General features: G+C 44.0%; 2 protein-coding genes and 4 non-coding genes across 8 annotated transcripts; 4 read left to right on the top strand and 2 right to left on the bottom strand.

Moving 5' to 3' along the window:
* The first annotated feature begins 33976 nt into the window (after positions 1 to 33976).
* Positions 33977 to 80388, top strand: LOC136612832 (cytokine receptor common subunit beta-like). 3 transcript variants are annotated; one of them, XM_066593537.1, is made up of 12 exons: positions 33977 to 34178; positions 46125 to 46236; positions 50208 to 50334; positions 54210 to 54370; positions 58119 to 58248; positions 59931 to 60094; positions 61321 to 61472; positions 71643 to 71838; positions 73555 to 73645; positions 75862 to 75937; positions 77132 to 77193; positions 78439 to 80388. In XM_066593537.1, exons 2-12 carry the CDS (start codon positions 46170 to 46172, stop codon positions 78695 to 78697), a joined length of 1485 nt encoding a protein of 494 aa, XP_066449634.1. In that variant the 5' UTR covers positions 33977 to 34178; positions 46125 to 46169; the 3' UTR covers positions 78698 to 80388. The 3 variants fall into 3 exon arrangements, with proteins under 3 accessions (XP_066449634.1, XP_066449633.1, XP_066449635.1); XM_066593536.1 differs by having other exon boundaries at positions 77099 to 77193; XM_066593538.1 differs by lacking the exon at positions 33977 to 34178 and adding an exon at positions 47238 to 47385 and having other exon boundaries at positions 77099 to 77193.
* Positions 80389 to 94472: 14084 nt separating this feature from the next.
* Positions 94473 to 94544, bottom strand: TRNAH-GUG (transfer RNA histidin (anticodon GUG)). Its single transcript has one exon. It is a non-coding gene; the product is annotated as a tRNA-His (tRNA).
* Positions 94545 to 94552: 8 nt separating this feature from the next.
* Positions 94553 to 94625, bottom strand: TRNAR-ACG (transfer RNA arginine (anticodon ACG)). The gene has a single exon. It is a non-coding gene; the product is annotated as a tRNA-Arg (tRNA).
* A 974-nt stretch (positions 94626 to 95599) lies between these two features.
* On the top strand, positions 95600 to 95671 carry TRNAE-CUC (transfer RNA glutamic acid (anticodon CUC)). Its single transcript has one exon. It is a non-coding gene; the product is annotated as a tRNA-Glu (tRNA).
* Positions 95672 to 98196: 2525 nt separating this feature from the next.
* On the top strand, positions 98197 to 98268 carry TRNAE-CUC (transfer RNA glutamic acid (anticodon CUC)). Its single transcript has one exon. It is a non-coding gene; the product is annotated as a tRNA-Glu (tRNA).
* A 7549-nt stretch (positions 98269 to 105817) lies between these two features.
* On the top strand, positions 105818 to 133155 carry DSN1 (DSN1 component of MIS12 kinetochore complex). The gene is made up of 10 exons (XM_066593535.1): positions 105818 to 105917; positions 109024 to 109727; positions 113570 to 113643; positions 116661 to 116733; positions 117585 to 117672; positions 121995 to 122054; positions 124766 to 124837; positions 127127 to 127274; positions 132175 to 132262; positions 132348 to 133155. The coding sequence occupies exons 2-10, from the start codon at positions 109034 to 109036 to the stop codon at positions 132413 to 132415; spliced, it is 1365 nt and encodes a 454-aa protein (XP_066449632.1). The 5' UTR covers positions 105818 to 105917; positions 109024 to 109033; the 3' UTR covers positions 132416 to 133155.
* Positions 133156 to 144179: the final 11024 nt, after the last annotated feature.

Genomic DNA, 144179 nt, shown 5'->3' with positions numbered 1-144179 from the left:
GCATCCAAAATTTACAGGCATAATTTGATTTCAATGGGTTCATTCGCATGCGCGGATTTTAACTACGCATTTCGGTTGCGCAAAAAAAAAAAAAGCAGCATGCTCTATTTTCCTGTGAATTTGCACACCAAGATTCCCCATAGAAGTCAATGGGGATGCGCAAAAGCGCAAACAGCACACAAGGCGATGCAGGACTCCTATGGAAACAGAGTACATATCAAACGCATTAGGCTAGGTAGTTTTTAAAACCGGCACTTTGTTTTCCGCAGGCAAATGAACACGCCTTGTGGGCGCAAAAAGTACAGTAAATTACGTGCATGTGCACGCAGAAAATAGTTACGCTCACGTGCGTGCAAATACGCATACATTCGTGTACTGCCGGCTTCAGGGTATATTCACACAGCCATTTTTTTAAGTCTTGGAAAATTGGACTTTTTTTCTTCATGCGATTTTTAATCATTTCTGCAATTTACCGCCCAATATGTATCCATTTTGCATCTTTTTTGGCGCGCATAAAGTAAAAATAACTCCCAAAAACACATGATGGGTTCTGCAGACTTCTTCTAAGGCTTCCATGGTTACATGTGATAAAAAGGGATTGCAATCACATCGAACGAGTGCAATCCGTTATTTTTAAACGCATCCATATACTAGAATGGGTGATTCTTGCCCGAAAATCTGAACAAAATAGGACATGCTGCGTCTTTTCTTTTTCATCCAATTAAAAAAACGCACATGTGAATGTAACCATTTAACATAATATGCTTTATTTCCATCTGATTTCTGGGCAAAGGTTAATGGCGGCTTCCCACGAGCAGATGTGCAAAATGCATGCGATAGCGTGCCGTTTTTGTGCTGCGAACACTGCGCTATTGTGCGCGTAGCTGCGTATTTTACTCTACTTTCCGCGATGACCGGGACCATACACATGGATGCTGGACGCAGCTGAGTTGAAAGACTATGTAGTCTATTTAGTCCCTGGCATGTTCTTTTCCTTGTGAAATTGCGCAGTGTGGTGCACAATCGAGCGGGTCTCGGGGGCGTATATGCTCACGCTTCATAGATTCCCATGGGGCGCTGGGTGCGCAAATGTGCACTAAATAGAGCATGCTGCTTTCTTCTTTTTGCGCGCACAATAGCGAAAATGAGACTGAACCCATTGAAAACAATAAGTTGTGTTCGCTGCGCCTTTATATTTTGACGGCCCTTAAGAATAGAAAAATTGGACAAAAAATAGTTTGTGTGAATCTACTCTTACTTTACCCTCACGGGCCAGAGCTGCCGCAGGCAGGAAATCCACGGTAGCCAAAGCTGCACCTAAATAGTCCGGATTTGGCCACATTAATCATTTTAAAGCGAGCGTGTGAAGCCTTGCTTAGCATATATAGTGACTCCCCCAAATATGGATGCCACCCTCTATTAGCGATGGCCAGGACCGGTAGGAACCTCTTACATGGTATCTGTCCATGCGGACATTTCGGCGTCACAATGTTATCCGTAAGCGGCAATTTTCCGGCACCTTTTGAAATCCAATCGTCTTTATTTCAAAACCACACGATTACATGCCCTAGCGGCTACGCTTTTTGCTGCGGTATTAAGAACGTCTTGCAAAATTGTTGTTTTCTAACATACAGGAGAAGTATTTCTGCAATTAAAGTCTGGGGGAAAAAAATGTGAGAATTCCACAAGACGCTCCGTAGAACGCATTCCGCAGGTAAAAATACAATCTGCACTAATTAACAAAACCCGCCTCTGCGCTGCGTCCTAAAACAATTGCGTATCAGCAATGGTCTTAGCTTTGGAGAACTGTAGGTAGCTGCCCCCAGTGGTAGGGAGTGGAAGTGCAGCACAATTCTTCAAAGTGGGAAAACAGCGGCCACTAGTGGTCGAATCCTTGAAACAACAGCAGAACCTGGCAGTGCGAGTCCAGGAGGGGTGTGAGACAGGACAGAGTTGCCAAGCTGAAGTTTTCTATTTTCTTAACAACTTATCCAAAAATCATGGACAGCCGACATTTATCAGAGATAGACTGGAAAATCGTAATGGCTGCTAAAGACTATTAGTAATACTTGTCCATAGCGCTATATGGCGGTAGGAACATATTAGCGGCGTGCTGTAAAATGAAGATAATTGCAGCCGCAATAATTACAGCCTACAAAAGGACATCAGCAAAAACCTCCTTATTTTTACGGACTGTCCTGGAATTTACAGATGGATGGCAACCCTGGAACAGGGCTAATGCCCTTCCACTTTAACCCCTTAAGGACATGGCCTATTTTGCCCAAAGGTCGCAATAATTTTTGGGGATTTTCATCTCCACACGGTCGTGTAAGGGCTTGTTTTTTGTGTGCAAACTGTAGTTTTATTGGTATCATTTTTGCGTACATATAATGTATTTTAAAGGACACTGCCCTCTCCTGGTTCTCCTCCTACCTCGCTGACCGCTCTTTCAGTGTCTCCTTCGCTGGCTCTATCTTCTCTCCACTTCCTCTCGCTATTGGGATCCCCCAGGGCTCGGTCCTTGGTCCCCTTCTCTTCTCCAAGCTACACAGCCTCAATTGAACTGGTCTTTCCGACTTCCAACTGACCCCCCCAACATCTCCATTCCAGTGTCTGGCACCATCATAACCCCCAGACGGCATGCCCGATGCCTTGGCGTCACACAGGACTGTGACCTCTCCTTTACCCCCACATCCAATTTCTGGCCCAAACATACCACATGCACCTCAGAAATATTGCTAAAATACATCTGTTCCTCACCATGGACACGCTAAAGACACTCATGGTCGCCCTCATCCACTCCCGACTCGACTACTGCAACTCGCTACTCATTGGCCTCCCCCGCACCAGACCCCCCCCTCTCCAATCCATACTAAATGCGGCAACTAGGCTCATTTTTCTATCCAGCCGTTACTCAGATGCCTCTGCACTATGCCAGTCACTGCACTAGCTGCCCATCCACTGCAGAGCTAAATTTAAACTCCTCTACCTCACTCACAAAGCTCTCCATGGCGCTGTGCCACCATACATCGCTTCCCTCCTGTCCGTACACCACCCAGTCTGCACACTCCGATCTGCTAACACACTCAGACTAAACACCCCTCTGATACGAACCTCACATGCTCGCCTCCAAGACTTCGCCAGAGCAGTACCTATCCTCTACAACGCTCTACCCCACGGCATCCAGACAAATCCCAATGCATGAAATTTCAGATGCGCCTTAAAAACGCACCTCTTCAGGGAAGCATACCAAATCCCCTGACCCAGAACCCCACACCTTCCACCCTGCCTATCACATACAACCTCTACCCCTGCACCTCCACCTCCCCCATCCCGTTTGCTTTCTAATAACATGAAATCCCCTACTGCCTGTGTTCCCCCATGCATGGAGGCTGCAGTACCCTGTTGGACCACTTCAAGCTTGGATACAAGATGTGATAAAGGCGGGCATGGAGGCTCTAGTACCTTGTTGGGCTGCCTCTAGCTTGGATGCAAGATGTAATACTAGTGGGCATGGAGGCTCTAGTACCCTGTTGTACCGCCTCTAGCTTGGATACAAGATGAAATTAAGGGGGGCATGGAGGCTCTAGTACCCTGCTGCACTGCCACTAGCTTGGATACAAGATGTGATACGGGTGAGCATAGAGGCTCTAGTACCCTGTTGGGCCACTTCAAGCTTGGATACAAGATTTGATACGGGCAGGCATGGAGGTATACAGCTTCTGTCTGGTATCCTGCAGCATATCGCTGCACATTTGCTGTAACTGAGCCTCTAGATCGTGTAAACTCAGACTGTCAAAGGAGGTGTCCAATATGGTTCCATACATGTTCTTGTAGAAATGTTGTGGGGTCTCCTGTGACCCCCTTGTGTGTGCAGCCAAGCATTACCCTGCTGTCTCTTGGAAGCTGCCATGAGAGGAACACATGTGGCTGCAGGATGTCCTGAACATATCGCTGAGCTGTCATTGTCCCTCATACCACTACTGGGGGTGACCAACTGTCATATGTGATGGCCCCTCTGGACCATAACACCAGCAGGGGGCAGTGTGCCGCTCCACAGCATTCTCCTCTTAAAGCAGAATCAAAAGAGGCCTTCGTATAGACCTTAGCAGATCTCTTTGGAAATTAATTCCATAGGAGCCCTGAGCTTGTGTGCTAATGACCTGATTCTTAGGGAGTTTGTCAGCTTTAACCTTCTGTTTAGCTGAATTGTCTTGCAGTAGTGAAACATGTCTGGCAGGTTTATCCCACCATTCTCCCTTCTCTGGGTCAGGAGGCGATGAGCTATACGTGGTCTCTTCTGCTTCCAAATAAATCTGGAGAAAAGTGATTTGAAAAATGGCTTTGTAAGGTATATATGGAGCATCAGCAGATTATACAGTATTTTTGGAACAATGTAAGTCTGCAGCGGGTTTTCGCGCCCAAACCAAGATAGAACTGGAGGATCATATGTATGTAGTAATGAGGCTTTTTCCTTTAAGAGGGGCGCAAAATTTATATCGCACAGGTTGTTAAGATTGTTTGTCATCTGTATTCCAGGTATTCAATGTGGGAGTCTGCCCATTGGAAATGGGTAGTAGGTTGTATTTTATCTGCAGTGTCTGAGGGAAGTGTTATATTAAGTACTGTTGACTTGGAGAAATTTGATAGGGAGCCAAATAGTTGTAGAATATAATTTCGTTTAGGAAGGCCGCAGATTTAAAAGAAGAGTGATCCATCTTTTAGTCCCGGTATGTCCCTGTCTTGTCTCACCAGTTGAAGGAGGATTTCCAAGGAGAGGATGGAAAGGGTTGGGGATAATGGGCAACCCTGGCGTGTGCCATTTGTAATAGAAAAGGGGCATGAGAACATGACATTTATTCTAACTTTGAGGATGCGAGTAAAGTGAAAAAATTGCTTGAGTTAATGTGGAAGGAAAGTAAAATTTATCTAAGACAGCACACATAAAGGACCAGTCCACTCTGCCTTGATTCCTAGCAGAATTGGGGGAGAGGGGACTTTTTTCTTGAGGATATCTTATAGCCTGTAAGAGACGTGTGGAGTTGTCCTTCCCCTCTCTACCCACAACAAACTCTTACTGCTCATCATTAATTAATCTTGGGTTGACTTTATTAAGCCGCCTGGAGAGGGGTTTTGCCCATAATCTAATATCTAAGTTTAAAAGGGGAATAGGTCTATAGCTGCCGCAGAGAAGGGGACCCTTCCTCTCTTTGTGGATTAGAGTGATGTTTGGGCAAATGTGCGCCTTCTAGGATAGCGTTAAATGAGGGCGCTAGATGTGGGAGGATAATTTCTTGGAATTTCTTATAATAATATAAAAAGTGGGAAGCTATCTGGGCCTGGGCTTTTGTGTAATGGAAAACTGTTTAGGACTGAAGTTAGTTCCTTTAGGGTCACCGGGGAGGTCAGGGCGGAGGTTTCGTCTGGACCCAGGGATGGGAAATCTAGTGATGCCATAATAGCATTCAGTGTTTTTTCTTTGTTTTTATTAGGATGTTTTTTGTCTTTATTCATATTGTATAGATCTGAGTAGAACTCATGAAAGACTTGTGCTATTTTCGCTGTATCTGTTTATGTTGTGCCCGATATATCCTTGATACTCGAAATGTGTTTTTTCACTTTTTTTTTTGCTGTGAGAGTAAAGCTGATGTTTGTACTGCAGTAAGGATTTGGCGAACCTATTATTCAGAATGGCCTCTCTCTCATTGCGGTCAGGTTGTTTTGGGGCTTCTTGTGCTTTTTTTTGTTTCGACAGGTGCCCTAGGCTGGAAATTTGATATAGAATATCCTCAACTTCCCTTTGTTCTTCAACTTTTCCTTTGTCTCCCCTTGGCTTTTTCTTGGGCGCTTTTTTTTTTGTTGAAGCGCCCAAGGGAATGAATATTCCTCTGTAGGCCTTATGTGTTTCCCAAACTAGTGGGTGCTTATCTGAAGATTGTGCATTGTCTTTAAAGAGATGGTCTAAGTGTGTGGATTGGATATGGTTTTGTAGACTTCTTGGTTGTCTAGGAAAGATTCATTCAATCTCCAACATCAACTTCAGTGTGGGAGGGAGGGCAAGTTTAACTCAACCATAACTGGTGCATGATCCGAGACTATTATAGTTCCTGCATTGGAGTTCTTGATTTGTGCGATTAAGTTTGCAGATAGTAGAATATAGTCTAGCCTTTGATGTGAGTCATGAACATGAGAGAAGGAGAAATCTCTGGTTGATAAATTGAAAGTTCTACAAGCATCTACCACATGTAAATCCTGAAGGCGTTTAGGCAATTTTTTCTGGGCCTGTTGCGAGACCTGGGACCCAGGATGGGATTTAAGATGAGAGTAACCCATTCCAATCCACTGTCTGATGTCTAAAGACATTCTGATTGAAGGCTGTACAGCTCCGATGTCTGAAGACGTCTGGCAGGGTATTCTTATTGTAGACTACTGGCCGCTCTGTTGTCGGGGGGCCTCTCCAGCATGACACATACCGCAGTACTGGCTCTAGCCAGCAGATGGCGCCATTGTATAACGGCAGAAAGAGAAAGCCCCCTAGGAAACCCTGAATCCAAAATTGGATTGCAAAGGGTTAAGGTTGGAGCCTATTTTTATGCAGCCTTCTGCGAATAGGGTGAATTTGCTTGGGCCATCTGACAGCCAGGTGATCTGATTTTTCTTGGATACATACAAGTTTGCTAGCATGAATGTCTCAAAGTGGATTCTGTCCTTCATGACCCTTCGTGTCAGTAAGCTGACTGATGAAAGTGAACGGGTTTGAGGGGTGTATTGCTATGGCTACTCCTTTAGCTGCAGCGAATGAATGGATGCTAAAGTACCATTTTGAGAAAAGACGTTTTGAAAGTTTTGGGAGCTTATTGCCCTTAAAGTGAGTCTCCTGTAGAAACACGATCAATGTTTTCAGCTTCTTTAGGAGCCAAAACACCCTGATCCTCTTCTCTGGAGGATTTAAGCCTTTGGTATTTAGAGACATGCGTGTGATCGTTTAGTCATGAGAGTTCTGAATAAGTAATTTACGTATTCGCAGGTATCATGGGAACAGGTAGGTGTGCCTTAAGAAGATATCCCTATTTGAGGTGGTGATTTTTCAATGGGAATGGTTAGGGATAAGGTATCCGGTTGGGATGGGGGGGTTCTAGGATGGATCTTAGGGGAGAAGATTAGGTATGGAGAAAAAAAACCTCCATGCGGTCAGAGGATCTAGGTCCTCCTGCTGTATAAATTATTTGTTCCGCTTAACAAAAAGAGCCTGAGGGAGGCTCAAATTGGCAGGCACAAAGTGTAACAATAAAGTTGTCAGAAAAAAAATTCAAGTCTTGTCTGATCTCATTGTGCACCTACTTAGTGCAGCTGACAATTGATATGGCTAGTGACTGTTTCTTTATTTGATGTATCTAGCTAGTTTTAATAAAAGGGTAGTAGTGTGATTAATCGGTTGAACAATGGCCGTCACTATCACCCGGGAAGCAAGGGGAGAGAGGAGGCACAGACCACACTAGGATTATGTACTGATGCTGATATGCCTGGGGTATAGCTGTCTAGGGTAGCAAAAAATGGCGCGGCCACCAAACCTGGTCTATACCAAGTTGGCACTCTTCCTGATAGAGGAAGGGGTCAAACAGCCACCACCTGGAGAATATAATATCCATGGCCACAGCAGTGAGAGCCCCCCAACTGTTCCATCTTACATGGGCCACATACCTATATAACCTCCTCGCAGCGGACAAGGGCAGGCGCACTCAAGAGGAACAGGAAAGTATCCCCAAGGCCAGTCCAAGCCAACTGCCCACACCACTGAGGGAGGGGAGACTCGGACACTCTACATGAATGTAGTATATAAACTGTATGAGTACATGGAACAACCAGTAAACAACATGGATGTTAGCAATGGGAGCAAGGTGAAGAAGAGGGAGGTTGGCATGGCTGATGCGACACACCCAAGACCCAGCCATCCAGGGAAGCCATGAGCAGCCTGGCAACCAAGCCGGCCCATTACAAAAATATCTAAATAGTGTGAGCTTGAAAAACATCATAAGTATTTCAATAAAAAGTAACAGGTTGCAGAATGGTAACAAGACCTGCTACTTAACAGCTGGTTAAGCAGCTATAGAAAGTCCACATCCTCCAGTAGATAAATCTTCTAGTGCTTGGAAAGTGGTGTATGTTGATTAACTGCTAGAGTCTGAAAAAGAGAAAAAAAAAACACAAAAGCGGCATGGCACAAGTACAACCGGAGAACATTAAAGGAGATGTCCCGCGCCGAAACGGGTTTTTTTTTTTTTAAACCCCCCCCCCCCGTTCGGCGCGAGACAACCCCGATGCAGGGGTTAAAAAAACCACCCGCACAGCGCTTACCTGAATCCCGGCGGTCCGGCGTCTTCATACTCACCTTCTGAAGATGGCCGCCGGGATCCTCTGCCTCCGTGGACCGCAGCTCTTCTGTGCGGTCCACTGCCGATTCCAGCCTCCTGATTGGCTGGAATCGGCACGTGACGGGGCGGAGCTACACGGAGCCGCTCTCTGGCACGAGCGGCTCCATAGAAGACTGCTGAAAACCCGGACTGCGCAAGCGCGGCTAATTTGGCCATCGGAGGCCAAAAATTAGTCGGCTCCATGGGAACGAGGACGCTAGCAACGGAGCAGGTAAGTAAAAAACTTTTTATAACTTCTGTATGGCTCATAATTAATGCACAATGTATATTACAAAGTGCATTATTATGGCCATACAGAAGTGTATAGACCCACTTGCTGCCTCGGGACATCTCCTTTAATGATGGCCAGAAAGCAAGGGAGTAAAGGGTGACCAATACCGTGTCTCAAAAAGCCTCCAGAGATGGGTCAACCATTGTATGATCTTGCTGTGGGAAGTTAAGCCTTGCTTGAGACTTCCTGCTCCTGGGAAACTTCGAGCGAGCCATATCCCTCCAGGGTGTTTGCTTAAGTAGGTTAGGGAGGTCCTCCTGATCTCCCAATGGCATCCAGGAGGCTATCTGGATTGGTATAATGTCCAGTATTCCCCAGGCTAGCTCCAGATCTGCAGGGGTGTGAACCAGTATGTGTTTACTGTCTTTCTGAATAGCCAATCCAAAAGGTAACAGTCAAGAATATGTTAGGTTTTAGGTCCTGAGGGCCAGCGTTCCTGGCAAGTGTGGAGGAAGCTAGGTCTTGACAGAATTGGAGATTTGTTTCTTCATATTTTACTTGTTCTTTGTTTCTGGATGTTGCCAATATTGCCTGTGTATCGATGTATAAAAGGAGGCCGCAGATTACATCCCATGATGCGACGGTCGCCCAGTCTTGGCTTAGGGTGCAATGCCCTGTAATTCTATGATTATTGACTGTGCTCTTTCCCTACCCAGGAGCTCTGTGAAAAAATTTGTTTGCTATGGTTTGAACTGTATCTGGTGCCCAGGATTCGGGTTGGTCTTTGATCCTGATGTTGCGGCAACAACTCTTGTTCTCCTGATCTTCAAGTAGAGTCAGTGCTCTGTCAATAAGATTTCTTTATTGCGTGATGAATGCAGTCAATGCATTGGTTTGTGTAGTAAAGGCTGAACAGGTATTTTCCAAGTCTTTCACATGATGGCCGATGTGTTGAACCTCTGTTTTTATATCAGCCAGCTCAGACATAACCAGTTTTAAGGCTTGTGCCAAGGCTTTCCTAAGGAAGTGTTTGGAAATATTTGTGTGAGGAGGGTTACATGTATAGAACTCAGTGCTACTCTCAATGTCCGCGTTGGTCGAAGCTCCCTCCTCAATTATTAGAAAGGCAGATTTTTTGAAGGCCCCTACAGGAGAATGCACGTTTCTCTGTTTTAAGAAGCGTTGGAGATCTGCTTGACTTTTTGATGAGGTCTGCATCCCTGATGGGTGATAAGGCTTTATCTCATCCGATTTTCATCATAATGTGGCTAGATGTAGGTTAATCAATGCTGCATAGGGCACGAGTATGGCAGAGCTGCTAGATCATATCTCCTTCACAGCTTGAGTTTCGGTCAGAAACAAGACTTCTAAGAAAAACTTCAATCAATGGCAACTGAGATGTATTTGGGGGTACTGTTATACTACACTATGACTTATCACCTTCTAAGGAGTGGGTGTTAAAATAAGCTGGTTCACTCTATAACACAGCGGTAGCTCACCGAGTGGAGCAGGTTTTTATAGTTAGAGTTAAAGTTAAGTTCCACTGCAGCTTTAAAGAATGCTAGGGGTGATGTGATACTCACTGCAGGATCCACTTTCCCCTCTCAGGCACAGACGGTGTTGTTCAGTATCAGAGGATTGTGTGCTCTCGGGACGTTGGTGTGAGGATCTTTTAGTCCGGATTCCCCTGCAAGATCCAGTATGTCTGCAGAAAGTATTTTGCTGTGAAGGAGGAAGCGGCCTTCGCTCCGGGACTCTTTAAATTTAGACCTTAGCTTTGTAGACCATAAGTCCGCCACTCCTTCACGTCCCTGCTGACAGGGATCACCGGCTATTGCTGCTCATCGGCTTCTGTCTGTCTGAGGGTAGCCCCTGTGCGGCCTCCGGGCCTGGAGCCCTTGATGGCATGATGCAGGCGATTGCGTCCACGATCACCCGGCACTCTAGGTCCTGGCTTGTTAGGCCCAGCTAGGCTGCCCAGAGCCTCTAAGCTGCAAGGAGGATAAACGAGCCGGGAAAGGTATCCTCTTATTCCTCCTGGAACACTGAGGGCAATGGTGTAAGTTATGGAGGCTTTTGCTGCACTCAAGACGTCCGATGACTCGGATAAGTGCAGTCTCTGATGGATCTCTCCAAAAGTGCATCTTTCTGCTCCGGTGGTTAGGCCATGCCCCGGTTTTTAAATAATTTTTTGATATATTTTTTCTTGCAGACAGAGTGCCAAAAAAGTGCAGTTCTGGTGTTGTTGTTTTTTTTTTCCGATGATGTTCCACATGCAGGGTAAATAATGTGTTACTTTGCTACATCGGACTTTTACGGACGTAGCAATACCAAATATGTTTTTTTGTTTTTATATTTTGATTCTTTTATTATAAATATGGCAAAGTTTTTTTTACATTTATTACTTTTTATTATTTTTAATAATTAATAAAACTTTTTAAAACTAATGTTTACATGTTTTTAGTCCCCATAGGGGACAAGAACTTGCGATGGTTTGATCTCTCCTGCAGTATGATGTAATGCCATATCATTACATTATACCGTGATTTGACAGGCAATCAAGCAATTTGCAATGACAGCCCTGAGATCTTTCAGAAAGCTCTTGACTGCCATGGCAACCACATGCAACCCGCGATCTTATCACGGAGACAGTGCGGGACCCCTGAACATCGGTCGGGACATTTATATGCTGCTATCAGATTTGACTGCAGCATTTAAAGGGTTAACAGCTCTAATGAGCGACACGGCTTATTAGAGCTGTTGCAGGCAGGTGTTGGCTGTAAGAAACAGCTGTCACCCACCATTTCCCTTCATACACACCCCGAACATGCAGGATGTAATTGTACACCCTATAGTGCTAAGGGGTTAAAGAAGGAAAGACTGAGTTACTTGTTGCTGAGCATTTTGGTAGTCAAGGACACAATATAGAACATATGAGGGTCACTATATTATATTAAAAGGCAATTTCAAATCTTAATGACACAGAAGAATCTGGGAATATAAATTTATGACCATCTTTGAGACTCTCAACACAGGCAAGAATATATCTCGGTGGGCTATCTGGTGCAGGGATAGATCAGAGGTTTGGTGCCACATCTAACATCACTATACAGACCATAAAACTCACATCCTTATCTGTGGACTCCTCCTGTTCTGTTATTGTTTTAAATGCAAATTAATCGCACCATGTCTGTGCCTTTTATGTGTATGCAGATACTTACTGTTTTTAGTACCAAACACCAAATAGAGCACGTGATGCCATTTCTTTACACACCTCTGTATATCCTGTTATATTATGGTTGATGAAGACATTTTTAGTTTTGAAAGCTTGCCATTACATTTGTTTTTGTTAGCCATTCTACAAGATTGTTTTGTCTCTCTTACTAAAAGTAATCACATTTTTTACTGCAAATGCTCCACACAAAAATGGCACGTCTAATTAGGCCCGCAGTTCTGTGTAGGGAGACCAAATAATGTTGCCAAGCAATGTCAAAATAGAACCTATATACAGTATCCAAATAATACTACCATATAGTACCCACACACTGCAATACTACTATGCAGTACCCATGTAATACCATCATATAGTTTCCACACGATACTCCTATTCAGTGCCCAAATAAAACCACCATAGGATGTACAAATAATAGCACCATAGACTGCCTAAATAATGCTGCCACACAGTCTACGTGATACTGTCTAAATATCGCCTACATAATGCAACCATGTACTGCTTTAAAGTATTACCATGATATTGCTGTATAGCATTCCAAAAATATGCGTAATCCATGTACGACTCCCATAAATAAAACACAAACTATACCTGCAATTCAACGCCATAATAATACAACAGCATGCTGCTATATTATAGCTTGTTTTAGGTTTCATTTTATTCTATGGCGGTAAAGTAATTAGTGGTAACTGAGTGCTGAAATGTTTTCTCCACAGAACAGGAAGTGTTAAACTATTCTTGGGTTTAGTGGTTAAACTATTCTTAGGTATGAAAACTGTAGAATTTTAGGGATTTTTTAAAATAAAGATTGTGACATAGAAAATTAAAACTTTAAAAAAACTCTTAAAAATAATGTTGACGGTGGGGGCGTGGCCAGCTAATGGAGGAGTGAGACGCATCTCAGCTCGGCTCCCGCATCCAGCCCTATCTAGCCCACATGTGGATGACCCAGACCCGGCAATCTGCAATAATGGCGAAAGGGAAGAAAAGAGGAGTTGCACCAACCTCCCCAGACAACTCCAGGAGAAGTATTGCGACCTTTCTGAGAAGAACAGCGGGAGCGGAGTCCCGGGAGCTCGCACCTAAGATGGCGCCCGCTCCACTTCCGGAACGGCAACTCAGCCCTGCATCGGGCAGCGACCAGCCGGCAAGAACTCGGGGAGGAACCAGAAGCCTGGGCGGCCCAGCGGGAGACCCCGGTCACTACATCCAGCACAGCAGAGGCGACGGCACGGAACTAGCGGCGGACGGCGGACCGCCGGAAGCTGCCGGCAGCAGTTTAATAGAAGGGGGAGGAGGAGCAGCAAGCGCGAAGGGCACCACAGCAACCGAGGCGGTGGGAGCGGTGAGTGGGATCAGAGAGCCAGCCTCAGGGATAAGGGGAGACTCCACCAGCCCAGAATCCGAGCCACCTGCGGCCCAGATAGCCCCCCCACAGGCAGATCTGCAGCACCCAGCAGGGGAAAAGGAGCCAGAGAGAGCAGCCCAAGAGAAGGGGAGAGCCCGACAACCACCCCCAGCAGAAGAGCCCCTAGTGGAGCAGGGGAAAAGAGCAACAACCCACACTGGCAGCAAGCCCAGCAAGGGGGTACAGCTAAACCAGAGACACCTACAGCACCCAGTGAGGCAGGGTGAATCTCCCCAGCAAGATACAGCACTGGCCAGCAAGCACCCCCCACCAGGAAACAGTCCCTCAAGGCAGAGCAGTACCCCACCAGCATCCAGCTCCCCAGAGCCACCCACCTGGCAAGGAGACACTCCTAAGGGCCCTACGCACAGCCGGCACATAAATACGCCGGACGCCGACACAAGCCAGCCACGACCGAGCTCCCCTCAGCCGCAAAAAAGTGCATTACAAAGAAAGACCAGACTGGCCGACGAGCAGGCCACAACCACAAACAAGCCACCACAGAGGCCAAACAAACAGAACGAGTCCAGTAACTGGGCCAAGAATGCATCAACACCCCCTGCGTCGCAGCCGGACCGGGCTCCTCCGCGGTCCAGTCTCCCACTGACACACGGCTCGCCAGAGCCACTTCTAGGACCCAGAGCCCCTCCTAAAGAACGCACAGATTACCACCAGCCTGAGACAGAGACTGGCCCACCAGTACAGCCATACCATAGCGCCCCGCTACAACAAAGAAGCGCGGGACAGAGAAGATACACGCAGACCGATGCGCAAAGCGCAGCCAAACCCAAGACTCCCGAGCCGCAAGTCAGCAAACCGAACCTGGGGACAGGCAGCGCAGACAACTCCGGCAACAGAGCAGGACGATCGAACTCCAGGTGCTTAACCCAGAGCGAACCCAACAACCAAACCCTTGAATCAGAAGTAGGAGAGGACTGGGACTGGAAAAGCCATCTTAGGGCTTTACCGACCCAGAACCACATCGATACCCTTTTCCAGCAACTCGAGGCCGCACGCAAGAAGGACGTAGCGTCTCTCCAGCAGGAGATACGACAAATAGGCCAGAGAGTAGAGGCAGTAGAGGAGGCCCAGGAGAAGGTCACAGAAACGCTTGAGGCCCATGATCAAGAACTACACCTACACTCCCAGCAGATCTTGGATCTCTCTCTCACTTCGATGACCTAGAAAACCGTCATCGGAGAAATAACATACGTGTAAGAGGCCTTACGGAAGAAGTTGAACCATCACAACTTGAAAGCTGGGCCCAGTCATTCTTTAACAACATACTAAAGAGACCGGAGTCCGCCTTACTAGAAATAGATAGAATACACAGGTCACTCGGCCCGAAATCCCCAGACCCTAGCAGACCCAGAGATGTGGTCTGCCGAATCCATTTTTACAAAGATAAGGACTTAATTCTACAAAAAATACGAGCCATCAAAGATCTGTCCTTCAAGGGTACCCAGATCCTGATTCTTCCGGACCTTTCGCGTCGAACTCTGCAGCTGCGCAGAGCATTGAGACCGCTGCTGACCATCCTCCAGGACAGGGAGATCCCCTATCGCTGGGGTTTCCCCTTCCAACTACATGCTTCCAAGAATGGCAAGGCAGCAACATTCCGAGGACTGGGAGACTTACCACATTTCTTGGGATCTTTGGAATTACCTCCAGTCCGATTACCAGATTGGCCAACACCATGCTCCCTTCCGGTGCCACCCCCAAGAAACACGTGGCTACCGGTACCTCCGAGACCCAGACGACAACGCAGAGACCAACGCCAGGGGGAAAATGAAGACGCTAGAAGTGGAGCAGCAGAGTGACCAGGACGCAGCCACTTCTATTCTACAACCTCGTACTGTCTTGCTTCTCCTCTTTTCATGCATATATTCCTACTATACCTATAACCCCCTTCCCCCCTCTCTCAAGCGCGCCCTTACAGGGTAAACATGCTACAAGATCCAATTAACAGGGGGGACGAATTTGACGTAGCCGGGTCTGGGAACGCCCACTCATATGTTTAATGATCCCGGTTCCTACACCCGGGATGCACTCTCTCGACGGGGTTGAGAGGTGGGAGGGAGCCCACCCTTCCTTGGAGGGAGCCCACCCTTCCTTGGCCTCCACACTCCCACATAGGGCTGACAGCTAATTTAAGCTGTTGTTTTCTGCCTAGTTTAGGCGGACCACTAGTTCTAGGGGACCACTAGCGGCCCCCTACCAGATGTTGTTTGTTCTCAAGTTACGTGTTTACCCCCTATATGGTCTTTCCCGATGTGTCGTTTCCTCTTGTGTCACCCCCCCCCCCTATCCTTCCCCGCCCCTAACCCACCTGAGGAGAGATGGGAGATACGCATCCACTCCGGTCTCTAGGCCCAAATGGCGAACCTAACGTTTTGCACCCACAATACCAAGGGGCTAAACAGCCCACAGAAGAGACGACAGCTCCTCTACCACCTCCATAAAAAAGAGTGATGGTAGCTATGCTACAAGAGACCCATTTCAGGGAGGGGAGCGTGCCAACTTGCTCCTCCTCGTACTACCCCAAGTGGCTCCATAGTCCCGACCCTTTGAGAAAGGCGGGAGGGGTTTCCATTGCCCTACATAGGACACTCCAATACCAGCAAGTCGATTCCTTTATTGACCCAGGTGGCAGATATATTTTTCTTAAGGTAGAAATACTGGGTACAGTGACCACCTTTGCTAATATTTATCTCCCCAACCAGAACCAAGTTCCTGCGGCGCTGAGAGTGCTGAACGCTCTAGCCAAACTCGCGGACGGATCGAGAATAATTCTGGGCGGAGACCTTAACGTGGCAATGGACCCCTCAGTAGACACTTCATCGGGTAAGTCCTCCGTCTCCCGGGCAGCAATCAGGGCACTCAAAAAAAAGCTAGACGCATTACACTTAATAGATCTCTGGAGAACACTACATCCAAACACCCGGGATTACATGTTCCACTCAGCGGCTCACAACTCCTACAGTAGGATCGATTATCTTATGATCTCGCACAGCCTCTTAGATAGTTCCCCTTCATGCTCACATGGGGACCTGCTGTGGTCGGACCATTCCCCGGTCTTTGGGGGTCTAGCGGGATGGGGATCCACACCTAGATGTCAGTCTTGGAGACTCAACGACAATCTCCTAAAAGACCCCCTGTGCGTATCAACACTTAGAAAAGAAATTGAAATCTTTAAGGAGACAAACCAAGCTGACCAGACCCCTGCACCAATAAAATGGGAAACCCTCAAGTGTATACTAAGGGGCGTGCTGATTTCCCAGGGAACCAGGATTAAAAAAGAAAGAGCAGCCACTTTGACGGGGCTATTAGCTACCATGAGGGCCAAAGAGAACACTAACAAAAGACAGCAAAACAAAACACTGCGAGCGGAAATCTCTCTGGTCCGCCAACAGATCCTACAGATACTAGATCAGCGCTCTCTGGCCCTCAGGGACAAAATCAGAAAAGGGTCCTTTGAATACGGGGAGAAATGTGGTGCACACCTGGCTAGGACCCTCCATCCCAGGTCCCCCCAAACATATATCCCTAAAATTCAATCCGCCAGAGGCCAAATCGTACACAACACCAAAGATATACTGGAGGAATTTAAATCCTACTATGATAAACTCTACAACATTCCGATAGAGCCACATACCCCACACCAGACCCTTAAAAACAAGATAGATGCCTACCTCTCTGAATATGCACCTAAGAGCCTGGTACCAACAGAGGCCGAGGCCCTGGAGCAGGACTTCTCACCCTCAGAACTGACCGACATAATTCAAAACCTGAAAGTAAATAAGAGTCCGGGCCCAGATGGATACACAGCCAGATTTTATAAATTATTTGCGGAAGAACTTGTCCCAATAGCTTTAGACGCATTTAACGCGGTAAACAGAGGCCACCCGTTCCCCAAGCAGGCTTTGCAAGCCCACATCACAATCATACTTAAACCGGGCAAGGACCCCTCGGCCTGCGGGAGTTACAGGCCAATCTCATTGATAAACGTCGATCTCAAGATGTTTGCTAAATTGATAGCAAACAGACTACAAAATCAAATCCCTAAGCTGATTCACTTGGAGCAGGTTGGCTTTGTCCCTGGCAGAGAGGCAAGGGACAACACTATCAAAACAATGTCCCTAATAGCTAGGGCCAAATCGACAAACACCCCCCTATGCCTCCTGTCGATTGATGCAGAGAAGGCGTTTGACAGGGTGAGTTGGACCTTCCTCTCTGCCACGCTAGAGAAAATCGGACTGGGCCCACAGATGCTCCAGTGGATCATGGCGCTCTACCAGGACTCGACCGCGAGAATCAGAGTGAACGGGACGTTGTCCGACACGCTCAGAGTAAGCAACGGGACGAGACAGGGGTGCCCTCTCTCCCCCTTTCTCTATATTCTTACCATGGAGACCCTAGTGAACGCTATTCGCAGTAACGACTCAATAAAGGGCTACAGGGTTAGCACCTCAGAACATAAAATGGCATTATTCGCCGAAGATCTGCTGCTATACCTGTCCAACCCCCGAATCGGCATGCCTGTGCTTTTAAAGGAATTCGAGAAATTCCGGAGAATTAATAACTACAAAATCAATGCACAGAAATCAGAGGCCCTGAACATATCACTCCCGCAGGCCGAGGTCTCTCATCTGAAGTCGGTACTCCCCTTTCGGTGGGTTGACTCACACTTAAAATATTTAGGAATAAATATTTCAGCAGAGCCCACGGCAGCCTATAAATTAAATTTTATCCCATTTGTCGAAAGTCTGGAGAAGGATTTGGGCAAATGGAACCCCCTTTACATCTCATGGAATGGACGAATTAATGCGGTAAAAATGGACGTGCTGCCCAGATTTCTATACATTTGTCAAACCATTCCAATAGGACTCCCAAGAGTATTCTTCAAAAAAAATTAGATCCTTGATCATAAACTTCGTATGGAAGGGGTGCAAACCACGATTATGCTACTCCATACTGATGAGGGAAAAAGAAAAGGGAGGCCTGGGCCTACCAGACTTCTCTTTATACCATAAAGCCAACATAGCAAACTGTGCCCTTGATATCATTAAAAGCAGGAGTTCAAGGCTATGGGTGGAAATAGAACACGCAGGGGAGACGGATGGCCTATACGGAGCCCCCTGGATACCAACCAGGTGGATAAAATATATTCCTAACATTTCTCCCTTCAGTCTCCAATTGTTTACCACATGGGCGGGCTTCGCGCCTCGCATCGGCCTGGTCACAGTTCCCGGGCCATTAACACCGCTTACTGCAAATCCCTTATTTGAAACCACCAAAAATAGGACGGGTCTCCTGTCCCTCCCGGCCACACCAACCCCCAGGCTAAGAGACGTAGTGACAGAGTCAGGACTGAAATCTTTGACAGAGATTCTAGACCAGGCTCCACCACAGCCAGGTTTTTGGCTGCAATACCTACAGTTAAGGGGCTTTGTGAGCTCGCTGACGCCGAAAGTGAATTTAACAGCATCCCTCACAGAGTTCGAACAAATCTGTTTATCAAGCCTAAACCAGAGGCACATGATCTCTAAGCTATATAAAATGCTGCTGAGCCGGGAGACGGGGGACGAGGCCCTGAAGTACAAGGAGTCCTGGGAGCGGGAGTTGGGGGACAACCTCACAGAGGAGGACTGGGGAAGGATCTGGAATCTGACCCATAAGGTCTCCACGGCAGGTAGAATTCAAGACCTTTGTCAGGGAAAATTTCTGCGTACAGCACCAATCAGGCCCACCCATATGCCCCGCTGCCGGCGGTAAAGAAGAGACACCACACACGGAGGTCTGGTATAGTTCCTCACACGGGGACATGACTGCGCACTTTATTACAGATTACATGGGATCTTATACCCTTTGGTCTCATCACTAGGAATGGGTGATGGGCTCATTGGCTCAAAGTCACCGCATAACCATATATGGAAAGTCCGGATTTCCGGCTGAGACAGTGAAAGTTATGTACGTAGTTGAACAATCGTTATCTAGATATGGCACTTCTGGGAAAACAGCCAAGTACGCGGCCTTCGTGTTCGGTTTTGTATCATCTCTGAATTTCTGGAAACATCTCTCTCAGCCTGCAAACTTTTGGAATATCTGATGTAAGGCGACATATAAGTTTTTCTCATTTTAACTTTGAATAGAACTTGCATACAGGTATAAAAGCATAAAAAACATATGGCAATATATACATATACCCTCACACCTTAACTACAAGATAGTTTCAAGGTGGTACAGAACCCCTGACCAACTGCAGAGGATCTTTCCCCAGGTCTCCTCGGATTGCTGGAGATGCAGCAGGAGCAGAGGCAACATGATACACATTTGGTGGGAATGTCAGCCAGTAGCCGAGCTCTGGAAAGAAGTGACAATCTTGTACAATCACGTCAACCACTCGGACGTTACGATGACACCCAAGCTTGCCCTGCACTCACTGTTCCCGGGCTCCGTGAGAGGAGCGAAAGCAAGTCTATTAAAACATTTCATAATAGCAATGAGAAGACTCATTCCAAGATTGTGGCGCTCAGCCACCGCTCCAACCAGGGGCATGTGGGTGGAAGAACTCCATACTCTCATGAGATTCGACGAGCTGGGGGCAGACGAGCCCAAATTATGGGAAGCCTACTACAAGCTATGGCAGCCGTGGGTGGCGTTCAGGGGAACTGATAATCTCAGAAAATGGATAGAGCAAGGCTCTATAGACCAGTGAGATCGTATGAAAGACCCCCGGAGCGCAACATACGCGGCCGTACCTACCTCTAACTCCACACACCTCTCCTCTCCCCCCCCCCCCTCCCCAGTTCCCTTCTTTCCGCCTCCCTCCTTCCCTACCCTACTCTTCCACTCCCCGGACAACTTCACCCCCCCCCCTATTGTGTGTCTTAGAGTAAGTAAAATTAATGTCGACAGCAAAGGAAAGGTCCATATCAGAATTACAAGATGGGACGAGACGGGACACCCAGTCTCGTAACATAGACCAAGACGGAGAGGAGAGCAGGGGAAAACGCGCAACAAGGCGTCAACGCAAACCAGGCGCCTTAGGATTACTGTGCGAAGCGCAACATTAATCCCCCATGATATTCTGTTTTCTGTTTTTTCTTCTCTGCTAACTCTCTGCTCGTATAATAAGTTTCTGAAGCAGACCCATCTACAATAGTTTACCAAGTTTATTTTACTGCTTGTTTTGATAATGTTGAAGTGATTTAAAAATGTGACCAAGCTGTTGATGTGCAATAAAATTTATTTGAACCTAAAAATAATGTTGACGAGACATTCCCTTCAACTAGTTGATCTGGATCCAGTCCCTCTCTATTATCTATTTGTAACACAGGAATTTGCTATTATTTTTATGACCATTTCTGTGTATTGGATATTTTAACAATATATTCTAGAACATTTGGATTGTATTTTTAGTTCATTGTAGATGCTAATGTTCACTCAGAAACAGTGCAGAACTCCTATGAGTCGTCTTATAACATACTGTCTGGTCTGTCATTGCTGATACCCAGATTATTAAGTTGGGCCGCTCTCACACAGGCGCTTATTTCCTGCGTTTACCGCATTATTTTGAACACCGAGGTAAATGCGGTATAACACTTCCACTGATTTCAATGGGAGCCATACAGACATGCACAAGATCGCGCCGTGATTTTCGAGTAGAGTATGTTCTATTTTTGTGTTTAGCACACCTCATCAATGATGAGGTGTGCTAAACCCCGCATTCAGCCACAGGGAGATGCAACCGAAAGTGAAAGTAATATCGTGGCAAGGTGATCGCTTTGCCGCGCTGCTGTGAGAGAATGGTCTTAAAGGTATCTTAGTTTCTCTTGAAGCAGATAGGAGAGTTGTGCAGGCAAAGCATGTAGCTCCATTCATATCTATGGGACTGTCGGAGATTGATGAGTGCTGTACTCAACTTCTCTTTGGCAGCCCCTAGAGATGAATGGAGAGGCTGTGCGCTCCATTCCAAAAATCATTGCTGAACAGTTTTTGCAAAGTGGCTGGATGCATTATCCTGATGGGAGGCCGCTGTCATTAGGGAATCCCAATGCCATGAATATTTAGGTAGGTGGTAAGTGGCACATGATAGCACATGATTGCAGGACCCAAGTACCCAGCAGAACATTGTCCCGAGCATCACACTGCCTTCTTCCCATAGGGCATCCTGCTGCCATCTCTTCCCCAGGTAAGTGACGTACACACCCGACCATCCATGTGATGTAAAAGAAAATGTGATACATAAGACCAGGCTGCTTTCTTCCATTGCCTTATGATTCTGTTCTGATGCTCACATGCCCACTGTAGGTACTTTCGGTGGTGGATAAGGGTCAGCATAGGCACTCTGAACGGTTATAGTGCAATAACAAACACGTGGCAACAGCACTCATAAACATTTAATAACGGACTAATAATGCAAAACTGTTATATACATATATACTAACCGCATAAAAATGCAAGGTTCTTAGCACATATTTTGATCAAAGCATGTGAACCCATGTGCCACACCCAGCTGACCATTTGCTTTTGGACCTGTTGCTAACTCTAAAGCCCCATTTACACCGAAAGATGATCGCTCAAAAAGCGTTCAAATGACAGTTTGAGTGACAATTTTTTAAGCGATCATCTTTGCATAAACTGTTAAGGAGCTAATTAGCTACTTAAGAGTTAAATGAAGTTGGAGCAGGAGACTGCTGATAACTCTGATAACAGCAGCTGTTTTGTATATGCAAACAGCTGCTTTGTTCTCGGAGCTTTCGCTGGTGTCCCGCTGAGAACTGCCTGCGGGATACCAGCTATAAGAATACTATTTGACGTGTCCCGCTGATACTTCAGCTTGCGGCGCGGATCAGTCATCGCTGCCTTTTAGCTTGCTAAAAATCAGCGATGAACGAATAGTTCATGATAAGTGCACAATGGCCACGCGTTTAGACGCAACGGTTATCGTTTAAAAGATGGCGAACCTATGTTTGGGAATAAGACTCGATTCAGGGAAAGCAGAATACTAAGCTACATAGTCTAATTAGAAAGTGAAAGGAGTGCATGACAAAAGGAGAAGCAGCCACTCCTCTCCAACTGCAAATGCAACAGAAAACAATGTCCTGCATATTTAACCCCTTAAAGGGGTTCTGTCAGTAAAATTTAAAAAAATGGATACCTACCCGAATCCCTGTAGAGTGTAACCTGTAAAAAAAAGTGTTAAAAAAAACAAAGCTAACTCACCTAATCCCGTTGTTGCTCTTCCCTCCACTGTTTACCTGGCATGTGAGAGATCGGCTCCAGCAGCTCCTGCACGCGCATGTGCGCTCTCATCGACCTAGTCGGGTCTATCTTCTGCCGTCCTCGGAGAGTCCACAGCAAGTGCACCGGGAAGGGAGACGCATGCGCACTCGCTGTCAACTCTCCGAGGACGGCAGAGGTTGGATGTGGCCAGGCCAATCAGTGGTAGACGCGTCACTTGTGACTTGTCAACCACTGACCCAGTCGGAACAGGGGCAGAAGCTGGAACTTTTCCAGCTTCTGCCCTGCGATCCGTCGGCTGATGGAGGGAAAGAAGAAAAGCAGCAGTTCCCAAGTGACCAGCCTCGAAAGGCATAGGTGCGGCCTATTTTGGCCATAAAGACGCAATGATTTTTTTTGAGATTTTCATTTCTACTTTTCAAAAGCTATAACTTTTTTTTTTTTACATCGACATGACCGTATGGGGGGTTGTTTTTTGCTTGGTGAATTGACATTTCTATTGATACCAATTTTGGTTGTATATCATGTATAGTAAAACTTGTATAAATTTTGGGGGGATGGCAAGGGAAGCAAATACATTAATTCTGTCATTGTTTTTTTATTTCTGATATAGCATTAATCATACAGCATAAATGACATGCTAAATTTTTTCTGCGGGTCACTACAATATTTTTTTCTCAGATTTTTCTACTTTTGCACCATAAAACCCATTTTTTTCAGAAGTCCCATAACTATTTTTCCATGGATGGAGCTCTGAGAGAGCCTGTTTTTCGTGTGACGAGCTGTAGTTTTTATTGGTACCATTTTGAGGTACATACAGCTTTTTTGATCACTTTAATTGGGGTTTTTTTGGGAGGCAAAATAAACAAAATAAGCATTTTGCCTCTGGTTTTTAGTCTTTTTTTCACTGTTTTTGCCATGCAGGATAAATAGGGGACTTGAACCATAAGAGCTCTGATCACTATAATAATTCAATATCGCTCACAATAACAATCATGAGCCACGGCAGGTCATACACCAGTGTATGGCGTCCGCTTGCCTTGGTGAACCGATAGCTCCACACAATTACACCGTGGAGGACCGATGATGTCACCGAGGGAGTGTGCTCCTTCTGTGAACCATTTACATGCTGTGATGTATATTGATCGTGGTATGTAAGTGGCTAAGAGCGGGGATTGGTGTTCTCACTGATCCCTGCTGTTGCAGCAGGAGGCTGGCTATCAGTCACTTTTGAGCCCGTGCCTACCAAAGGACATAGGTTTACATCCTGTTGCGTTAAGGGGTTCATTAACTTTTTGGAGATATTAACATTGTTTTTGCTGCATTTGTGGAGGACTGACCGGTGTACAGTGACCTAGAGTCATACATTACTAGCGGCAATGTCCGGTGTGTTCTGACAACTTTCTACCATAGCCTGAGTAAAACATAGTGATTTGTAACAAGGGAGTCTGTCAGTATTTCATGTGGTTCAGGCAGCAGCAATCATGTTAGGTTGCCTTTAACTTCATTTCCATTATGTAGACAAGTGAAAAATAACAACTTTGATGTTGAAATATGCATAGACCTGAGAGTAGAAAGAGGAAGCTTGGTCTATGTAGACACAGACCCTGGTGAACAGCCAAATTAGCACACAGAGAAATGCAGTAATCGTTACGTAACACTCGGGTTTCCTTCAGTATTTTTCGCTAGTAAATCTAGAAGTATCAGCTTTGGTTTCGGCTAAAGGGATTTTCCACTTTAAATAACACTAAAATGTCATCCATTACATTGTGGGCTATTGTTACTTTGGTTAGATCCCTTGCACTTGCTTCATTTTTTTTTCTTAAAGGGAATCTATTATTGGGACAAGTGCCCCTTAAATCAGGACACCAATGCAAGGCTTTATCAAGAGTGAAATAGAGGGAGCAATATTACCCAATAAATGGATTCCTAAAGTGCCAACTGGACTCCTGTTAAGAGAAAACCCTCTTGAATCACGTAAATCTTTGATGTTGAACAAAAGAGTAATTATTTTGGATGACTTGTCAGGCGCAGATGCCTAACAGGTGTTCCCAGGATGATCGCTCCTGTGCTATGGAGGTGGAGCGGGCTCAGAATCGTTCCAGACCACCTGTTTCCATTGGCAGTAAACAGGCAGTTGTTCATAATTGATTCTGCCTGTTTAGACGGGACGATTGTCAATCAGTTTTTGTACATGCGGAAACTCAACGACGAACGAGAAGTGAATGAATTCTCGTTCGGCATTCAGCTGGAGCATGCATTTACACTGAACAATAATTCTTCAGATTCCCACATCCAATGGGATTCTGAAGGATATCTTGATCCGTGTAAAAGGGTCCTTACACCGGGGCTGGGTACCTCATAGTACACCTGGGGTTCCACAAAAGTTGCATTGCATGTGAGCCAATAAGGTTGTCAGCTCTTGGACATCCTGCTATACCGCTATGGGTCTCTTGGAGGCTACTCCCTGCCACAAGTCCTCTTAGCCACTATGCTAATATCTTTTGCAGGTGCCCAACTACCCATGTCTGAGAACACGTCGAGGGCATGTCACCCTATATTCTGTGAACACAAATGTCTGTCCCAAATCACCAGGTGATTAATGCAGTTCTGGTCTGTAAGGATACTCTATGCTAAAAAGGATCATAGGATGTAATAGTTGAACTGATAACTCTACTTCTTTCACAACAGTGGCACAAATGCTTGATGTTTACAAATCACACTGAGTGGCACAATATGTTGGATGGATAAAAGCCTTTCTTAACGTGATGACGCACTTGAGGGTTTTAGGATTCAACTTTGTGTCCAATTCTTAACAGTCCTTTACTATGGCTGACGTATTGTGTGATGCTCCATGAGTCCATCACTGCATCCGCAGTGTTTGCCAGCTTTTGCCTGTCCTACACTGGCACTGTGGGTCTCTTGGAGACTAATACAGCCTAGCTGCCTAGGGGTACTTCACAGGGTCGCACCAGCCACTTCCTATAGATCTGCCCACTGCCTCCATGAATCTTTAGAACCTTTAGTCCATTGGCCTTCACAAGTTCAAGTTCTTTTTACAAAGGGGTGCTGAATCTTTGAGTTATGGCTGAACGGGTTACTCCAACGCCGCCCTAGCACATGTGTAACCGGCAAAGCCTGGGGTGGCAACTCGGGTTCACTAGAGCAGTTGGGGACAGCTGGGACTTAGCAACCTCATGGTGGTATATCTTGTGTTGACCAACTGGAAAATAAGAGTGTCGTGGACACACATTTGGGTCAAAAGCGAATGTCTTTTTTACTTGTAGTTCTCAACTGGCAATGTTGCAAATCACTTACTCTTTAGGCTGGCGAGAGGAGCACCTGGCTGACTCAAAGTTACTGGACTTAGGCAGTACCATCAAGTTCAAGTCAAACCGTGTCATACTTTTGGCAGGGGAATGGATGGCTCTGTTGGCCACACTGCCGAAACTCTCCAGGGATATCTCTACAATGCCTCAGCACTTCAGCTCTACACTTGGCACTCTGCTCTCACAGCCACTGCTGGATACAGCCGACGCAGGTATTATTCATACGTCAACATGGACAGTAATTTGCCTGTTTTTCACACCATAACCCTTAACCCCTTAGACGCAGACTCTTTTTCATTGTTGGTTTTCTTATCCACTTTCAGAAAATCATAACTTTTTTATTCTTCCATCGACGCAGCTGTTTGAGGACTTGTTTTTTTCAATGGTACCATTTAGCGTATCGTATAATGTACTGAAAATCTTTTTAAAAAATGCTACGTTTTCAGGCGTTTTTTTTGTTACCATACTACCTTTGAAAAATAAAATATCTTTGGGAAATCTGATTGCTATAACTTTTTTTGTTTTACCGTTGATATAATTGTGTGAGGCTCATTTTGTGCAGGATGTCCTGTAGTTCCTACCTATTAATACTACTTTGGAGTATATATGACTTTTTGATCGCTTTTAATTGAATTTTTTTCTTGGCAATGGGCTGTCCAAAAAAAGCGCAATTTAAGAATAATCTAGCATTTATTTAGTAATATACAAAAAGTTACGGTTAATGTTTTGAACATGCATTGATCTGTGTTATATTACTGTAAATTTTATTAAAAACAGAATTTAGAACAACAAAAAAAGCACAATTTTGGCATTATGTTTTCTGGTGACGCTCACCATGCGGGGTAAATAATGTGCTACTTTGAAGAATCAGACTTTTATGAATGCGGTGATACTAAATATGTTCCAGAGCTTTTTTGTTTGATTTTTTATTATAAATATGGGAAAATATGGGTATTTAAAAAAATTTTTTAATGTCCTTTATTCTTTACAATAATAAAGTTAAAATAATGTCACCGCAAAGGGACCATCCACACCTCTGAACACCAATCAGCGCATTTAAATGCCCCTGTCAAAATTGGCAGCGGCATTTAAACTGTTAACAGTCATGATCGGCATGATCTTACATCTGGGACTCTAAGGGGTTAATTCTGATAGTATAAGATGATGATGGAGTTGCTTATCTGGTATTGAGAAGATTCCTTAGACATCTTTGTGGTGAGGATCACGAGTGCAAGCATCTTCATTGAGAAGATAAGAGTACAAGAGGGTCCTGGACATCTTTCTTCAGCGTTACAATATTACATGTTATAATTAGAGATGAGCGAGCATGCTCATTTAAGGCTTTTAAGGCTTTTCAAGTAACTGCTTACTTGTCCAAGCAAATGTGCGGGGGTGGTGGGGGTGGCGGGAGGCAGCGCGGGGGGAGAGTGAGATAGATCTCTCTCTATCTCTTTCTCCCCTCCCCCCTGCATTTCCCCGGATGAGTAGGCAGTTACTCGAAAAGACCTATGCTCTTTCGAGCATCAGCCTTAAATGAGCGTGCTTGCTCATCTCTAGTTATAATCTTTAAGAACTTCAGAAGGGTTGATGATCCAGGAATTATTCCAATTGCCAGATTGGAGTCAGGAACAATTTTTTTTTTCCTTTAAATAGGGAAAATTGGCTTCTATCTCATTGGGATTTTTTGCCTTCTTCTGGATCAACATTGGGGGGGTAATTGACTGAACTGGATGGACAGGTGTCTTTTTTCCGCCTTACGTTACTATGTTAAGCATTTTGCATCTCTGTCTAAGTTTTAATGACTAAAACATGTAGGTAGCTGTGTTACTGAAGTTTTTAAACCTTACTATGTCCTTTTCATGTACGTAATAGAGATATCAACCAGCGTGTCCTCGCTTCACCCACCGTTGTGCACACAGTCTGCTGTAATCTCACGGAGCTTAATCTACATCTTGTCTTTTTGTTCTACTGAGAAGTGATATGAATCTTGCAAACTATGAAAAAAATCTACATTGCTGACAAATAAAATGGTGGAAAGAAAATGATCAATGCTTTCGCTTCTTGTTGATTTCTACAGAGCAAAAACAAAAAAGGACAATGTAACCCCTTAAGGACCATGGTGTTTCGGTCCTAAAGAAATAGGCAGTTTTAGGGGATTTTACCCATGTGGTGGTTTTACTGCCCTATTTTTCTTCAGCCCAAAAATTTTTTGCGCATTTTCTTTTCGTGACATTAAGGTCTCATGCCCACGGCCGTGATGGACTTCGCCAGCAGAATATCGGAGGGGAGTCCACCATGGTTGCCCCCAAAATTCCCATACTCAACACTCTGGATCCGCCATACGTGTCACGCATGAAGGACTGGCGCGCAGTACAGTACGTGACGCGTCGGCAGTACCGGATGATGTGGGAGGGGATGCGTATTTACATGATACTTCCACTGTGCTACAGTGGAAGTATAGCGTGACAGCCGGCCTCCATTGACTACAATAGAAGTCAGACGCTCATTCCTGCGGCAATTAGAACATGCCGCGTTTTCTTTCACGCTGCGGAATTCCACTGTGGAATTCTGCAGCGTGAACATTGAGCTATTAGGTTCAATAGAACCTAATAGCTGTGGGACAATGCCATGGATTTTAAATGCCTGGAGAAAAAGAGGAGAAAGGATCTCAGAAAAGTCTTTATAGTAGGTGAGGGGAAATCTGTCTGGGCCTGGGGACTTTCCAGGCTTAGACTCTTTCAAAACATATGCTAATTCTTTCATTGCTTAAACGACTGTTTGTGGAAGGCAGCTCATACCAGTGTCTTGGATATAACTTTGCATCTGAGTTTGTCATGAGATACTCTGGTCCTCTTTCATAGGGGGGGAATAAGTTGTATAAAGAATGGAAGTAGTCCCGGAATGCTTTAGTGATCTGTTGCGGTAGATGCAGAGATTGACTCCCCGGAAGAGAAATACGGGGAATGAAAGAGTGTAGTCTTGTGTTCCAGGAGTACAGCTGGATTTATTACCATATTCGTAGAAATGGCATCTGCATTCGGTTAATGATGCTTTTGCCTGTCTTAAACAGTGTGAATGTATATGATTGTGTATCTGTACCAACTCCGCCTCCACTGTCCTGTCCAACGTGGCCTTGTGTGTTGTCTCTAAAACCTGTAAGCAGCCCAGCAGGGCTTTTAGATGTGTATTATGCTCTTTGTTAATGCAAGAAGCCATTGCAATTAAAAAACCCTCTAATGTAACATTTGTGAGCCTGCCAGGTGGACAATGGGCTTACATCAGATGTGGTATTAATCGAGAAGTAATCTTGTAATTTTGGGGTGATCTCTGTTTTGAGGAGCGAATTCTGTGTTAGAGACTCATTGAGACGCCAGTGCCAAGTTTTGTGGAGAGATGTTGGGAGGGAGAGTGTTTGTGAGATGAGGGCATGATCAGAAAAGGATATGTTATCAATATCTGCCTTTGAAAGAAAGTATAGAGTAGAATGATGAAGTAGAAAATAATGTATTCTAGAGCAAGAGTTGTGTGGTGAGGAGAAAAAGGTATAGTCTCTGGTGGAGGAGTGAAGAATTCTCCAGGCATCTATTAGCTGGTGTTCCTGTAAGAGCTTATGAATCTTACATTTGTGAGAGTTGATATGCTACTGTGTCCCCGTGAGGAGTGTATTGTTGAGTCTAGTGGAATGTTCACATCTTCCCTGGTATGAGGATGCCCTCCTTAAATTCCTCCAGGGCCCTCTCCATAAAGGTACCCTGACCAAGGTTGGGTACATATATGGATGCCAGGGTGACCAGTACATTGGCCAGCTTACCTTTGATTAACAGGTATCTACCGGTACATGCCTAGTCATATTTCCAAATGTTTCCAGGAAATGGAACTGGCTATGATAATGGAAGTCCCTTTAATTTTAGAATCTAAACATGTGCTGTGGTACCTATCCGGGAAGTGGGCATTTGAGAGTCTAGGAATGGCAGCCATTTGGAATTGTGTTTCTTGGATAAATGCTACATGAGCCCTCTTCTTCCACAGGAGGCAGAGGAGAGAAGACCGTTTTTCAGGAACATTCAGATCTTGGGCTGGGATGCAGTTCTTCTTTTTCCTGCTCCCTTTTGTCATACTGATAAGGAGGTGATTAGGTTAAGTCCTGACTTGATAAGAGTTATGTGGGTTCGGAGCTCTGCTCTGCTGACCCACGCATTTCAATGCCAAAGCCATGCCCCCCTCATTTTCATCATAATTATATATATATATATATATATATATATATATATATTCATATTCATTATTATTTTTATTTTATTCTTTAATTTTTAACTCATTTTTATAAATATTGTTTTTTGCATCTATGTCCCCCATGATGTCATAAGACCTTTGGGGGGGGGGGCATTTTTTTTATTTTACACTTCTCCACTGTAGCTGGGGCATCCATAGGAGCCCCAGTTACAGGGAAAAACATGCAGTGACAATAGTACTAATAGAGCTGATATGAGTCTGCTAGGACCCTGCAGCTTTGCCTTGGCAGGAGGCACCCGGCGGTCTAGTAATCGCTAGGTCGAATAGCTTTCTTTATTTACTACATAGTGCTCATTGAGCGCTATATAGCTTGCAAGTGAGAAGGCAGAAGTGGTTAAAAACTGCTTCTGCCTTTTCCTCCCGGTCTTTGGCTGTTAGAACTGGTCTGCTTCTGTTAAATTGCAGGAGCTTTAATCCCATATCATATGTTTATTATTTTACAGTTCTTGGTCCTTAATGGGTTAAAAGGAAACTAGCTCTGATGGGGTGTAACTTCAAGGGGTGAAGAGGTTTGCACCTAGGGTCTCATACCTGAGAGGGAACCAAAGGTCTGTCCGCCCCATATGAGCAGGCCAGTGCTGAACATGGCATGTCATGTGGCTCTGTTATAGATTTTGCACTGGGGCTCAGGACGATGTCCACGAACAAGCAAAGAACAATCCCAGAAAGATTTTGTCCTTCGCCTGGTGTTATTGAAACATGTACAGATGCTTGTGCAAAACTATGGTTTGTTCATTGTTTCACTTATTGTAGTCCCTGTAGGACACACTAGAGTGCAGAGGCTGTTGGTATTAAACTTGCTGTAAAGAATCCCAACACCTTCTGCACTATAGTGTATCCACTACTGATGAAGGACAATTCACAGCCTCATCATTTATTATATGCTGTAATCAGTATAACTTTTCTTTTCCTGTGGGTGGAGTTGTGTGAGGACTTGTTTTATTGCAGGATGACCTGTGGTTATTATTAGCACCATTTTGGAGTACACACGAGTTTGACTACTTTTTAGAACATTTTTTCTGGGAAATGGGGTGACCAAATTAAGCGAAATTCAGGCGTTATGTATTTTCTTTTTGTCAGCCTTCACTATGTGGGATATATAATGCAATATTTTGATAGATCAGACTTTTCTGGATGTGGTGATACAAAATAGGTTTTGATTTTTCTTTTGCCTTGATTTTTTATTATGTATAGGAAAAGGGGGATGGTGCTAAAACTTTTATTAGTCTTTATTTTTTGCAATGAGAAAAAACTTTTCTGCATCTACTTTTACTTTTTTTCTGGTCCCTGTAGGGGACTTGAACTTGCAATTGTTTGATCACTTATACCATATACTGTAATACTTCAGTTTGCAATGTCATCCATGAGGGCCATTCAGAACCTTCAATCGCTGATTGAATCCTTTAAATGCCACTGTTAGAATTGAAAGAAGCATTTAAAGGGTTAACAGTCATGATCAGTATGAATCCTGATCAAAGACAGTGCCAGATTAAAGTACAGATACATCCTTTGTGGTTAATTAAGAGAAGCTCCTTTTAATTACTTGGACTGCAGTTTTGATCCCTATTGCAAGGGTTGCTTGTGATCCCAGTTTTCCATCGTCTGCCTGGAAGTGATCCTGGTTTGGCAGCACTTGTGTTATTCAGTAAGATGTGTCTTCCAGACAACTATTAAAAGGAGAGCACATTTCTTTTTAGGTCCGCTATACATTTTTTCAGTTCCCTTGTGAGGTGTTCTTTTTTTTCCTTCTTCCACAGTATTTGACACATATAAAAGAAAGCAATTTTTTTTTGGTTATTTTATGGCAATTTTCTCCATTCAGATTTTTTTTTTGTTTTCTGTTTTGCAAAACTAGGAGTCTGAAACTAAGAAGAGAAGCGTAAATGAAAGAGAAGTACAACCAAAAGTTTAGACTTCTCTTTTCATTTTCAGTTTTGGGCTAAAAGAAAATGAAAAACCTACTTCAAAATTCTACTGTATGCGTGCATTAACCCTTTAAGGGCAGATTTTACAGATGATACAAAATATAGAGCTTTGGCAAAATTACAATGTGCTTGTAAAGGTGTGCCATCCACAACTGGAACTAGGGTGGTGTCTCTTTGTCAGACTGGTCCAAGCAGAGGTGTAACTTGAAGCTCCCGGGCCCCGAGGCAAAACTTGTAACAGGGCCCCCAACTATAATGCTTTACTTATAGTACTGGGTTCCCTATATGGAGAAGAGAGGCCTTATGGACCCTCTAACGCTCCTGGGCCCGGGTGCAACTGCATCTCCTGCATTCTCTATAGTTACGCCCCTGGGTCCAAGTGATTGTGCCTTTGGCATGGTTGAAACTCACTGTTCTGTCTCTGCAGAAGATCTCCATCAGGAATCCCTCAGGGTAACCAATAGCTGCAGAAAGTCCGTTTGGTGTTATCTGTTGGGAATTCCTTCCTTCTCTCTTCCCAGATTCAATATCTCCTATGGTAATTGAACTGATTGGTTGTTAGGTGCGCTGGTCAGACACAATCCTCTGCTTCTGTGTCTGTCAGGCATGGGCGTCCTTCTGCTCTCACTGCACTGAACTTACATTTATTCTCTTCCAGCACTCCTAGGGTTAATTGCTTCTGGGCCTCCTGCTCAGCTGATGCATAGTTTCTAATCAGCACTGTATATAGCTGACCTGGGCCTTGTCAGTCTGTACCTCCTTTGTTCCTGTACGCCCCAGTATTGTTCTGTAGTTTGTTTTATAATTGTTCTGTCCTGTCAGGGTCAGTCAGTTATGCTATCTTTACTATTTGCTATGTATATCCTTCCATATATTCCATCTGGGGACAGGCTAGGGCCGCTAGGTACGTGACTTGGGGCCGTCCTTGTCAGGACGATCATTCTACGTTCAGGTAGGGGGGGCAAGAATTCCCATTTGCGTTAGTCTTGTTATGTGTTTCCCACGTGTTGGTTATAAATATGTGTTTATATTGATAACACGTCGATAGTGTATGATACATGCATTGAACCATCATTGGACCTGTGTTCATTCCAGGTACTCTCAACATGGATCAGTACCTGAATCTCCTGCAGACGACGGATGACTTCCTGAATGACCTGCCCCATCGTAATAGGAAGAGGCCACTTTGAGTACGCTTCCCTTGCTTCAGTTATAGCAGTGGCCCCACAGGACATAGAAAGATGCGGGAAGTGGATTTATGCTTCTCACATGCCGCTCTTCAACTTTTCAATTGGGTTTTACTCTCCATCTCTTACAGAAGCCACAACATAAAATTCAAATTCATGTTCTGGAGGCCCCATGGCTTGTGTACGATACCATTGTGTAATGCATCGATGTCTTTCTATTCAAGTACGGTATTGTTATTTCAATATAGGGCACCGGTATTGAGATATCGCACTGGGTCCATGTTTTTGACTACACCCTATATTGTAGGCGGGGGCCCTTTTGCAAAATTTGCAATGGGGTCAAGTTATGCCTTTGTCCGGGGCATTTGTAATTCTATAAACGTGTCCTGTGTTCCTCTTTCTTATATAGGAAATGACAAAATATATCATATCTTGAGAACACAACTTCGCAAAACAAAAACTGACTGCCCAAAAATAGTGTCTCCATCAATGTATCAATGTACATAGAAATAATGTATTGCTCTATAAATAAAATCCTATCCCGCCTGCCTACTGCAGCCCTCCAGCTGTTCACAGGAGTCTGACAGCTTTTCTCTGGAAGTCTTGCTAAACACGGGCCGCCTCTTATTAGCAGGAAGCAGAAGGTTCTGCTAGATAAAGCCACCTCACAAAAAGAAAAGGAGGAAGTTGTTCTAAGTTCATTATAACAGCGGATTTTAAGAGCGACACAAGGAAAGGATCCCGACGGAGGCAGAGTACCACCACGGTCTTACTGACGGCATTGCATTTTTTTCTAAACCCCTATGTGCTGCTACTAGATCTACAGACCCTTGGAATGAGAATCAGAAACTTTTTTTTTTCGAGCTCTTATCCATCATTGCTCATAGAGACCTGCTACAGAAACTTTTCGGAGGCGTGAGTATTTTTGCAAACTAATGAGCTTATTTACTTCAGTCATAATAGGGGGTTAATGGTGACTATAAATCAGACAATTACATGTAATCAAGACTGGACATTCTTCTATGGGATTAGCAACTAATATCTGCCACCTGATGATCTTGGCTTTATTTCCCATATCTCTAGTTTTGAGAACTACCAAAAACACTTACAGACATGTGAACTGTTTGCCTTATACCGCTGCTACACTTTTATAAGGTTTTGATAGGTCTTGTAGATTTGATAAGGACTTGCACACCATGAGAGGAGGCTAATGGTGCCTATAGGGTGGAGTTGGACTATTGTAGGAAGAAATGAAAGCATTGCAGTAGACTTCCACTGTGGGAGCCGCTGCGGGAGAATGCTAAAGTCACAGCGATTTTCCGCGATGAACCTATCATTAGTTGAAAATCGGGGTGGATTTCTGCTCATGTACATCAGGCTGCGCTTTCCATAGCTATCCTATGGAAAGCGTTCATTGCGTTACCCGTGTGCGGATTATCGCCACTGATAACGCAGCGATATATCACCCGTGGACAGGAGAACTATGGATTTAATGGGACTCTGAGATGAGCTGATAGTCATCCACATTGGGGTAGACAGTCTTATAACTCTTCTTCCTACAACCTTATTTCTGCACATTAGTCAGAGTATGTGGTTAAAACCAAACAAATCTCTTCATCTAGTAAGACAATAAACATAATACAACATCCTGTCATTCTTGGGTTTTCTTAGAAAGGTTTCTGGTTAACATGGTATGATGCGTTTTGCTAGTGGGTCCACAGATACGTTGAACCCAACAGTTTTACCCCTTAAGGATGCAGCTAAATTTGGCCTTGAGGACAAAGCAGCAGAATTTTTTTTGACTTGCCGAATTCCAAGTGCTGTCCATGACTTGTTTTACTTATTGCCGGTTGATGTTTAAGATTCCAGATGTAGATTTAGAGCATCATTTGGCAGTTGGTAAAACGTTAGCATTTTGATAACATTTTTTCATGGAATGCAAAAAAAATATACATTCTGCAACTTGTTTACTATTTTTTATTCACAATATACTATAATTGTTTCCCCACGTTGCATTGACATGTTAAAAAAAATTGTGGCATGTACTATCTTTGGGCATTCCCTCGGAACACATCGCCCATTGTTTTCAATGGGGCTTGCAAAAGCATCGCACTGCGTGCGATGTAAGGTTTCCCATTGAGAACAATGGGAAACACTTGCCGATACCCTGGCACGGCCCAATATCTCACTCGCCCACGAGAAATTGGCCTAGGGCAGATGGCATTTACTGAATGGGTAATTGGGTATTCTTACAAAATTAGGAAGCAAAAAAATAAACCAAAAACATTCTCAACTGAATAGGAATTTTTCATGACAAGAAAAATGTTTTCAATATAGGAGAGGGACCCAAAAGAAGCAGGAATCATCTTCTGGTGGGCGGGGTGTTGCCGGTACAGACATCTGTTGCTAGATTAATGTCTGCAGGACCCTTCTGAGGCAGTACGCCAGCTAATATTGTTAGGGAAGGTTGCATTCCTCTCCAGTGACTTTTTTTCCCCAAAAGGTAAATTTTTTACAGATTTTTTGATGGCCGATTTATTCCAACAATGTGTAGCTGTGTTTCCTTTTCCACCTAGCAACACATGCCGGGACTAGTGCCACCCCACTCACCAGAAGATCCCTTTTCTTTTGGGCACCTCCTCGTAATGTTTTCCAGGGATCTTCTTGTTATTTTGAGAATTCACATAGTTTGCGATTTATTGTAATGTATGTTCATGTTACGTTTTAAGGTTCTGTCCATATGAAATCCTAATAAAACGGAATCAAGATCGAGCCCTGGTAGACCACATCTTTCTTTTTGGCTGAAATCTGCTGAAATGGAGATCTCCTGGTTTCTGTTGCAGCAGCTTTCTACAATGCCACAGATAAGATCCATCCAAAGGTTCTGTTCCAATCCCAGTTTTGAGATCTGAGACGTTAAACAGGACGGAACCTGACAAAATTTGTAAACATACAGTACAATAAACTTTTGGGATGAAGTGATCTTTTTTGGTGATGGGTTCTGACTGTAGAAAGTCACTTCCTCCTCTAAGTGGATTTTTTTGTATATTTTCTATATGTCTACTTTTTGAGCCAATACGAACCAAAAGTAAATACCGAAAGTGTCACCCAGGAGAGGAAGCAACTTCAGAATGTTACTGCTCTCATGACTAAACCATTAATGCTCCACATAGAATGTGATACCAATGCTTAGTAAGGAATATAATTCAACTCGGATGTGGAAATTTCCAAATGACTCCTATAGTCATGAGACTATGATGTTCATTCAGATGTGTCCTATGATTCACTGGCCTTTTCAGAAGAACGAGCTAGACCCTTCCTGCAATGTTTCATAACATCACACTAAATTTAAGATAGATTTATTACGAGTAGTCTAAATTTGTTCAGTACAACTTATAAGGAGGACTGTCTCCGACAACGGGTTACAGTGGCGGTCAATATTATGGGGGTATTGTGGTAGACCCTACAAGTATTGTGGATGATAAAACAATCAAAAGAATCCAGGCAGCATCATTTAGGTGCACTATAAAAACTCCACCATAAGGAGGAGATCCTTTATTGCATACAACCCTGCAAATCAGCAACATTTCGACCCATATGAAAGACGGGTCTTTGTAAAGCTGTCAGCTGTCAGCAAATACCTGCATTATATATACATATAAAACCAATCAGACAGAAGAAAACTAATGATTATACCGATACCTGGTGTGTGACTTTGTCGTCATGGACACACAAGAATACCAGCGTGAGATCTTGGGTCAGCTAGATGATAGGGATGTGTATGAACCTCTTAGAAGTGATCCCACGGTACGGTTACAAATTGGCTTAAAGGTATTGGTAAAGGAAGCTTTTAATCTAGGTATGATTGACCAACAACTGTTACGCTACATACTTGTTGAATATCCTATGACACTTATTCTATATACGTTACCGAAAATGCAAAAAAATCTACAATCTCGACCGGGTCGCCCCATAATATCTGGCAGGAACTTCCTGTTTGGGAACATTTCTAAGTTCCTTGACAAGGTGCTACGTCAATTTGCAGTGGGTGCTAGATCGTTCAGCAAGGACACAACTGACTTCCTACTAAGAATTAGAGACCAGGACAAACCTGAGGGTACAATTAGGCTAACCCTTGATGTGGTGTCGTTATACACTAATATTAAAAATGACCAGGGATTTGAAGCGTTGCGTGTTACTCTATGTTGTTCTTCGTACACACATGAAACCATGCAGTTTATTTTGGGTCTATTGACCTATATCCTCGAGAACAACTATTTTATGTATGAGGACAAGTATTACCTATAATAGCTGCCACCCACCTAAAATGTTACAATCGCTCCCATGGAGCCAATTACTCAGGGTGCACCGTATTGTAGAGGATCAATTTATAGATCATCGTCTCGCACCTATGGTCAATAAGTTCATTCAGAGGGGTTACCCTCTTGGGATGGTGAAAGAGTTGAGTGCGAAGGCACGCCATCTCCCCGACCTAGGATTGATGACGTGTTTTTTTAATGTGGCGATATCGCTGCATTTTTTTAACATGAATGTCAATGGGACTTTCTAATGTTAAAAACGCATCACAAGTTTGTGCTTTGTGATTTTTGTGTGATGCATTTTTAACATTAGAAAATCCCATTGACATTCAGGTTAAAAAACGCAGTGATATCACAGCATTGAAAAAAAAACGCAAGTGGGTTGGAGCCCTTAGAGTTAGGTACCCATACAATAAGGTTCACCTGGACGTGGTGGATGGGCCCACATGTTTTGATCAAAATATGTTCTTAGAACCTTGCAGTTTTATGTGGCTAGTAGGAACAGTTAAGCAATTTCATTCAGATATGAGATGGGTATGAGTATTTCGGCACTTATTTCAATACCAGTGGATGTCATGATGCACTAGGTTGTTTTTACAATGCCTCTGTAGCAATGGCAGCTACACTGTCCCTTGTGATAGTCACAATGGGTGGGAGCCCTAAAAGACACCTCCCATTGGGCCAAAGGAAAGCTGGATACCTGGCTATGTACTTGGGTGAATGAAGTGCAAGACAAAAGTGAGGTAAGCCAGTCCCCCACCAATGCAATGCATACAGAAAACAAAAGTGAGCATTTCCAACAGATAAATTATATGTGAAGGTCCTGATAAGCCATGGCTGCAAATAAAAGTAACAGAAACACGTCTCTCAGCACTCATGTTGCAGCTGTGGTTTATGTGTACCTTCACAATGAATTTAGTTTGTGGAAATGCCGACTTTTGTTTTTTGTATGCATTGCATTAGTGAGGGGGTGGCTGCCATCACCTTTGTCTTCAACTTCATTTACCCATGTGTCACAGATGGCTTAATGAAAGATTTTCCTGAGTCCATTGGAGGTCTTTGGCCCAAAGAGGGGTGTCTTTTAGAGTTAGGTACCACCCAATAAGGTTCACCTGCATGTGGAGGGTGGGACCACAAATTTTGATCAAAATATCTTCTAAGATCCTTGCATTTGTAAGCAGTTAGTATAAACAATTGTGTAATTTTATTCAGATATTATGTGTATGAGCACTGAGGCATGTGTTATTATAATTGTTGCAGCTATGGCTTATGTCCACCTTCACATTTAATTTAGTTGTTGGAAGTCTTACTTTTCTGTATGCATTCATTGATATTAGGGTGGCATTGTGACTAGAGATGAGTGAGTATACTCGCTAAGGCACATTACTCGAGGGAGTAGTGCCTTAGCCCAGTATCTCCCCGCTCGCCTCTAAAGATTCGGGGGCCGGCGCCGGTGACAGGTGAGTTGCGTCGGCGAGCAGGGGGGAGCGGGGGGGGGGGGGGGAGAGAGAGAGAGATCTTCTCTCCGTTCCTCCCCACTCTCCCCCGCCGCTCCCCGCCCCCGCCGGCCCCCGAATCTTTGGAGACGAGCCGGGAGATACTCGGCTAAGGCACTACTCCCTCGAGTAATGTGCCTTAGCAAGTATACTCGCTCATCTCTAATTGTGACTTGTCATTGTTACGTGGGCATGTTACCTGCCAAATATGACATTCATTGGGTCACTGAGGCTGTTATTGCTATAGAGAGTGATGACTGACAACGAGAGCATTATACTGCTATATTAGTGCTGTGGTTAGCACAAGGAACAATGTTGCTGGGGCGGTGGCTGTTATAGTTATAAGGATGACATTGGAAGCACTTGGTTGGCATTGTTGGAGATTATATTATATCTTTCCCTCTTTGGCATCTATAAAATGCAGTAGCTATGATGGTTTCCTATAATGGAACATAATGTGTAGTATACCATATGGCCTTCTTAAAAATATTGGAGCCCTCCAGAACAATTAGAGCATTTCTCTCCAACATAGGAAGGGCGGCCATTTTCTTGTTTTTTTATTTAAATACACTAAAAAGGCTGAAAATATAGCGTCTGGCTATGCATACCCTCTACATGGATATTGCCCTTTGTTAGCAGGTCATCTTTCTGACATATTGAGGGGCCAACTATTTAGAAAGGAACTGCACACAATGAGATGGAAATGCTAGTAATCGTGTAGGAAACTTTATTGATAGTTCAAAAATGCCAATGTTTTAGGAAATAGGTGTTGTGACAATAGATTAGTCATTACTCGGACAGCACATACACGGGTGTCTGTATGCTGTTTGATGCAAGTTGCACCTGAGTTTCTAGGGTTCAACTCATCAAACGGTTACATGAATTTAATGTTAGGCCAGTTTTACAAAAGTGTATTAGGCTGCTTTCACATCCGTACTTGGGGGTTCCGTTTTACTGCTCTGAACAGATCCATCCTATAACAGAACCAGATAGCACCGAACAGACACCATTGACTATAATTGAGTCTGTTCGGTTACCAATCAGCTGGCTGGCAGTACAATTTGTTCCGTTTTTTTTTTTTGCCAGATCTGCAATGGAAATTTCGAGCAGCGGTTCCAACGCAGATGTGGAGGCAGCCCTATGGATGCATTTACGCGTCCATAATACAGACAAGTATCCCAGCCTGAATGCTTATTCCTCTATGGGAATTTAGGATGCTCTGAGGTCAGATCCGGTGTTCCGCCACTGGGCTAGGATACTCGGCTGTATTGCACACTCATAATACACTCGTGTAAAGTTGGCCTTATTGTGACTGTCAGGCCTCATGTACATGAGAGTATTATAGCTCTGTGCAACCTCTGAGTTGTAATCTAGTACACATAGAAAATTTAGGCGGGCATACTGTAACTCTACATATCGTAGGTTGTAACACATTGCATCACAGGGTTTATGACAAGAATAGAGCAAAGTGCTCCCCAAAAACTACCAGCTAAGGGCAAATTGAATAGAGTACACCTTTCCTACATATTTTACTTTGCATATTCAGGGTTAAATCACTTGCCAGCTGTATACAGTTTACATTGTTGGGTATACTATTACTATTCTTGGTCCTTGGATTGAAGCATTTCCTCCCTTGGCTGCAATTTTAACTGACGGGTCAGTCGAGTACAGACATCACGACTATAAAAATACTTTACCGTCAACAGGGTGGATGGTCTGCTTGTAAATGACAGTAAAAAAGAACAAAACCAAAAAAGGCATAAAAGTGTTTATTTCCGCAGTTCCGATCCCTTTGGGAGACGCATAGCACTGAACGATGATGCAAGGGTTAAAAATTCTATGATGAAATTTATTACCCGAGAGACCGGTCTTATTTGGCAGCAGTTTCCCTTTTATAGCATAAATTTGTGCTAGGAAAATGATGTTTAGTGGAATAGTGAATATAGAGTACCAGTGCTGCCGCCTAGTGGTTACATTGATTCTTCTTGTTTTCAGGACATATTCGCATAATGAATTGCCACGTGATCGGACCCAGAACAGTGGTACATGGAGCCCCTATGGGCTAGAGTTATGCACAAGGCATGGTGATGGGGACATCACTATCACATACCTGAGTTTACTTTCTACCCTAGGGCCCTTTTTTATAAATTGCCTGACCCCAGCTCCTAAGACACTTGTAGGACCCCTGTCGTCCATTTGGTTTCAAGGCCTCTTTTTATATGCATGAATGAAGTGGCGAGAAAAAAATGAGTCCAAAGCAGACAAACTAGAAAATTATTGTAATTGTTTCTTGTTCTGTTTCCTTGTAATACTTGAATGTCCTCTATGTAGTATGAATAATGAAGTGGTTACCATAATGTGTAATACATAGACCAACACCGAGACAGAAATAGCTCATCATTTCTTTGTTAGAACCTTGTAGTCCCCGAATGATTAATTCTTCTAGGAAATTGTAACGTTATCAGAATTATGAGAGGAGATCGAGGTGAAGAATTACAAGTTCATCTCGGTTGAGCTGATATCCGAGTAGTGAGAGCAATTAATGAACTCCGTGGGACAGATGGAGCTGACATAGTCTTCCCGTTTGAGATACTCTCCTCATTAGAGAGTTTTTGATTCCTTCCAAGACTCTGGATTCTGTCACTGGGACTGGCCCTTCTAAATTGTGTTGGCCTAGTGGATGCTACTTACAGACTTGAGAAAGGGTGAAGTCAAAGAGTCATATGGGTGAAGACATGACATGTAGGCCTTCTTGACTCAGCTCAGTGAGCAAGAAAAGATGGGCTCTTCTAGAAATAGAATAGCCTTGCTATTTTTGCTCTATATATACTAATAGGTTTGAACAGGACTAGTCATAAATGTGGAGAAATGTGACATCTGAGCGATTTTGTCATTACATAGTGACCTTAATTAGATCACAGCAGGTGAAGGGTTTGTAGAAAGGAATTGGCTATACTTAGCACTAACCTGCAACCTACTTCAGCATTCCTCATCAGAATAGTTTTTGCAAGGTTAATGTCATAGGAGGTGCATCGGGGGACTGCCCAGTTTAGATGGCTGTCCCACACATGACTTCCTAGCCACAGGTCTCATGAGTGTATACGGCCAGAGCAGAGAAGGGGCAAGATTAGCTGGCGTATGGTACATTTTGCCCAGTAGCATAACTCTGGTCATAGCGCAATTGTATAAGTAAATCTGTTTTGAACTACACAAAGTGAGTGATGCATTTAGAACAAAGAGTACTAAAGTAGTGCACCTTCTTTAGGGTGGAGAATAGTGTTTTGTTCCAACCTGTAACTTCGTCGCAGGGGAGGAGTGGCATACACTTTTGTGCATCTTACCACCCTCCCCTAATCAATTAGAGAGTAAAAAGGAGTAAGATGCGCACTAGCTCTTTTACTCACTTCGGCTACACTGACCACCGTAACTGTTTATACAGAAAAAAAAAGCAAACATAAAAAAGTATTTCTCCCCCTAGGGCTCAGTCAGACGAGCGTTGTTTTCACGCATGTTAGGTGCGCTTGAGATTCGAATCTATTAGAACTGATGCTTTCCAATGAAAGCCGTCACATTTCCGTTTTTTACAAGTGAATGAAATTCGCACCTGCAAAAAATAGGACTGCGTTTCGAAATTCGCACAAGAACTAGGTTTTTGTGTGAATCGATGCAACTTTGACAGTAGGAATTCCTACTGTCAAAGCCCTTAAATAAGCCCTAGATGCTGGGAAAAAAAACACATCACCTACAAGCGGTGTTCGGCTCTAGCCCGTCTTCTCCCCAGGTCTGTGGCACTGTTCTTCATCATTTTCTTCTGGCCGGGAATTTAAAAATCCCTGCCTCCTGGAAGTGCTGCCTCTGATTGGTCAAAGTGATCAGCCAATCAGAAGCAGCGTTTCCAGAAGGCGGGAATTTTTAAATCCCTGGCCAGAAGAAGAAGAGTGCAGCGGACCAGGGGAGAAGATGCGTCGGAGCTCGGACACCGCTCCTAGGTGATGTCTAAGGCCTCCTTCCCACGAACGGATTTCCGCCGCGTAATTCGCGGCGAAAATCCGCTGCGTTGCCCGCAGCTATTAGGTTCTATTGAACCTAATAGCACAATGCTCACGATGCGTAATTCCACCGCGGAATTACGCACCGCGATTTCTCCCGTCCTCACCCGCAGCATGCTCTATTTTCTGCGGGTGAGGATGGGCTGTACGCACTGACGGCTTCCATTGCAGTCAATGGAAGCCGTCCGTTCACGCTATCTCCCGCTGTAACCAGCGGGAGATAGCGTGAAAAAACGCTTTCCCGCCCACCGCCGCGCGTCATATGACGCCATATGACGCGGCCGGCCGCGTCACGTGACACGGCCGGCCGCGTCACGTGACACGCTCGGTGACGCGTCGGCGGTGGGCGGTGACGGGCGGTGACGCGGCGGCGGTGGGCGGGGAAGCGATTTCACGCTATCTCCCGCAGGTAAGTATAGGGGCTCTGGGGGGCGCCGTGACGGGCTTCACAGCGTAATATTACGCGGCGGAGCCCGTCACGCTCGTGGGAAGGAGGCCTAATAGTTTTTTTTAGCATATAGGGCTTATTTTTGGGGTAGGGCTTATTTTTGAAGCCCCCCCGCCCCAAAAAATCCCTCCAGGATGAAGGGAATCCCCGCAGGGGTTTTTTGGGGGGTAGGGAGGGGCTTCCCCTAAAAATAAGCCCTAGATGCTGGAAAAAAATATATACATCACCTTAGAAGCGCTGTTATCTCTGGCGTCTTCTTCCAGGTCCTTTTTCTCGCTGAGGATTTAAATATCCCCGCCTCCTGAAAGCGTTGCCTCTGATTCGCTGAGCGCTGTGACCAATCAGAGGCAGCACTCGAATTTTGCAAATTTAATAATAAGCGCAAATTTAAAAAGACGTCTGCCGCTTTGGTTACGCAAATTTTATACATATGTTTTGCAAATGTGTTTACTGCAAATAAATGCTTGCACAAAATCGCTCATCTGACTGCGTCCTGCACACAAAACATTACAAATAATTGGAACCATAATAACCTATACTATAAAATAATACGTTATTTGATATAGTAATTCCCTAAAAAAAGAAACGAAAAAAAAGAGCAATGACAAACTACCCATTTTCTGTTCATTTCACTTCTCCAAAATAGGAATAAAAATTAATCAAAAAGATTAAAAAAAATGTAAAATGGCACCAATAAAAACTACCAGTCCTCACGCAAAAAACAAGCCTTCATATAGTTCTGTCGATGCTCTGGTGTTGGAAAAGTGCTTCTATTGTGTAAAAGTGGTAAAACAATAAAATATATCAATTTAGCGTTATTGTTATCATAATGACCCGTAGAATAAAGTCAGCACAATATTTATACCACATGGTGAACACCATAAAAATAAATCTCTAACAATGGTGAAACTGCCTTTTCCCCCACTCCTCCTACAATGAAGAATTAATAAAAACCATTTAATATGTTATATGTATCGGAAATGTACTTACTAGAGATGAGCGAGTATACTCGCTAAGGCACTACTCGCTCGAGTAATGTGCCATACCCGAGTATCTCCCCACTCATCCCTAAAGATTCAGGGGCCGCCGCGGCTGACAGGTGAGCTGCAGCGGGGAGCAGGGGAGAACGGGGGGGGGGGGGGGGGGGGGGGGGTGGGGAGGGAGGGAGAGAGAGATCTCCCCTCCATTCCTCCCCGCTCTCCCCTGCCGCCCCCCGCCCCCTGAATCTTTAGGGCCGAGCGGTGAGATACTCGGCTAAGGCACATTACTCGAGCGAGTAGTGCCTTAGCGAGTATACTCGCTCATCTCTAGTACTTACAATTGGTTTCTATAAAAGCTAGAGCTCCTCCTGCAAAACAGAAGGTGTCATATAGATACATTCTTAAAAAAATAATGAAATGCAGAATGGGAATGATTTACTAGTTCTTAAAGGGGTATTCCAGCACAGACTAACATTTTAAAATCTTATGTACATTAATACAAGAAGTCATTATGTAATAAGCTCACTGTCGCAGGTCTAGCTCCCTACTTCATTTTCTATGTCACATGACTCTCCATCTGAAAAATACCTCCACTTCCTCTGACACCTGTCCACGGCCTCTAACATCCTGTGAGCAGTGCATGATGGGAGGATAGGGGTGGAAGTACTGTGCTGTATTGCTCATGTGCAGTTCAAAGTGGCAGAAGCTCCTGTCTGTCTGCTTCAGCTGATTTCTCTGGCCCTCTCAGTGAGAGTGAGGTTGGTTCCAGTACGTTGCAGGACCTGTGAGCTGGGGGCGGAGCTACATAGCTGACCAGTAAACAAGCTTTATGCATACTGTGAGTTGTAGGGAAGTCTTTTGCTGTATTTCCTGTGGAAGTTATGCCTGTAAACACAGCGGCAGATAGGCGGCTGCACGGTATAAATAAGAGAGTCCAGAGCATCAGGTAAAAGGTACAGGCTGTCGCTACTTAGCTGTAATTCCTGGATTTCAGCATTTTCATAATTTCCATTTTGTGCCTGGAAATCCCCAAGTAAGGCTAAAATTAGTTATGTCACTAAGGGGTTAAAAATGGTCTTAAGTTGACCTAGTTATGTACAATATATATTTACATACATATTTTACTATTGGGGCATCCAGATTTAGTGCTTGAAACATGAACATGTTTTTCTCCCGTTATGCATAATGGGACAAAACAAAGTCACTGATTTCAATGGATTTCAGTGGATTTGTTTATACTAGCTCTCTTCTTGATACTACGGCCAAGAAAAGAAAGGCCATGACTTATCCTCCCCGCACCTAGTGAATACAGGGCAGGACCTATATTCCCGCAGTTTTTTTTCAAACTCCTGTGCTATGGCACCGGTGAACAGAGCTGCGCATATGGCCATTTGTTTTCGCCCTTAGAAAATGAAAATAGTGTTGGTGTAACCACGAGTGAAGAAGCCTCAAGGAGCTTGAGGGCCTCTCGGGTCAGCCCTGTTCTGGGACAGTCAATCCTCCATATTCCCTGAGATACACATTTTTGCCCACAAGTTTAATTCTAAAGGCCTTCTTCATGTTTTGCAGATCTTCGGCACCCTACTGAGAGGAATTCGTAAATCTTTAGAGACTATGAAGATAAACGTCATCTTGTGTTGTGTAGCCTGTTGTCTTCTATCGCTATTTCCGGAAAATAAAGGTTTGAATGTTTCCTTTTTGTTGGTTTTTACAATACAGAGACGTCTTGTGAATAAAATTGTGACCGCTTCCGAAATATATTGTTATTATGTTGATTAGATCTGTAAGCTGGAAGTCTGCCACCATCTTTGTAGTGGCAGGATAATACCGTAGCCAAGGCTTTTACAGGCAAGTGCATCTAATAATATTGATGAAAAGGGCACCATACTTAAAGCTACCATGATTGAACACTTAGGCCCCCTGTCCACAGCCGAGGCAGAGTATCACTAGCGATATTCCGCCGCGGGGGATGAGGGGGGAGAGCCGTCAGGTCTCTGCGGTGAGCCTGTCTAATAGATAGGCTCACTGTGGAGAATCGCTGCAAACCACGACATGAAGCAATTTAAATCCCATGAGTGGAGAATCGTTATGATTCTCCGCTCGTGGATTCGGGCTCTAAGCTTTCCATAGTGTTGCTATAGAAAGCTACAGACAGCGAATCACTGTCCGTGGACAGGAGCCCTAAGTCGTCTCATTAAGGCCGGATTCACAAGAATGTACCTGCACAGCGTATTACGAATACAAATTACGAATACAGCCTTTTCGCTGCAGAAATCTCACAGAATTTCCGTGTGGTCCTGTGCAAACATTCCGCGAGATTTCTGTCCCATGTGAACCCAGCCTAATGGAAATCTGGCCTGCAATACCAAGCTTGGCCACTGCATCAATAAAAGGAGCTGTCTGATTCAGGCAAAAAGCTGCTCATTGAAGTACAGCTGCCTGGGGAACAGCTGATTGGCAGGTGATCCTGAGGATAAGTCATCAATAGCTAATAGGAACATTTTAAATAGCTCAACAAAATTAACATAGCAAGTGGTTCTCATATTTATAACAAAATGCAATTTTTTCATGACTGCTGCAGTCTCAGAATTAGTCAGCTCTTCATGCCAAGTGTCTTCGTAGAGCACCTTTTGCTGTTCTGACCTGCTGCAAAAATGATGTATCACCAGGCATGTCTTCCAGGTCACTGATACTCTTGGTTTTGTGTGCTGCAACGGCCTACTTCACATCCCACCAAAGATTTTCTATAGGAATCAAATCAGATGACTTTGATGGCCACTCCAAAATCTTCAAGGACTTCTTCTGAAACCAAGCCCTGGTGGATTTTGAGGTGTGCATGGAATCATTGCCTTCTTGTTGTCTTCCGTTTTTAATAAAACTGGATCAAAGAAGCAGTAGTGTGAATGTAAGCTGAGACTGTTGGCTGTAGGAGGTTCCTCTGACAAGTCAATGGAGTAACGAACTAGTTAACATTAGCTCATTTCATATTCAGTTGGCTATCACAAAGTAGCATGTGGCAATATGTGATGAGAGCGTCTGCCATTTCTTCATGATGATCATGGTGCTAAGTTGAAGGACGGTAACGTTCATATTATCAGCATAAAGCACTAGATGCAGGGTTGGAACGGACTTCCTGGGCCCTAGGAAATAGGCTACAAAACCAATGGATCACTAAATGACAGGACAACAGATTAATATACTAAACCAGTAGACCTCAAGGATGGGAACTACCATGTGTAATGTATATTACATGTTTCTTCATAAGCGATAGAAGAACCTTTGGGTCCCCACAGGCTGTAAAGCTCAGTTGTGACTGCTACCCCAGTACAATTGACCACATCATGCCTCTTCCGTTATTTTTCAGCAGAGGCAGAGTATAGGCTGGTGGTGCCGTTATTAGCTCAATAATAGTCCAAGCATGTTGGAAAACGCTGAGTCTTAGCATCAGGGTATGACTTTTCATGGTGCTTTCTTTGGAATACTTAGACAACCATATACAGTGAAACTCCTTTGAGACTGGAAGGGGGATCTCCTTTAAGAAATATGTAGATGGTAAAGAACTTTATTTTTATCTTCAGCAACTGTAATAATTCTTAAAGGGATTGCCTGGAACTTTACTATTGATGGCCTAGCCTCAAGATTGATCATTTTTAAAGTACTTCCTTGAATTTAGAATCAACAATAAGGCTCCGGGGATCCGAGTTCTCTCATGTGTCCAAATTAATTAACAATAATCATTGGAGAAAGAACAAGATACATCAACTTTGTGAAGTCACCACTGTGCTCTTTCTAAATAGCCCAGTTTTAGCTTCACTTATAGTGCTAGCAGACAAAGAGAGTAGAGGGTCTTATCATGGTGGACCACCTTCCTGAACTTATGGCAAAGTTTAATGAATGTGACTCGTTGCCGAAACCATCTTAGTAAAGAAATATAGATACAATCACTAAATATGGTTTCAAGAGAATGTCCGAATCCCCACTACCAAGAAAAGCTCAGTTAGGTCTGTGCTGCTTTAAATATTTCAGAATTAAAGTTGTATTTACCCATGGATGAGAAGTGTAACAATCACCTTAAGGCTGTCTGTCCACAGGTGATATGTCACTGCGTTATCTGCGGCGATAATCCGACCGCGGGTAACGCAGTGAACACTTTCCATAGGCTTTACCATGGAAAGCGCAGCCTGACGTCCACGACCGAAAAATCATAGTGATTCTCCGCTAGCGGGATTCAAATCACAGCATGCTGCGATTTTCCGCAGTGAGCCTATCTATCAGATAGGCTCACTGCAGGGAGCCCGGCTGGTTGCTATGGCAACAGGATGCAAGATACTGGCGTCCTGTATTGCCAGTGCCCGTGATTGCTGTAATAGGCGATGAGGCATTGCAGGAGAGAAGTCCTGCAATACCTTATCACAGCGATCATCAGTGCTGTGCTGTAAGTCTCCCAGAGGGACACAAATAGTGTAGAAAAAGATAATAAAAATGGACAAAAAAGAAAAATGTAAAAAAAACCTTTTAGGTGCTTTTTCTCATATTAGCATAAAAAAAAGGTAAAAAAAAATTAAAATACCACATATATGGTATTGTCGCGTCCGTAACGACATGCACAATAGGTTGCGCATGCTTTTTATTTTGCATGGCAAAAAGCGTAAAAAACACGGTAAACAACTGGGGCAAAATTTTAGCGTTTTGCCTCCCAAAAAACGCAATAAAAGTGTTCAAAAAAGCTGTGTATTCCCCAAAACGGTACCAATAAAAACTACAGCTCGTCTCACAAATAATAAGACCTCATAGAGCTCCATAGATAGAAAAATAAAAAAAAGTTACAGGACTTTGAATGTAGCGATTTAGAAAAAAAAAAAGATTTTCAAAAAAGATTTTTTATTGCAGAAAAGTGGAAAAACCTAAAAAGAATAAAAGAATTTTGGTATCGTTGTAATCGTACCCACCCGCAAAAAACGTATATTATGTTATTTATGCTGCATGATTAACGCTGTAAAAAAAAAAAAAAAAAAAAATCAATCCAAAAATCTATGGCAGAATTGATGCGTTATCTCTCCCTGTTGTCATGGAAAAAATAATAAAAGTTTTACAATATAGTCAATGTACCCAAAAATGGAACCATCAAAAACTACAGTTCGCCACGCAAAAAACTGCACAAAATCGTTGCATCCTTAAACCCAAAATAGGCCATGTCCTTAAGGGGTTAAAGGTAAAGTGTGCAATACAAGCATCTGTACCTTCACTCTGCTGAACTGTATTTCCAAGCCTCTCACTTGGCCTCAGGGACCCCCCACTTCTCGTTAGGGACCTCCACTGATCAGCTGTTCTAAGGATCACTGGACATTTTTAGACATAGCCAACTTATTCACAGGCCACACCAATGGTTTCCCACAATTCTCTTAGTCTCCTTGAGAAATATTTCTTGTACTTGTGTCTAGTCCTTACTCAGGCCAGGAACTGCTGCCATTGCAACATTGTTAGCTTCAACACTACACAGACTATCATCACATAGCGGTGTAATTAAAAATCTGTCACAGGAAACACAACTCGGATTAAGGGTGTTTTTCTTAAAGAGTTGGTCTTTTGGACAGATCTTATATATAAATGTGGATTGTTAGAAGCTGCTCCTATCCTTTCTTGTCTTCTCAGGTTCCAAGTTGAAGGACAGCCTGTACTGTTTCATGCAGTATTCAAAAAAGATTATAACCTGCTCGTGGTCAGAAAGTGAACGTTCCCGCCAGTTTGTACACATGAGTCTGATGGACATAAATGGAAGGTAAATCATTTACATTCTGCTAATTTCTTCTCCATGCACATCCAACGTCTAGTTGCTACTTGGCATCTCTGGCTGTCTGCATAACATATTGGTACAAATGAGCAATTTAACATTTAGTTAAACAATTTGCAGATATAGCACAACTGGAAAATAAATCGGGCTACAACGGGGACACCAGAACTTCTGCAAGCTAGCAATTCCACATTCAGTATAATCCAAGTAGTCCTGGAGCTTCACACTCTTATCTCTCACCAGTCACGGGTTCTATCTTCATAAACTTAAATGGGTATTGTGGTTGGAAGACGTTATTCCCACTCCATGGGATAGGAGATAACTAACTAGTCTGTAGGAGTCTGACCAATAGGACCCCCACTGATCCTGAGAATAGTGATCCGGTTATCCCCAAATGAATTTAGCGCAGTCCGCACAGGTGCACCATGACTCCATTCATTTTAGAAATTGCTGAGTCCAAGTGCTTAGCAAGCTCCAGCGCTGCCACTAAAATGAATGGAGTGGCAGTGAGAATGCCAAGGTCCACTACATTCATTGGGTAACTGTTATGGCACTCTGCCCCCCCAGCGCCAGTTGGGGTGCCCTGATCTCCCGCACCCCCACTGTCCCTGCCTACTTGCCTCGGCCCTGGCTAACCCCAGGCGGACAACTGGACGGCGGTCCCTGCCCTGGCTAGGGACCTGGCGACTGACAAGCAGGAACCTACCTAATGGGGGGAACAGAGTGCCGACAGAGGAGGCAGATGAATCAGACCAACAAAACTGACAAGGCTGGAGATGGAACTCACAGGCAAACTGGCAGGGTGCTGGATAGCAACTAGTGCTGACTGGGCCAGACTAGATTAGAGGCAAACAGAACCAACTAAAACAGACTGAGTAACAGGGGACCAGAGGGAGCTGACCGACAACTAGGGACTGCCTGAGGCGACCCGCAGACAGACTGGCTAGGTGCATGCAGAACCAATAACTGGCAATGAGCTCAGTTCACTGCCAGTCTTTAAACCACAAGGTTCCGCCCAGGGGCGGAGAGTGGGAGGAGGCAACTCCACCCACTGCTGTATAAGAAGCACAGAGGAGTGCGGGCGGCACCCTACGGGCGGGCACGCCCACGCCGCCGCCCACTGGCCAACCCAAGCTGCTGGGATGACCTCGACACAGGGCTCCAGGCTGCTGGAGCCGACGCCGGAGCGACGCGCGCCGACCGCGGGACCCCATGCCGCACTCTATGGTAACAGTAACTGACTGGACCTATGGTCTCAGGATTGGTGGTGGTCTCAGCGGTTGGATCCCCACCAATCAACTAGTTATTCCCTATCACACGTGTCAAGCTAGAGGCCTGTGGGCCGAATCCATCATTTTATATTGCCTGCTATGAGATCCGGATGCAGAAGGACCAGCTCTTTGCTTTCCCAGAGGACACAGCCAGTGGTTGGCAAAGAGGGCGGCGCCAGCACAGGGAGCGGGTGCCACCTTGAATTCTGAGCTGCCGAGCACACCTCCACATTGCTTTGTTCAGCAACTCACAGGTGGTGGCACAGCTCTGCCAGCCCTAACCGGGCACCCTAGCCACCATCCAAGTTAGAAAGCTCGGAGCTAAAGAGGTGGAAGAAGTTCATTTGCACAAAAAAAAATGCAAGAAAGTCCCATAGATTCTCCTGCCTTCATGCATAAATGCGCAATGAATATTTGCACAATCCAATTGACTTTAATTAGCAATTTTCGTCGATATGGACCAAATTGGGACATGCTGTAATTTTTTTTCACACACATAAAACACGAGTGAAAATCTTATGTCTGAATAACCCAACGCAAGTCAATGGTGTTTAAGCTGTCCATATTACACACACACAAAAAACAAGCCTGTAATACGGATTGCAAATACTCCCAGGTAAACGATCCTTTAACCCCTTGAGTGGCGGGTTTCCTACCACCCTGTCGTGCCCACCAGGGCAGGTTTTCTAAGAATTTCAACTAATTTTGCAGTTGCGTCTCAAGAGCCATAACTTTTTCATTTTTCCATTGACACGGCCATATGAGGGCTTGTTTTTTGCGGGACAAGTTGTGATTTTTTAAACGGGGGGGGGGGGGAGAAATGGGGAAAAAAGGGGCCATGTCATTAAGGGGTTAAATAATGTATTAACTTCCTTCTCTGGGTCATTACGACGCATGGATACCACATGTGTGATTGTATTTTTGATTTTTTACAAAGTAAAGGGAGACAGGTGTTTTTATTATTTTTTTAATAATTTTTTAACTTTTTTTTTATTTTTTATTTTTTGTCCCTTTAGGGGACTTCCACAGGGACCCATCAGGACCCCTGATCACATTCCGGGGGTCCGATGGTGACAGCCCTTTACATGCTGCAGTGACAGCCCTTTACATGCTGCAGTCACATAGACTGCAGCATGTAAAGGGTTAACACAGCAGAGATCGGAGGTTTTCTCTGATCTCTGCTGTAAGAGCTAGTACCTAGCTGTCCTCTCAAAGCCAAGCACCAAGCTCTCCCTGCCACAGAGACGATCGGCTTGCTTCTGACAAGCCGATGGTCTCTATGGCAACCTGTAAACAAAGCAGGAGATTGCTGGCATATCGGCAATATCTTCTGCTGGTTTTTCAAAGCCCTTGCACTGCTCTGTGTGGGTCAGTGCAGGCAGAACATACTGTCACAGCTTGTGGCATTGTGCTCTGCAGCTCCCATAGTGATACATAGCCCGGAAATCTTCCGGGCTATGTTGCTATGAGCAGTGGAGCTCGTCCCGGAAAATTTCCGGGCGTGCCACTCAAGGGGTTAAAGGCAACCATAATGCTGGTGTGACCCTTGGTGAAAATGTTTCACATCCCTGCCCTATCCCATGGATAGGGGCTAACTTCTTCCAAATTGAATACCCCTTCAAAGGACTTGTCCAGTTGTAAACTATTGATTGTCTATTCTCAGTTTATCAATAGTAGATCGGCTGTTCTATAGGCTGGTACATGGAGCTATCGGCAGGAAACAGACAGCTCCTCGCTGCAGTGGCCTGGCCTGGTATTGCAGGCAAAGTTCCCAATGAAGCAAATGCTCAGACAGAGTCCCCCCTTCATCTGATCTACTATTGATGACCTATGCTGAGGAACAGGCCACCAATAGTTTACAACTGGACAAGCCTTCTAAAGTCGGTCATACACATTAGATAGAAGTAGATGTATGGTTGAACAACTCTTGAACAAATGATCATCTGGTGAGTGATTGTTTCGCACATGCAGCCATACATATTTCAGCTCAAACTGGCCATTACGATCATCAAGATGGCCATACTTGTTCAATAACATCGGCCCATGGAGAAACTCTTGTTTTCCGAAAACTTGACATGCCCCAGGGATCCTCCCTGTTGACAGAACTTTATTACTGTCAGGGCTCAACAGTCACATTGATGCATCTTGTAGCACAGTGTGGCTCCTGTGCACAGCGGTCGATAAACTGCCGCTCTCCTGGTGCAAAAAAAATGTTCGGCACAGATGAATTGGCACATGATCGGTGATGAAGTGTTCAGGGGGCCTTGGCATGCAGCTTCTTTCATGGTAGAGTATCGCCATGCATCATGAAGGACCAAATCCCTACTCTCCAAATACAATAAATGACATTACCAAGGTGATATCAATTTCCTTTAATGTGGATGATGAAATATTCATTTCTCATGATAGCCTGAGTGGTTGATGGGATGTGAACTCACAGACGTTTAGTGTAGGCCATTTTTTATACATCTTGTGTGGTTCGAAGGCACGTCTAGATAGGTCAGTAATTTCTGTTTTCGAGTGTGTAGAAGTAGAACTTCTAGGAATACATTTTATTTGCCACCTATTTAACTTCAAAATTTCCATTTGCAGCCCTGTGTGTGATGAGATGGAACCAGTCCAGATTACACCAACTCATCGAAACTGGAAATGTCATAAAATATTGTCTGTGAACTCCTTCCTTTACCAGGAACTACATTTCATATTCCTACCCGACAGAAGTCTGGAGAGTCGCCTTAATGTATCTAATGAAGGTAAGCATCAAGGACATAGCGGCATATTTCTCTGCAGGGCACAATATTGCGTAAATATTAGATTTAATTTAACTTGACAAGACTTAGATTCAATACCATCTAACTTTCAACATGGCAACATTGTAGTCCTTTTGTATTGTCCGATCATTGGGTGGCGGGAATTACATTTTAATGTTGGGGACATTGCCCATTGTCGGTGATAAAGAAGTTCTTTGGATGTTTTTCTGTGACTTGTTGTGATATTACAGATATGTTAGCGTTCACAATTTTGTCATAGTCTGGCCGGTCATGTGAAGATTCACCACTTTTTCCATTTTATGGAGATGGCTCTTGCTTTTCTATTAAAGCGACCCTCCAGTCTAAAACTAAAAACTGACTATGCTTTGCAAATGTAGTCAACATACCTAATGCCATTCTTGGTGTACATGCTGCCTCCGTTCTTCTGCCCTGATTCCCTGTTCCATAAGATGGTCAATACGGTCTGTGATTTCCCTATACATAAAGGAGGAAAGTTTAAGCCATGCCTCCCACAACTGCCCTCCGATGAATTAGCTGGTAACGAGACCTGCATGGAGGATATATATTTATTAGGATAGTCAATCTGAGGTCAGTGGAGGTGGGGCATGTCTTAGACTTTCTTCCAGTGCTATGCATAGGGAGGCGGGGGATAGTGGTGGAGAGTGAAACGGGGAACCGGAGCAGAGGAACAGATGCAGCATGGACACTAAAGAGGGCATCAAATATTTTGACTTTACGTTTGCAATGTATTCTCAAATTCTAGTTTTAGATTTACTAGAGGGTTGTTTTAAGGACAACCTTGGGGTCTATCAGTAATGACAGATAAGCTTGGTATCAATAGTGCAAATTTTTCCGAGTTTTTTTTCTTGATGGGGACTTTGCCCTTAAAGGGGTTGTCCCGCGCCGAAACGGCTTTTTTTTTTTCAATAGGCCCCCCGTTCGGCGCGAGACAAACACAAGGGATGGGTTTAAAAAAAAAAAAGTTTAGTACTTACCCGAATCCCCGCTCTGCGACGACTTCTTACTTACCTTACCAAGATGGCCGCCGGGATCTTCACCCACGATGCACCGCGGGTCTTCTCCCATGGTGCACCATGGGCTCTGTGCGGTCCATTGCCGATTCCAGCCTCCTGATTGGCTGGAATCGGCACACGTGACGGGGCGGAGCTACGCGATGACGCGTAGAAGGGGGCGGAGCCAGAACGCCGCTCATGCCGAGACCCAAGAGAAGGGAGAAGACCCTTCTGCGCAAGCGTGTCTAATCGGGAGATTAGACGCAGAAATTAGATGGCACCATGGAGACGGGGACGCCAGCAACGAAGCAGGTAAGTGAATAACTTCTGTATGGCTCATATTTAATGCACGATGTATATTACAAAGTGCATTAATATGGCCATACAGAAGTGTATACCCCCACTTGCTTTCTCGGGACAACCCCTTTAACTGAACGTTTTTCTGGGATGTTTTGTAATTTAACTGGGTTTGTTGTTGTTGCACCCCAGCCAGTTATGTTAAGATTGGCCACTTTTCTAGGCTTTCCAACTTTTTTCTAATCCCAACAAAATGTATTTTGATTGGTCCATAGAGTTCTTGTAAAAACCTTGTCAGGGTCTATTTCACTGATCACAAAAACAGCATACCTCAGCCGTGTTTGGCTGTTTTCCATCCTGGTTATCTCTTACAGAGCGGTTGTTCCCATGGTGGCCATGTTTAGCAGCGATGGGAATACCCCTCTAACACAATTTTAACTGTAGCAGTTAATTTTATTTTTCACCAGCAATACATAAAGTTACATTACGGGTAAAGAGCCTTCCTTCCTGACCAACTAGACTTTTTTCCTGTACACTCTCAATGCTTTATCATGACTTGGCATCATCATATCAGTGAACTGCAGATGTCTTGAAGCTGCTGTTATCTGTCCTTGCATATTAGGTAATGACATAGCACACCAACTGTCTAACAGCACTGCACATAGAGGGGTTTGCCAGTTGTAAACTGTTGATGGCCTATACTCGGGACAAGGTCTGTTACAGAAGCACTTTAGCGATCCCATACACATCTGATGGTGCACACATCATATTTCTTTACATACAGACTCTATATGAGGGTGTTTTCACGCTCACGCAGGCGAGTTTCACCGAATTCACATGTGTTAATTAATAACACATTGATTTCAATGTGTTTAATCACATAAGATGCTGTGAGATTGAAAAATTACTACATGACCTTTTTGGGGGGCAATTCCTCGAATCACCCATTATTTCCTATGGGATCTTTAAAAAAAAAAAAATCACATCACACTCAATGCCATGGGATTTGCATACAATTACGATGCAATTTTTTACCCCTGAAAACTAATAGAAGCACTTTCACGTACATGAAAAACGCATGTGAAAATTGCAAGTACATAGATGCGAGGGGCTGCGTTTTTTAAGCCAAAATACATTGTGCTTGCACCCAGGATTGCAATTCTACAAGCACGATATCAGTCTTAGTTTCTCGGACCGATATTGCGCTCGCCCACTTCAGTGCACCCTGACAGTGAACTATTTGATATTGGTCACTTCAGTAGGCCACCATGGTTAGCTGGTTTGCCAGGTAGGGTAGATTAGTTAGGGAAAGTTGGAATATTGAAGCATTACACAGTAAGGGCTTATTCAGACGTCCCTATATCGGCTGGGTTTTCACGCCTGTCCAATATACAGTGTCCCACTCTGCAGAGGGAGAATGCTGGAAGGGCCGGGAGCAGTGCTCTGAGCTCCCACCCCCTCACCACTATATGCAACGGGAGGGACGAGATGGGGCGGAGCTAAGTTCCAGGACTTAGCTGCACTCCCATCCCACCTCTCCCATTGCAAATAGTGGTGAGGGGCGGAGAGGGGACGGGAGCTCATTGCTCCTGGCCCTTCCAGCATCATTCCCCTGCCCTGCAGAGAGGGACACTGTATATTGGCCGGGCATGAAAACCCAGCCAATATACGGTCGTCTGTATAAGCCCTAATATAGTATGTTAGACTGAAAAAAGACGTCTGTCCATCTTGTTCAGCCTATTACCCCCCCGATGTTGATCCAGAGGAAGGCAAAAACCCTAATAAGGTAGAAGCCAATTTTTCCTATTCAAGGGAAAAAAATTCCTTTCTGACTCCAATGTGGCAATCAGAATAATCCCCAGATCACCGACCCTTCTGAGTAATCAGTGATATAACATGTAATATTGTAACACTCAGGAAAGGCGTCCAGGCCCCTCTTGTACTCTTTTAGCGAGTTCAGCATCCCCATGTCCTCAGGCAGAGAGTTCCATAGTCTCACTGCTCTTACAGTAAAGAACCCCCTTCTATGTTGGTATAGAAACCCTCTTTCCTCTAGATGTAGAGGGCGCCCCCTTGTTACAGTCACAGTCCTGGGTATAAATAGATAATGGGAGAGATCCCTGTATTGTCCCCTGATATATTACATAGTTCTTAGATCGCCCCACAGCTGGCTTTTTTCTAAACTAAATAATCCCAGTTTTGATAACCTCTCTGGGTATTGTAGTCCGCTCATTCCATGTATTACTTTAGTATCTGCTCAAGCTCTGACATGTCCTCCTTGAGTACTGGTGCCTATGACCGGTGTGTCATCTGCAAATATTGCTATTTTACTGTACAATCCTTCTGCCAGGTCATCAATAAATATATGTATACATTGTCAGTGATATTTCTGTTTCTTGCTCTCCTTTCTACATCTGCAGGAGATGAAGCTAAACCAAAAAACTTACATTGTGAAGTTACCGGTGGGATAATATCTTGTTTCTGGGAGGTGAGGCAGGAAGTCGCTGACTCCGTAGATTTTACTCTGTATTACCAGAAGGCATCTGAGAAGTAAGTTCCATAAGCCTTCCCATGTACTACACTGCGGACATGGAGACTTGTTTGTTTGATCTCAACTGTTTCCTGGCATTTCCTGCTGTTTTAGGGTTAGTCACATTTAGAGCAGCAACAGATGGGCTTATATCAAAATACGCTGGCTTCTGACCAACTTTTTTTTTGCATAGGAATGAGTGTATTTCGTGCGTGTGCCCGTGTATACACTCTGTGCATTTGCACAGGCACCACTCGTTCACACAGGCCTTGATTTAAATGGCTAATCAGGCTAACGAGGTATCGGTGATCGCGGGTATGGGCAGCGTTTAGCGCATATCTAGATGTATGTGTTTGCACACCTCCCATAGACCTCTATGGGTCTCTTTGGTCCTATCTTTCCTGGCATATACAATTAACACGCGAGAATCACGATAGTGGAAAGAAACCATTAAAATCAATGGCTCTGTCTCCCCCGTTATGACGTTGGCGATTTTCGCGGAAGCATAATGGGACAAAATCATGCCCACCTGTTTAAGCTCTCAAGATGATTTTCTTCACAGAAAGCCTTGGTAAGGGGAGCGATTATTTTTTGTGCTTGTATAAGCGCGGAAAAAAAAAATGCACATCGCGTGTAGAAAAATCACATGACTGGGTGCATTTGCACTTACATGACTTATCTTTTGCAGGTGCAATGTTTTTTTTACACTTCTAAAAAATGGTCATGTGACCGCTTCCTTCGGAAAATGTTGGTTCTAATAGAGACGATTTTTAATCGTGCCTATACATGCGCGAAAAAAAATCTCATCTGACTGCGGGCTAAGGGAGTATTCACACGGGCGAGCGCGATACCAGTCTAAGAAACTCGGCCCAATATCACGCTTGTAAAATTGCAAGTGCAGTGTGATCTGTGAGAAATCATGCGATTTTCAATAGAAAACTTGCACATATAAATAGACCCATTGAAAATAATGCGGTCTCTGTCAGCGCAAGTTTTTTGCATCTCGCAACATACAAAACTCATATGAGAAACTCTCTTGTGTGAATGCATCCTTAGAAAGGATCCGTCATCAGAATATGTCACCCTCTATCATTTGGGGAACGGTCCGCAATATTAGCCAAAATGGCACAAAATATCCATTGGGTTAATACGATCGGTCCGACTGGATACATAGTTCATGAGTCCAGTATATTCTTCGGGAGAGCATTGATGATAGATGGCTGGATTTGTATACTAGACACCCGCCAATCCCAGCAGCCATCTTGGCTAGTAGCAGAGCGGTCCTCTTCCCATGCTACGCCGCCCTTACATACAGAAGCATAGTCAGGTGGCACATCCAGTAGACTATGAAAGCCGATGCCGATTACTGGTTGGGTTCCCGAGACCCCCAGCAATAAGCAGATTTTGTTGAAGGGGAGATGCCGTCAGTTGCTTATTTTCCTTATCACAACTGCTGTGGGGGGTGTAATATGACCATCTTAAGAGATGGTCAATCATGCAATACATGGGCCAACTGGGTTTCCCAGAGTTCGAGCTGCTGCTGCTGGTTTTTGGCTCTTGGCCCTGGCTCATTAATAGGCATTTGCAGCAGGGAACCCTCTTCTTATGTACTAATTATATGGCCTATAGCTACAGGTTGTTGAGATAAGAGACCCCTGGATATTATTTGCTATATTAGACTGAAGTTCTTCCATTTCTTTAGAGAAGAAGCTTGTCAGCCGAGATGTTGGCAGAAGACCCCCACGTACCTTTCCTGTGCCTGCAACTTCACAGCCGATCACAAGAACTCTATTCTACTGCACAATATCACTGTTCAACCAACGGACCCAGAAACCTCCAAAATAGTTTTTAAAATTTGCAAAAACAGTAAGTTATAATGCCAAGTTACTTAACCCCTTAGTGACGGCCAATACAGCTTTTTACTGACCTCACTAATGGGTTTTAAACCTGCACATGCATCTTTTTAAGGCGGTGACTTGGCTGACTACTGACAGCCGGGCTCCTGCTCTAACCACCAGATGTGGAGAAACCTCAGATCCTGGCAGTTTAACCCCTTACATGCCACAATCAATAGCATTTGCAGCATGTAAGCAGATGACCAGGGGAAGTGGCTTCTTCTGTCACCCATCAACACCCCACAGTGCAGTCATAAGGCACCAATGTGTTCCCATGGCAGGTGGAAACCTGACAAAGGCTTCCATGACTGCCTGGTAACCCAGCCTATCAGGCCCTGCCTCCGTCAGAGTCTAATAAGCGGATGTTGTAGGCCTAGTAGAATGCACTATGTAAGTAATGCAATGTGCTATCCTAGTGAACAAACGTTTGTATTTTCAAGTTCCCTTGAGGGACTGAAAAATAATGTTATAAAAAGTTTAATAAAGTTTAATTTATAGAATAGAAAAAAATAAATCAATAAACACATTTTTCCCCACAAAAAACCCCTTTTAAATGTATAAAATTCCAAAGAAAATTTTAGAAATCAACAGATAAGAGGTATTACCACATTCATAGTGACCCAGACAATTAAAATATTTTGTTATTTACGGCGCAGGATGAACGCCATAAAAAATAATTTAAAATAATAATGACACAATAGCTTTTTTTTCGTCTCCAAATAAAATAAATCCGAAAGTCCCATGTACCTCAAACTGGTGCCAATATAAAGTACAGGCCCTCCCGCAAAAAACAAGACCGCATAAAGCTATTTTTTTTTGGGATCTAGTTAATTTTCATGGCAAGGAATGACTTTATGAATTACTAATTAGTCAATGCAAATTGCTACTATAAAAACTGAAGCAGAAAACTTTGTGGAAACCAAAATTTGTGTCAGTGTCAAAACATTTAGCCATGACTGTAGATCCTGTGCTAATACTAGTTAGTCTTTGAAGCGCAAGACAGAATATACCGTAAGTCATTGATCAAAGGTGAAGAGAGATCCTACCATGCATTCTCTACTGAAGAGCCCCCATGTGTGAATAAGTGTCAAATATATCCAAGAATTCTTTACAGCTTTCTATATACAGTATACAGCTAATAAACAGGTGTTTTATAGCAGCCTGTATACATATATTCATTCCCTCTTGTCCCTTTAGTTATGCTGGAACCCAGGATACTGACTGTTGAAGAAAGAAAGGAAGAAGAAACTTTTGAAATTGGCTGGAAAAAACAAATTGAACAGAATGCCCACTTTAAATATAAGTACGAACTTTGTTACTGGAGAGAGAAGGACATGAAGCCAAATGAGGTTGGTGCAATGAAATTAAGTGTATAGCAGATGAATGAGTGGCTTGGTATGAGTCCTTCAAGCAGTAACCATAACTTTTTTTTGCCCATCGCCGCCGCCGTCTGATGATTTGTGCTTTGCGTGACGAGTTGTATTTTTCACTGGTATCATATAATATACTGAAAAATGTTTGAACACTGGAATAAAATGAGGAAAAAAATGAAATGACGCCATCTTTGGAGGTGAGGGCGTGGTCTTGTTTCTATGACTTCTTGTCAAAAATGACATGATAGCTTTGTTCTATGGCAAAATAAGCAGCAGTAATATGAAGTTTAGCTACAAGTTTCTGCTTCAGTTTTAGATGTGGAATACATGCGAAAAAATCCTGATCAGATTCCGCCATGTGAACATGTCCTTACTGTGTGTGTAGTGATTGTACATACCTATATTCCCCCTGACAGGCCGTGAGAAGGGGGAGATAGGGTAAACCATTATAAAAGTTTTTTATTTGGAATTAAACTTTACTCTGATTGCCGTGTAGGAACTATTAGGGGTTGATCCAGGGAACAGTCTGATTGCCATCAGGGAGTCGGGAAGGAATTTTTTCCCCAAAAGGGCTAATTAGCTTCTGCTCTTGGGGTTTTTCGCCTTCCTCTGGATCAACAAGACAGGAGGATAGACAGGCTGGACTAGATGGACATTGTCTTCATTCGGCCTTACAAACTATGTTACTATGTGACTGCAGTCACATCCCCAGAGACTATACTGATGAGCCTCTGTGGGTCTTTGAGCAAAGCCCGGTGACTTCAGCCTTCTTGGGACAGCTGGGTAAGAGCTATACGCAAGGGAGATGGCAGATGAGCTGCCTGAGCTCCGAGATGCAGGGGAGGGCACAGCAGTGCCTTCTCACTGTGATGGCTGGGACTGGCTGTCACAGCCATCACATTCCTGAGGACTTTGCTCTATATTAGTGCTCTGACCCCTGTGTAGTGGTTGGTGCTTGTAACTGCAGGCACAGTTCTCATTGCAACTACAAGCGCCAGCCACTACACAGCGGTCGGAGCATCTGCTTCTTCTCCGACTCCTGTGTATTTGTGGCGCTGTCAAGGGTGTCAGTTGGGGTCTTGAGCAGCAGACTCTGGCCTGAGGATATGTAATCAAGAGTATTCTCCCCAGAAAGCCTCTAACAAATCTTTATGTTGAACATAGACTATTAAATTTCTTATTATCAGTAATGTTTGAGACAAAATCTTGATAGGGTTTTTTTTATAGGCCACAAAAAATAGCACAAGAAACTGAAAACTTATTACTAAGACAAATAGAAGAGGTGTCAAACCGCAATGAAATAATTATTATGGAGGACTTTAATTATCCAGATAAATATGGGAAGACAAAACCTGTGAATCTCACAAGGGAGATAAGTTCTTGGGAACAATTAAAGATAACTACCTTACCCAACTTGTACGGGAGCCAACTAGAGGGAGGGCCACTTTGAACTTATTATTAACCAACAAACCGGACAGAATCACAGAGGTGCCGGTTGAGGGACACTTGGGAAAAATTAATTATGTAAGGAAAAGATCAAAACTGCAAAGGAGGAGGCAGAGAGACTGATTGCCAAAGAGAGCAAAAATAACCCTAAACTATTCTTCATTTACACAAATGGTAAACGGATTTGCACTGAGAGCACTGGCCCTTTAACAAGTAATGCAGGAGAAATCATAGAAGATGATGGGGAAAGGCGAATCTATGTAATAGTTATTTCTCAAGTGTATTCACGAAGGAAAGAGAAATGTCACACGAGATGCAGGTGGATAAAAGGAACCCATGGTAAATATAACCGCCTAATGCAGGAGGAGTTGCAGAACCGGTTAAAAAAGATTAAAATCAACAAATCTCTGGGACCAGATGGAAAAGACCCAAGGGTTCTAAGGGAACTAAGTGACATGATAGATACACTGCTTTTTCTTATATTTAGGGACACTATTGAGACCGGGGTTGTACAACTGGATTGGCGTATTACCAATGTGGTTCCAATATACAAAAAGGGGTCAAGAAGGGAGCCTGTAACTACAGGCGGTAAGTCTCACTTCAATAATTGGGAAAATATTCGAGGGGTTTCTGAGAGATGCCATCCTGGAATACCTCAAGGAAAACAACGGTATAACTCCTCATCAGCCCAGGTTCATGAGGGGTCGACCATGTCAGACCAATCTGATCAGCTTCTACAATGAAGTAAGTTCTAGGCTGGACCTGGGAGAGTCTATTGATCTCGTATATCTGGACTTCTCTAAAGCATTTGACACTGTGCCGCATAATAGGCTGATATATAAAATGAGACAGCTCGGATTGGGTAAAAACGTTTGTATCTGGGTAAAGAACTGGCTCGGAGATAGAAAGCAGAGGGTGGTAATAAATGGTTTGCACTCTGATTGGGCCACCGTCACTAGCGGGGTGCCACAGGGTTCAGTACTAGGCCCCATTCTGTTTAATATATTTATCATCGACCTGGTAGAGGGGCTGCACAGTAAAATATCAATATTTGCAGATACAAAATTATACAAGATAATTAATACAACAGAGGACAATGTGCAGCTGCAAAAGGACCTAGATAAGCTGGGGGCTTGGGCAGAAAAATGGCAAATGAAGTTCAATATTGATAAGTGTAAGGTTATGCACATGGGCAGAAGAAATGGATGTCACCAATACACACTAAATGGGGTACAGCTAGGAAAAAGTGAGATGGAAAAAACCTGGGGGTACTAGTGGTCTGTATAGATATATCAGGGGACAATATAGAGATCTCTGCCATCATCTATTTATACCCAGGACTGTAACAAGGGGGCGCTCTAATAACTATGAATAGCTATATCAGGGGACAATACAGAGATCTCTCCTATTATCTATTTATACCCAGGACTGTGACAGTAACAAGGGAGTATCCTCTACGTTTAGAGGAAAGAAGGTTTCATCACCAACACAGAAGGGGGTTCTTTACTGTAAGAGCAGTGAGACTGTGGAACTCTCTGTCTGAGGACGTGGAGATGGCAAAATCCATAGAGGAGTTTAAGAGAGACTAGACGTCTTTTTAGAGCGCTATGATATTACAGAATATAGACATTAGGTGACCAGCGGGGTTGTTAATCCGGGTCTTGGAGTCAGGTAGGAACTATCAGAGGTTGATCCTGGGATTATTCTGACTGCCATTATGGATTCGGGAAGGAATTTTTGTCCCCCAAATGGGCTAAATTGCCTTCTGCCTCACTGAGTTTTTTTGCCTTCCACTGGATCAACAAGGAAGGGGGAGTGGAAACAGGCTGAACTAGATGGACATTGTCTTCTTTCAGCCTAACATACTATGTTACTATGTATCTCCCAGTTCACAGACTCCCTGCCGTTGCTGATAGGGGTTATAAAAAGCATATATGACAATAAGTACATTTTTAAACATGTCAGAAAACTGTTTGCATAATATCGACCAATAGTAATTGGCATTACTTAGCCTTATCCCTATTTCAGCCTTCTGTGTCTTAAATGAGGGAAATAGGTAATTCGTCAGCTACAGTATAAAAAAATAGATAAAATGAACTTTCACATATTCTGTCATACTAAGCTGCTTGTCTGAGATATTTAGAGGGGTTGCACCAAGATCCAAAGTTATTCCCTATCCACAGGAAGTTTAGTCCCCTGCTGCTTCAGTGCTGCCAATCAGGTCCTCATCATCCGGCTGCAACAGTGATGTGTCTATATACCTACTGGCTTCAGCTGTCTTACGCCATACACTGCTGTGATCTATGATCGACTTAGTGGTCACATGGCTAAACAGGCTTGGTATTGCTGCAGCCATGTAAAAAAAGCCCACGGAGAGGACCAGGATGGCGGTGCTGGAGCAGCAGAGGGGTGAGTATAATTTTTTTTGTTACTTTACCATTTTACCTGCACTTACAAAAAATGTTAAATATCTTGGACAACATCTTTAACTACAGGTTTGAATATTGTATCCAACGATGCATGAGCGCACCATGAGTATAGGGATCACACTCTTAAAAGCATGTTGGAGTGCTCAAGTGTTCAAAATCGGGTGATAGATTATTAGATTCTAATGAAAAGTTTAAAAAATGGTGTTTCCTTAGCTTGGAAGGAAGATGCAGTAGTGCTGATCTCACTACTTTCATAACATCTTTTTAGTTCTAGTTACATCTTGGGTTTCCATCTTTTATACAGAAAACTGCATTGGGACGAAAACCTGAATGAAACTGGAATGGAACCGCAGTATTTAACCCCTTCCCGCTTACCTCCTGGAAGCAGGGTACTTCCCGCAACAGGGCGTAAACTTACGTCCTGGGGATAGCGCGGGATCACATATGATGTTATCGTGAGAGCCCAGCCTGTAGCCCTGCCATGCCTTATCAAAGCGATGGGCAGTACTGTGGTCAAAGTCCCCCATGGGGACACAAATAGTGTGAAAAAAAATTTAAAAAAATTTTAAAAAAAAGGTAAAAAACCCCTTTTTTTATGCTTTTTCTCATTAGCATAAAAAAAGGTCAAAAATATTAAAACCCCACATATTTGGTATCGTCGCGTCTGTAACAACGCGTACAATAAGCTGCACATGCTTTTGAGTGTGGACGAAAAATAGAGTAAAAATGCTAATTTTTAGCATTTTTCCTCCCTAAAAACGCAATAAAAGTGATCAAAAAAGCTGTATGTACCCCAAAATGGTACCAATAAAAACTACAGCTCGTCTCGCAAATAATAAGCCCTCACAGAGCTCCGTAAATAAAAAAATAAAAGAGTTACAGGACTTTGAATGCAGCGATTTAGAAAAAAAAAAGATTTCCAAAAAAGGGTTTTTATTGCAGAAAAGTGGAGAAAACCTAAAAAAAAATAAAAGAATTTTGGTATCGTTGTAACCGTACCAACCCGCAGAAAAACTGGATTGTCTTATTTATGCTGCATGATTAACGCTGTAAAAAAAAAAAAAGTGGCATCATCAAAAACTACAGTTCGCCACGCAAAAAGCAAGCCCTTATCCCCCTAGTGACCACGCCTGTTTGCGCCTTAATGACCAGGCCAAATTTTGCAAATCTGACACGTGTCACTTTAGCATGGAAAAACACCAAAAAGGTTTTGCATATCCAAGCGATTCTGACATTGTTTTTTCGCCACATGTTGTACTTCATTTAGGTGGAAAACAAAGACTGATAGAATTTGTGTTTATTTATTAAAAGCGCCAAAATTGGGAAAATTTTGAAAAAAATCATCATTTTTTCACATTTCCAACTGCAATATCTCAAATATGTGCAAACATAATATAGACATTTTTGCTAAGATTTATATTTCCATCCGTTTACTTTATTTTGGGCGCACATTGGAAAAACTTTCGTTTTTTTTTTAACCATTTAGGAGACGTACAAATTTAACATTACTTTTCAGCATTTTGAGGAACACTTTATTTTCCTACACCAATCCAAGATTGGAAAGGCTCATAGGAGTCAAAATGATAGATACCCCCACAAGTGACCCCATTTTAAAAACTACACCCTTTAGCGTATTCACTGAGGGGTGTCATGAGTATTTTAACCCCACAAGTTTTTTTCAGGAGTCAATGCAATTTAGAAGAGAAAAACTAAAATTTAATATTTTTGCAAATATGTCATTTTAAAGACAGGACTTTTTTCTATAGTACACATGAAAATTAGGATTTGCACCCCAGAATGGATACCCCTGTTTGTCCCGTGCTCAGAAACATACCCATTGTGGCCCTAATCTTACATCTGGATGCACAATGGGGCCCAAAATGAAAGGAGCAACCGATGGCTTTCGGAACAGAAATTTTGCTTGAAGGAGATTTAGGTCCTATTGCACACTTGTAGAGCCATTGAGTGACTAAAACGATGGAGAACGCTCACAAGTGACCCCATTTTGAAAAGTAGACCCCTTAACGAATTTATCTAGGGGTACGATGACTTTTTTGACTTCACAGTTTTTGAATGAATCTAAGCCAAGCCGAAGGAAAAAAAATACGATTTTCATTTTTTTGGTAATTCTGTCATTTTAAAAGCAGTTTTTTTGTACCGCACATATATGAATGAAGACTTGCACCCCAAAATGGATAACCCTGTTTCTCCCATGCTCAGAAACATACCCATTGTGGCCCTAATCGTATGTCTGGATGCACAATGGGGCCCAAAATGAAAGGAGCAACCGGTGGCTTTCGGAACAGAAATTTTGCTTGAAGGAGATTTAGTCCCCATTGCCCACTTGTAGAGCCCTTGAGTGACCAAAACAATGGAGAACCCCCACAAGTGACCTCATTTTGAAAAGTAGACCCCCTAACGAATTTATCTAGGGGTATGATGACTTTTTTGACTTCACAGTTTTTGAATGAATCTAAGCCAAGCAGAAGGAAAAAATTATGATTTTCATTTTTTTGGCAATTGTGTCAATTTAAAAACTGTTTTTTTTGGACAGTGTACATAGGAATGAAGACGTTCACCCCAAAATGGATACCCCCGTTTGTCTCGTGTTCAGAAACATACCCATTGTGGCCCTAATCTACTTAAAGGAAATATAGCTAGGCCTATAATGGAAGGAGCACCCATTGGATTTCAGGGTACAACGGAATAAATTCCAGTCCCCATTGCCCACTTGTAGAGCCATTGAGCAGCCAAAACGATAGAGAACCCCCACAAATGACCCCATTTTGAAAACTAGACCCCTTAACAAATTCATCTAGGGGTGTACTGCATATTTTGACCCCAAAGTATTTGAATGAATCTAAGCAAAGCAAAAGGAAAAAATTACGATTTTCATTTGTTTGTCAATTTTGTCAATTTAAAAACTGTTTTTTTTTACAGTGTACACAGGAATGAAGACGTTCACCCCAAAATGGATACCCCCGTTTGTCCCTTGTTCAGAAACATACCCATTGTGGCCCTAATCTACTTAAAGGAAACATAGCTAGGCCCATAATGGAGGGAATGCCCGCTGGATTTCAGGGCAGAACTGAATAAATTCCAGGCCCCATTGCCCACATATACAGAAAAAAAACTGACTTCCTAAAAATAATCCCTCCCCCCCCCCCCCCCCGACGCCATCGCCATTTTTTTGGCATTCCCTAAATATTAGATAAAGGTAATAATATAAACTGCGTTTTATGTCCGAAGACAGGGGTAATTACGGAGGCTGCTTGGGATGGGCAGATGGGGCAAGAAAACCGGGTATCCCCCCCTCCTCTCATGTATTTTGGGGGGTATTTCGTAACCTCAGCGGCGGGTATGGGGTGTAAAAAGTGGCGCTCTGTGAGGCTTTGTAATTTTGCTGCGGTGCGGCGGTCTCACAGAGAAGGCGCTCAACAAGCTGCTCCTGGAACTGCAGGAAGGCGAGCGTTCCCGGGGTTTCTTGTAAATTACGGATTACAGGTAGCGGTCTGAATAACGCCGGGCTCACGTAGCCGTAGGCGGAATCTGCTTGCGGAGGCCAGCAGCGGATTCCAGCTGTGAGCCCGGCTGTGACCCTGCGTACGGCCGCGTAATGTACTGCGCATAACTGCCTACTCACACAGCGCATGCAGAACCCGTAATTCCTCTCCGGTCATGTGTGACCGGCCTAATGTTAGTTCGCTACTTTATCACGTGACCGGGGACCGCTCAGCGAGGCCACCGGTCACTGCTCCAAGCGCTTAGCGACCGTTGGTCGCTGGGAGCAAGGAGATTTAAAATTTCCTGGGCTCCCCGGCTCCTGCGAATGTGTCCGGCATTTTGCCGGCGGGCACATACCCAGTAGCCGGCAGGATCCATGGAGGATAATCACATCTGGATTCAAATGTGGAAGCCTCCGAGAAGATGTTTCATCTCCCCCCACCGATCGCATTGGTGAGGAGAGATGAAACTGCCACTTTTTAAAGAACTTTTACGTGATCCCCATTATGCATTGGATAACGGCGATCATGTGACCAGTAACCGCTCACCGCGGCCCCCCGTAACATCTCCAGGCTCTTGGCTACTTAGCTTTGGTAGCCAGTAGCAGGGAGATTTTAAATTTCTTGGGCAATCTTTCACTTTTGAGCATGCGTCCGCCATCATGCTGATGGGCGCATGCGCCGAAGCTGGGGTAAGGTCCACGGATCAACATCCCAACAGGGAACAAATCCGGGTCTTTGGGTACGTAGTTTCATTCCCCCTTACGGATACGATCCGTAAGGGGAGATGAAACTTTAACTTTTTAAACTTTTTTTAACTTTTAACTTTTTTTTTTTTACTTTTTAACTTTATATGATCACCGTTATCTGATGGATAACGGTGATCATATGACTGGAAACCACATACAGCGGTCCCCAGTCAGATTTTGAATTTGCCGGGCTCGCCGGCTTCTGCGCATGCGCGCCACATCGGCACAACGCAGAAGCCAGCGGGGGGTCCCGACACCAGCCGGAGGGCATCGGCGACCTGAGGTGAGTATTTTCACCTCCCCTCATGGATCCGATCCATGAGGGGAGGTGAAACTTTTCTTTTTTTACTTTTTTTTTCACTTTTCCGCGATCGCCGTTATCCATTGGATCACCGCGGTCCCCGCTGACATCTCCTGCCTCCCGGCTACCTACAGGAGCCGGGAGCCAGGAGATTTTAAATTTCCCGCGCCGCCGGGCCTTCTGCGCATGCGGCTGACGTAATGCCGCCTGGCGCGCATGCGCAGAAGGACGGCTACGGGGCCCGAAGCATCGGGACAGCGGGGAGCCGTGCCGCGGACCTCGGTGAGTAATTTCAGCTGCTCCGATGGATCCGATCCATCAGAGCAGCTGAATATGTAACTTTTTTTGCAGTTTTATTTACTTTTTTGCGATCGGCGCTATCCATTGGATAGCGCCGATTGCAATGTCGGGGGGGTCCGAACAGCCCGGGATGACAGATCCATGCTGTCAGCTACCTGCGGACACTGACAGCATGGAGCTGTCACGTCCACAGCCCGAGGGGCTTTATTCTCTGCAGGACACGTTTTTACGTCCTCAGAGAATAAAGCCCACTGCGGGAGGATGTAAAAACACTACAGGCTGGTCGTTAAGGGGTTGAATGGCCGCGTCGACCGAAAAATAAAAAAATTATGACTTTTTATAAATGGAGAAGAAAATCCGCCAAAAATTCTTGCGTCCTTAAGCCCAAAATAGGCCATGTCATTAAGGGGTTAATATATACGACGGAGACCTCTTTAGTAACTCTATCACTAGGTTTCCATTCCTGTCAGTCTTTACAGCTGGATAGAAATGCGCCGAGGATGATAGTTTGCCATCTAGCTTGACTGACATGGACAGAAACCATGTGAAAGGAGACTAAAGAGGTTTCCATCTCACACCTTAAACAATATGTTTCCATCCTGGTTTCTGCCCCTATGCAGTTTTCAGCACAGACAACAGAATCTCAAGATGAAGGAGGGACGGCTGAGCCAAAAACGTTACGTGAAATAAGCCTTAAAGGGGTTCTCCATTCAAAACCGTCTGTCAGTGCTGGGCTGCAGTGGCATGGGAGCGGAAGTCACTGACCAACCCCTGTGAATTGGCCTGTGCTCGTAATTGCAGGAGCAGCTCTCATTGAAATCAATAGGGGCTGCACTTATAATTGGAGACTGGGGTCCCAATGATTTCAATGAGAGCTAGGCCTGCAATTATGAGCCACGGTTACAGCAGTGGCTTACACTCCGACCCTGGCACTGACAGTGGGCGCTGAGTGGAAGATCCCTTTAAATGTATGAATATATGTGCGGTCAATACAAAAAATGGCAAATGATTTATTCTTCCCACTCACTGTACAAAAAACCAGGGAACATTCATTACATGTGGAGGGAATCTGAATTAGGCAGGAATTAGGGATTCTTTACAGTTAGAGTAGTCAAACTATGGAACGTCCTACCCCAAGAGGTAGTAATGACAGGGACAATGATGGCATTTAGAAAGGATAAGCTATTTAGGTAATTACTAATGACATTGATGGTTATAACTAAGCTAACAGATAATGAAGCATGATGGATACAATGTTGAATTGATGAACGGGTGTGTCTCTTTTTAAGCTATGTAGCCCCTCTTTGTAAGATAGGACTGGTGCTAAATAATCTATTATTTCATCCTCACATTGTCTGTTATCTCTCTTGATATGAGCAATGTCCTCTAACAATATCACCATTTTTCTTCATGGACAGGATGCTGTTGATTGCCCAGGCAATACACTTTCACAGAATGACAACTTCCGTGTACTCAGATTAGAAAATCCTCTTGAACCTGGAAGTAACTATTCTGTGAAGGTACGAGTACGATTGGGTGAAATAGACCCAGATGAATGCTACAAGGGACCCTGGAGTGAATGGAGCAATGTGCAAACATTTCACACCAAATCAGGTAACTTCATAACGTCACTGCTTTTTACCCCCACCCCCCCACCACACCCCACCCCTCTTCCACACACACACACTGCTCTCAATATTCATGTTGAGATTGAAAAATGCTTCCTGAAAATGTCACTTTTTTATTGTAGATTTTGAATTTGTCTCATGTAAAAAAAAAGTTGGCCAAGAACTCGGATGAACTTAGTGTTTATTAACCACTTAAAGACTAATTTCCACCCCGAGGACCAGAAAAATGCTTCTCCCCGATGTTTCAGTGTCATAGCTTTATGTTTTTTCCGTCAATGTAGCTATAGAAGACGCTTTATCTTGCGGGATGGATTGTGGTATTTTAGGAACCATTCTGTATTATATGTGTGTTAGCACTTCATTTATGAGGTCTACAAAAAAGTAATGTTTGAGTAAAACAAAAGTTTCTGCCGTAGTATTTTTTTCCTTTTCTTTAAACCCCTTTTACCACCAATCATTTTTGTTTCTTCTAAAATGCAAGGTATTTTAAAATATATACACCATATATACTCGAGTATAAGCCTAGTTTTTCAGCACATTTTTTTAATGCTGAAAAAGTCCCCCTCGGCTTATACTCGAGTGAGGGAAAAAAAAAACACCAAAAAACACGCAGTACTCACCTCCCAGCCTGCGTCTGTGTCCCCGGCGCGATGGTCTACCCGGCGGTGCGGCAAGCTACTTGAGAATTCTCCCCGCTGTCGTCTCCCTGGCTCAACTTTGAATTCCTCCACAATCAGTGCTGTGTAGGTAAGCGCTGTGATTGGATTGAGCTAAATTGAAGCTGGGTCATAGAGCCACCATTTTTGCCATACAAAATAGATGCATTCCAAATAGCTTGGTCAGGCAAGTGCAGAAACAATTTCATGTAGTATTTTCTACCTTGCTTTTTTGCATAGCTCGTGAAGTGCTGATCTGCCCTATTCACACCACTCAAGGTAGAGTTAGGCTGCTTCCACATTTGTGGCAGGTGTTTGTTTTCCTACTCCGCTTGGGGAGTGGAGAACATATATTTACATCGCTACTGAACACAGCCTAGCAAGCGATGATGTAAATTTACAGCAGGCAGTCTCAAAATAGTAAATTTACTCTATTAGTTAAAGTGGTTTTCCAACTAGGAGAACCCCTATAATACGGCAGCTTCCTTGATGGTGAGTTGAATGCAAGATGTCTTGCTGAAGCCCAACACATACCTGTTATTGCTATGGGAAGATGTTGATATGTACACAGAGGCATAACTTGAAGCTTCTGGGCCCCAATGCAAAATCTGTAACAGGGCCCCCAACTATAATGCTTTATTCATAGTACTGGGCTCCCTATATGGAGAAGAGAGGCCCTAAGGCTCCTGGGCCGGGTGCAACCACATCCCCTGCATCCCCTATAGTTAGCCCATGTATGTACATATTTCTTCTGCAATGATGCTAAAGAGGAAATGTAGTATTATATGGTACCAACTGAAGTCTCTCCTCTGGTCTGTCAAGTTGTCCCAGATAGAGACCACCATCTACGACGCTCATAAGTCCCTAGCAGTGCATATGGAGAAGAGGCTGTCCTATGTAGACAACCCCTATAAATATCATGATGATGAATTGTATTTGAGCAGCTCATGGTGTAGATGATGTTTTATGACCTTAGAAAATGTCTAGATGTTTTTTGAAGGTGCCGCTTTGGTGATTTCACTTGCTTTGCTTTTTCCCACTTTTAGTTGTAAGTACAGCGGTGCTGTTCATTCTAGTTCTATCATCTGTGGTTTTTTTCGTAATCTGCGCAGTATGTGGATATAGAGCTATAGTAAGGTGAGTGTGTTTCATGTAATTATGATGCCTGTATTTGCATGACCCATTGATAGAAGTAGGTTGCTGGTTAAACAACTGTTGAACAAACAATTGTCTGGTGAACTTTTGCAGTTTCAGTTTTACACATTGCCCATAATGCCCATTACTGTTGTTAAAACTGGCCTTGCTTGTTCTTGCTCTGGGTTATGGAAAACAATCTTTTGGGAACGTTTTTCACAGAAAAATGTTTCGGACATGAAAGATCCAATTGTAGCGTCTGCTACCACGGGGATAAAGCATATTTCCTGGGATAAACACACGGGGACTGTTCACACCACAGAACCCGGAAAGCAAACAGAAAGTGAAAAATGAGAAACCAAAGTAAAAGGAAACTTTCCCTATAGGACTCTAAAAGGTGAAAAGTCCCTACCTAAATAATGAGTGGATCGTCCTGATAAGGACGCAGGCACGCCAGAACCTGGGGTACTCGCTCACCCTAAACTAGTGATACCAAAAATACTATCCCAATGAACACACTCCACTATAGAACAAAACACAGAACTTATCTAAAGAGCTTGAAGAAAATCCAGGAAGCAAAGCACTGGACTAGCGACTGCTCAAAGCTACGCTCTTCTGCACATCCAGAAGGTGACTTCAGAAAGAATTGAATGGCACAGCTCCCAGGGTGAGGAGGGATTAAGATCCCTCCCAATTAACCAGCAACACAGATGAAACCCATTCCATCAATAATGCAGAACACAAGTGCACAGAGAACTCAGACTCCCAGCAAAGTAACTCACACCAACATAACACAAATACAGTTGGACAGAAATGTCAAATTTTACCAAATGCCGATTCTCGGCCTGTGTAAAAGAAAAAAATATAAGAGACGATTGATCATATATGCATGTTGATTGGTGCTTGTTACATTGGACCAGGAATTTGGCCAGTGTACCAGGACCAATACAGCATCAGAGCGGTGAGATCTTATTAGTTAGAGATTGTTCACACTGGTGTATGACGTTTCCTACGTGCCAAACAGCAATAAAAAAAAACCCCAAAAAACTAAAGTGCTGTATTCCATCCAGCTGCAGGTCAGAAGCGCTGTTGTGTCCCCTTAAGGAGAGCATCCAAAAAGTGTGCAGGGACACCTAGGGGATGAGTGGATATGGGGATGGTAAAGTCTCTCCCCAAGGAAAGCACCCAGAAGGGGTGTAGGGACACCTAAAAGCTAAGTAAGGAGACTTATAAGGCAATGTTCATCTGGGAAATTTATGCAAATCAAAAAGATGGAACATACCTCTACAGCGCCATCTATTGGATGGCAGCATTTCTTTAATTCAAAGTGATCATATAAAAAATAAAGTCTATAATGATTGGGATTTCTGCACTCTAGCATTTTTAGAGACACACAAAATAACACTGATGTGACAGTCTTATTGTGAGATCTTGCGATACCGTGTCAGGCCTTAGTCAGACGGGCGTTTTTTTGCGCGATTTGCGCATGCGCATGCGTCCGGCGATTTTTTAAAACCATTGCTTTGCAATGGTATCGGACACATGAGCGCTTTTTATGCGTTCGTCCGATAAATTATAGAACAGAAATCGCAGATCGCACCTATCTGCGATCTGCGATTCCTGTTCTCTTCACTATATGCGCTCAGTGGGGCCGGCGGCAGCAGCGCCGACCCCATTGAGAACATATACTAGACAAATCATTCTTCTCTGCCACAGCTGTAACAGCTGTGGCAGAGAAGAACGATGTTTGCCCATTGAATTCAATGGAGCCGGCAATACAGCCGACTCCATTGAAAGCAATGGGCTGCCGGCGTGCGCGGGATGAATTGTCGGGAAGCGCTTAAATATATAAGCCCTTCCCTGCAATTCATCCAGAAAAGTGTTAAAATAAAAAATATATACATACTCACCTGCTCCCGGCAGCCGGAGTTCCGCGCGGCCGGCCTGCAGTGGGTGTGAAGGGGGTGTGAGTCAGACCTGCCCCCTGATTGGCTCAGCGCTAACGCATCCGGTGAGTTGCGGACTTGCTGCTTAGGCAGCTACGCTATTTGTGCAGCATGGATGTCATTCATACTAGCCAGCAGTGGGTGTGCTGCATAGATAGCATAGCGGCACCTGGAGTTCTGCAAAAGGATTGCACTGCTACATCTGTATTTGTTATCTCAGTCATACTAGAAATGCGGTCTTTAGTTCTGCTTATCTCTACCTTTCCATGATAGGTATAAGAAACAATGGGAAGATACAATTCCAAACCCCAGCAAGAGTTCCATTGTTAAAGGTTTACATAAAGCAAAGGTAAGCAAAAACGTTTCCTACCATAAAAAGTGATGGTATTTTGTATGGAATTCCCGTAGGTGGGAGTCTTGATGACTGCTAGGACCCCTACCAATCCTTAGAATGAAGGGATCAAAACACTAGTTAGTACTGCAGCTCCTTCATAGTGCTTCTCTGCAGTGACCCTTCTGGCCATGAACAGATCGGCAAGGGTCATAGAGGTCAGACTTCCATCCATCATAGATCTAAACATTTCTAAATATCAAATGTAAGGTCTAGAAAAGTTGAATATTCATGATCAAAAAAAATTATTCAAGAACACTATTCACATAAGCAAACACAGTGAGACCCAACTAGACACTAATAATGTAGCATTATCATTGCTTAGTCTCCGGAGAGCATCAGAAGGATATAAAGCTGAGTGAAAGCTACATAGTAAAAAAAAAAATCTAAATGTCTCCCTCTTCCATTTTTGTGCCAAGAAAATAAGGACTTTGTAATGCCAAAACTCATGGGATAACCTATGTAAATTGATTGGCATTACCTCAGGCGATGACTTGGGAATGCCCACACATGTATAAGTTGTGAGGTGTTCTCTAGTAGGAATGTATTCACATGGGCGATTTTTCACGTGCGGGTTCTGTCCGCTTGGAATGATAGTCCACAAAGATTCGCTCATTATTTTTCTATGGGATGTTTACAAAAAATAACTCGCTGAAAAATCGCAGGTTTGAGAGTGTGATTATTGGTTCGAGTTTCTCCAACTGATATTGCACTCGCCCATGTTAATACAGCCTAATTGAGGTTGAATACTGGCCAGCGTGCTTTTGGCAAGGGGATGTGAATTATTGGCGTTCAAACAAGGTGTGATAGTGGGATCTGAGTGGCAGGTCCCTGGTGATCATCTATTGGTGACCTGTTTGTCAGCAATAGAAAAAGTTCACAAAGTTCTGGAATACTTTTAAAGAGGTTTTTCCACTACTGAAAATTGCTTCTCAACCCCTCTGTACTTGCTGGTTGCTGCTGACTGGGACATGTGACTACTGTAGTCAATCACTGGCCAGAGCAGTGACTAGAGCTAGTTGGACATAGGGTTTTTTTTGGCCTAACATACTATGTTACTATGTTCTAATGATTGTTGTTACAAAGCCGATATCCATTAATAAAATTATCTATGTACAGGAGAGGTTAGTGATTCGCTATCTAACTTTACAGAATGGACCAAGTTTTCCTTATGAAGAACATCTTTATGTGGAGCCATATAACAACGTATTGATGTAAGTATGTTATATTGTGCTGCTGAATAATAATACTTCAAGTACCTAAAGTATAAACATAGCTCCCAACGGTAAAGCAATAAAAAGGCCAGTTTTTGCGTCGTGCACGGCGCACCAGGGCACATTTTTTAAATGCTGGGCTTTGCCCCTTTAACACTTAAGCCACACCCTTTGTGTAATCTCACAGTAAGTATCTATTAATGACCCTGTCTCAGTAATAGTGCTCCTTAGTAACCTTCTCACAGAAATACTACCCCTCAGAGACCCCCCGCGCTAATTATGTCGTCCCCACCCCCAATAATAATGCTCCTGCACCTCCCACATCAGTCCTTTGCTCACTTTCAGGTAGTGCAATCATGTAATCTCCTGCATCGAATCCCTTGTTCATGCCACACCAAGTATCATGGGACGAGTGGGGAGCAAAAAAGGTAAGTATACAGTAGGCAGTTTTTTGTTTTACTTCGAGCGTTGTACCACAATTACAAGTTATCCCTTATCCACAGGATAGGGGATAGCTTGCTGATCAGTGGATGTGTCACCACTAGGACCTGCTCTGATCTCAAGAACAGGACTCCTATGTCCCACCCTGCCTGTCACGAGGGGAATCGTTTTTCCCCAAGCAGTGACGTCATTGTGAATAGAGCGCTAGCCTGGCATGTGAGAACGGTACTGCATTCATTTCAATGGGACTGATGGAAATATTCAAACACTTGCCACTTGGATAACTCCACAGGTACATTGACAGTGAATGGAACATCAGTGCGCTTGCCCAACCAGCACCCCATTCAGTCACTTCCTCACTGCAGGGGGTGCAGTAAGCCCACAGTGAGAACGGAAATATGGGAACCCCGTTACAAGGATCAGTCGGGGTCTCAGCACCGATCAGCAAGGCATCCCCTATCTACGGGATAGCTTGAAATAGTGGTACAACCCCTTTAATTTCCTGCCACCCCTGCAAGACATGTATTCTGCCTACTAGGACAGCCCCAAATATCCGTAATGACTTGGAGACATGCTATAAACTGTTTAAGCAGTTGTATTAAAGTAGCTTTGTAGCTGTTGCAAAACTAGAAGTCCTAGCATGCAATGGTAGCCACAAGTGGTTATGCAATAGTTGAGAAGCCAGAGGTTGGAGACGCCTTATTTAGAGTCTTAACTGAAACCATAATATGACAGATTCTGCACTGAAATATAATTACTGATAAACGTTTTGTTTAATCATCACATTTTCCTTACTCTCCTTAGGCAGGCACCGTCAAAAAAAGACATCAACCTCCTAGAAGAAGGCGAGGAGCAGGTTAACTGGCCACATAATGAATTATTTTGGGAAGATGATAGCCAGTGTATATCACTCTTCAAAATGACAAAAGAAGAGTACCCCGCAGCGTCTCCAACAGAAGGGTACACACCGTTTTCAGAGCTAGTCGATGAACAGGAGAACAGAGAAATGGAGGATTCTCGATTTACATTTAGCGCCTTTGATGGACCTTACCTGCTCTCGTGAACTAAAGTCTTCTGCCAGAAACATTTGGACTGGAATATATTTTTTGAAACCATTTCATAATTGGGAGTTATTTCTGATTGATCTTGATGGAAACACAAGACAGCTAGCCATCACTAGACTATGAAAAAGACATTATCCAAGGAAAGCCTACATGAAAAGAGGTATCAAACAATTGCTTATGGATAGAGTTCTCCTCCTTCTGCCCCTCATGCTATTTTGTGTACACTTTATATTGGGTGTTCAACTAATCTTGGATGGCCTTGACTACATGCTACATAAGAAATGACCAGCTATGTAAATAAGGGTTAGCAACAGGACTGGCATCAGCACCGTACAATCCTTGGCATTAAAAATGCCCACTAGGCTTGAAGGAGCTAGCACAAGCTATGTAAGCATGATCTGGGTAGGGTGGACAACAGACAAGCTATGACTCTGTCGCTCATGCACCATATATAACGGGAGATGGCACCAGGCTATGCGATGAGGTTAGGAACATGAAACCATTTGAAAAAAATTAGTTTACACCATGATAGGAAGCAAATAATATCTAAATGGCCACCAGCATTTAGGGGCGACCATAATGAATAAATTGAATGTATTTAATTATCCAAAAAATGTATTTAAAGGTGGTTTTACATCTGTGTTGAAACCTCAGGTTGGAAGGTCCGTCGCAGATTCGGCACAACATACTGGAAGAAAAAGCACTGCTTGCAGTACTTTTTCTTTTGCCTAAAAGGCGGGCAGCTTAGTGGAAACTGAGTGCACCCCATTGTAGTCAGTGGGGTCCCTTGTACGCTGTTCGGTTCCGTCCTAAGCTGAGCCGTTTAGCCGGCAGGGATTCCTGTTTCCTGCTCCACGAACAAAACAGGAAATTGGAACGCATACACAGTTGTGAAATTACATTTCATTTATACAAAAAAATAAGCATGTTCCATTTTCGTGCGTTTTTCTCAATCCCACGGAGAACTTGTGGTCAATCCTATAAAATCGGCTGGACTAGCAAAAACACAGACATTGTGATACACTCCAAGCACTGATAATGGGTTGTCATCAGTCAGGATTTGGCCCACAGGCTGATAGCCAGCATGCCAGGGCGAATTGCAGAAGTCTTGCAAAATAAAGGTCAACACTGCAAATCTTTGTCTAAGCGATGTATTTGTCAATAAAAGTTTAAAAACTTAAGAAATGCGTTTAATTGTACTTCAGTAACCATAGCAACATCTGACTCATGGCCTCATGTCCATGGACAGGTCGGATTCCATGCTGGGAATCCCACACGGAATCCAGCCCTGCCCCCAGCCAGTGAGCCCTGCATACCTGTATTTTTCCGGCAGTGGCGTCCGCGGAGATCTCTCCACTTCCAGGGTTTGCGGTACAGCGCATGGTCCTCATGGCTAGCCATCGGACATGCGCAGTAGTTTTTTTTTTTCAATCTTCTGCTTTCCCGCAGGATCCGTGGCACAACCACAGTGTCAGCTGCGAGTGTGCCGGGGATCAGATGTGTGGCAACCGCACAAAAATAGAGCATGCTGCAATTGGTTTTCCAGACCTACCCCTGCCGTCATACCGATTCAGCAATCACACAGCTTAAAGGGGTTGACCCGCAAAAGCAAGTGGGGTTAAGCACTTCTGTATGACGGGTTAAGCACTTCTGTATGCGCTGTCTGCCCTCTTCTGTCGTGCTCTGGCGTGCTTGCGCCGCACAGGTCTTCTGCGCATGCGCAGAAGACCTGTGAGGCGCAAGCACGCCGCAGCAGCCCCTTCAGCGGGACAGAAGAAGCAGACAGCGCAAGCATGTCTAATCCAGGCAGAAGGCGGCTTCGGTCGGCGCCATGGAGACGGGGACGCCAACACTGGAGGGGGTAAGTGTATAACTTCTATATGGACAATATTTAATGCACGATGTATATTACAAAGTGCATTAATATGGCAATACAGAAGTGCTTAACCCCACTTGCTTTCGCGGGACAACCCCTTTAAAGGGGTTGTCCCGCGGCAGCAAGTGGGTCTATACACTTCTGTATGGCCATATTAATGCACTTTGTAATGTACATTGTGCATTAATTATGAGCCATACAGAAGTTATAAGAAGTTTTTCACTTACCTGCTCCGTTGCTAGCGTCCTCGTTTCCATGGAGCCGACTAATTTTCGCCGTCTAATGGCCAAATTAACCGCGCTTGCGCAGTCCGGGTCTTCTTCTTTCCTCAATGGGGCTGTTCGTGCTGGATGCCGGCTCCTTGTAGCTCCGCCCCGTCACGTGCCGATTCCAGCCAATCAGGAGGCTGGAATCGGCAATGGACCGCACAGAAGCCCTGCGGTCCACCGAGGGTGAAGATCCCGGCGGCCATCTTCAGCAGGTAAGTAAGAAGTCACCGGAGCGCGGGGATTCAGGTAAGCACTCTCCGGTGTTCTTTTTTAACTCCTGCATCGGGGTTGTCTCGCGCCGAACGGGGGGGGGGGGGGGGGGGGGTTTGAAAATAAAACAAAAACCCGGTTCGGCGTGGGACAACCCCTTTAAGTCTGACTATTTTCTGTGTGTAGCATCCCACACTCTCCATCTTGCCATACTGTGCACATCTTCAGCCCCTTTACCTTCTGCATCACCCTATTATCTGTAGTATGTAAGCCCGTTGGAGCAGGACCCCTACTGTCTCCATCAATCGATTATTACATGTAACAGTGTTTTTTGTATCTTTGTTTGTTGTACATGTTCTCCCCTGTTTTGTAAGCACTGCGGAGTATGCTGGCGCTATATAAAAATTATTATTATTTATCATTTGAAAAAAAACATTTCAATGTTTCAGTTTTTTTTCCAGGCCTTCCCATCTCTGTCAGTCTCAAACATTTTTGCCCACTGTAGAGAAACATTTTTATATTCTGATCATAGAATTTTTTTATTCTGTTGTCTGTACATGACTATGGGGGCAGCAATCATTCCTGTGCTACATTTAACAGCATTTAGCGAAATGCTTTACAGCAGCTTCACACATTGGACAGGAGCTGACCGACTGACTTATATGGAAGACTGTTCTAGACATGTTCTATGACCTGCGCAAAGGTTATATTGTAGAGAGGGGAGTAGGTAGTCACAACCTATCACCAATTCTGAACCGTGGATTCTGTGTTATCTGCATATAGGTGTTACCTGTCAGTGTAATCCTGCCTGTGATGTTAACAACGATTATAGCTCAGAAGCCATCTTTTGAGCGGTAATCGTTCTGTCTAAATGTACTGCTGGTGCGCATACCCCTGTAAAGGAAAACATACAAGCATAAACACAAAGTTGTATAAATTGTGATACTGCCCTGACTTGTACCAAAACTGCAAAATATACAAAATAAGCAGGAAGGCTTTTCCCATCCCTTACAGGCTCAGAGTAAGGGCTTATTTACACGACCACAGGCATTATTACGTACGCATAAATCTAACGTTTGTGTGCCTGTTCAGATGTCCCAAGCCTGGCGCACATACACCGAGGCCACAATGCAATCTCCCCCTCTCTGGCTCTCTGCCTTTTTCCTCCCTTGACTGTTTGCAATGGGAGAGGGTGGGATGAGGGAGAGCTAAACTCCCTCCCCTTGTCTGTTTGCAATGGAAGAGGGTGGGATGGGGGAGAGCTAAACTCCCTCCCCTTGTCTGCAGCCAGCAATGGGATGGGGTGGAGCTTAGCTCCGCCCCCGTCCCATCCCTCTCTGATTACAAACAGCTGGAGTGGAGGAGAGAAGGGGAAGGGAATTTAGCAGTCACGCTGCTAAACTCCCTCCCACCTCCCTTCTCAGCTGCTGTCATTGCCTCCCATAGGAGTCTATGCAAAGGCCAACGTAGAAGTGCCGCAGACTGGAAGATTTGTGAGCCTGCAGAAAAAGAAATACTGGAGGAGATGAACATTGTGCAAAAATTTTAGACAGGTGCGAAAAAAATGCTACAAAGTGAGGATGCTTTCAAAAATGGAAGTATTAACCCTTTCCAATCCACTGACGTCTAAAGACATTCTGATTGAAGCCTGTACAGTTCCAGGCCTGTACGGTATTCTTACTGTATATTACTGGCCGCTCTGTTGTCGGGGGCCACTCCAGCATGTCCCATACTGCAGTACTGGCTCTAGCCAGCAGATGGCGCCATTGCACAATGGCAGAAAGAGAAAGACCCCTAGGAAACCCTGAATCCAAAATTGGATTGCAAAGGGTTAATAGTTTATTTCTGTCAATTAAAATGCAATGTGAATGAACAAAAGAGAAATCTAAATGATATCAATATTTGGTGTGACCACCCTTTGTATTCAAAACAGCATCAGTGCTTCTAGGAACACTTGCAAACAGTTTTTGAAGAAACTTGGCAGGGAGGTTGTTCCAGACATCTTAGAGAACTAAGCACAGATCTAGAGATGTAGGTTTGCTCAAATCCTCCTGTCTCTTCATATAATCCCAGACAGACTGGATGATATGAGATCAGGGCTCTCTGGGGTCATATCATCACTTTCAGGACTCCTTGTTCTTCTCTATACTTAAAATAGTTCTTAATGACATTGGTGGATGTTTGGAGTTGTTGTCCTGCTGTAGAGTACATTTGGAGTCAATGAGATGCGTTCTACTTTTTGAAAGCATTCTTAAGGCTCATTTAGACGCGATTATCGCTCAAAAGCCATCTTTTGAGCGATAATCATGTCTGAATGCGCTGCAATGTTCACTGTTCGTGAACTATTCGTTCATCGTTGATTTCTAGCAAGCTAGAAATCAACGATGACTCTTATCAGCACCGCACACTGATTTTCTCAGCGGGTGGCACTGATAGCATTCTTTCAGCTGGTATCCAGCTGGGACTTCCCAGAGGAATACCAGCTGAAAGCTCTGAGAACAAAGCAGCTGTCAGCGCTCCTACTGTTCTTGGAGCTATCAAGCTCAGCGGAACACCGCTGATAACTATGAGAACAAAGCAGCTGCTTGCATGTACAAAACAGCTGCTTTTCTCGTACTTATCAGCGGTGTCCCGCTCCGCCTGCATTTAACTCTTTAAGTAGCTAATTAGCTAGGAAGTAAGGTCTAATAATCAATAAGTAAGACCACTGATTGCTGTGACACTATATGAATAGAGACTATTGCCAGCCTTCGTTTTGGCAGGCCTCTGCTGCATACCTATTATTACAACTGGGGTCATAATAAGAGGGATTAGGTTGATAGCTGCCTGCAGCTCTACACAGCGCTCTAGTGGTTCAGTCACTATCACACAAAAAGGCACATACATATCAGTCTATCAGTCCTCTCATTTATTTCTTTTGTGCTCTGTTTGTGGAACTGACCCTCTAGGGATTGGGCTCTTTATTATAGCTGTTAGGTAATACCTTATCAGAATAGACCATAAGAAAAAAAGAAAAGGGGTTAACTCTTAATGTACTGAGACTTACTTTGAGGAAGCAAGGTCTAATAATCATTAAGTAAGACCACTGATTGCTGTGACACTATATGAATAGAGACTATTGCCAGCTTTCGTTCTGGCAGGCCTCTGCTGCATATCTATCATTACAACTGGGGTCATAATAAGAGAGATAAGGTTGCTAGCTGCCTACAGCTATACACAGCGCTCCAGTCACTATCACACAAAAAGGCACACATGTATCAGTACACTATCTGTACTAGTATACCACATGGTTGGTGAAAATGTACTTAAGTTTCTGATGAAGTGTCTACACTTGGCACGGAAATGCGTTGAACTAATTGAAAGTGTATAAAATCATTGAACCAACTGAAAAGCATCAATCAAAATTGTAAACAAATCATCATAAATACAATTTTGATGGACCAACTAATTGACGAATCATCATAATTACAACTCTGATGATTATAATTTTTAACAACAAGTACGGTTATTATATGAGCAGGTATAGAGGGATTCCTGCAATCCTCTCTGATGATTAACGATTTCTACGTATATCTTCTTCTATATATATAAAAATGAAGGTATGTCTGTGTGCGTGCGTGTCTGTCTGTTTTTCCTTTATGCGCTACTACACCATTCATCCGATCGCCATGAAACTTTGGGAAGTTGTTGAGTACACTCCTGGGAAGATTATAGGCATAGTACAACTATCCTACGATAAATGGCGCGCACGCGAGCGTCGTCGAAAGTTACGACCCCCCCCACGTAGATCGAATAAGTAAGCCACCTGCTATTGTGATGTCATCAACATCGGACGCCCTTGAACATGCCCCAACATGTTCTATAAAGCTGCATTGTGATGTCATTAAGGCTCTATTATGACACGTACAGCTTGGAACCACTAGAGCACGCCAGCCAATTACCATTGGAGTTGGAAGTGGGTAAACAAGTACTAGGATATCTTCCTAAGAAGCCACAGCAGCCGGATAAATTGTATGTTCCACCCAACGGCTATTTTATTCAGCCCGCAAGGGGGAAGCAGCGGCCTACAAAATCTCATTCAGGTAGGTAGGTTCAGTTCTTGGAGGTTGGGGAATGCTTATGGGCAAGGCCTTATGTCTCATCCCAACTCGATTATTCAATTCTAAGCGCAAAAGAATTAGCGTCCAAATTTTATGTATGGAATTTAATTTTCTCACTTCCCAATGTCATAGAAACTTGAAATTTGGCAGGGGGAAGCAGCGGCCTACAAAATCTCATTCAGGTAGGTAGGTTCAGTTCTTGGAGGTTGGGGAATGCTTATGGGCAAGGCCTTATGTCTCATCCCAACTCGATTATTCAATTCTAAGCGCAAAAGAATTAGCGTCCAAATTTTATGTACGGAATTTAATTCTCTCACTTCCCAATGTCATAGAAACTTGAAATTTGGCACGAGCATTCATTATGTCATAAATAGGAAAAGTTAATGGGTCCCAACTCCATTATTCAATTCAAAGCGCCAAAGAATTAGCGTTCAAATTTTACGTACGGAATCTAATTCTCTCATTTCCTGATGTCATAGATAGATAGATAGATAGACTGTATGCAATAACCTAGATAGATAGATAGACTGTATGCAATGACACGTACAGCTTGAAACCATAAATACTAGAGCACGCCAGCCATTTACAGTCAGTCTCCATTGGAGTTGGAAGTGGGCAAACATGTACTAGGCTATCTTCCCAAGAAGCCACAGCAGCCGGATAAATTGGATGTTCCACACAACGGCTAGATATATAAAAACGAATGTATGTATGTATGAATGGTGTAGTAATGCATAAAGGACAGACAGACAGACATACATTCATTTATATAGATCAGGAAGTGAGAGAATTAGATTCCATACGTAAAAAATTTGGACGCTAATTGTTTTGCGCTTAGAATTGAATAATCAACTTGGGACCCATTAACTTTTCCTATTTATGGCATAATCAATGCCGTGCCAAATTTCATGTTTCTATGTGAGAAAATGACATTCCGTACTTAAAATTTGGACGCTAATTCTTTGGCGCATATAATTGAATAATCGAGTTGGGACCCATTAGCTTTTCCTATTTATGACATATTCAATGCCCGTGCCAAATTTCAAGTTTCTATGTGAGAAAATTACATTCCATATGTAAAATTTGGACGCTAATTCTTTTGCGCATAGAATTGAATAATCGAGTTGCGACCCATTAGCTTTTCCTATTTATGACATATTCAATGCTCGTGCCAAATTTCAAGTTTCTATGTGAGAAAATTACATTCCGTATGTAAAATTTGGACGCTAATTCTTTTGCGCATAGAATTGAATAATGGAGTTGGGAACCATTAGCTTTTCCTATTTATGACATATTCAATGCCCGTGCCAAATTTCAAGTTTCTATGTGAGAAAATTACATTCCGTACGTAAAATTTGGACGCTAATTCTTTTGCGCATAGTATCGAATAATTGAGTTGGGACCCATTAGCGTTTCCTATTTATGACATATTCAATGCCCGTGCCAAATTTCACGTTTCTATGTGAGAAAATTACATTCCGTACGTAAAATTTGGACGCTAATTCTTTTGCGCATAGAATCGAATAATCGAGTTGGGACCATTAGCTTTTCCTACTTATGACATATTCAATGCCCGTGCCAAATTTCACGTTTCTATGTGAGAAAATTACATTCCGTACGTAAAATTTGGACGCTAATTCTTTGGTGCATAGAATTGAATAATCGAGTTGGGACCCATTAGCTTTTCCTATTTCTGACATAATCAATGCTCGTGCCAAATTTCAAGTTTCTATGTGAGAAAATTACATTCCGTACGTAAAATTTGGACGCTAATTCTTTTGCGCATAGAATTGAATAATCGAGTTGGGACCCATTAGCTTTTCCTATTTATGACATAATCAATGATCGTGCCAAATTTCAAGTTTCTATGACATTGGGAAGCGAGAAAATTAGATTCCGTACGTAAAATTTGGACGCTAATTCTTTGGCGCTTACAATTGAATAATCGAGTTGGGACCCATTAACTTTTCCTATGTATGACATAATCAATGCTTGTGCCAAATTTCAAGTTTCCATGACATTGGGAAGCGAGAAAATTAGATTCCGTACGTAAAATTTGGACGCTAATTCTTTGGCGCTTAGAATTGAATAATCGAGTTGGGACCCATTAACTTTTCCTATTTATGACATAGTCAATGCTCGTGCCAAATTTCATGTTTCTACAACATCGGGAAGTGAGAGAATTAGTGGCAATCATGGAAATCGAACGATCTACGCGCCATTTATCATGGAATATTTGTACTATGCCTATAATCTTCCCAGGAGTGTACTCAACAACTTCCCAAAGTTTCATGGCGATCGGATGAATGGTGTAGTAGCGCATAAAGGACAAACAGACAGACACACACACACGCAGACATACATTCATTTTTATATATATAGACTAGCGTACCCGTCGCGCGTTGCTGCGAAGACAGACATACATACATACATTCGTTTTTATATATCTAGCCGTTGTGTGGAACATCCAATTTATCCGGCTGCTGTGGCTTCTTGGGAAGATAGCCTAGTACATGTTTGCCCACTTCCAACTCCAATGGAGACTGACTGTAAATGGCTGGCGTGCTCTAGTATTTATGGTTCCAAGCTGTACGTGTCATTGCATACAGTCTATCTATCTATCTATCTATCTATCTATCTATCTATCTATCTATCTATCAGGGTTATTGCATACAGTCTATCTATCTATCTATGACATCAGGAAATGAGAGAATTAGATTCCGTACGTAAAATTTGAACGCTAATTCTTTGGCGCTTTGAATTGAATAATGGAGTTGGGACCCATTAACTTTTCCTATTTATGACATAATGAATGCTCGTGCCAAATTTCAAGTTTCTATGACATTGGGAAGTGAGAGAATTAAATTCCGTACATAAAATTTGGACGCTAATTCTTTTGCGCTTAGAATTGAATAATCGAGTTGGGATGAGACATAAGGCCTTGCCCATAAGCATTCCCCAACCTCCAAGAACTGAACCTACCTACCTGAATGAGATTTTGTAGGCCGCTGCTTCCCCCTTGCGGGCTGAATAAAATACCCGTTGGGTGGAACATACAATTTATCCGGCTGCTGTGGCTTCTTAGGAAGATATCCTAGTACTTGTTTACCCACTTCCAACTCCAATGGTAATTGGCTGGCGTGCTCTAGTGGTTCCAAGCTGTACGTGTCATAATAGAGCCTTAATGACATCACAATGCAGCTTTATAGAACATGTTGGGGCATGTTCAAGGGCGTCCGATGTTGATGACATCAGTGATGACATCACAATAGCCGGTGGCTTACTTATTCGATCTACGTGGGGGGGGGGGGTCGTAACTTTCGACGACGCTCGCGTGCGCGCCATTTATCGTAGGATAGTTGTACTATGCCTATAATCTTCCCAGGAGTGTACTCAACAACTTCCCAAAGTTTCGTGGCGATCGGATGAATGGTGTAGTAGCGCATAAAGGACAAACAGACAGACACGCACGCACACAGACATACATTCATTTTTATATATATAGATTGAATGTATGTCTGTGAATGTGTGTGTGTCTGTCTGTTTGTCCTTTATGCGCTACTACACCATTCATCCGATCGCCATGAAACTTTGGGAAGTTGTTGAGTACACTCCTGGGAAGATTATAGGCATAGTACAACTATCCTACGATAAATGGCGCGCGTGCGTGCGTCGTCGACAGTTACGCCCCCCCCCCACTTAGATCGTTCGATTTCCATCACTGCCACTAATTCTCTCACTTCCCAATGTCGTAGAAACATGAAATTTGGCACGAGCATTGACTATGTCATAAATAGGAAAAGTTAATGGGTCCCAACTCGATTATTCAATTCTAAGCGCCAAAGAATTAGCGTCCAAATTTTACGTACGGAATCTAATTTTCTCGCTTCCCAATGTCATGGAAACTTGAAATTTGGCACAAGCATTGATTATGTCATACATAGGAAAAGTTAATGGGTCCCAACTCGATTATTCAATTGTAAGCGCCAAAGAATTAGCGTCCAAATTTTACGTACGGAATCTAATTTTCTCGCTTCCCAATGTCATGGAAACTTGAAATTTGGCACAAGCATTGATTATGTCATACAAAGGAAAAGTTAATGGGTCCCAACTCGATTATTCAATTGTAAGCGCCAAAGAATTAGCGTCCAAATTTTACGTACGGAATCTAATTTTCTCGCTTCCCAATGTCATAGAAACTTGAAATTTGGCACGGGCATTGAATATGTCATAAATAGGAAACGCTAATGGGTCCCAACTCGATCATTCGATTCTATGCGCAAAAGAATTAGCGTCCAAATTTTACGTACGGAATGTAATTTTCTCACACAGAAACTTGAAATTTGGCACGAGCATTGAATATGTCATAAATAGGAAAAGCTAATGGGTCCCAACTCGATTATTCAATTCTATGCGCAAAAGAATTAGCGTCCAAATTTTACATATGGAATGTAATTCTCTCACATAGAAACTTGAAATTTGGCACGGGCATTGAATATGTCATAAATAGGAAAAGCTAATGGGTCCCAACTCGATTATTCAATTGTATGCGCCAAAGAATTAGCGTCCAAATTTTACGTACGGAATGTCATTTTCTCACATAGAAACATGAAATTTGGCACGGGCATTGATTATGCCATAAATAGGAAAAGTTAATGGGTCCCAAGTTGATTATTCAATTCTAAGCGCAAAACAATTAGCGTCCAAATTTTACGTACGGAATCTAATTCTCTCACTTCCTGATCTATATAAATGAATGTATGTCTGTCTGTCTGTCCTTTATGCATTACTACACCATTCATCCAATTGCCATGAGACTTTGGGAAGTTGCTGAGTACACTCCTGGGAAGATTACTGGCATAGTACAACTATCCTACGATAGGTGCCGCGCGTACGAACATTGCGGACAGTTATGCCCCCCAAACAAAGATCATTTGATTTCCATCTCAAGCACGAAAGCAAAAGGCATTACGAGCAACGGGATGAGTGTTCAACCAGAAAATGATGCATCCGCCGAACGTTTCGCAAGACAATTGCTGGATATTGAGAATGCTGAGGTAAAATGAAAGCTGGGCTGTGATTGGTTGCTGTTTCTTATACTGCTGAGGTAACATGAAAGCTGTGCTGTGATTGGTGGCTACTTCTTATACTGCTGAGGTTGCATGAAAGCTGTGCTGCGATTCGTTGTTATATATTATACCACTGAGGTAACAGGAAAGCTGCGCTGTGATTGGTTGCTATTTTTTATATTGCTGAGGCAGAATAAAAGTTGCGCTGTGATTGGTTGTTATTTCTCTTACTGCTGAGGTAACATGAAAGCTGCGCTGTGATTGGTTGTTATATTTTATACTGCTAAGGTAACATGAAAGCTGCGCTGTGATTGGTTGTTATATATTATACCACTGAGGTAACATGAAAGCTGTGCTGTGATTGGTTGTTATCTAGATATATAAAAACGAATGAATGTCTGTCTGTCTTCGCAGCAACGCGCGACGGGTAAGCTAGTCTCATCCCAACTCGATTATTCAATTCTAAACGCAAAAGAATTAGCGTCCAAATTTTATGTACGGAATTTAATTCTCTCACTTCCCAGTGTCATAGAAACTTGAAATTTGGCACGAGCATTGATTATGTCATAAATAGGAAAAGTTAATGGGTCCCAACTCGATTATTCAATTCAAAGCGCCAAAGAATTAGCGTTCAAATTTTACGTACGGAATCTAATTCTCTCATTTCCTGATGTCATAGATAGATAGATAGATAGACTGTATGCAATAACCTAGATAGATAGATAGATAGATAGATAGATAGACTGTATGCAATGACACGTACAGCTTGAAACCATAAATACTAGAGCACGCCAGCCATTTACAGTCAGTGTCCATTGGAGTTGGAAGTGGTACTAGGCTATCTTCCCAAGAAGCCACAGCAGCCGGATAAATTGGATGTTCCACACAACGGCTAGATATATAAAAACGAATGTATGTATGTCTGTCTTCGCAGCAACGCGCGACGGGTACGCTAGTCTATATATATAAAATTGAATGTATGTCTGTGTGCGTGCGTGTCTGTCTGTCTGTTTGTCCTTTATGCGCTACTACACCATTCATCCGATCGCCATGAAACTTTGGGAAGTTGTTGAGTACACTCCTGGGAAGATTATAGGCATAGTACAACTATTCTACGATAAATGGCGCACGCGCGAGCGTCGTCGAAAGTTACCACCCCCCCACGTAGATCGAATAAGTAAGCCACCTGCTATTGTGATGTCATCACTGATGTCATCAACATCGGACGCCCTTGAACATGCCCCAACATGTTCTATAAAGCTGCATTGTGATGTCATTAAGGCTCTTTTATGACACGTACAGCTTGGAACCACTAGAGCACGCCAGCCAATTACCATTGGAGTTGGAAGTGGATAAACAAGTACAGATAGTCCCCGACTTGCGAACATTCGACTTACGAATTTCGCTAGATACGAACTATCTGTCCTGCACAGTATGATGTAATGCTATGGCATTACATCATGCTGTGCAGGGACCGGACAAGCTTCTATCAAGCCTGATAGAAGCCTGTCCGGTCAGATCGCGGTTGCTAGGCAGCCGGGGGCCTTCTGAAAGGCCCTAGGGCTGTCTATGCAGAGCGCCTATCAAGCCGTGCGCTTGATGGGCACTCTGCATAGACAGCCCTGGGGCCTTTCAGGAGGTCCCCGGCTGCCTAGCAACCACACAGCGTCCCGTGATCTCATCGTGGGATGCTGTACGGGCCCCCTGAACGTCGGGTGCAGCGGGCACCCGGCGGCAGCAGTTCCGACGAGCCGCGCCGCTCGGCGGAACTGTTAACACTCTAAATACCGCTGTCAGAGCGGTATTTAAAGTGTTAACAGTTCTGACAAGCGGCGCGGCTCGTCGGAACTGCTGCCGCCGGGTGCAGGCTGTAAGAACAGCCGGCAACCGACGTTGTATGGAGCGGGATCCACCCGCGATCCCGCTCCATACCATTTGTTCGACTTGCGAACAAAACGGACTTGCGAACAGGCTCCCGGAACGGAACCTGTTCGCAAGTCGGGGACCACCTGTACTAGGATATCTTCCTAAGAAGCCACAGCAGCCAGATAAATTGTATGTTCCACCCAACGGCTATTTTATTCAGCCCGCAAGGGGGAAGCAGCGGCCTACAAAATCTCATTCAGGTAGGTAGGTTCAGTTCTTGGAGGTTGGGGAATGCTTATGGGCAAGGCCTTATGTCTCATCCCAACTCGATTATTCAATTCTAAGCGCAAAAGAATTAGCGTCCAAATTTTATGTACGGAATTTAATTCTCTCACTTCCCAATGTCATAGAAACTTGAAATTTGGCATGAGCATTGATTATGTCATAAATGGGAAAAGCTAATGGGTCCCAACTTAATTATTCAATTCAAAGCGCCAAAGAATTAGCGTTCAAATTTTACGTACGGAATCTAATTCTCTCATTTCCTGATGTCATAGATAGATAGATAGATAGATAGACAGACAGACAGACTGTATGCAATGACACGTACAGCTTGGAACCATAAATACTAGAGCACGCCAGCCATTTACAGTCAGTCTCCATTGGAGTTGGAAGTGGGCAAACATGTACTAGGCTATCTTCCCAAGAAGCCACAGCAGCCGGATAAATTGGATGTTCCACACAACGGCTATTTTATTCAGCCTGCAAGGGGGAAGCAGCGGCCTACAAAATCTCATTGGTCGCTGCTGCCGTCATTTTTAAAAAAGGTACGCTCAGTTCTTTCATGGAGAACAATGTTTAGTGGAGAACTCGCTTATTGGATACAATGTTGCGAGCTGGGGAAAACCCCTAGAATAATCCACGGCACGCAGGCAGACAAGCAAAGTGTAAATAACTGGATTGGATAGCTATGTCTGTCTGTCTTCGCAGCAACGAATGCATGTATGTCTGTCTTCGCAGCAACGTGCGACAGGTACGCTAGTACTATATAATTTGTGAGCAAGAAATCTTCATTAATACCAAAACAGAGCCGAGGATTACGTTGTATTTTTTCGTTCTTTGGTGTCTGTCTTTGTCAGCCCTATTTTAATGAGAATCAATAAAATATTGTTTTAGGTTGTCTATAGCTGTGAAGGGCTAAGCTGTATTTTTGGATCACTGTAAGTGTCTGTTTATATCTGCATTGGAGGCTTAATTAGGCAGGAAGAAAAAGTCCAAATGTTAAATGATGGAAACCATGAAAGAAACCTGATGATTCCCATTACAGTCGTGCAAGCGCCACTCGTGTCTGTCAAGTCACAGATCTGGCCCCGGGTTGCATTCCAATTTTCTGCTCTTATGACAAACAGAAAAATTGAATTCTTGACAGAGAATATTTTCATACAATCTAGAATTCATGTGAAATGTCTATTTTTCTAACAACACATTTTTAGAGCAGGTGAAATTACTAGTTGGCAAAGAAAAGCTAACAGTTTATTCTCTGAAACATTACAGATCTCTGTAACATTTCCAATAGGGCACCATTGCCGTAACTGCCTAACATTTCTTGACTCCTTGAAGGGATGCTCTAGTACCCTTTAGCACCTCCTCTATGTTGGATACAAGATGAAGGGAGGCTGTAGTACCCTGTTGTGCCGCTTCTAGGCTGGAAAAAAGATGCGGGCTGAATAAAATAGCCGTTGGGTGGAACATACAATTTATCTGGCTGCTGTGGCTTCTTAGGAAGATATCCTAGTACTTGTTTACCCACTTCCAACTCCAATGGTAATTGGCTGGCGTGCTCTAGTGGTTCCAAGCTGTATGTGTCATAATAGAGCCTTAATGACATCACAATGCAGCTTTATAGAACATGTTGGGGCATGTTCAAGGGCGTCCGATGTTGATGACATCAGTGATGACATCACAATAGCAGGTGGCTTACTTATTCGATCTACGTGGGGGGGTGGTAACTTTCGACGACGCTCGCGCGCGCGCCATTTATCGTAGAATAGTTGTACTATGCCTATAATCTTCCCAGGAGTGTACTCAACAACTTCCCAAAGTTTCATGGCGATCGGATGAATGGTGTAGTAGCGCATAAAGGACAAACAGACAGACAGACACGCACGCACGCATACAGACATACATTCAATTTTATATATATAGATTTCTATTTTACACACAATATCTAGAACAAAGTCACTACTTTGCCATTAGGAGCCATCAAAGGCAAAAACAATAAGAAATGACACAGGAGATAAAATTTGTTGTTTATTTCCTGGAAATCCCAAAACAAACTTCAACCATTTGGAGGAATTGTTAACAATAGAAACAAAAAAAGGAAATGCCGTGACCCGGATTCGAACCGGGGTTGCTGCGGCCACAACGCAGAGTACTAACCACTATACGATCACGGCAATGCCAACGAGCCAGGTAGGAGTCGAACCTACAATCTTCTGATCCGTAGTCAGACGCGTTATCCATTGCGCCACTGGCCCAGTTGCTGTATCTCTACCTAATCCTGCAGCATGCTTTGGATCACTGTAAGATTTGCATCTAGATGTCCATAGCCATAAATGCCTCACTTCCTGCAAACTGAATTGGAACGAGGCAGAAACTAAATACAGTATATTCATATGTTCTAAAATTCATGTTTGATTTCTATTTTACATTTGGGATATCTGCAAAACCTGCAACAAGATACCGTAGCATTGCCAAAAGTGCCCAACATTTCTTATAACAATTGTAATATTAATTTATTCATCCATATAATCTTTTTCTCAAAAATCCAAGACTCTTTAACCTTGGATATATAGACAATCAAAAATAGATCTAGTGTTCACTTGAGGCTTCTACTTTTCTCAGAACAGGCTAATTCACTTTTTTACAGATTGAAGCTATAAGGTAAAGGATAAGAAATAATGTAGAAGTTGAAATCTGTTGTTTATTTTTAGCAAATCTATGAAAACTCCTCAACTCTGAGGAAGAACCATTAAAAATAGAAGCGAAGAGGAAATGTCATAACCCAGATTTAAATCATTTAATGCCGAGACTACGAGAAGATGTAGGAGATGAACACACACAATCTTTATGGGCAGAAATACAGGGAGGAAATACAAAATAAAATCCTGATAGAAGTTTTTTTTATAGGCCACCAAAACTAACAGAAGAAACTGAAAAGAGGTGTCAAACCAAAATGAAGTAATTATTATGGGAGACTTTAATTATCTGGATAAAATATGGGAAGATGAAACCTGCAAATCTCAGAAGGACAATAAGTTCTTGAGAACACTTAAAGCTAAATACCTTACCTAACTTGTGTGGGAGCAGACTAGAGGGAGGGCCATTTTGGACATATTATTAACCAACAGATCGGTTAGAATCATGGGGTGCAGGTTGAGGGACACTTTAGAAATAGTGACCACATTAAAGTTAATTTCCAGGTGTCATTCAAGAGACTCCATCAACATCATCCCTGGTGGTCTAGTGGTTAGGATTCGGCGCTCTCACCGCCGCGGCCCGGGTTCGATTCCCGGTCAGGGAACATGAATTTTTTTTTTATAGGAATGTTATGACCCATTTTGTGTATATTTCCAAATGATTTGTAAAGTACTAAAGAATACGTTGGCGTTACATAAAGGTTGCTATTATTATGACATTAATGATTGTTTGACAGAACAAACTTATGTCCCAAATCAGATTCTCAGCCAATTCATGTTATGAACCATATACAGGTGTGTTTGGTTATATTCAATACCACATAAATAGTTGTCAGTATAGTACAAATATGCAAAGCTTCACAAAAATTGGGGATGATTAGGTGTTACCCCTTGGGTGATTTGTTTTGAAATTACCCATTAGTGTTAATCGACCTGAAACAGTCAAAACCCGTTTCGGGTTCATCTTTACTGCAAGTTCAATTCAGTACCAACCCTTGGGTGACTTGTCTGAGCCAAAGCCGCTAAAAAAATGAGGAAAAGAAAGAAAAAGGAAACCAAATCTTTTTCCTCATTAACTTTTTGTTTTCTGTCCATAATATATACAGTTAGGGCCAGAAATATTTGGACAGTAACACAATTTTCGCGAGTTGGGCTCTGCATGCCACCGCATTGGATTCGAAATGAAGCCTCTACAACAGAATTCAAGTGCAGATTGTAACGTTTAATTTAAAGGGTTGAACAAAAATATCTGATAGAAAATGTAGGAATTGTACACATTTCTTTACAAACACTCCACATTTTAGGAGCTCAAAAGTAATTGGACAAATAAACATAACCCAAACAAAATATTTTTTTTCAATATCTTGTTGCGAATCCTTTGGAGGCAATCACTGCCTTAAGTCTGGAACCCATGGACATCACCAAACGCTGGGTTTCCTCCTTCTTAATGCTTTGCCAGGCCTTTACAGCCGCAGCCTTCAGGTCTTGCTTGTTTGTGGGTCTTTCCGTCTGAAGTCTGGATTTGAGCTAGTGAAATGCATGCTCAATTGGGTTAAGATCTGGTGATTGACTTGGCCATTGCAGAATGTTCCACTTTTTTGCACTCATGAACTCCTGGGTAGCTTTGGCTGTATGCTTGGGGTCATTGTCCATCTGTACTGTGAAGCGCCGTCCGATCAACTTTGCAGCATTTAGCTGAATCTGGGCTGAAAGTATATCCCGGTACACTTCAGAATTCATCCGGCTACTCTTGTCTGCTGTTATGTCATCAATAAACACAAGTGACCCAGTGCCATTGAAAGCCATGCATGCCCATGCCATCACGTTGCCTCCACCATGTTTTACAGAGGATGTGGTGTGCCTTGGATCATGTGCCGTTCCCTTTCTTCTCCAAACTTTTTTCTTCCCATCATTCTGGTACAGGTTGATCTTTGTCTCATCTGTCCATAGAATACTTTTCCAGAACTGGGCTGGCTTCTTGAGGTGTTTTTCGGCAAATTTAACTCTGGCCTGTCTATTTTTGGAAGTGATGAATGGTTTGCATCTAGATGTGAACCCTTTGTATTTACTTTCATGGAGTCTTCTCTTTACTGTTGACTTAGAGACAGATACACCTACTTCCCTGAGAGTGTTCTGGACTTCAGTTGATGTTGTGAACGGGTTCTTCTTCACCAAAGAAAGTATGCGGCGATCATCCACCACCGTTGTCTTCCGTGGACGCCCAGGCCTTTTTGAGTTCCCAAGCTCACCAGTGAATTCCTTTTTTCTCAGAATGTACCCGACTGTTGATTTTGCTACTCCAAGCATGTCTGCTATCTCTCTGATGGATTTTTTCTTTTTTTTCAGCCTCAGGATGTTCTGCTTCACCTCAATTGAGAGTTCCTTTGACCGCATGTTGTCTGGTCACAGCAACAGCTTCCAAATCCAAAACCACACACCTGGAATCAACCCCAGACCTTTTAACTATTTAATTGATTACAGGTTAACGAGGGAGACGCCTTCTGAGTTAATTGCAGCCCTTAGAGTCCATTGTCCAATTACTTTTGGTCCCTTGAAAAAGAGGAGGCTATGCATTACAGACCTATGATTCATAAACCCTTTCTCCGATTTGGATGTGGAAACTCTCATATTGCAGCTGGGAGTGTGCACTTTCAGCCCATATTATATATATAATTGTATTTCTGAACATGTTTTTGTAAACAGCTAAAATAACAAAACTTGTGTCACTGTCCAAATATTTCTGGCCCTAACTGTATATATATATATATATATATATATATATATATATATATATATATATATATATATAGTTTTATTATCACTGTGATAAGGGAAACAAAGTACTCCAAGCTCTGCATCAGAAACAATTTTGCTAAAGGCACATGGTCTAATGGGTTTTCTCCTTCCTCACAGCTTGTATATCGGATCATCGCATGCCCAACTATTTTCATTGTATGTGGTTGTTTCCGCAGTTTTGACACACTCTGTATGTGTGTAATATAAATGAAGTTTGGTTAATCTCAACTCTGTGCAAGTACTAATCATATGAATTTTACATGCAGATTTCTGCACAACCCTGTGAGCTCCTTGGTTAAGAAGCAAGCGTAAAAGGGCTTTATCACATCAGATATCCCTGGTGGTCTAGTGGTTAGGATTCGGCGCTCTCACCGCCGCGGCCCGGGTTCGATTCCCGGTCAGGGAACATGAATTTTTTATAGGTATGTTATGTGTTACCTATTTTGTGAATGGTTCCCAACGATTTGTAAAGTACTGCAGAATATATTGGCATTACATTTATTATTGTGACATAAATGATTGTTTAACCCCTTCCCGCAAAATGACATACCCTTACGTCATGGGGGTAGCGCGGATCACAGCGGATCTCGCGCTATTCCTGCAGCGGGAGCCGACTGTCACTAGCAGCCGGCGTCCCGCTGCTAGCTCCCTCTGTGACTCTAGCCGGCTCTCGCGATATCGCGAGAGCCTGGCTGGTTGCTATGGCAACAGGATGCCAGATACCGGCGTCCTGTATTGCCATAGCCTGTGATCGCTATAGTAAGCGATAAGGCATGGCAGGAGAGAAGTCCTGCCATGCCTTATCGTAGCGATCTGCAGTGCTGCAGTAAAAGTCCCTCAGAGGGACACAGACTGTGTAAAAAAAAAAAGAGAAAAATAAAGTACAAAAAATAAAAGTGTAAAGAAAAAATGTTAAACCCTTTTTTATGCTTTTTCTCATATTAGCATAAAAAAAATTTAAAAATTAAAAATCCCACATATTTGGTATCGACGCGTCCGTAACAACGTGTACAATACATTGAACGTGCTTATTATCCTGCATGGCAAAAAGCGTTTAAAAAATGCTAAAAAACCGAGGCAAAATGCTAATTTTTAGCATTTTGACTTCCAAAAAACGCATTTAAAATTATTTAAAAAAACGTGTGTGCCCCAAAATGGTACCAATAAAAACTACAGCTCGTCTCACAAAAAATAAGCCCTCAGAGAGCTCCGTCCATGGAAAAATAAAAAAGTTATAGCACTTTGAATGCAGTGAGTTTAGAAAAAAATAATAATTTCCAGAAAAAGGGTTTTTATTGTGGGAAAAGTGGAAAAACCTAAAAAAAAAAAATACTAAAAAATTTAGTATCATTGTAACCGTACCAACCCGCAGAAAAAAATGTAGTGTGTTATTTATGCTGCATAATTAACGCTTTAAAAAAAAACAACAAAAAATCTATGGCAGAATTGATGCATTTTCTCTCCCTACGATCATAAAAAAATGTAATAATAGTTTTACAATATAGTCTATGTAACCAAAAATGGTACCAATAAAAACTACAGTTTGCCATGCAAAAAACAAGCCATTATACGGCCGCGTTGACGAAAAAATAAAAAATTTATGGCTTTTGAAAAATGGAGATGAAAAAATACCAAAAATTGTTTGGTCCTCAACGCCAAAATAGACCGTGTCCTTAAGGGGTTAACAAACTTATGTCCCAAATCACATTTCTCACCCAATTCATGTAATGAAGCATATTCAGGCGTGTTTGGACATATTCAATACCACTTAAATTGTTGTCAGTAAAAAAGTGGTCACCATCAAGAATTTTTTTCTCAAAAACTACAAAAAATACCTTCCTGAAATTCTATTTTGAGAAATTTCAATCTATGGGGGGATAGATACATAAACTCTTTTCAGCTATCTCAGTCCCGTAATGGAGATAGTTGGGCGTTATCCCTTGGATGATTTGTCCTGGAATGACCCATTAGTATTGATCGAATCATAACAGTCAAGTTCTGTTTTAGGTTCAACTTTACTGACCCTTCTGATCAGCACCAACCTGAACCTTGGTGGTCCGTCTCAGCCGAAGCTGCTAAAAGAAGAAGGACAAAAAGAAGAATGAAAAGAAGGAAAAAGAAAAATTATTTTTACAAATGTAATACTGACGGCGTACAACACCAGCAATTTAAATTGATTTATTCTGATGAGCGTTTTGTTTTGCAGACTTAGGCTGGGTTCACACAGGGCGGATTTGTCGCGGTTTTGCCGCAGCAGATCCGCCCGCGGCCGCTAATCTCGGGATTAGCCAGCCATGTAGACGAGATTTCTCAGAAACCTCGTCCACACGGGACGGCTAAACCGCTGCGGTAAATCCGGCCGAAACCGCGGCTGCCGCGGTTTCAAAAGATTGAGCATGTCTGTTTACTTTCTTTTTTTTGTTTATTTACGTCACGGCTGCGCTCTCCTCTATGGGAGCGCCGGCCGCAACGGAAAAGCATGCGGCCGGGCCGCTTCAAAGCCGCCGCGGCTTAAACCGCGGCGGTTCTCCCGGCGGAAATCTCACGGTTTTTGCTGCGGCCAAACCGCGAGATTTCCGACGGGAATACGCCCCATGTGAACCCAGCCTTATAGTTCACATAAAAAGAAAACAACAGCCAAAAAAAGCAGTACGTCCTATTTCTATCCTTATTTATTGATTGAATTCACAATTATAGTCAATGGCGTCACGCACAAACACAGCCAATACATCTTTTTTTATGTATATTGCCTGCAGGGGTGGGGTGAGGTTAGTGACAGCAGTTGGACCTTCTTGCAAGTGTAAAAAACGCAATGAATACAAAAGTAGCACACACATTGAAAACGCAATGCCACACACGTACACAAACAGTAAAAACTGCAATAGGACTTGGGGGGCATTCAGACGACCGTATATCGGCTTGCTTTTCACACCCAGCCGATATACGGCGTCTCTCTCTGCAGGGGGAGGAGGTTGGAAGAGCCAGGAGCAGTGCTCTAAGCTCCTGCCCCCTCTCTGCCTCCTCTCCACCCTTCCCCACCCCTCTGCACTATTTGCAATGAGAGGAGGCGGAACAGGAATAGGGCTAAGCGGCAGGAATGAGCTCTGCCCCCGTCCCGCCTCTCTTTATTGAAAATAGTGTAGGGGGTGGAGAGGAGGCAGAGAGGAGGCGGGAGCTCAGTGCACTGCTCCCGACTCTTCCAGCCTCCTCCCCCTGCAGAGAGGGACGCCGTATATCGGCCGGTCGTGAAAACCCAGCCGACATACGGTCGTCTGAATGCACCCTTAAACAGACGAGCATGTTTGCCCATGTGAAAATCACGCCTGCAAAACAAGAAACATAGAAACTACTGAAGTCCATGGCAGATTCTAAAAAGCAAAGGGAATGAGTAGACGACAGCTGCCCTTATTAGGCTTTAAATAGCAATTCAGTTCCACGGGAAGGGAGTATCACGCCTGCGTGTGAATTGGCCTTGCAAGTGCAAATATCATAGTATTATGTGAGAATGCACAACAGCCTGATTATTGCCATCGCTAAGCCTTGTTCATGCGCAAATACCCTGCAGCGAGCATATTTGTGCATACATTCGTCTGTTGCACCCCTTATTCATGGGCCAAAATTGCATACGCCTGTGTAAATGAGCCCTAACGTGAGGTAAACAGAAGCTAGGCCAGCAAGTGCAATATGCACCAAACAGACTATGAAACCGATGCGAAAATACAACTGTAATATGGCGGTCTGATGACGTTTTCAAACGAACTAGAATTAGTCTGCGTGGACATTTCTGCATTGCAGCGTTCTCCCTATGGGGCTTGAATTCCGCACATCTTTACTTCAAAACCGCAAGACTAAATTCCACGTCGGAAAAGCTTTCTGCGCCTTGCAGAATTGCTCTTGCGGATTTCTAGTATACAGGAGATGAAATTCCGTAATTAAAGGCCTAAACAGATGGCCGTGTTTTTGTCCAGTTATGCGGCCGAGAAAATCCCGGCAGCAAACGGGATGGAACTTAACTATCGGTCTCATCTTCACTATCGGGATTCTCATGCATTAATACTACGTGCGAGAATGATAAGGCAGGACCTATATTCCCGCTGCAGTTCTTTTTTCCCCCCATAACTCGCGGAGTGCGCAGTGTTAAAAGAATACAGGTCGTGTTCTAATACACTCCATAGGGGCGAGTGTGTTAGCGCATGCGCCCATGTGTTTAAGCCCAAAGTCTGTGGGGAAAACACATGAAATTGGGCAGAATGCATTCTGCAGTTAAGGGCTCATTCACACGGGCGTATTTTTCATCAGCATTTTGTAAAACCAAAACCAGGAGCCGCTCCAAAATACAGAAGAGATGAAAATCTTTCCATTGTACTTTCTCTCTGAACGCTTCACTCCCGCTTTTGGCTCACGAAATACTGACGCCCTACGAACGCAACAAAATCCATAAAATGGGCTGTGTCACATATACATTTTTGCGTACAAAAATTCTGCACGCACAATACACAGAAAATAGTACTCATTGATTGCAATCAGTTAGTTCAAATGCATGTTTTGCGTGCACATTTCTGGCGTGCAGGAAGAAAACAAACAAGCTCTACTTTTTTGCACAAGAAGAGAACATCTTGAACTTATTAAACTAATTGGCCGATTGGTGTGCGTTTTGCGCACGACTTGTGTGGGCAGAAAGTACAGTAAAATCACTGTTGTGCATGCAAATCCACATACGCTCATGTGACGCAGGCCCTAGGTTATATTAAAGAGTAGCGGAAATGCTGTGAAATGTCTGCAGCGGACAATTCCGCATCTAACACACAAGTGCGAAGTTTGACTTAACCCTTTCCAATCCACTGTCTGACGTCTTAAGACACTATGCTTTAAAGGGGTTGTCCCGCAGCAGCAAGTGGGGTTAAGCACTTCTGTATGGCCATATTAATGCACTTTGTAATATACATCGTGCATTAAATATTGGCCATACAGAAGTTATATACTTACCCCCTCCGGTGCTGGCGTCCCCGTCTCCATGGCGCCGACCAAAGCCACCTTCTCCCTGGATTAGACGCGCTTGCGCAGTCTGCCCTCTTCTGTCCGGCTCCGGCGTGCTCGCAGAAGACCTGTGCGGCTCGAGCACGCCGGAGCGGCCCCTTCAGCACAAGCGCGTCTAATCCAGGGAGAAGGCGGCTTTGGTCGGCGCCATGGAGACGGGTACGCCAGCAACGGAGTGTATAACCAATGTATGGCCAATATTTAATGCACGATGTACATTACAAAATGCATTAATATGGCCATACAGAAGTGCTGAACCCCACTTGCTATCGCAGGAAAACCCCTTTAAGGCTGTACAGCTCCGATGTTTGAAGATGTCCGTCGGGGTTCTCTTACTGTATATCGCCAGCCTCTCTGCTGTAGGACCCTATCCAACGTGTCACCTCATGCAGTACTGGCTTTAGCCAGCAGATAGCGCTGTTGTATAATGGGAGAAAAAGAGTAAGCCTCTTAGGAAAACCATGTTACAAAGTGGATTGGAAAGGGTTAAAAATCAGCCGCACCTCTGCAGACAATAACATGGTCCCCCTCACCTCCGAAATCTTCACACTCTCAGAACTTCCTTTATCAGGCACCCGCTGGCCTGTAACAAGAGCATCGCCGCTGGTCAGGTGACAAGTGAGGGAGAACGCAGAACCTTCTGAAATTGACTGAAGTGTTGCTGATTTCAAGTCAAAATCTGCACAAATGATGCCAATTTTGACTTTGTTTCGGATGTGGAAACGCTGCAGAATTTCCAGTGGAATTCCCCAATCCGCAGCAGTCCTGCTACGTGTAAACATACCCTTAGCCTGGGTTCACACACAGCAGAATCCTGGCGGAAATCTTGCGGTTTGGCTGCAGCGAAAAACCCACTTAGCTGTTCCATTGCAGAGGAGAGCGCAGCCGAGGAAGAAAAAGAATGAGCATGCTGCAGCCGGTTAATCCGCGCCGCAGTGCCGGCTTTGGCGCGGCGGATTTGCCGTCCCATGTGGAGATTTCTGAGAAATCTCGTCCAAATGGCTGGCTAATCCTGGGATTAGTGGCCGCAGGAGTACTTGCAGCGGCGAAATTCCGGCGAAATTCCTGCAGACAATTCCATCCCGTGCGGAGGGTCCCTTGGGGCTCCTTCTGTCGGCCAATGCATTTTGGCGCCCGCCTAGCCACGAGGCATTAGACAGTGAACGAGGTGCTTTTGCGCACGTATCAGCACATTTTACCATACTTTTTGTACCCGCCGTGATTCTCTCATGGATGTGCGCCCCCCCACTGTGATTCTCTCATGGATGTGCGGCCCCCCCCCCCCGTGATTCTCTCATGGATGTGCGGCCCCCCCCCCGCCGTGATTCTCTCATGGATGTGTGGCCCCTCGCCGTGATTCTCCCATGGATGTGCGGCCCCCCGCCGTGATTCTCTCATGGATGTGCGGCCCCCCGCCGTGATTCTCTCATGGATGTGCGGCCCCTCGCTGTGATTCTCTCATGGATGTGCGCCCCCCCACTGTGATTCTCTCATGGATGTGCGGCCCCCCCGCCGTGATTCTCTCATGGATGTGCGGCCCCCCCCCCGCCGTGATTCTCTCATGGATGTGCGGCCCCCCCCGCCGTGATTCTCTCATGGATGTGCGGCCCCCCCCCGCCGTGATTCTCTCATGGATGTGTGGCCCCCCGCCGTGATTCTCCCATGGATGTGCGCCCCCCCTGCCGTGATTCTCCCATGGATGTGCGGCCCCTCGCCGTGATTCTCCCATGGATGTGCGGCCCCCCGCCCTGATTCTCTCATGGATGTGCGCCCCCCCACTGTGATTCTCTCATGGATGTGCGGCCCCCCCCCCCCCCCGTGATTCTCCCATGGATGTGTGGCCCCCCGCCGTGATTCTCTCATGGATGTGCGGCCCCCTGCCGTGATTCTCTCATGGATGTGCGGCCCCCTGCCGTGATTCTCTCATGGATGTGCGGCCCCCTGCCGTGATTCTCCCATGGATGTGCGGCCCCCCCTGCCGTGATTCTCCCATGGATGTGCGGCCCCCCCTGCCGTGATTCTCTCATGGATGTGCGGCCCCTCGCCGTGATTCTCTCATGGATGTGCGGCCCCTCGCCGTGATTCTCTCATGGATGTGCGGCCCCTCGCCGTGATTCTCTCATGGATGTGCGGCCCCCTGCCGTGATTCTCCCATGGATGTGCGGCCCCCCCTGCCGTGATTCTCTCATGGATGTGCGGCCCCTCGCCGTGATTCTCTCATGGATGTGCGGCCCCCCCGCCGTGATTCTCTCATGGATGTGCGGCCCCTCGCCGTGATTCTCTCATGGATGTGCGGCCCCTCGCCGTGATTCTCCCATGGATGTGCGGCCCCTTGCCGTGATTCTCTCATGGATGTGCGGCCCCCGCCGTGATTCTCTCATGGATGTGCAGCCCCCCCGCCGTGATTCTCTCATGGATGTGCAGCCCCCCCGCCATGATTCTCCCATGGATGTGCGCCCCCCGCCGTGATTCTCTCATGGATGTGCGGCCCCCCGCCGTGATTCTCTCATGGATGTGCGCCCCCACCGTGATTAATACGTCATTTTCACCACAGTCTTGCACTGTATTGCGTATTCCACATTTGCGCATCCCCATAGAACTCTATAGAACCCATTATTCTATTTGTTCACGTGAACAGAAAAAAAATGAAATGGGAACGAAGCCATTCAAATCGACGGGTTCTGTTCTCTGGGTATTGCGAGCGCAAACCCGTCAGTGTGGCCGCTGTACTACATTACTACCTCAGAGGCTAGCGCCTCACAACGCGCGTACCCGGCCGCAGACACAGCCGTTACCTCAGCGGGCTCCCACTACAGCGCCTCAACTCAGCCCCTTACAACTAAAAGCCCGCCTAAACGTCCCAACCAATCACGTCGCTCGTCTGTCTCTAGGCGCGCGGCTGCAGGCAAAGTCCGTGTCGCTATTGGTCAGTTCTCGGGAAGGCCGCTATTGGCTGTGAGGGGGAGGCGCTGCTGATACTTACATCCGGGTCTACGGAAAGTTCCCTGCGCCTGTGAGGTGAGTGAGAGAGGAGCCGCTGGTCGCCCCGGTGATGCTGGTTGTGAATGTCGTACGAGCCGACGGCCCCCCTCCTGCTCATGGAATCGTCCAGCTGGGGAAAAACTACAAGTCCCAGCATGCGGCTGTGAAGGCATTCTGGGAGTTGTAGTAGCTGGAGAGTCCTTATTGTATCACTGTGTGCTGCTGGCTTCTATGAATGCCAATGTATTGCTGTAGTGGTTAATGGCGTCTCCAGCTTATGGTCCGTATTACAGCGGGGTGACGATGGGCTGGCGTTACGGACGGCGTCACATGACCGTGTTCATGGCAGCAAAACATAAAGAAATGAATGTTCCCGTAAGCGTGTTCTGTGCGCATGGGGGGGGGGGGAAAAAGGCGTGCTCTATATTTGTGAACATTGGCGCACCACATTGTAAGTCTATGGGATGCGTGGAACGCTGCGGGGAACAGAACACGTCTGGACCGCAGGCTAAACTGCCTGTTAGACCGGGCAGGGGTGCGACGCGAATGTACGCTGGCCCTGCGGGCGCAGAAAGTGTGATACTATGTCCCGATATGTGCGCAAATCTACCGTAAATACGTTGCAGCGAGCGTTTTTGCGCCTATGCTCCTGTGAAGGGGCTCATTTGTTTGTACTGCATATTAGGGAGTCTTCGGACGGGCGCTGGCGTAAATCTGCTCGCTGCCACGTGGCGTAAATCTGCTCGCTGCTACAAGACGTATTTGCATATGAATCAGTCAACAGTATATATATATATATTTTTTTTTTAAAGGTTCAAACTTCGCACTTTTGTGTGGAAAAAAACTAAGACAGTTCGGTCGGGCCGGTCTCTCCCCGGAAAGATCGGGCGAGGCATCTGTATGTTTCTCCGTGTCTGTAGTAACTTCCTGCGAGAATCGCGCTGGTGAAAACGATACCGTTGCTATTGATAGCTTTGTTTTGTCACGTTTTGTGGTCATGATTTTTGTGCGCGCAAAACCTGACAAATCCGGATCGTCTGTTTAAGCCCGCGTGTATTTCTGGCGTGTATAGGCGGCTTTTACATCCGTGTGTCATCTGCATCGCACGCGCAAGAAAGAAAAAAACGTAAGAACAGAAAATGGGGTGTGCAAAAAAAACCTGAGTGAGCGCGGCCGCCGATGTGCGCTCGTTTTTTAATACACCTATAGATTTTAATGGGGGATCCGGGTCTGCGGATCCGGACTCACATGAGATTGGCCGCAGAGTTTTTTTTTTTTTTTTACAACGATCCATGTAAGCAAAAAAAAAATGTCTGCCTGAATACGCCGATTTAACTCACCGGATCAGTGATTGGACGCCATCAATCAGTCACGGGGCTTTTAGTCGGAACGATTATTTTTCAAAAAATTGTTCTAATAGGGAGAAGTGACTGATAATCGCTGGTCCAGACACGAGCCAACGGCCAACGAGGATAGTGCGCTCATCGTTCATGCAGCCATGACAACCATCGTTGGCGCGTTCCCTGTCCGTTTACACGGCGCTCGTTTAGTCTTTCACATTCGCTTTTTACAGGAATGTGAACGACTGTATGGGACAACGATATATCTGCCTCTCTAGGACTCATGCCCATGAGCGTCGTGGGATACGCCTGTGCCGTAGAAATCCGTCCGTGGGCATTCACCCTGAAACAAACTGCCAAGAGCGAATGAGCCGGCGGTGATGGTGGATAGCGGGCAGCTTGCCTTTGTAACGCAAGCCTTCCAAGTGGTTGTGCCAAGATTTAGAGTCGCACCCAATCCACAGGATTGGAGACAACTTGCTGATTGGTGGGTCTCTTTGCTGAGTCTCCTGCCAATCTGAAGAACAGAGGTCCCAGGTCCCCTTCTGCTTGACATTTCGGGATTGCTTCTCCCCCATCAGTGATATCAGAATAAATGGCGCACTGGCTGAGCACGTGCTTTTGGCAATCCATTCATGTCAATGGTGCTGACAGAAATACCCAAGCACATGTCTCTCGGGTATCTCAGCAGTCCCATTAAAAGTAAACGGAGTACTTGTCCAACCAGCGCTCCATTCAGTCTCCACCTCTGGTGAGATGGGGGGGGGGGGGGATAACTTGCAATCCTGGCACAACCCCTTTGAAAATCAATAGTACTTTGTAATTTGTCTTCTCACCTTTGCCTTTTGCACTGCTCATTCACTCTCAATTTACTGCTTGCTGAGGTATCAGGTTACATGCTGCCTTTTGAAGTCTATGGAGAGAGGAGCAGAAGCAGCTGCAGAAAGTGGCAAAGACTCAGGCCACTCTCACACATGCGCTCAGCAAAACACAGCAGTTTTACTTTTGTTTTCAGACGCAGGAACCTGCATCCGTTAGTGGGTTTTAGCACACCCCATTATTGTGATAGGTGAGGAGGTGTGCTAAACGTGGCAAAATAGAGCAGACGGCGCATGTCTGCAAGGCCCCACTGAAATCAATGGGAGCGCTATATCACGATTACCATATTCAAAACTTCACAGAAAAAGCTCATGTGGGAGAGAGCCCTCAGAGTTGTGGCTGCTGGTTCTAGTAAGTGTTTACTGACTCACCCCAGTGCTGGATCCACATCTCCACTGCTCAGTACTGTGGTATAATGTCCTCCCTGCTGCTATTTCTGATATGCTACAGAGAGAGAGGAGAGCAGGATCTCCTCTGTGTGCAGTATATGGAACAGTTAAAGCAGCTAGTCTCTACCCACCGGCTCAGGGACAACTGAGAATTAGAAATGGAGCCTATTGCAGGGGAAAATGCAGGATGCAAGTTATCTAATGGCCAGAAACAGTGTGATTTCTCATGTAAACACACAGCAGCTTATTTTTCAAAGTCACCTGCAATAATACTTTCAAGTGTAACTGTGCTTTCTAAAAAACTTTTTGACATGTCATGGGAACAGGTGATGAGATAGCTAGAACAAGCCAGCTGAAACGCTGAGGTCAGGTCCATAGACTTTCTATTGAGCCCGTCCTCAGCTGACAAGCTTTTCAGCTGGCTCGTCTCAATGATCAGTAGGGGTCTCGGCAGCCGCATCCCCCACAGTCAAATGTTTTTAGAAAGTGCAGTTCCACTTTAAGTAGTTTTACTTTTCTTGTTCTCTATTATAGGTGAAAGAGAATGGAGACTCACAATGTCTCCCCCACTAGATCCAGCCCAAGGAAGCAGTGCCCCACTCAGCCACATGCTGCCGCAACCAGCCCCTCTAGATCCAGCCCAAGGAAGAAGTTCCCCACTCCGCCACACGCTGCCACGACCAGCCCAAGGAAGCAGTGCACTACTCCGCAACACGCTGCCGTGACCAGCCCCACTGGATCCAGCCCAAGGAAGAAGTGCCCCTCTCCGCCACACACTGCCACGACCAGCCCCACTGGATCCAGCCCAAGGAAGAAGTGCCCCTCTCCACCACACACTGCCACGACCAGCCCCACTAGATCCAGCCCAAGGAAGAAGTGCCCCACTCCGCAACACGCTGCCGCAACCAGCCCTACTAAATACAGCCCAAGGAAGAAGTGCCCCACTCCACCACGCTCTCCTGCGACCAGCCCTACTAGATCCAGCCCAAGGAAGAAGTGCCCCACTCCACCACGCTCTCCCGCGACCAGCCCTACTAGATCCAGCCCAAGGAAGAAGTGCCCCACTCCACCACGCTCTCCTGCGACCAGCCCTAGCCCGTCAAAGAGACAGAAAATCAGTCTAAACGACTTGTCATTTAAAGAGAGTTCCCCCAGCCCGGAGAAGAGAAGAAAATCTTTAAGAAGATCTGTGGGCAATAAACGCAGGACGTTGCCTCCAATCTATCACGGCGCCTCAGGTTAGGATTCTGCCCCTCCTCTAATAATGCTATTGTAACATTATGGCAAATAGCCTTGAATCTCCTGGAGTTTTTTAAACACAATTTTTAAAAAGTAGCTGCACCTAAATAAACTTTTTTTTTCTAAAATGTGCAGAATGGGCATTTATAAGAAGTTTGACAGTAGGTTTTATCAGCCTGTTCTGTACACTTCTCTTTTTTTTTTTTTTATACCAAAACCCCTATTCAGCTACGCAGCTAGGATAAGTCAATGCTGAGCAATTCGTCTTCAGCTATGTAACTGCATAGTAAACATGGCGTACCCATCTGCGCTTGTGCCTGCACTGTTATCTCCAATGCAGACACAGCTGTTCCAGATCACAGTTGGAACATACCAAGAAAGCCTCCTTTAGGGCTCCCACCCACTGGCGATATTTTCTTTCTTGCGCTGCGAGAGCACGAGAAAACTCTCGCATCGCAGCGCAAGAAAGAGGCCGGTTTAGAACCAGCATATCGCAAGTGGTTTCAATGGGGCCAGCGACAGCAGCGCTAGCCCCATTGAAAGCATTGGGAGAATGCCGAGGACTTCTGCCACAGCTGTGACAGCTGTGGCAGGAGTTTACTTTATCCCCGCGGGGATGAAGGAATCCTCTGCTACAGCTGTGGCAGAAGTCCGCGGCATTCTAGCCCATTGCTTTCAATGGGATTGGCACTGCTGCCGATCCCATTGAAAGCACTGCTTTCTGCCAAGCCCCGCAGAATGATTATCGGGGAAGGGCTTGAAATATAAGCCCTTCCCCGATAATCAGCAATAAGTGGTAAAAAATTTTTTAAAATTATTACTCACCTCTCCTGCACTCAGCCACGTCCTCCTGCTGGCTCCCCGGCATTGCTATTAAAGGGGTTGTCCCGCAACAGCAAGTGGGGTTACACACTTCTGTATGGCCATATAAATGCACTTTGTAATATACATCGTACATTAAATATGAGCCATACAGAAGTTATATACTTACCCCCCTGGTGTTGGAGTCCCCGTCTCCATGGCTCCAACTATTTTTAAATCCCCGACTGCTGAATGAGCTTAATAGCAGTGCCGGGGAGCCAGCAGGAGGACGTGGCTGAGCGCAGGAGAGGTGAGTAATAATTTTTTAAATTTTTTTTACACACTTTTGGCAGATTATCGGGGAAGGGGTTCTATTTCAAGCCCTTCCCGGATAATCATTCCGCGGGGCTTGGCAGAAAGCAGTGCTCTCAATGGGATGAAGGAAACTCCTGTCACAGCTGTGGCAGAAGTCCGCGGCATTCTCCATCTCTTTTCAATAGGGCTAGCGCTGCTGCCGCTGGCCCCATTGAAAAGACTGGCGATAAGATGCTGATATCCCGGGGTCATGCAGTTTTTTTTTTTGTTTGGTTTTTTTTTTTCCTCTCACTGCGATGCGAGACTTTAACTTTAGTCTCGCATCGCAGTGGAGAAAATATTGCCAGTGGGTGGGAGCCCTTATATTTTTATTTTTCAAACCTACTTGGTTCTGTGCCCCCGTGATCTGTCCCCCAGCACTTTTTTTAATACAGATATATAAGAGTTTGACTCGACATATAACACGTTATGATAACCTTCTGTGCCACATTGTGTAAGGCCGGCTGCACACAGCCGTGACGGGCTCTGCAAGCGGAATTCTGCAGCCGAGCCTGTCACAGCGCCCCCCCCCCAGAGACCCCATACTTACCTCCGGATCCGCCGCCCGGCGCGCATGTGCAATAGAGCGCGTGACGCGCCGGCAGCGTCACGTGACGCGGCTGGCGGTAGGCGGGGAAGCCTTTTCACGCTATCTTCCACTGTGCTACAGCGGAAGATAGCGTGACGGGCGGCTTCCATTGACTGCAATGGAAGCCGTCCGCGCGTACAACCGCGGCAAATAGAACATGCCGCCAGTAAGGATGGGCGAATTCACGGGGCGGAATTCCGCACCGTGAGCATTGCGCGGCAACGCCGTGGATTTCCGCCGCGTAGTACGTGGTGGAAATCCGCCCGTGTGCAGTCGGCCTAAGGAGAAGCAGACGGCTTCTTCCCCTCACAGCACACCCATTCTCTTCCGGACCCCAAGCATGGTCATCGGTCAGGAGAAACTGACCGCTGCACTGACATCTTATGGAGGAGCACAGGCAGGAGGTTAATAAAAGCAGGGCTGGGGCACAAGACCAAGCTGTGCCTGTAGTAAAGAGAACCGTGCGGGCGCAGGGCAGACGGGAGCTCTATGGTCTGCTATACGGTTAGCTGAAGACGGATTTCTCAGCAGTGTCTTTATAGCTAAATAGGGGATTTATATGAAAAATATACTGAATAGGCTGACTAAACATATTGTGAAAATACTTAGTATCACCTATTCTATGCATTCCAGAAAAAAATATATAGTGCAGTTACTGTTTAATACAACTGCTCAGATTAATTACACTCGGAGCTCCTATAATTTTCCTTGAAGCTGTGTGTCCAAGACTAAACGCTATCAAGGCCCCCAGCTGCTGCTGTATGTGATGAGCGGGAGTGTCCTCTACTCACACTTAAAGCAGCTGAGTCTACTGTTCTTTGGTAGCAAATCTGCATAGTAACATAGTATATAAGACTGAAAAAAGACCTATGTCCATCCAGTTCAGCCTTTTACCCCCAATGTTGATCCAGAGGAAGGCAAAAAAGCCAACGAGGTAGAAGCCAATTTACCCCATTTAAGGGAAAAAATTCCTTCCTGACTTCAATCTGGCAATCAGAATATTCCCCGGATCAACAACATGAAAGGAAGTACAAGAGAACGTATACTGCTGCTACTACCCTGTTTCCTGAAAATAAGACAGCATGATTTTCCAGAATTTTTGAGGATGCAAAATGATTTTTCAGGCTTTTTGAGGATGCTTGAAAATTAAGCCCTACTCCAAAATTAAGCCCTGCTAACAGTTAATCAAAAAAGTCATTTTAAGTAGTGTCCAGGCAGCTATACATGTTAAAAAGTTAAACCTTTTTGAACAAAAATTTTTATAAGATAGTGTCTTATTTTCGGGGAAACACGGTAGTCAGAACTTTCCTGAAGCTGAGTTGAACGTCTAACTCCATTGATCAGCTGCTACTTCTGGGGTAAGCCCTGCCTGGCAGGCTAATTCTCCTGTAGCAGTTGCGTCACTGACCATTGCGGTCTGCCAGAGTAGTAGCATCCCTTACAGAACAACTGATGTAGTGGACACTAGTGCAAACCTGTCAGTCGTGGTAGTCAAAGGAGTAAGAAGTGTCGTACCCAATTCGAGCAGAGTATCTTCATGACAAACCAGCAGGTAAGACGTTTCTAGTGCCAGACCTCTTCATCAGACAGGAGGCCTTTTTCTGATCTGCCCTATAGCCGCCTCCTTATACAGCTTGCCACCAATAGCCACAATCCTTCTACACTACCGGCCTAAGAGAAACTGTGAGCCACTGCCACATAATTGTATCTAGTTGTCTGATGAAGAGGTCTCTGCTTTGAAACGTGTTACCTGCTGGTTTTTACAAAAGCTGTTCCCTGCTCGGTAAGGTCTGTAGTAGCAGGTAGTAATCTGGATGCCTAATAGCAGAGTGGTCAGCTCCCCCGACATGTTTGTTCTACTAACTACTCGTTTTCCCCATGAATTATTAGTTGTGAATCTCCTATTATTTGAACTCTGCTTTATGAGATTCCTCTCTTATTCCTCCTGAAAATGAGTGAATTAATTGAGAGCTTCATGTGGAAGGATTTAGTAAAACGGACAAGATAAGAGTGCTAACGGGTTGGGAGTGACAATGTACTCTTATATAAAATCCATATTTCCAATAAGATCTGTCTAATTACATTTTCTCTTATAAGATCTCAGTAAAGCCATCAGTTTGAACATCCCAGAAAGTGACAGATTGGCTGAACTTCTGCAGTCCTGCTTTGAGGTATGTAATATGGAACTTCTCTAACCCCAGCAATGGAAAATATAGTAACTAACAGCAATTTGGAGGGTAGAAACCCTCAACTATCTTATGACCATTGCAGCATGCCCTTTGCCCAGATGTAGGGTAGCAGATGCTGCATAGGCCAATCCAATTGGGTGGTTCTGCGACATGAACTTAAAGGGGTTTTCTGGACTCAAGTATTGACTCCTTAACGAGTGCCCATATGTCTTTTGATAGCAACTGTTAAGGGGCTTTAATCTGCAGCGCCGTCAAAAGATGGCGCTGCATTAGAAGCCCGGCGTGGGTATCCCATTCCAAGGGGAGCGCACGTTGTGCTGTAATATTGGGAACCGAAAAAAAACCTCTCATTCCTGCTATTTACCTTTTGCATGCTGAGGTCAGTGTGACCGTAGCATGTAAAAGGCTGACAGAGGGAGGGGGCTCCCTCTGTCACCTATTGGACCCCTGCTTTGTGATCGCGGGTTCCTGATGGGTTGCCAAGGCACCCGGAGGCTTAAATATATAGCCACTGGGTCTGCCAGTTACGGTGGCCCCGAGCTTCATAGTCATTCTAATACACTGTTATACTAAAGTATAGTAGTGTATTAGATGGGACAAAAATAAAAAGTTTAAAAAATAATAAAAAGAAGTACGTCAAAACCCCACCTTTCTCCCTTTACTATGTAAAAAAAAATTAAAAATCACATATGTGGTATCCCTGTGTTCAAAATGACCCATAGAAAAAAAGTTAGTACATTATTTAACCTGCACAGTGCATGCCATCAAAAAACATGTCGAAAATGGCTAATTTTGCCTATCCCTACAAAAAAAAACTGAAGAGAAGGTAACAGGTGGCGCTCACTGGCTAGATGACCAAAAGGATTTTTGACGTGTGATAAAGGAGTATATCACAGATGATGGATTCTCTTAATGGATCGATTCAATTTAGACATCCTGTGCAATGTAGGAGAGCTGCTGGAGAAAGCTCCAATCATATCAATGATGGAGAGGAGAAGATAGGTACAAAATAGAAGAAAAAGCTCTCAGCGCTCTAGTAATAACCCAAGGTGAGAGAATGGATGTGGGTAGTAGAAGTAACTTACTTCACGGAGGCGCCTGTGCTCAGGCGCCCCCCCCCCCCACTCCCGGTAGATGTAGTAAGTTACTTCTACTAACTACTCACATCCATTCTCTCACCTTGGGTTATTACTAGAGCGCTGAGAACTTTTTCTTCTTTTTTTTTCTTCTATTTTGTACCTACAAAAGAAAAACTGAATAGAATGTGATCAAAACGTTGCATGGATCAACAAATGGTACCATAAAAAAAAACAAAACTCATACAGCACCGTTGACAAAAAAAAGGTAAGGGGTCTTTGAATGCAGCGATAAACAAAAAATACATTAAAAAAAATATATATAAATTTAGTAATGACATACTCAGACCGGCCTGCAGAATTAAAGGGGTTGTCCGGCGCCGAAACGGGTTTTTTTTTTTTTTCAATAGCCCCCCCCGTTCGGCGCGAGACAAACCCGATGCAGGGGTTTAAAAAAGAAACCGGATAGTACTTACCCGAATCCCCGCGCTCCGGTGACTTCTTACTTACCTTGTGAAGATGGCCGCCGGGATCTTCACCCTCGGTGGACCGCAGGTCTTCTGTGCGGTCCATTGCCGATTCCAGCCTCCTGATTGGCTGGAATCGGCACACGTGATGGGGCGGAGCTACGAGGAGCCGCTCTCCGGCACGAGCGGCCCCATTCAGAAGGGAGAAGACCGGACTGCGCAAGCGCGTCTAATCGGGCGATTAGACGCTGAAAATTAGACGGCATCATGGAGACGAGGACGCTAGCAACGGATGTACATTAGAAAGTGCATTAATATGGCCATACAGAAGTGTATACCCCCACTTTGTTTCGCGTGACAACCCCTTTAATTTAACATAACATGAAAGCATATAAAAAAAAGCTAATAAAAACCTATATGTTACATGTTCCCAAAAATTGGATAAATGATGACTAGAGGTCTTCCCATAAAAAAACAAGCCCCCATAGAGCTTTGTTGATGGAAAAATAAAATGTTATGGCTCTTGGAATGCGGCCACACAAAAGTGAATCTTTTTTAGTGTTTTTGTGTACAAGAATAGTAAAACACTAAAAAAAAAACTATAAACATGGCATCGGCAGAATCTGCGGACCCAGAGAATAATGTTATCACATGATGTATTTTGAACACACAACACCGTAAAAATGGAATCCAAAGAACAAATGGCAAAATTTCCTTTTCCCCCCAATCCTAAAAAAAAAAATGAATACAAGTTATACAACACATTATGTGTACCCAGACATGATGGCATTAGAAAATACAACTTGTCCCACAGAAAAACAAGCCATTTTGCGCGCTCCTGGTCCCTTCAAGTCTTCACTTCCAGTTGCAGATCGCTGACAGCAAACTGAGCAACTTAAAAAAAAAAAGACAAACATAAATGTCCCTAAATAACCCCTTGTCATCAGTATTGGAGTTCCAGAAAACCCCTTTAAGTTTATTGTAGAACTTCCTCGTTGGATTGGCCACTTGGTGGGGATCCGCTGCTTGGGACCCCACCGATCACCTGTATGAAGAGATCACAGTGATCTGTTGAGCGCTACGGCCTCTTCTCAAGCGAGCAAAATCGCGTTCGTTCTTCACATGGTCTGAGAGCTGCTAAGACCAGCCCTGATGATACCACATAATTGGTACTGTGCCAGGTTTGCTGTGAAGAATCCGTCTCTCATCCGAGGCCTCTTTAAGCACCGATCTGATATTGGTGATCTAACTTGAGGACAAGTAATCAATATTGTTGACCTGAAAAACCCATTTAGTGCATTTGTGAATGATCAATCCCGAGTTGTGATGTTTTTTTTCTTAGACTGTAAACTTTGCTTCAAATTACCATATTTTAATGAAAAAACAGTAAATAGTAACTTGATTGTTACAGTTGGCATAATGAAAGTTCTCCTCTCTTATTTAATCTTATGTGAAGTTTTCCCTTCGCACCTTGGAAAACTCCTTGTCCCATTCTGATGGTTTCAGTGCAGAATCCTTCAACGTCCGCGGTGAGTATTTTGTTCCTCTGTTGTAAATGTAGTAATAAAAACTCTTGCAAACCGCTTATTTTTAATCTGATCCTGACATAAGCCTCATGCACACGGCACGCACGGATCCCGCATGGAATGCGGCATACTTTAATTTTTCTTAATTCTCTGTACTACGGATGGGCCGGCCAGCACACGTGCAGTACACATTTCCCTGCGACCTTTCTGGAATTGACATTTTGGAAAGGCTGCTGGTCGGACGGCTTCCATTGACTTCAATGGAAGCTGTCTGTGTGGAAAACGGACCAAAATAGAGCATGCTGCGATTTTTTTTTTTTCTCCGAGCGGCAATCGCAAGTGATTTCTGCTCGTGTGCATGGAAGAATCACTTTTACATTGGAGGTGATAGTCGGACATTGCTCCGGAGCCCGCTGGGGGACGCCTCCGTGGATTCTGCAGCAAAAATCTGCCCTTGTGCATTTGGCCTAAGACCTCACTGGCCGCAGTCAGGGCCGGATTTCGTGCAGGATTTTGCAGGCGGAATCCGGACATGCTGAGTGTATTCGGCCTAAGGCTGCCTGCACACAGGCGGGTCTGATTCCACATGTGGAACCCGGTCTAGGCAGCAGCAGTGTCTGTGCGTACCTGCTTTCTTTTTCTCTTCTCTGCACTGCGGATAGTTGTGAGCCGTCGGACATGCGCAGTATAGATTTTTATTTTTTTCCCTGCAGTTACCAAAATTACTTTTCCTGCATGTTTTTTTCTGTGACACATAGGGCTATTTTTTTTGCTGTCGTTTTTTTTCCTGACTATTATTGGTTATTACTGACTAACGGCATGTAAATACTAACCGATGAATATTAATATTTCAGCCAAATCCATGAAAGACAAGTTTAAACGTTTTGTAGAACGATTGTCCCATGATGGGACTCTTCAAAGATGTACGGAGAAGTTTGATAGGTGAGTATCGTGGATTTGGACTACACAGGTCTGCAAAAAAAAATGTTAAGAGTTGTTTTGGTTATTCCACGTAATCTTTATATTTTTTTTTGTACGCCGAATCTGAAAATGACCTCCGTTTTGCCATAGAACATCACGTTTCCTGACAATTCATAAGGCAATACCTCTGCTTAAAGAATTAATTTTTAATTACAAATTTTACATGAAAATCATTTTTGAACTGAAATGAGCACTAAAACACACTCTTCTTCCCTGTGAGGCTCCTATTGATACTTTTATGCTTGTGAGTAGCATCTGGAATGTCTCTCTGAAGCATCCAGCAGTAGTTGGCCATCATTGTGATGCTCCATTGTCCCTGGTATCTTCTTTCCATCTCTTTAATGTCCTGGTGGAATCGTTCACCTTGTCCTTCACTCACAGCTCCCAAATTTTTGGGAAAGTAGTCAAGGTGGGATTGGAGGAAATGCACTTTCAAACTCACTAATCTAAAGCTTGAAATGCTTTCAGCATTCGTCCAACGATCTTTTTTTAGTCCAGATCTTTCTTATTGCCTAAAAAATTCTCTACGACCTCTTTAAATGCAATCCACCCTTCTTTTTGGGAATCCGTCATGGAATTGACAAAGTCTTGATCAGCTATAAGCCTTCTAATGTCTGGTCCGACGAACACACCTTCCTATAATTTTGCCTCCGAGAGGCCTGGAAACTTGGTGACCAGATATTTGAAGCATTCTCCATCTCTTGGAAGTGATATCATGAATTACTTCATCAATCCCAATTTTATATAGAGAGGTGGTAGAAGAACTTTATGTGGAGGTACCAAAGTTTCTTGGAGGACATTTTTTTGACCAACTGTGAGCACCCTCAGCTGCCAACTCTTCTTGGTGATTTTGTCGGTCTCGACTGTCCCATAGACACAGAAAACAAGGGTATTTGGTAAATCCAGCTTGTTGCCTGAGCAGCATGCACAAGACCTTTAAATCCCCACACACTTGTCAACCGTGGTCTTCATATTTAAGTTTACGAAGAACCAATTCCAAGTTTCCTTCAAGTGTACGGAATGACATACAGGGATGGAAGCGTAAAAAACGCCGTTGTGGAGCAAAACTGCTTTGAGACTTCTTTTTGAAGAATCTATGAAAAGACGCCATTGTGTTGAATCATATTGGATTTTGAATTGACCCATCAAACCTTCAACATTGATGCAATCCTTTTCATGATGTCTGAACCATAAAAAAGACACTCCTGGCAATAATAAATTCCTGCTTTTGAGCCTTAAACCAAGTAACTAAGCGGCATCTTTGGGAGGATTCAAGTCTCTTACCAAATTATTCATCTCCTCCTGGGAAAAAAAATTGGTCTTGTATCATCTTTAAAGTCAGAACTTGAGTCGTCATCTGGTTCAGGTATGACTTCACCTTCATCAGAGCTATGTATCTCTTCCAAGGTAGCAGGGGGCTTGGGTACTGGTATTTCTGTGCCATGGGGCATGGGACAAATTGCTGACTGAAGATTGGGGTATGAAATGGAATGCTTCCATTTAGAATTATACCCTTTCACATTGCATGAACATAAGTAACAGTCATCACTATGGTGCTTTTGCTCTTGCCATACCATAGGAGTCCCATAACGGAAAGCTTTATTTCTGACCCTTGAACCAATTTTGGAGGTCCTCAACACACCGCTTGACACCTTATGAGGCACCCAAACTTTATCTTAATCTCCAAGTTTTAGTCTGAAGTATGCAAAGTATACTTTTCTTTTTACAAAGTCTGTAACATTCAGCTGTTGCTTCAGCACTGTATATTCACCACAAATGAAACAGAAACTGTCAAGTGAATTAAAACACTTCCGGGGAGCCATAACGCTAACTTGGGGAAGCACGATTTAAGAATGACAAGCTAACACAAAGAAATTGTGGGAGTTACTCCCTCTCTTTCCGTTTGTCAGTGGCCACAGCAGCAGAGAGCTGGCGTCTGGGACAGAGCCGAGAGGCGGCACAGACTTGTCTGCGGAGGGAGCTGTGAGGGAGCAGATGGCCAGGAGAGATGCTCTGCGGCTTCGTAAGTCACATCGCAAGGGCTTCGCCAGGGTAGATGGAAGGGCACAGCCTCACAGCAGGGGGATTCCTAGAGCGGCTTCAGTATCACACTGTCAGCGCAGGTGCCAACTAGCGGTTCACCATGGGGAGAAGGAAGGGGGACGGCTGCTCCAGGGAGAGTGATTGCTGCGGCGTCCTAGGACCGTGCTCATGGCAGCCAATCAGCTCCTGGGGACGTCACCGCCCTGTCAAGCACCCTGTATCTTGTCTTCACCCATACTTCTGGTGGCTTCAAGATACAATAGTACCACAAGCGAGAGCCAAGAAAAAAAATTGAATCAAGCCCGTCCATGTCAGAGCCTGCGTGGTCTGCTTGCAACATGTTGATGATGGTTTCCATTAGCTCACTCTGGAAGTTCTTTTCGTTGAAAGTTATATTTTTTTGGGCATTGTAGATCTTAAATGCACTGATGTGAAATATTTAATAGTAATTTTGACTTTAAATTTAGTTAAGAACCCTAAGATAAAAAAATACAAAAAATTAAGAAAAATTTGAAGGGACATCTTGTAGTAAATCCTGACGTCTAGGATTTTTTTTCAATTTTTTTTCTGTTTTCAGCACACCAAAATACATGGAAATTAGTTGAAAATAATCAAACCGCTTGTTAGTCGCAGATCTGTACTATTAGAAGTTAAATATAGGGGTACAGATTTAAGAAATGTTTAAAAAAGGAGTAACGCACTTTGGACAATCCCACTTCGTTAGAAGCGACTCTGAACGTTAAGTTGGTCACAGGATGTGTCGCTGCTGAGGCCTCCAGTGATCAGCTTTAGTCTGTAAGAGAATCTGGCAGCAAAGTTATATTCCCCATGCAGTGCCTCCAAAGGAGAAACTAGGCATTGTATGGTTCTGTTGGCGGAGTCCTCCAGAGTGAGAGATGTTCTTTGTAGCTGCATTTTCCTGCAGTTTACAGGGGTTTTCTGACACATTTTACTATTAATGACCTATCCTCGTGATAGGTCATCAGTAATTGATCGTTAGGGATTCAACCAGCTGATCAGTGGATATCCTGACTGATGGACCACTGCCAATCAACTATTGATGACCTATACTGAGGGTAGGTCATCAGCAATTTACTCCCAGAAAACCTTTAAAGGGGTTTTATCACTACCTCAAAGGAAAAAAGCAGACAGGCCTGGCATAAAATAGAAAAACAGGCTATACTCGCATCTCTTCAGTCCCCTGCGATGCAGTTGAGTGGCTTCCCCAGCAACAGCTTCTGGTTGTGCGGCCGGTGGAAGTTAGGTGACCACTGCTGGCCAATCGGAGGCTGCAGCACCATTGTCCCAAACTCCTGGCATCAGGACACCCAGGATGTATGCATTATGCCAGGAGTTCAGACAGTGATGCTGTAGCCAAAATTTAGTCGCAGTGCTCTCCAGACTTCTGCCAACCGTACATCTAGAGGCCAGAGACGCTCAGTTGTGTGGGGCTGAAGAGAGGCAAACGCAGTCTGTTTTTTTATTTTATGCCAGGCCCTGCTGCTTGAAACTTTTTTTTTGGGTTAGTGATTAAACCCCTTTAAGGTCTGGAATATCCATCTCACAGCTACCACAGTCAATCATACTAGCTTTCATGAGGCTATCAACTTTCTCACATGTAAAAACATTACTTGATCCCCTCTTATGATTGTTGGTGACATTGAAAGAACCTTCTTATCACGGCGCAGAGACATGGCTGATCGGATCTGTGCCACGGAGTGTCAAGAATGATTTGTTAGTGACCAAAGGATCAGGGCTTCAGTTAAGGGAGGCTGTAACCAGCTTTGCTTTCTATTGAAATCATTATATTGTTAGCCTTTGTCATGTGTCTGGGGGTTGTGGTTCTGTTTCTCCTTGTGGAGATTGCTAAATTGGCATAGGAAGTTTTCTATGGTATGCAATGCTTCCTGGGATGAAAGGTATGCAAATCGGATCTCCTTCCAGGAAGAAGGGAATCGTGTCTCTGGTGCCCCCTGTTGGAAGGTAGCTACCCTATGAGTCAATTAAGGCCTTGAACGTAAAAATGATGTAGTATGTTAATGTATCCGAGACGTGCGCACGAAGGTAACAGGTGGAGATAACTGGGGTGTTGCCAACATTTCCTAATTTGAAGCATAGTTACGTGACGCTATATATTTTTTGCAAGCAGTACTCCTATTCGCATAACTTTTTTTCTTCTTCTTTGTTTTAACTTTTTTTTATCAGCTTAATGTGTGTAATTTTTTTTCCCTTCTCAAAAGCTCCACGCAGGATGAAGGACTTGTGGCTGTTCAGACAGAAATGAAGGACAATATCGCCAAGTAAGTGTTTTTCCTTTTTAATACAGCACCAAAATCTACACTCGTTTGTTAGAGATCCCCCCCCCCCCCCCCCTTTCCGGCCCTTTCGTGACTGGCACTTCCTTGGATGGAAATTAGAGCCGTGACCCCGAGGTTCAGCATAAAATCACGTCACAAGTTTTCTGTAAATCAGTTTCATGTGAATTCACACATCCAGCGATCTGAGTGACTTCCAATGAGGCGGGGTCATCGGTGCTAAACTAGCCAATGCCAGGATGTCACTGCCAACCGCGTGGGGTTTTGTTCTCATATAGTGGTGTGGAGAGTATACAGAGAATGGCGTGATCAAGGAAAGACGTGATCTTGTGGACATAAACAAGTCGTTGATGAAGCAGTCAGAGGAGGATGTTGGGAGTTGTTCTTATGATAGGCGGTGCTCAGTCAAGGAAAGTACAGCCAGATATAACACTGGCGCTCCAACTCACATGTCCAACACACAACTTCGTTCCTTAGCACGGATGGACTACGATAGCCGATAACCAGGTCCAGCATTATTGATGTGTAAGGCCTGTTTCAGATGAGCGGATGGCAACATACCCGTAATACAGATGTGTTCCAGATGACGTCTGTCATCAGTATTTGATCTGTATTCTCCTCCATATTCCCTGTCATTGGTTTTATGATTTGTATTTGCCCTATAGAAAATAATACCAAAGGAAAAAATAAAAAAATAGGTTGTGCCACGATTTAAAAAAATGGGCATGTGAACAGACGCATAGATTTACATGAGCTCCGTATTATGGTCCCTATTTTACCATAGGTAAATCGACTTGTCTGAAACAGAGAATCAGGAAGGTGAGACTCCAGAGGGCAAACGAGCACAAGAATTACTCCACTAGTGACGTAAAAAAAACATCCTGCTCCAATGAATCCAGATTTTTGTTGCCCCCATGTTGATGGTAGGTCAGAATTGGCACAAGCTGCATGAATCTATGAACCCTTCCCGTCAGCTGATCAGAACGTCAGCACCTCCATCTATTTGCGGCAACTACAAGAAGCTTCCTGTCCTCAAGGGCCGATATTCTAACAGAATGATTTCAACACCTAGTGGAATCTACACCACAACGAATTGCTGCGGTTGTGAAGGTCAAAGGAGATCAATGTGATTCTAGACGGAGGTCTCTATAAAGTGGCCATTCAGTGTGTATTTATCCTAAATCCTGTCCTTACATGTCACATATGAGGTTTTGTGCACCATCTCCTCCAGTAGTCAGAATAGCGTTTCCTTTGGTAGTTACAGCAGTGCGCTCCTCTCTTCCATTAGTAGTAATGTCCCACTTTTTCCCCCTCGCTTGCTCAGACAGTAGATGCAGCTGTCCCAGGATCATATTGGCCTGTCTCCAAGTAGTTACAGCAAGTCTTCCCTTCGCACTCCCTCCCAGTAGTCACAGCGAGCCTCAAGCAACCTGCTTCCTCCTCTTTCAGTAATCACAGAGAACATCTGAGTGCCAAATATAGGATGGGCAAAAAGTGAAACCCAGCAGGATAATTATATAATGTGGCAAGGGGGTGTTTCGACGGGGATCTGGATCTTTCGTTTGCGGATCGCCAACTTCTAGGACCGAAATGGGCACCACGCATGTAAACAGGCTCCAGGAGACTTGACTCGTATAAAACTGGCGCCTGCCAGCATTTATGCACAGTCCATGTACAATGTTCAGCGTACACAACCCACTGGTCACCATCACTAACCCCCACCTGGGGCATCTAGAGGGCATCCTCCTCTGTCAGACAGAGTGACAGGTCCCACACTGGTCTGCACAGGAGGACCTCAGCTTAGCAGCCCTTCAGCTCCACTGAGCTATCACTTCCCCTGAGTCTGGCAGGAACTGTCTTTTTTTATATTGCTTCCTGCCACACCCATAGTGTTAACCCTTGCTATTTAATTTTTCAGGTATCAGAATGCCTGTCTAGCACTCTCTGCAGGCCCTTATGAATACTGCACTAGTATCTATAATATGTTTTGGGTTTTTTTTTTTTTGGGGGGGGGGGGGGGGGGGAATGTTTTAGGTATTTTCCAATGACAAGGGGCTTGTCAAGTCCTGCTCTATGTGTTTGCCCATCTAGTCTAGTGTAATAAACTAGTAATAATTCTTGTGATCCTCTGTAAAATGATGAATGTTTCATGACTTTGTTTAGTTATCTGACACTTAATAGAGAAAAGTAAAGTCTCCCGCTACAGAACAAGCCATCAAAACAAGTGCGGATAATTGTTCGCGTCTTTATTTATTCTCCACAATGGATCTGAAAGCGAAACTTCAAAGACTTTTTTCTGATGTAATTAATGGGATGCGAGGAAAGTCATCTGAATGTAACAACATTAAGAAACCCATGTCGGCTGCAGCAAGTGTTTCACAGGGTCTAGAGACAGAATAGTCTATTAATTGGCCATCTTCACAAGACCTTACAACATGGATGAGTAACCTCATGCACTGTAGCTGTCATTGTTCCTCATCCCCCGGGTACTTGGCAAGCCGATGGCTGCTGTGACTAATACAGCCTCTCCCTGCCTTACAGCATATTTATAAGGCCGCTGACAGGCACGGTTAGCGCAGTCGGGCTATAACCACAGGATAACTTCTTTTGAAGTTGCATTCTTTTGATCAACGTCCTAATTCCGGATAACTGACGTTTTATCACAGACTTACAGCTAAAACTTCTGTTCTTCTCAGGTTCGCTACAGAGAGCAGTCGCTGGGACGAGCTCCTCGAAGACCACAAAGACAAAGCTGTGGTCTTAACCAGGTAAGTTTTATTGAGACCTATATAAGGTATGCCAGTTTTTGTCTGTTTGCATTAAAGGGGTTGTCTCACGCCTAAACGGGTTTTTTTTTTATTCAATAGGCCCCCCGTTCAGTGCGAGACAAACCCAAGGGATGGGTTAAAAAAAAAAGTTTTATTACTTACCCGAATCCCCGCGCTGCGGCGACTTCTTTCTTCCTTTACCAAGATGGCCGCCGGGATCTTACCCACGATGCACCGCGGGTCTTCTCCCATGGTGCACCGTGGGCTTTGTGCGGTCCATTGCCGATTCCAGCCTCCTGATTGGCTGGAATCGGCACACGTGACGGGGCGGAGCTACGAGGACCAGCTCTCCGGCACGAGCGGCCCCATTCACCAGGCAGAAGACCGGACTGCGCAAGCGCGTCTAAAAACGCCAGAAGAAAGCGAATTTAGACGGATCCATGGAGACGGGGACGCTAGCAACGGAGCAGGTAAGTGAATAACTTCTGTATGGCTCATAATTAATGCACGATGTACATTACAAAGTGCATTAATATGGCCATACAGAAGTGCTGAACCCCACTTGATTTCACGAGACAACCCCTTTAATACAGTATAAGGTAGCTGTTAACCCCTTATTATCTGTGACCTACTTTTAGTCCTATAAGCAAAGCATATGGGCTGATATTAGTTGACCCGTGGAGGTCTGGGATGTAAGTGTTATACATGCGTTCCCCTGGTTCGACCTGGTGTACATTTCTGTGAAGGCGCATGGAGCAGCTGGGATGGGCCTGAGATATGAAGAGGCATGCGTCTCTGCATATATTGGGCTCATCGTCCGTGGGGCAAAATAATATTAACCCTCTCCAATCCAATTTGTATACTAGTTTTCCTAGGGGGCTTACTCTTTTTCTGCTGTTATACAATGGCGCTATCTGCTGGGTAAAGCCAGTACTGCATGAGGTGACACGTTGGATAGGCTCCGACAACAGAGAGGCTGGCAGTATACAGTAAGAGAACCCCGACGGATGTCCTCCAACATCAGAGCTCTACAGCCTTAAATCATAATGTCATCAGACAGTGAATTGGAAAGGGTTAAGACTGGAGTGTGAAATACTGGTCCTAATAAATTTGCCCCATTGAGTAATCGGAAAAGCCAGAAGTGCATAAAAACTGCCTCTGTTCTTGTCTTATGGCACGGCAGTCTTATATTATCACATGATCCTCTTTTCTTGCTTAACCTCCTCCCAACCGTATAATGTAACTACAAGTCATGTGATCCTGAACCCTCTCCATACCGAGAAGTGAAAGCTGTCTTAGCCGCTGCAATGGAAGCTAGCTCTGATCACGGCTCTTTAATTTCTTAGGTACTGTGGTCAGTGCTGACCGATGCATCTAAGCAGTTAGTTGGGGCCCTTTTGTTGCCCCATCAGCTCTCCCCTGATGCAGCCATAGGAGCTCTTGGCAGTTGGGACCTAGTAGATACTCGCAGCACTATGTACTGCGATAGAACAGGTTTTGTAGTATATGGTATGAGTGATCAAGTGACCACAAGTTCAAGTCCTCTACTGGGTAAAGAAGAAAAAATTAATACATTTTTATATAAATATTGGAGTTCGAAAAACCCCCTTTTTGTGTTTTTTTTTTTTTTTCCCCCGGGGGGGAGGGGTGGGGGCGGTGTTCTCTTAAAAAAAAAAAAAATCCATAACAGCGTATTTAATTTTTTTTTGTTTTTTTTTTTGGCCACTCCATCTCCCCCAAAAAATTGAACAAAGTTGTATGTACCCCCAAAATGGTACTAATAAAAGCTACAGCTTGTCATATGTGCAGGGAAATCATTTTATATACTTTTACACAGGAACGAACATCACTCAGTGAAAGGAGGTGGAGTGGGACGGGCATAGTTCTGGCCCGCTCGCCTCAATACACAGTAGACATAAACGACTACTTGTTTACAGCAGGGTTCCCCAACTCCAGTCCCCAGGGACCGCCAACAGGTCATGTTTTCAGGATCTCCTCAGTGTTGCAAAGGTGATGTAATTATTGTCGGTGCCTCAGACATTGCCACAGGTGTTCATACCATAGGATATCCTGAAAACATGACCTGTTGGTGGTCCCCGAGGACTGGAGTTGGGGACCCCTGGTTTACACGGACCTGAGAAATAAAACAAATGTTTAACTTGTTTAACCTAAAAACCTCATTCAAATAAGAATGAGAATATCAGTTTTTTCTTACAGTCTCTCATATACAGTCCTCCGAACTTCCTTATGTGTTCAGTTGTTGTAATATTTACCCTCTTGCTTCAAAAGGCAGCTTGAAGAAAACAAAGTGAATAACGATCCCCCACCCAGCGTTTCTGATGTGCCATCTTCCCAAGATCAAGTGCTCCAGAGCAAACCAGACTACAATGCTATTTTACACCAGCAGGGGGCAGTATTTGACTGCATGGAAATTACGGTATGCTTCATGCTGTGGAAAATGTCTCCTTTTCAAGCCGTATGGCATTGCCTGCGCACAAGTTATATGTTTCTAGTTTGTTTTACGTGACCAGGTTCTTGTTTCTCCCCAGAGGTATTCTGATCGGTTTCTCCTTTTTTAAGTCTTGCAGGAACTTGTTTTAATTAACCAACATGTCATACAGCCGCGCAATAAGGCTGCACTTCATAATGCCTGAGCTTTTTTTTTTTTTTTTGTCCCGCTTGGGGATTTGAACTCTTCCCAAGTATTTTTTTAGATTGTATATGTAAACCTATCCAATTGGTTTAGAGGTTGACAAGCGCAATAAATTAGATGTCCACCTGAAATTACTGTGCCAATAAACTTTTTAAAAGGAACCTGTTGCCACCTAACCGCACCATAAAGTAAGTTATGGTGCTCACCGGTCTGGCACCGACGACTCCGGATATGTTTTTTTTTTTTCCTTTTTGCCCGGCTCCCCATTCTCAAGCTGTCGCCCTCGAAGGTCGGCGCATGGACAGTGCAGCGGACTCATCTCTGCAGGCTGTGTGCGTACTTCTATAGAGCACATTAGAAGTGCGTGTGCACAGCCTGCTGACATGGGTCCGCTGCACTGTCCGTGTGCCGACCTTCGGGGGTGATAGTGCGGGTGCTGGGAAAGTTAAAAAACAAAAAATGCCTCCCTGGAATCCTCAGGACTGGTCCTGTTAGCGCCATAACTTACTTTATGGTTCTCATAGGTGGTGACAAGTTTCCTTTTAATATGCCTTGTTAGTTGACAGGGCACTGATTTTCTGGCATATATAGAGTTAAAAAATGTAAACCCACTCCGACGCAGGATCTGCTTCAAGGTCTATTGAATAGGGCTGCACCTAGATATACTCAGTAAAATGGGTGCCAAAGGTCAGACCCTACTGTTATAGGACTGTAATGTACTTGTGTATCACGTGCGGATAGTGTGCCTATGCCATCTCCCCCTAATTTGAAGTATTTATGGTGGATGCAAAAGTTCTTCTTCATTTGTATGCTGTATGGTACAATTATTGTTCAATAAGACGAGTTAAAAAAGGAAATCCTGCCGTTGGTACTAGTGGTGGTTTAAGGCTGGGTTCACATGGGGCGGAATTGCCACGGAATTTACATGTGGACTTTCCGCACCGAAATTCCGCCTGCAATCTTAAACCCGAGACGAAGTAGCAACGTGGATGAGATTTGCAAAAATCTCGGACACACCCCGCAGACAGTCCGTTGTGGACTGACATGCGTGGAATTCTAAGCCGTGGCATGTCAATTGTATCGCCCTTTTCACTGTGGGCTCTCTCCTTTCTACGGGGAGAGATGGCCGCAGTGGAATACTCCGCTCTCCAAACTCGCGCCAAATGTCTCGAGACTTGAGCTGCAAAACTCTTGCAGAATTTCCGCCCCGTGTAAATGCAGCCTAGGAGCTTACTGCATTCTGTTTATACACTGAACTCAATAACAGTATGCAGTAAGCTTCTAAGCTCCCCCCAGTAGCAGCTACAGCAGGCCAGAAATTTAATCCCTTCCCGACCACATAACATAAACATACACCATGAAGTCATGATGGGTGTATGGAGCCAAACCTCCATAACGTCAGCTACTTTGAACAGCTTACAGCCACCAGCAACAGCTGCAATCGCCATTAGCTCTAATTGTAGCCACCAACCACTCTGATGCCATGGTCAACATTGACTGCATGTAAGAAGTAGGTGAGGGGGATGCCCTCCTCTAGTGATTGCTGGGTGTTGATACGTTGGCATGGCAGACTGGGGCCTAATGTGGATGCCTATTTAGCAGGTCTTGATAGGCAACAATAAAAAATATTGCAATATGCCATACAAGTGATCAAGAGATTACAATTTCAAGTCCCCTATGGGAACTGAAAAGAAAAAATGAAAAAGAGTTTGATAACATTTTTTTAAAGTATTAAGTTAACAAAAAACCAACGTTATATAGTGTATTAAATGGAGCCGAACTATGATTTTTTTTTTTTTGGAAGTGAGGATGCAAAAATTAAAATTAAAAAAGGGCCGAGCAAGAAGGGTTTAGGGCGTATTCCCACCTCAGAAATCCTACGTCAATGTGTTTTTAAAATTGCAAAACGATGCATTCACCCGTAAGATGTTGCTTTCCAAAATGCTCCGTTCTCCAGATATAGCAGCTTTTGATTCCTCTGGTTGTATACTGCGTGTTGCCAGGGAAACAGACTACCCCTTCTTTCGAAAAGTAATGACAGAGGAGGACGGCGCTTCCACACTTCTTTTATCTAATTCTGATAGCCATAATCTCAAGAGCGCATGTGGACTACCGTTTGGCCCGGCCACCATTAAGCTCTGCTATTTCTTTCCATAGAAGAGGTGGTTGGTTTCCCTGGCAACGAGCAGTAAACAACCAGAGGGCAGAGGAATCAATAGCTGCAATATCTGGAGAACGGAGCATTTTAGAAATAAACCTCTTTCGGGTGGATGCATTGTTTTGCAATTTCAAACACATTCAAATAGGATTCTTGAGATGGGAACAGGACTACCTGTACAATCTGACAGGGCTGCCTCATGTCCTCGTCACTCCTGGTACATCAGCAAAACGCACAACTAGAGAAGAAGTTGGGAAGAAGAGATGAATTGTCTCCAGTCCCTTTTTGGGGGCGTCTTGCTGTTTTCTCTCCTTGTCACTTTCACTTGTAGCAGAGCAGGTGACATGGATTCACAGTCACTTCTACTTCCTACCTGGCCAGATTGATGTCCCTGATGTGTAAGTGACTTGGGGTTATACTGTGAGGCTTAAGTGTTCTATCTATATATATATCCTGTGTTACGTAGGACGCCTTGCATTTATCCGGTTTGTATAGAAGCAATCTCGGAGCTCTGACACATTTTTCTGTAGCAAGGCGTCAGTCACAGAAATAGAGAAATAATTTAATATGTCAGGAAGAACAGCTTAAAATTACAGAATATGTGCTGTGCAAGTTGAAATTACTCCAATATTGGCTGCCAAAGACGGAGCTTTTATAGGACATTTCTTAACGCTTTCATGTTCTTCACTTAGCTGAATTTAGCCTCCGCTTTTGGGTAATTGTGGTAGAGTAAAGAAAAGCCGTTTTGCAGTATCTGGACATGTCGCATGCCCCCATTCTTGTGATGTCAAACCCTGTCGGCACGGGCGGACCAAGTGTTAAAGGTCATACTAAAAGTTACTGGCTGACACCAAGAACTGCATCAAAGGAGTGACTAGTGATCATTCCCCTCTCTGTGGCTTGTAACATGGGGAGCACAGGCAGGCAGGAGTTGGAGCCTATCAGCCATCTTTTCAGTTCGCCTAAAAACCAAGTGACTGTCGACCCGTTTAGCCAGGCAGTCGTTCATTTATGAACAATTGCCTGTTTTCTGTGAATGGAGGTCTGTGGCTGGAAGATGTCTCTGGCCTGCCCCGCCTTCATTCACTGAGCGATCATCCGTGTACTCTAAAGGCCCATATAGAAATAACGATTATCGCTCAAAAGCCGTCTTTTGAGCAATAATCGTTGTGTCTAAACACGCGGCCATCGTTCACTGTTCGTGCACTATTCGTTCACCGGTGATTTCTAGCAAGCTTGAAATCACCGATGACTGTTATCAGCGCCGCACGCTGATTTTCTCAGAGGGCGGTGCTGATAGTATTCTTTCAGCTGGTATCCCGATAGCACTTCTCAGCAGGACACCAGCTGAAAGCTCCGAGAACAATGCAGCTGTTTGCATTATACAAAACATCTGCTTTGTTCTCGGAGCTATCGCGGCAGTATCCCACTCCGCCTGCATTGACTCTTAAGAAGCTATATAGCTACTTAAAGTTATGCAAAGATGATCCCTCAAAACTGTCACTCAAACGTTCGTTTGAGCGATTATCTTTCAGTGTAAATGTGGCTATATTCTCAGAATCAGTCAGCGGTCCCAGAGTTTAAAGTGATTTAATTTTGAAGCGATGACCTGCAGTATGAGAATAACCCATTAATTCATTTGTGCCTGTTGACACTTATGCATGTTTATAGTGGAGCTGAACAAGCATCTAAGCGTTATTGTACAGTATGTGTTTGACCAACTCGAAACAGCTCTTCGTTTGGAATCTTATCAACTACTGTATGACCTGTGAATGTGGAGGAGGAGATTTCACTGACTAGACACTTGTTTATTCTTTATATGGAATTAAGGTCTATGTACTCACTACCATTCAGTCGTCTAAACTCGCCGATTATGGTGGAGCCAGATGTGTGTCTGATGTTCATGGAGTCGTTCAACTTTCCCCCGACAGATGATGCTGGGAAGAAAGAAGGATCGGGCTGTTGTATTTCAACACATGATCTTTCGGTTTCCGGGGGATAAGTCAGGCTGCGGCTAAGTTCCCAAAACACATTGACGCTCAGCCGAGCCGAATGTTGATGTGTAGGGGGGGGGGGGGGGGGTGAGAAAACGACTATTGGCTGACGGCTAGTGAACGTGTATCAACACCTTTTTAGGCTTGATGTTTTATGTAGCTACTAAATCCATGGATGTGAATTAGCTGTAATATGGCGTCCGAAGAGTGTAGAACTTTCATTCTTGTAGGTTACACAAGAAAACCGAGAGAACAGATGCATATTATACTTATGCATGAATTGGGTGTAAAAGGTGGCAATTGTGCTGAAAAATCTAACTTCAATAAAAATGATCTGATTTAAAAAAAAAGAAAGTGAGAAAAAAAATGAGTTGGGGGGGTAGACGACTATTTGAACAGGGAGGCATGGTATAATAAAGGTCCATGTTTAAAAAGTAATAAACCTGCACAATCCTCTATTTGGTGTTACCCTACGCCTACCTCTACTGAGTGAATTACTGAATATCACTGATAGATGTCTTTGACGTTTCAGCTGGACAACATCCAACAGTCGGTCAGTTTGTTAAACTCCTTCTTAGAGGACACCACCTCTCATCTACAGCGATTGTCCACACAACTGAGTAAGTCTCGTGGCCGTCACATGTTTGCCGTCTTCTGACACGAGAGCTTCAGATTTGCTGATATAAACTTTCCTTTCATTTGCAGAAACTCAGTCTTTTAAACCGATGGAAGACTCGCCGGTCCGAACATTTCTGAAAGTTTGTAAGAAGTGAAGCTTAAACTGAAGATGGTTGTCATTGGAAAGCCACTTTCTTGCATTCTTGGAGTTATATTGGATTTTGATTCCTTGTGTATATATATTTAGCAGGATAATGTACATTTATTGTGTTTTGTAATAAATTTGAGCAGTTTTTTTTCCCAATATCTGTGATTTGCCCCATTGTGTGAAATTATGCTGATCCCCAGAATCTGCAATGCAGATATTTGCAAAGTCAAGACTCACACTTATTTTTCAATCATGCCTTAGTTGAGACTAAAATTGTGTTGGGATGAGTTGGAATCGTGTATTAGGTCTGATTTTCTTTCTTACCCTACTAAGGTTAGCGGTATAATGTATAAAGACTCGTTTACAGGGCTTGATATCGGGATGTTGGCTGAACAAGATCGGTGCTCGTTAAGAAGGTTTTTATACAGGTTGACTCAGCCTGCTTGAGAGATGTTTAGTTCTTAATATGCCCCCACACGTTCCATAGATTTTCATCACTGTTGGCTGCGCATCCTCATCTTCCGCAACGGGAGCTGTGCTGCCGGTAATGATATTCTTTTCTGGCAGCACAAACAAGCCTGTCAGCTTACAACCATTTGACTTTGTCAGGTGATTGCGGTCCTGTTGATACAATTCAAATGAACGTTTGTTCACGACCATTGGTCTATGTAAAAGGTTCTTGGGATGTGATGTACAGTCAGCTATACAATCTGCCATAGTGCAATTAAATGCAATGTAATAGATCAATAGCAAAGTGTCTTACATTGTATATGTGATACTAATCCTATGCCATCATTTTGTTGAACGCTTATACTAAACCTTTTGAGCTTTTTTGTTTTTTGATTGGTAACAGAATATCACAGACACGTTTTTCTGGTAAATTAGTAATAAAATAAAGTGCAATGCCTGAACACGACATACTGTGTTTCTCTGAAAAGAAGACCCTGTTTTATATAAATTTTTACCCCAAAAGAGGCACAGGGTCTTATTTTCAGGGAGGTCTTATACTTAGCAGACTCAGTTTCAGTCCCTCCCACTGCTCTCCGGAGCTCCGACGCGCTTCTCCCAGTCCTCGATTGCTCATACAACATCACTTCCTGGTTATGGGATTCATAAATCCTTCTTCCAGAAAGCGATAGCTTTCATTGGCTGAACAGCGGTCAAAGAATTATTCAATGCAGGGCTGGAGATGAACCAAGGCAATGGCTGTGATTGGACGTGGCTCAGCCAATTCCTAAATCCCGCCTCTACAACACGATGGCTGTTGATTGGTTTATTCAGTGCTGCATTGATTGGTTGAGCAGCGTGGAAGAGCCAATCACAGCCATCGCATTGGTTCATCTAGCGCTGCATTGATCGGCCAAAGAGTGGTCAAAAAAACAAGCGATGCAACCCTGGAGGAACCAAGGCGATGGCTGTGCAGGGGTGGAAGAACCAATTAACAGCCATTGTGTTCTAGAGGCAGGGATTTATGAATTGGCTGAGTTGCGGTTCATCCATCCCTGCATTGATTGGCTGAGCAGCAGTTGAAGAACCAATCACAGCCATCGCTTCCTGGAGGTGGAATTTATGAATCCCGTAACCAGGAAGTGATGTTGTACGAACGGCTAAGGCCTGCGGGAACCGCATCAAACCTCTAGAAAGCTGCAGAAGGGACCAGCACCGAGCCTAGGTGATGTATGTTTTTTTTTTCCATTGTAACTTGGGGTTATTCTCTGGGTAGGGCTTATATTTCAAGCCTTCCCAAAATTTAGGCTAGGGCTTATTTTTGGGGAAAATGTACATGTATTTAAATGGTTATTCCAATTGTGAAGCAAATTTCAGAAATTCTATATATGAAAGGGCTTTGCTCCATGTTTATGCACAGCTGGTTATGCGTATAAATTATGCAACCATTGCCTTCTTATCTGTCCTCCTTTTCTGATCTTTTCCAAGATGGCCACCTACATTTTGCACAATTCCATGTTCCAGACTTTTTTTTCCCTGTGCGTTTTGCCTGTTAAGCACTGTCCTGCTATAGGGCAGCAATCTGTTTTTACTAGAGCTAAAGACAAAAAAAAAATGTTCCCCTGTTCTCAAGCCCAACTTGTAGAGCTGGAATACCTACAGATACAAAATCTAAAGCAGTGCGAACTTTATTAACATTTCATTACGTAAAGTTTCTGTCAAATGAATGCTAAATGGAATACTCATTTAAAGAAAAGAACCAAAGGTCAAACGATAGTATAATGCAGTAGGTGGTCCGGTAATAAATGTATTGCAGACGTGTCCACCAATCACAGACCCTCCAGATGAAGTCCAGCTGACCAGAATCAAAAAGAAGAAAGATGAATAACTGAATAATGGGGAAATAGAGAATTGGAGGGTGGAGACTATTAGAGGTCCTACAACCCCCTACCTTAGACATTCAGGTATCTCTGCATCAGATCCACTCATGTATGGCGGTAGAACCAGGAATACCATGTATGCACAAAGGTATCAGAGCCATCTTTATCCACAGCCGTCAATCCCTCCACGCTCTTTTTATAATTAAGACCATGTGAGAAATCCGCTTTAGAAAGTACAGAACTCCATTTTCAGTATCTCGGGAGCAAGATTTAATCTGTACCCTTCAGAAATAGGCTTTGGTAAAAGGGATAGTAATGCTATTTCAAGACACCTCGCAAGAGAACTGCCGCAGACGGTATTATACAGTTGAGGGACTGCCCTCCAGAATGGTTGCAGAGCTGCACAATCCCATCATATGCGTCTAGGATCCGCTGTCAGGAAGACAACGCCGACAAGACTATAGGGGGCATCTTATCAAGGGCAACAGGGCATCTATACCAACGGGAGGGTCTCCAAGTGAGGGTCTATACCAATGAAGGGAGGGTCTCCCAGTGAAATGGTCATCCCACCTTCCCGCAGCAGTGCATAGACCCAGGAAACTGTGTGCAGGGGTGATGATTGGAGACGCGTGAGATTAGATCAGCCAGTTACTTTGGAAATATAAAGTTGAAGTTGGGTATATAGAAGCCAGTCTCTGGGAATGAGCAAGGTCTGACAGAAGTCAGGAGGCCCTGAACCCTCAGACATGGAGGCTGAGAAGAGTCCAACAAAGAAGAGCCTCCCATACCCTTTTGCTTGCGGCAAACAAAGACGCACTGAATGAAATGGCTACTTTTTCGGAATCCCAGATGTGTTCTTTTTCTTGTGCAGCTCCTCGTGTATTTTGCACGCCTTTACGCATCCCCATTGATTTCCATAGGGACTTTTGGTGCGTAAATGCACAGGAGAATAGAGTATGCGCATGGGTTCCGTTCTCTGCGTATTGAACACGCAAATCCGCTCGTGTGAAGGGGGCCATAAAACACAAAACCTTTATGCTGCTGTTGGAGACAGAACAGTGGTTGAAAACCTCTTGATCTCTTCCCAGATCTCCGTAAGGGGATTGTGTCATCAGATTCATGTTGCTTGAACCAAGGGCAGCGTGAGGCCGGGACAGAGATGCCTATTGTCCCCGTAAATATTTTATCCTCAAACGCTGTGGTGTTTCAGATTAAATACACTTTGAAGTTTAACTCGGAGCTGAGCCAAACCCATCTCTCCTCGCTCGCTGCATGAAGACTGACAGCAGCGAGCTCTCTCCCTATACATAAAAGGAGAGAAATCTGTCAGTCTGCAGGTAGCGGGCTGGGAGAGGCCATGGCGGCCCACCTCCGTGACTCAGAGTACAGCTCCTAGTGAAGCAGTGTATTCATTCTGATACACCACCGTGTTTACAAATACAACACTCCCGGGTCAATGGGCATCTCTGCCGTGGGTCTCTGCTGGCCGTGGTTTGGGCAGCAAGAATCTTAGGACAGAATCCAGTTAGAAGTATATATTATTCAATTGCTTATGAAAAAGTCCCGTTATCTGCGGCACAGTTAACCTTATCCAATAATGGAAAGTGTAATAATGGCCTTACTCATATAATAGAGCCTGCTTAATATTTATGGGTCTGACAAGTCAACCATTTGGACTTGGCCAGAATTAGAAAATACCCTGTTGGAGGTTTTTGTGTCTTCCAATACGTTTACTTGACACGGTCTTGACATCACTGCACTATACTACTTGGATGTACTTTATAGTTATTTCTCAACACTGCTCAAGCCTTTTGGCTTCTACTTCATTGGTTTTTTTGTTTTTTTTTTGCTTTCCTCTGGATCAACATTGCAGGCTTACATACTATGTTACTATTAGAGATGAGCGAACGTACTCGGTAAGGCCGATTTCGCAATCGAGCATTGCGATTTTCGAGTACTTCACTACTCGGGTGAAAAGATTCGGGGGGCGGGGCGGAACAGGGGAGAGCTCTCTCCCTCCCCCCCCCCCCCCCAGTCCCCTCTGCAACCCCCCGCTCACCCACGGCGCCCCCCGAATCTTTTCACCCGAGTAGTGAAGTATTCGAAAATCGCGGTGCTCGATTGCGAAATCGGCCTTACCGAGTACGTTCGCTCATCTCTAGTTACTATGTCTCATTTTTGAACCCACGTAACAAAGTGCTGTGTACGTCATCGTAGTAGACTAGTTCATTCCCAATATTGCAGCAGTTTTTCAAAACCAGAAGTAGTCTTTGAGGAATGCCTACAGGCAGAGATATGTTTTACCTAGACCTGTATTTAAATACCTGGACCAAGGTCTAGCGGCTTTATGGTGATCACCCTGGCTTTAGTGCTTTGGTAGCCCTCCACCTCCCCCACAGCTACACCCTGGACGGTAGAAACCAGAAACAGCTAGTGATCGAGACCTTCTTACATCAGTTGTATTGATTTATTACCATAGGTGTACTTTATCAGTAGGTTTGTTATGAGCCAGATCAACCCAACTATTAAAGACAACTTTTTTAAGTCATTGATAGCGGCTGCTTTTTCAGACTGACCAGAAATGGTATCATCCAAACCAACGTCAGAGCAGATGATACCAAGATGAACAGCAGTGGATTGAAGAGCACCCGGCACCTCCTATGACATGTCTGTTTTAGTAAGTACCGGCAGTCCTCATGAAATTACAATGCTGAAGTACCTTAAACTATGTGTTTTTTTCCTCTGTTATCCCTTCTGGAAATGCATCATTAAAATGACTAGAAACAATTCCAGAAAACAGCCATTACTTACTCACTAAGGAGTCCTCTCATCATGCAGGTAGCTGACTACCAAATGAAAGAGCTAATTACACCTGTGCAGGACACCGATGAGACAGCCACTCACACAGCCTCCTAACTTAGACGGTCTGGCTGCTTGGCGTATACTCCTACACAGAGTGGATATAAAGTGTCAGACCATCCTGATACATGTAGTGCACCATGCAGACCAGCAGCCTATTAATGATGCCATAATAGTTCGGCGGGCTGACCTGCACCTCAAAAGTGAACTTCAAAACTCCAACCTCAAAAATAAAAATAGTACGCTACTATTGTCTTTTTAACGCTGTGATATCGCTGCGTTTTTTTCAACAGGACTTTCTGATGTTAAAATCGCAAGTTTGTGCTTTTGCGATTTTAGTGCGATGCGATTTTAACATTAGAAAGTCCCATTGAAAAAAATGCAGCGATATCGCAGTGTTAAAAAGACGTTAGTAGTGTACTACTTAAATTTTTTTTCAAATATATATTTTTTTTAATTATTTTCTGCCGCCATCTTCTGTGCGCAATAACTTTTTAACTTTTCCGTTGACATGATTTTGCTATGGCTTGTTGTTTGCGGAACGTCCTGTAGTTTGTGTTGGTCCCATTTTGGAATACATAGGGCTTTTTGATTGTTTTTTAATTGTATTTTTTCTTAGAGATGATGGGGTGACCAAAAAAGCAAATTTCTGGCATTTTTTCAGTCGACGTTCACCGTGCAGGGTAAATAATGCATGACTTTGATAGATTGGACTATTACGGACACAGCGATACCAAATATGCATTTTTTTTTTCATTTAAATTATTTTTATTATGGCATTATAGTATTAGTAAAACTTGATTGATCTTATTTTTACTTTTTTTCTTAGTCCCTAGAGGGGACAAAAACTCTGCCATGACAGCCTTGGGGACTTTCAGAGGGCCCCCAGCTGCCATGACTCCTGTATGGCTCCCTGTGATCTCATTTCAGGCGGGCCGTATGGGATCCCTGAAAATCGTTCATGGGATTTAAATGCCACTGTCCAAAAAAATGCCTTTGGAAAAAATTGTGCCCACATCGTCTGACCACCATAGGTTTATTTTCGATATAGATGTGTGAAGGCTCTTTTTTTTTGCGGGACGTCCTGTAGTTCCTATTGGCAACATTTTGGAGTTCGGGAGACGTTTTGTTTGCTTTTTATTAAATCTTTTTTTGGAGACAGCGTGGCCAAAAATGCGCAATTGTGGTGTTTTTCTTTTTTCTGACAATGTTTACTGTGTGGGATAAATGTGTTACATTGGTAGAACAGAATTTTATGGATGCGGCAATATCAAATATGTTTTTATTTTCTTTTTTAAAATTAATATAGGAAAAAGCGGGCTTCTTTAAACTTCCTTTTATTTTTTCCAAAAATTACAAAAAAAGTTGTTTTACTCATAGTAACATAGTATGTTAGACTGAAAAAAGCAATGTCCATCTAGTTCAGAATGTTTCCACCCCCATTGTTGATCCAGAGGAAGGCAAAAATAAACAATGGCGCAGAAGCCATTTTAGCCCATTTGGGGGAAATATATTCCTTCCCGACTCCATAATGGCAGTCTAAATAATCCCAGGATTAATGTTTAAAAGTTCCTAACCGACTCCAAGACCCGGATCAACAACCTCGCTGGTTATTTAATGTCTGTATCTTGTAATATCATAGCACTCTAGAAAGACATCTAGTTCCCTCTTAAACTCTTCTATCAATTTAGCCATCACCACGTCCTCAGGCAGAGAGTTCCACAGTCTCGCTGCGCTTACAGTGAAGAACCCCTATCTATGTTGGTGATGAAACCTGCTTTCTTCTAGACGTAGAGGATGCCCTCTTGTTACCATCTCAGTCCTGGGTATAAACAGATCATTGCAGAGATCATTGTATTGTCCCCTCATGTATTTATACATACAGTGGGGAAAAAAAGTATTTAGTCAGATACCAATTGTACAAGTTCTCCCACTTAAAAAGATGAGAGAGGCCTGTAATTGTCATCATAGGTAGACCTCAACTATGAGAGACAACATGAGAAAACACACCCAGAAAATCACATTGTCTGAGTTTTAACAAATTTATTTGCAAATTATGGTGGAAAATAAGTATTTGGTCAATAACAAACAAGCCAGATTTCTGGGTCTCACAGACCTGTAACTTCTTTAGGAGGCTCCTCTGTCCTCCACTCATTACCTGTAGTAATGGCACCTGTTTGAACTTGTTATCAGTATAAAAGGCATCTCTCAGACATTCCTGGTCTCGATAGTGTCCCTAAATATAAGAAATAGCGGGTCATCTGTCACATCACTTAGTTCCCTTAAAACCCTTGGGTGTATTCCATCTGGGCCTAGTGATTTTAATCCTTTTTAACCTGCTTTGCACTTCCTCCTGTGTTAGGCAGGTGATGTTTAGCGGGTGGTTCGTTTTATCCTCCTGCATCTCGTGTGACATTTCTTTTTCTCTTGCGAATATACTTGAGAAAAAACCCAATAGATTCGCCTTCCTCTCGTCATCTTCTATGGTTTCTCCTGATTATTTGTTAAAGGGCCAGTGCTTTCAGTGCAAATCTTTTTACTGTTTATTTATTTGAAAAATAGTTTAGGGTTATTTTTGCTCTCTTTGGCGATCAGTCTTTCTGCCTACTCCTTGGCAGTTTTGACCTTTTCCTTACATAATTTGTCTTTTCCCTGTATGATTTCAAAGCTTCTTGACTGCCTTCTTGTTTTAATAATTTAAACACTTTCATTTTTTTCGCTTATTGCCCCCCTTACAGTCTTGTTGAGCCACATTGGTTTCCTTCTACTTGTTGTTTTTTTTTTAAAGGGCATGAACTGTTCACATGCAGTAATTAGGATTAGAGATGAGCGAATGTGCTCGTTTAGGACAATTACTCGATCGAGCATCTCTTTTTTTGAGTAACTGCCTACTCGGACGAAAAGATTCAGCGGGTGGCGGGGGGTGGAGCTGGGGTTAGCAGGGGGGAACAGGAGCTCTCTCTCTCTCTTTCCCCCCCATTCCACCCCGCAATCCCCCGCTCACCCCCGGTGCCCCCGGAATCTTTTCGCCCGATTAGGCAGTTACTCCAAAAAAGCAATGCTCGATCGAGTAATTGTTCTAAACGAGCACGTTCGCTTATCCCTAATTAGGATGTTTTTAAACCTCTCATTTTTGTTAGTCCCCATAGGGCACTTAAACTTGTGATTGTTTGATTGCGCATACAGTGTAATGCAATACTACCGTATTTCTTTATACCGCATTTTGATATGCAGTCCTAAGCGTTTATTTATGGCAGCCCTGGGGGTCTTAAGAAGACACTCAAACAACGCTTGCGGCATTTAATTGCCACTGTCAGAATTGACAGCGGCATTTAGAGCATTAGCACTGATTGTGGCTGTTGCGAGTGGGTGCCTACTATCACAGACAGCGAGCACCTGCCTTGTATGCCCCAGGATCGACTCGCGATCCCGTTCCATATAAACCAACACAAACAGGATGTAAATGTGTGCCCTGTGGTGTTAAGGGGTTAAACAATTGAACAATTTCTGTAGTTAGCCCCTTGGGTGACCGTGCCCAGGTGTAAATATAATTCATTTCAACCTGAGAGAGCCTTCTAATGACTTTGCCGCCTCTCCAATGTTGTCCTACTTTTGCAATTCCCAAGAACCTCAAGCCTCTTTGGATTCTTTTGGTGGAACTACTTAAAATGTAGCGAGACACTCTGAGCAGCAAATTCTCTTCTAATGTTGTTAACATGCTCATTAATTCTGGTTTTTAATTTTGTTCCTGTACGCCTCACGTACTGAATCCCACCAGGGCTTTTCAGTAAATAATACGGCGTTAATCATATCGCATGTGATCATACCTCGAATCTCAAACATTGTTATTCGATTTAGAACTCAACTCTTTCTTTATTCCAGTAGTCTTACACGACTTACACCTCCTACATGGAAAAAATAATCCTTTCAACTGCGATGCTTGACTACCGGACTTCAAACAGCTCTTTACAATACAATCTTTAAAGGGAACCTGTCAGCAGTTTTGAGCACCTCAAAGCGCCTACAGCTACAAAACACTGATGTAGAGCTGATTCGAAGACATATTTGGTTTGTAGTTCCTGGACAAAGTGCACCTTTATCATCAGACCTTTAAAATTTTCTTCTCCGTATGCTAATGGTGGTTGAGCAATCTGCTTCTGCTTTGCCTCTAATGTGGGTGATGGCTCCTACATCATCCACATGGCAGTTGAAAGCTCATACATGTGCCGGAAGATCATTGACTGGTGCATGTGCAGAAAAAGGAGTCCAATCTGCTCACCTAAGAGCAAAAAGATCAGTGCATACACCGATCCATGATCTCCTGGTGGATTTGTGGGTTTTCAATCTGTGATGTGGATGGCATTGGAGACATCATCAACATCACAGATTAAGAGAAGGACAATTAATCTGGGCAGTACAGTCCTGTAGGAGGACCTACGGGGGAAATAATACACTGGCGTACTTGAATTACAGGTAGCGAAAAATCAATTATATGAAGGTGCTGCTAGCCTACTATGCTGGTAGAACAATGGCCAAATTAGCATTAGCTAACGCAATGAAGAGTGGTCAAAAAGACTAGGACTCTGGTCTGTTGGTAGGTATCAATTCAGAAGAGGAATAGAGACAATGGCTTAGATTAGGACCAGTAGGTAATGCGTTCCGAGGTTCACAGACCTTTTCATCAGACAGCTGGGTGAATACTACAATCAAGATGGCGAAAACCAGAAGTGTTAGAAAATAGCATTACTTTACAAAATAACATGATTTTCTCACACTCCTGTGGTTTTCCTCACTTTAATACTATTCACCCAGCTGTGTGATGAAGAAACCTATGAACCTCAAAACACATTACCGGCTAGTTCTAAAATAAAGTATCCTTCCAGTTCTTGCCATTGTCTCTACTCTTCTGCATTGATACCCATTGACAAGTCGTGCCAGAGTCCTTGTCTTTTTGACATTTTTCATCCACATCACAGAGGCAGAGAGGGTCGGGGTCGTGAAATGAACTCTGGGCAGCAGAGATGGTCTAGCTTGCTCACCGGACCTTTCGACCGTCATTAGCATGTGTCGTAGGAAATTTGAAAAGGCTGTTTGTCCAAGAACTATAATATGTTTAGGGATTGGCTCTACATCAGTTTTTCTTGTAGCTGTAGGTGGTTTTAAGTGCTCGGGATTGCTGACAGGTTCCCTTTCAAGAGATCTTCCTCTTTGATAGATTGCTCTGGGCTTGTCTGGTAGAGTTGATCCCACAATCGGGTCTCCTTTCAATACATGCCATTGTTTATATATATATTTCTAAATGCCCCACAGTCTCTGTTAAATCCTGTGATTCATAATTGTTTTTATAAATGAGTATATGCCATGGGGGAGGTGACCGGCAGTCTCATAGCTCCAATTACCCATGATCCTTGCATTCTGCTGTTAAGATCTATGCAGCAACTCAATGGAGAGAGTGGAGGGCTTGTCATAGAGGCGTTCTGCCCTCATGGCACTTGTGGTTAGAGTCACCCTGATAATTAAAACTTGGTACTGCTTCTCATAAAATTTGAGGACACCGATATGATTACACCCCATTCCCCTGCCTCTGCCCAGCATTGTCGGTGGTTTTGCAACTTGGCTAATCATTATATTTTGCATAAAATTTAGTATTGTGAATCTGTTAAACAGACAACATTGCTGCTAAGAGGACCTGTTGCAGGATAAAATCAGTAGGGCTGGCTGCATGACTCTGCAATAGAGATGAGCGAGCATTGCCCTTAGCGAGTACCTGACTGCTTGGAAGAAAAGATTCAGCTGCCGTCGGCGGGGGAGAGCAGGGAGGAACGGAGGGGAGATCGCTCTCTCCCTCTCCCCCCCCCCCCCCCCCCCCGCTCCCTGCTCACTGCCACAACTCACCGCTCACCCGCGCCAGCAGCCGAACCTTTTCTTCCGAGCGGGGAGAGTAAGTGTCCTTAGCGAGTATGCTCGCTCATCTCTACTCTGCAACCATGGACCCGCTGACTCTATCCATCTTTTTCTTTTCATACTCGCCTCCCTTTGCTCAGACTGGCTGTCAATCAACTCTGATGACACCCATTGAGAGTGAGAGCTTGGGACCACCCACTTGACATAATGACAGTGCCATAGCCAGACCTAATAACTCACCTGAGCAGAGGAAGGTGAGTATGTGGAAGAAAAAGGGTGACAGAGTTAGTGGATCTTCAGCTGCAGAGCCATGTTGCAGCCTTGCTGATTTTATCCCACCGCAGGCTAACAATTACATTAAAAGTAGTATATCATCTATGTTTTTTTTCTAATGAAAACATAATGGTAAAACATTGTCAATTTTTCCAATCTGTTTTTATTTCCTGATTGTAGTTTTTTTTACTCTATTCTCTGTACATGACTACTAGTTATTAGTATTATTTATATAGTACCAGTATTTCTGGTAATGCAACTTATTGCATGACCTATAATATAGGGAATGACATCATCACATGTAACTCACTGAAGGACCTGTGATGACAGTTGGAGTTGGTCAAAATATTGAAGGACCTGTGATGACGTCAGCGGAGGGGCAGAGCATGTAACTCACTCAGTCACTCA

This window comes from Eleutherodactylus coqui, chromosome 2, assembly GCF_035609145.1.
Source record: "Eleutherodactylus coqui strain aEleCoq1 chromosome 2, aEleCoq1.hap1, whole genome shotgun sequence".
Taxonomy (NCBI): Eukaryota; Metazoa; Chordata; class Amphibia; order Anura; family Eleutherodactylidae; genus Eleutherodactylus; species Eleutherodactylus coqui.
The sequence above is the reverse complement of the archived record's forward strand: the minus strand, read 5'-3'. Positions and strand labels throughout refer to the sequence as shown.

Bases quoted from the DNA above. Each gene is read 5' to 3' on its own strand.
- LOC136612832 (XM_066593536.1), top strand. From the start codon at position 46,170: ATGAAGATAAACGTCATCTTGTGTTGTGTAGCCTGTTGTCTTCTATCG. The intron at 61,473-71,642 runs GTTGGTGCAATG...CTTCATGGACAG, and splicing joins AGGACATGAAGCCAAATGAG to GATGCTGTTGATTGCCCAGG. The intron at 73,646-75,861 runs GTGAGTGTGTTT...TTTCCATGATAG, and splicing joins GGATATAGAGCTATAGTAAG to GTATAAGAAACAATGGGAAG.
- DSN1 (XM_066593535.1), top strand. From the start codon at position 109,034: ATGGAGACTCACAATGTCTCCCCCACTAGATCCAGCCCAAGGAAGCAG. The intron at 113,644-116,660 runs GTATGTAATATG...TCTTATGTGAAG, and splicing joins TTCTGCAGTCCTGCTTTGAG to TTTTCCCTTCGCACCTTGGA. The intron at 122,055-124,765 runs GTAAGTGTTTTT...TGTTCTTCTCAG, and splicing joins ATGAAGGACAATATCGCCAA to GTTCGCTACAGAGAGCAGTC.